This window comes from Oncorhynchus nerka, linkage group LG1, assembly GCF_034236695.1.
Source record: "Oncorhynchus nerka isolate Pitt River linkage group LG1, Oner_Uvic_2.0, whole genome shotgun sequence".
Taxonomy (NCBI): Eukaryota; Metazoa; Chordata; class Actinopteri; order Salmoniformes; family Salmonidae; genus Oncorhynchus; species Oncorhynchus nerka.
In genome coordinates, this window is record NC_088396.1 from 28249560 (window position 1) to 28393738 (window position 144179).

Below are 144179 nucleotides of genomic sequence, written 5' to 3' on the forward strand. Positions count from 1 at the left end.
TACTGAACAACATCCCATCACACTGCTACACACTGTTACTCTAGCATACTGAACAACATCCCATCTCACTGCTACACACTGTTACTCTAGCATACTGAACAACATCCCATCACACTGCTACACACTGTTACTCTAGCATACTGAACAACATCCCATCACACTGCTACACACTGTTACTCTAGCATACTGAACAACATCCCATCTCACTGCTACACACTGTTACTCTAGCATACTGAACAACATCCCATCACACTGCTACACACTTTTACTCTAGCATACTGAACAACATCCCATCTCACTGCTACACACTGTTACTCTAGCATACTGAACAACATCCCTTCACACTGCTACACACTGTTACTCTAGCATACTGAACAACATCCCATCACACTGCTACACACTGTTACTCTAGCATACTGAACAACATCCCATCACACTGCTACACACTGTTACTCTAGCATACTGAACAACATCCCATCACACTACTACACACTGTTACTCTAGCATACTGAACAACATCCCATCACACTGCTATACACTGTTACTCTAGCATACTGAACAACATCCCTTCACACTGCTACACACTGTTACTCTAGCATACTGAACAACATCCCATCACACTGCTACACACTGTTACTCTAGCATACTGAACAACATCCCATCACACTGCTATACACTGTTACTCTAGCATACTGAACAACATCCCATCACACTACTACACACTGTTACTCTAGCATACTGAACAACATCCCATCACACTGCTACACACTGTTACTCTAGCATACTGAACAACATCCCATCACACTGCTACACACTGTTACTCTAGCATACTGAACAACATCCCATCACACTGCTACACACTGTTACTCTAGCATACTGAACAACATCCCATCACACTGCTACACACTGTTACTCTAGCATACTGAACAACATCCCATCTCACTGCTACACACTGTTACTCTAGCATACTGAACAACATCCCATCACACTGCTACACACTGTTACTCTAGCATACTGAACAACATCCCATCACACTGCTACACACTGTTACTCTAGCATACTGAACAACATCCCATCACACTGCTCAATTAAGCTTGATTCTTAATCATGTTCAGTTACTCAAATCAACATCAAGTGGATACATTTGCATGGGTCTCTGTCTTCACTCCCATGCAATAGGTTAAAATAAAGCAATAGGTTAAAATAAAGCAATAGGTTAAAATAAAGCAATAGGTTAAATTAAAGCAATAGGTTAAAATAAAGCAATAGGTTAAAATAAAGCATACGGTAGTTTGAGTGTTCTTTAGATGGTGGATGGATTACTTTATTTGTAGGCAAATACTGGATGGAGAGACCGATTACGCTGTTGCTGATGTAATCATTAACCATATAGTTAGAGGTCTCATCATGAATATAACCCATTTTAGCATGGCCATTGCCATTGAGGGCTTTCACCATTTTAAAGCAGTCAACTGGGTGGGGATTCCTATGAGTCAGGTAATGAAGAAAATGAAAATGTACTACTTGAATGCTACTAAAATGGAGATAGCATGCACAGTGACATTGAGGCTGTCACAGACACTATGATGGCACAGATACAAAAATGAGTCATCTATCTAGCTCTATGTCATAAACTAACCACATGGGTGAAAGCAGGGAGGGAGGAGAACCATTATTAAAATTATGTCATTTTGTTGTGATCCGACTTTGCTGTGGGCTTTGAACGGGGCACCTGGCTCACGCCCGGGAGGCAGTCCGGATCCAAATCAAATGCACTCAACTTTCAGCCAAGCAAAACACGCCTACATGGGCACTCGGTCAAAATGAATCAAACCCCCTCATCAAATACTTCCTGTTCTCTTCCAATAAATACTAACATCTGACCAATCAGAATACAGCAAAGTAGTTGCTAGGTAGATAATTAATTACAGTTACAATTCCAGACAACTGTTTCACTATATGGTAGAACTACACAACATTGATTTAGAAAATAAGAATATCTCTCATAAAATGAATCTACAATAACGAATATCCATTTCACAATTTGTTTCTGATCTGGTTATAAAAAAGATTGTAATCTAAATAGTTTTGAATAAAGAATTTGCATAATACCTGTCTGAAAGTCCCATAGAGTTATATTGGTATTCATCAGACACCTTGATCAGGCCCAATGGTACATTGTCAAATGATGAAGACGAATAATTTGCTTTTAATAATCATAAAACCATCGATGAAACTCTCTTGCTGATGGGTAGATTTGGTGTGATATTTAGAATCATGAATTGCACTAATTAACACAATGTCATCAGACTGGACAACGCCATCAGACTGGAGCCGTCCGAAATAAACGTAACGACATGGTGACATGATGATTGTAAACTATCAGGAATGTGGCACCAAGACAGAACCAGGCACCCAGACAGAGAGAGAGACTGATCAACGGACCTTACACTACATTAACCCAATGAAAGAAATGGTCAGATTTATGTTTCCGTCAGGGGCCTTGGAATGGGTCTTTAAACCCATAATGATGTCTTGTTTTGGTTTCATTGGAGAATACACAGCCCAAGAGAACATTGTGACCTCTTCTGGTAATGTTATCTACTGGTTTATGTGATTAAAAAAGCTCTGAGCCAACTGACTGACATAAAATCTCCAGGAATGTTCCACTTGACCATCCAGAGGATACCAAGTGAGGACAAGGGGACTGTTTAGGTTACACGGTTCATTACATTAACTGAAAATGATATGATAGAAGGCAGTCGTTGCAGAGCGACACTGTCTCTTACATATGAAAATGCAGCATGTTTTGTTAAAATGTTCCATGAGAACACTTACATTGGGCTACCTAGACAACAACCATGTATGATATAGCTACTGGCGCACCTCTAGCCCAAGATATACTCTTAAAGAACCTAACGTTACCGTTCCTCCTTAAGGTCCAAGGACCTTATATGTTATAGTCAGAGGTAGACTGGCTCTGGCAGCCAAAACAGCCAAATACTCCATCTAAACGTGAATCGATTTTCAATCGCAATATGGTTCCAGGAAAAATAAAGCCTTTTCATATCACATCAAAATAATTTTACAAATGCAAAATACACACTTATTGCAGAGTGTTTTAACCGGCCTTATCATAGTTGCAACCAACAGCATTTTTCAGTGACAACATATTTCTTGCTGCCTTCTTCCGTTATTCTAGATTCTAGATGGCTAATTAGCACAGGTGGACCCTCTGTCTTTCATTTGTCTCCCGTAAACAGGTGCTGTAACTTGGAAATATGGCCGTGTGGAAACACCAACCCTAACCCAATAGCCCTATTTCAACTTAACGTTTTGTTTTTGAAAATTATTTTGACGCTGATGTGAAAGATAAGGTGCTTTCAAAACTGTACCTTAGGCGATGCGTGTTAATGTTCAGACCGAGCATCGGGGCTCTTATCAAAACTCCCCCGTACAGAGGACACCTTCATCCAATGACTCTCATGTGCAATGTAATGGAACTGAGAGTCATGATCAAGGGCCAGGCCTCTAGTTAGTACACAAATGTCTCTCAGCTTTGTAAATATGGGGGCGGCAGGTAGCCTAGTGGTTAGAGCGTTGGGCTGGTATAATTTTTTTTTTTAAATACTCATATTTGTGGCCAAATCATATATTGGATAAAAAAACACCTCAAAACCCCACCTGTATCTCAAACAGACCGTTTAAAAAATGCTTGCTGTTTCCTCATAGAACATGGTGTCATGTTGGCTCATTGACGGAGCTGGCCAATCAGCTGTCTACTCGCAATAATATTTTTTATGATCGGTATACGCCCACACCATTCTTTTGTTGAGGTATGTCCACACCATTCCAACACAGAAAAGCTGCTTTTTAACATACTCAATTATTATTTTTATTTTTTTACTCATACTGTAATTACTTATAGGTCATATTTCATAGAAACCTGGGAACACTGGACAGTTACTTTAATACCAGTAGACTGCATTTTTGCTCTGTTAGCCAAATTGAAAATATCCATGCATTTGTGAATTGTTGCATTAATCAAGTGTGCAATATGGTTTAGATGAGGAGCTCCTGTATAGTTTGAATTGTTATCCTTATTTTGTTTGTCTATATACTATATTTGCAGTATGCTAATAACTGCACGCGCACATGAAGCATGCATATGGCTTTGGCCACATCACATCCAAGGCTAAAGTAAGGATAGTGTAAACAGACAAATTGCAAATCTGATGTTAAAGAGAGATAGATCTTACTACACATATTTTACTAATGTAAATCCTCGCTAAAAGGTAATATCACTTTGATTAACCACCTTTCCATTAGGATGCCAGTCAATAAACATGGTGCTGTTGATGAGAGGATAGTGTCTATCTCCAAGACATCCCCATTGTCCTGAGGCACCCCTTGGTGTGGAGAATAAAGGTGTTAAAACAAGACCCTGATTTATTAAGTACTAATTGTTGGTGTGAATGTCTCTCATGCAGATTGGGGTGGGTTACTGACAGTCTCCGCTGAGTGCAAACATTAATCGGCTGGCAGATTCATTGGGCTGAAACCCTGCTGAGGACGGAATATATTTGAAAAGTTGCAAAGTTGTTGCCACCACTCGAAAATCGACCCTCATGTCTTCAAGGGGTATTGTTAGTTTTTTTTCACCTCCAACAGGCCTGTGATTGATGATGGTTGACTGCAGAGAGAGAGAGCGAGAGAGAGAGAGAAAGTCTAAAATAAACCTGGCGTGGGGACGGTCAGGGCTGCTCAGGGGTCGTGCTGGCTGCTGGAGATGTGTGTTCACAGGCCAGCACACGGGATGCATGACAGGGATAGCAGACCATTGCGGGAGGGACCAAAAAGAGAGGCTCGTCTGGCAGATCTATTTGTGGAGTAGAAATTCAGCTACTGACACAGACTGTCATCCCATGATGGATCAGTGGGATAGAGAGAAGCATGGAAGCAGGGCAGAGGAGAGGGTGTGACAGGGGACAAGGGGAGAAGTGGAGCAAGGGAGGGGGGATAGGGCAGCTTAATGCAACACTGGGGTTTTGGGGGGAAACATTTTGCCTGACATGAGACCTGTTGCAACAGTGAATCATGTCTGGAAAATCACTGACCTCAGATCTGTTTGTCAGAGTTGAGAAGTTAATTAAAGTCCACAATGCCCCAATGCATACCTACAACTCTAAATGTCCTAACTTAGGCCACAATGTTCCTGTCAACAATGAGTAACACCTTGTCTATACATGGTTTTACAAATAATGTTTCTAATCATAATGTTTCTAATCATGAGATCCAGATAATAAGCTTAGTTTCCATGCACACTTGGTTTCCAATGTGTCATGCCCATTTTACACTAAATATCCCATTTGCAGGTGCCCTTTGGCGTTATTTACCATAACAATATACCTGACCTCCAGCACTGCCATGGACTATAAACCAATGATTCCACCACAATACACAGTACCAGTAAAACGTTTGGACACACCTACTCATTCAAGGGTTTTTCTTTATTTGTACTATTTTCCAAATCAAATCAAATCAAATGTATTTATATAGCCCTTCGTACATCAGCTGATATCTCAAAGTGCTGTACAGAAACCCAGCCTAAAACCCCAAACAGCAAGCAATGCAGGTGTAGAAGCACGGTGGCTAGGAAAAACTCCCTAGAAAGGCCAAAACCTAGGAAGAAACCTAGAGAGGAACCAGGCTATGTGGGGTGGCCAGTCCTCTTCTGGCTGTGCCGGGTGGAGATTATAACAGAACATGGCCAAGATGTTCAAATGTTCATAAATGACCAGCATGGTCAAATAATAATAAGGCAGAACAGTTAAAACTGGAGCAGCAGCACAGTCAGGTGGAAGTTGAAACTGGAGAAGCAGCATGGCCAGGTGGACTGGGGACAGCAAGGAGTCATCATGTCAGGTAGTCCTGGGGCATGGTCCTAGGGCTCAGGTCCTCCGAGAGAGAGAAAGAAAGAGAGAAGGAGAGAATTAGAGAACACACACTTAGATTCACACAGGACACCGAATAGGACAGGAGAAGTACTCCAGATATAACAAACTGACCCCAGCCCCCCGACACATAAACTACTGCAGCATAAATACTGGAGGCTGAGACAGGAGCCTCTACATTGTAGAATAATAGTGAATAATCAAAACCATGAAATAACACATATGGAATAATGTAGTAACCAAACAAATGTTAAACAAAATACATTTTATATTTGAGATTCTTCAAAGTAGCCACCCTTTGCCTTGATGACAGCTTTGCACACTCTTGGCATTCTCTCAACCAGCTTCATGAGGTAGTCACCTGGAATGCATTTCAATTAACAGGTGTTCCTTGTTAAGTTCATTTGTGGAATCTCTTTCCTTCTTAATGTGTTTGAGCCAATCATTTGTGTTGTGACAAGGTAGGGGTGGATACAGATGATATCCCTAATTGGTAAAAGATCAAGTCCATATTATGGCAAGAACAGCTCAAATAAGCAAAGAGAAATGACAGTCCATCATTACTTTAAGACATGAAGGTCAGTCAATATGGAACATTTCAACAACTTTAAAAAGTTTATTAAAGTGCAGTCGCAAAAACCATCAAGCACTATGATGAAACTGGCTCTCATGAGGACCGCCACAGGAAGGGAAGACCCAGAGTTACCTCTGCTGCAGAGAATAAGTTCATTAGTTAACTGCACCTCAGATTACAGTCCAAATAAACGCTTCACAGAGTTCACACAGAGACACAATTCAACATCAACTGTTCAGAGGAGACTGTGTGAATCAGGCCTTCATGATCGAATTGCTGCAAAGAAACCACTACTAAAGGACACAAATAATAAGAAGAGACTTACTTGAGCCAAGAAACATGAGCAATGGACATTAGACTGGTGGAAATCTGTCCTTTGGTCTGATGCAGAGTAGGTGAACAGATGATCTCCGCATGTGTGGTTCCCACCATGCAGAAAAGAGGAGGAGGTGTGATGGTGTGAGGGTGCTTTGCTAGTGACACTGTCATGGATTTATTTAGAATTCAAGGCACACTTAGCCAGCATGGCTACCACAGCATTCTGCAGTGATAGGCCATTACATCTGGTTTGAGCTTAGTGGACCATCATTTGTTTTTCAACAGGACAATGACCAAAAACACCCCTCCAGGCTGTGTAAGGTGTATTTGACCAAGAAGGAGAGTGATGGGGTGCTGCATCAGATGATCTGGCCTCCACAATCATTTGACCTCAACCCAATTGAGATGGTTTGGGATGTGTTGGACCGCAGAGTGAAGAAAATACAGCCAAGTGCTCAGCATATGTGGGAACTCCTTCAAGACTGTTGGAAAAGCATTCCAAGTGAAGCAGGTTGAGTGAATGCCAAGAGTGTGCAAAGCTGTCATCATGGCAAAGGGTGGCTACTTTGAAGAATCTAAAATCTAAAATCTTTTTTGATTTGTTGATCACTTTTTTTGTGTTATTGCATAGTTTTGATGTCTTCACTATTATTCCACAATGTAGAAAATAGTAAAAATAAAGAAAAACCCTTGAATGAGTATGTGTGTCCAAACTTTTTGACTGGTACTATATATCTAACCACACATCACAAGTCCCCGTCTCCCCAAAGTAGTGGTCCATATGGGGGCAAAGCGTTGACCCCCAGTCCATATGAGTGGTGCTCCCTCTTACATCCACATGGCCAGGTTTGGAATAGCACCGGCTACCCCCGGGGCGAAAGTCTGCAGATCCCGTTACTGAACCCCCTAAGCCCACTGTGCCCTTTGTGATTTATATATCTGCTCTGAATTTACAGCTTGTGAAATACTCTCAGTTAACAGCAGAACTTAGGGTGTGTGTGGGGGGTTGGGGGCACACAGAAACAATGGATCTGTCCTGCAGGAGTAGGAACCAAGAAGAGAGAGAGAGAGAGAGAGAGAGAGAGAGAGAGAGAGAGAGAGAGAGAGAGAGAGACTAGGCTGTTGCACCTGGTCTGGAGAGGAGTGTATAAATTCCTCCAATAAGGAGAGGGGAAGTGTCGCATAGCTGGGTGTCATTCTTTTAAGATGTGAGGAAATTCCACTGGGCTTGATTTCTTTTTGAAATACAACAATACCTGATGTGCTGCGTACACTTTTATGGAGGCAGCAGAACCTGTGTCCATCTGTCCTGCTGGTTAAACCAATGATTGACATTGACTCTTGGGTTCTATTACACAAATAACAGGCCTTCACTTTTCCTTTTTCCCTTATGCCTATCAGTAAAACAAACTTTTGTACATTACTAAACCTGACTAAACATAGCAATCTTTTACACGGTGGAGAAAAAGGTTACCTTAAGCTGTGGAAGCTGATCACTGAAGAAAAGTACCTCCACACACTTCGACAAAATCACATTTCAGAAATGTAATGTGCCAAGTTTTCAGTCACAGTAGAAAACCACTACAACTCAAGCACTGGTTTAATTTGACTACCTAGATTGTTTTAATTACATTTTTAAGGGCCTCATGGGTGGTGCAGTGGTCTAAGGCACTGCATCGCAGTGCTAGCTGTGCCACCAGAGATTCTAGGTTTGAGCCCAGGATCTGCCGTGAGCGAGAGGCTCATGGGGCGATACACAATTGACCCTGGGTTAGGGAGGGCTTGGCTGGCATGGATATCCTTGTCTCATTGTGCACTAGTGACTCCTGTGGTGGGCTGTGCATGCTGGTGTATGATGTTTCCGTTGTGTCAAGAAGCAGTGTGGCTTGACTTGACTTGGTTGGGTTGTGTTTCTTAACCTTTGCCTACTGAGTCTGTACAGGAGTTTCAGCAATGAGAATGGGGAGAAATAATGCGAAACTATGAGAATGCTGGAAAAACAGGAATAATCTTTATAGCAGATTTTGAGATTCATTAAATCTAGAATCTGTATAAGAGCCTGAATTTTTTCAACTTTGGAGAATCTCTCATGGGTATAAGTAATGTACAAGAATCCTTTATGAGGGCCTCCCGGGTGGCGCAGAGGTTAAGGGTGCTGTACTGCAGCGCCAGCTGTGCCACCAGAGACTCTGGGTTTGCACCCAGGCTCTGCCATAACCGGCCGCGACGCACAATTGGCCTAGTGTCTCCTGGGTTAGGGAGGGGTTGGCCGGTAGGGATATCCTTGTCTCATCGCACACCAGCGACTCCTGTGGCGGGCCGGTCGCAGTGCGCACTAACCAGGTTGCCAGGTGCAAGGTGTTTCCTCCAACACATTGTTGCGGCTGGCTTCCGGGTTGGATGTGCGCTGTGTTAAGAAGCAGTACGGCTTGGTTGGGTTGTGTATCGGAGGACGCATGACTTTCAACCTTCATCTCTCCCGAGCCCGTACGGGAGTTGTAGCGATGAGACAAGATAGTAGCTACTAAAAACAATTGGATACCACAAAATTGGGGAGATAAAAAAGAAATAAAATAATCCTTTATGTCAAATAATAAACGATTACTTCTCTGAGAACTTTGAATGGTCAAGAGGCGCAAAACAAGGTTGCCCTCTGTCACCATACCTCTATGTATTATGTCCATTGAACTTAAAAATCAGAAATAAATCAAATCAAACTTTATTTTCCACATGCGCCGAATACAACAAGTGTAGCATTTACTGTGAAATGCTTACTTACAAGCCCTTAAGCAACAGTGCAGTTAAAGAACAAGAAAATATTTACCAAGTAGGCTAAAATAAAAAGTAATAATAAAAAGTAACACAATAAGAATAACAATAACGAGGCTATATACAGGGGGCACCGGTACTGAATCAGTGTGCGGGCGTACAGACTAGTTGAGGTCATCTGTACATGTAGGTGGGGACGAAGTGACTATGCACAGGTAACAAACAAATAGTGAGTAGCAGCAGTGCCCAAACGGGAGGGGGGGTTCGGTGAATCGTTCGGTGAATTAATTGTTCAGCAGTCTAATGGCTTGGGGGTAGAAGCTGTTGAGGAGCCTTTTGGTCCTAGACTTGCGGTAGCAGAGAAAACAGTCTATAACTTGGGTGACTGGAGTCTCTGACAATTTTATTGGTTTTCCTCTGACACCGCCTATTTTATAGGTCCTGGATGGCAGGAAGTTTGGCCCCAGTGATGTACTGGGCCATTCGCACTATCCTCTGTAGTGCCTTATGGTCAGATGCCGAGCAGTTGCCATACCAGGCGGTGATGCAACTGGTCAGGATGCTCTCGATGGTGCAGCTGTAGAACCTTTTGAGGATCTGAGGACCTATGCCAGATCTTTTCAGTCTCCTGAGGGGGGAATGTTTTTGTCATGCTCTCTACAGTTGAAGTCGGAAGTTTACATACACCTTAGCCAAATACATTTAAACTCAGTTTATCACAATTCCTGACATTTAATCCTAGTAAAAATTCCCTGTTTTGGGTCAGATAGAACACCGCTTTATTTTAAGAATGTGAAATGTCAGAATAATAGTAGAGAGAATTATTTATTTCAGCTTTTATTTCTTTCATCACATTCCCAGTGGGTCAGAAGTTTACATACACTCAATTAGTATTTGTTAGCATTGGGTCAAACATTTCGGGTTGCCTTCCACAAGCTTCCCACAATAAATTGGGTGAATTTTGTTCCATTCCTCCTGACAGAGCTGGTGTAACTGAGTCAGGTTTTATTTATTTTATTTCACCTTTATTTAACCAGGTAGTCTAGTTGAGAACAAGTTCTCATTTACATCTGCGACCTGGCCAAGATAAAGCAAAGCAGTGCGACACAAACAACAACACAGAGTTACACATGGAATAAACAAACATACAGTCAATAATACAATAGAAAAAAGTCTATAAACAGTGTGTGCAAATGAGGTAGGATAAGGGAGATAAGGCAATAAATAGGCCATAGTGGCGAAATAATTACAATATAGCAATTAAACACTGGAGTGATAGATGAATGAAGATGAATGTGCAAGTAGAGATACTGGGGTGAAAAGGAGAAAAATAAATAAAAATAAATAACAGTATGGGGATGAGGTAGTTGGATGGGCTATTTACAGATGGTCTATGTGCAGCCCGTTACCTCAACTTCCGGGTTGGAGCGAGCGGTCGCATCCCCACTTCGGTCCGCAGGTAGTATAACTTTTCATTACATTTCATTACATTTCATTATAGTACAACGGTTTGATTTGTCTAATCTTAGCAATTTCTTCTAAGCTAGCTACATAGCCGTCTTTGTATCAAAGATAATTGCGTAATTATCGTATTTCGTCGTCCTAACGTAGTCTACACTGCTATCTGCCCAGCAGCTAGCCAGCTAGCCAGCTAGCAAACGTCCACCGTCTACCGAATAGCAGCACTGTAAAAACTATTACACTCAACTGAACGACTTGATTAGTGTAGTGTTAGCTAGCTACATAGTTGTCTTTGCTGTCTTCGTATCCAAGATAATTGTGTAGTTTAGAGTGTGTAGTCTTAGAGTGATTATCTTAATTTACCGAGGTTAGCTAGCCAGCTATTTGTCGTCCTTAACGTAGGAGACACTGCTAGCTAGCCAACAGCTAGCCAACGTCTACCGAATAGAACTTCCTCACTCAACAACCCGGTCGCATTCCGCTTCGCTCCACAGGTAGTGTCACATTTTCATTTAATTTCATTACAGTACAACGGTTTGATTTGTTTGATCGTAGCTAGCTACATAGCTAGCTACATAGCCGTCACTGTATCAAAGATAATTGTGTAGTCTAGAGCGATTTTCTAGGTTAGCTAGCCAGCTATTGTCGTTCTTTTAACGCAATGTAATGTAATCAACACTGCTAGCTAGCCAGCTAGCCCCCGAATAGCAGCACGATAGAAACTATCACACTCAACGGAACGACTTGATTAGTGTAGTGTCAACAACGCAGCCGCTGCCAGCTAGCCTACAAAGTCAACAACGCAGCCACTGCCAGCTAGCCTACTTCAGCAGTACTGTATCATTTTAGTCAATAAGATTCTTGCTACGTAAGCTTAACTTTCTGAACATTCGAGACGTGTAGTCCACGTGTAGTCCACTTGTCATTCCAATCTCCTTTGCATTAGCGTAGCCTCTTCTGTAGCCTGTCAACTATGTGTCTGTCTATCCCTGTTCTCTCCTCTCTGCACAGACCATACAAACGCTCCACACCGCGTGGCCGCGGCCACCCTAATCTGGTGGTCCCAGCGCGCACGACCCACGTGGAGTTCCAGGTCTCCGGTAGCCTCTGGAACTGCCGATCTGCGGCCAACAAGGCAGAGTTCATCTCAGCCTATGCCTCCCTCCAGTCCCTCGACTTCTTGGCACTGACGGAAACATGGATCACCACAGATAACACTGCTACTCCTACTGCTCTCTCTTCGTCCGCCCACGTGTTCTCGCACACCCCGAGAGCTTCTGGTCAGCGGGGTGGTGGCACCGGGATCCTCATCTCTCCCAAGTGGTCATTCTCTCTTTCTCCCCTTACCCATCTGTCTATCGCCTCCTTTGAATTCCATGCTGTCACAGTTACCAGCCCTTTCAAGCTTAACTCAAGCCTGCTCGCCTCCCTACCACTGAGGAAGTACAGTTCCCGCGCAGCCCAGTCAAAACTGTTCGCTGCTCTGGCCCCCCAATGGTGGAACAAACTCCCTCACGACGCCAGGACAGCGGAGTCAATCACCACCTTCCGGAGACACCTGAAACCCCACCTCTTTCAGGAATACCTAGGATAGGATAAAGTAATCCTTCTCACCCCCCCCCCCCTTAAAAGATTTAGATGCACTATTGTAAAGTGGCTGTTCCACTGGATGTCTTAAGGTGAACGCACCAATTTGTAAGTCGCTCTGGATAAGAGCGTCTGCTAAATGACTTAAATGTAATGTTAAATGTTAACATCCTTATTATTTATCGCCCTCCAGGTTCCCTCGGAGAGTTCATCAATGAGCTTGATGCCTTGATAAGCTCCTTTCCTGAGGACGGCTCACCTCTCACAGTTCTAGGCGACTTTACCCTCCCCACGTCTACCTTTGACTCATTCCTCTCTGCCTCCTTCTTTCCACTCCTCTCCTCTTTTGACCTCACCCTCTCACCTTCCCCCCCTACTCACAAGGCAGGCAATACGCTCGACCTCATCTTTACTAGATGCTGTTCTTCCACTAACCTCATTGCAACTCCCATCCAAGTCTCCGACCACTACCTTGTATCCTTTTCCCTCTCGCTCTCATCCAACACTTCCCACACTGCCCCTACTCGGATGGTATCGCGCCGTCCCAACCTTCGCTCTCTCTCCCCCGCTACTCTCTCCTCTTCCATCCTATCATCTCTTCCCTCTGCTCAAACATTCTCCAACCTATCTCCTGATTTTGCCTCCTCAACCCTCCTCTCCTCCCTTTCTGCATCCTTTGACTCTCTATGTCCCCTATCCTCCAGGCCGGCTCGGTCCTCCCCTCCCGCTCCGTGGCTCGACGACTCATTGCGAGCTCACAGAACAGGGCTCCGGGCAGCCGAGCGGAAATGGAGGAAAACTCGCCTCCCTGCGGACCTGGCATCCTTTCACTCCCTCCTCTCTACATGTTCCTCTTCTGTCTCTGCTGCTAAAGCCACTTTCTACCACTCTAAATTCCAAGCATCTGCCTCTAACCCTAGGAAGCTCTTTGCCACCTTCTCCTCCCTCCTGAATCCTCCTCCCCCCTCCTCCTCTCTGCAGATGACTTCGTCAACCATTTTGAAAAGAAGGTCGACGACATCCGATCCTCGTTTGCTAAGTCAAACGACACCGCTGGTTCTGCTCACACTGCCCTACCCTGTGCTCTGTCCTCTTTCTCCCCTCTCTCTCCAGATGAAATCTCGCGTCTTGTGACGGCCGGCCGCCCAACAACCTGCCCGCTTGACCCTATCCCCTCCTCTCTTCTCCAGACCATTTCCGGAGACCTTCTCCCTTACCTCACCTCGCTCATCAACTCATCCCTGACCGCTGGCTACGTCCCTCCCGTCTTCAAGAGAGCGAGAGTTGCACCCCTTCTGAAAAAACCTACACTTGATCCCTCCGATGTCAACAACTACAGACCAGTATCCCTTCTTTCTTTTCTCTCCAAAACTCTTGAACGTGCCGTCCTTGGCCAGCTCTCCCGCTATCTCTCTCAGAATGACCTTCTTGATCCAAATCAGTCAGGTTTCAAGACTAGTCATTCAACTGAGACTGCTCTTCTCTGTATCACGGAGGCGCTCCGCACTGCTAAAGCTAACTCTCTCTCCTCTGCTCTCATCCTTCTAGACCTATCGGCTTCCTTCGATACTGTGAACCATCAGATCCTCCTCTCCACCCTCTCCGAGTTGGGCATCTCCGGCGCGGCCCACGCTTGGATTGCGTCCTACCTGACAGGTCGCTCCTACCAGGTGGCGTGGCGAGAATCTGTCTCCTCACCACGCGCTCTCACCACTGGCGTCCCCCAGGGCTCTGTTCTAGGCCCTCTCCTATTCTCGCTATACACCAAGTCACTTGGCTCTGTCATAACCTCACATGGTCTCTCCTATCATTGCTATGCAGACGACACACAATTAATCTTCTCCTTTCCCCCTTCTGATGACCAGGTGGCGAATCGCATCTCTGCATGTCTGGCAGACATAACAGTGTGGATGACGGATCACCCACCTCAAGCTGAACCTCGGCAAGACGGAGCTGCTCTTCCTCCCGGGGAAGGACTACCCGTTCCATGATCTCGCCATCACGGTTGACAACTCCATTGTGTCCTCCTCCCAGAGCGCTAAGAACCTTGGCGTGATCCTGGACAACACCCTGTCGTTCTCAACTAACATCAAGGCGGTGGCCCGTTCCTGTAGGTTCATGCTCTACAACATCCGCAGAGTACGACCCTGCCTCACACAGGAAGCGGCGCAGGTCCTAATCCAGGCACTTGTCATCTCCCGTCTGGATTACTGCAACTCGCTGTTGGCTGGGCTCCCTGCCTGTGCCATTAAACCCCTACAACTCATCCAGAACACCGCAGCCCGTCTGGTGTTCAACCTTCCCAAGTTCTCTCACGTCACCCCGCTCCTCCGCTCTCTCCACTGGCTTCCAGTTGAAGCTCGCATCCGCTACATAACCATGGTGCTTGCCTACGGAGCTGTGAGGGGAACGGCACCTCAGTACCTCCAGGCTCTGATCAGGCCCTACACCCAAACAAGGGCACTGCGTTCATCCACCTCTGGCCTGCTCACCTCCCTACCACTGAGGAAGTACAGTTCCCGCTCAGCCCAGTCAAAACTGTTCGCTGCTCTGGCCCCCCAATGGTGGAACAAACTCCCTCACGACGCCAGGACAGCGGAGTCAATCACCACCTTCCGGAGACACCTGAAACCCCACCTCTTTAAGGAATACCTAGGATAGGATAAAGTAATCCTTCTCACCCCCCTTTAAAAGATTTAGATGCACTATTGTAAAGTGGCTGTTCCACTGGATGTCATAAGGTGAACGCACCAATTTGTAAGTCGCTCTGGATAAGAGCGTCTGCTAAATGACTTAAATGTAAATGTAATGTAAATGTCTGTATAAAAGACACCTGGGAGTCAGAATTTTTTCTGATTGAGAGGGTGTCAAATACTTTCATTAAAATGCAAATCAATTTCTAACATTTTTTACATGCGTTTTTCAGGATTTTTGTGTTGTTATTCTGTCTCTCACTGTTCAAATAAACCTACCATTAAAATGATAGAATTATCATTTCTTTGTCAGTGGGCAAACATACAAAATCAGCAGGGGATCAGATCATTTTTTCCCTCACTGTACAGGTGCAGTGATCTGTGAGCTGCTCTGACAGCTGGTGCTTAAAGCTAGTGAGGGAGATACTGTATATGTCTCCAGCTTCTGTGATTTTTGCAGTTCGCTCCAGTCATTGGCAGCAGAGGACTGGAAGGAAAGGTGGCCAAAGGAGATTTTGGCTTTGGGGGTGACCATTGAAATATACCTGCTGGAGCGCATGCTACGGGTGGGTGCCTGCTATGGTGACCAGTGAGCTGAGATAAGGCGGGGCTTTAGCTAGCAAAGACTTATAGAAGACCTGGAGCCAGTGGGATTGGCAACGAATATGAAGCGAGGGCCAGCCAACGAGAGTATACAGGTCACAGTAGTGGGTAGTATATGGGGCTTTGGTGACAAAATGGATGGCACTGTGATAGACAACATCCAATTTGCTGAGTAGAGTGTTGGAGGCTATTTTGTAAATTACATCGCCGAAGTCAAGGATCGGTAAGCTAGTCAGTTTTACGAGGGTGTGTTTGGCAGCATGAGTGAAGGAGGATCTGTTGCGAAATAGGAAGCCGATTCTAGATGTCATTTTGGATTGGAGATGCTTAATGTGAGTCTGGAAGGAGAGTTTACAGTCTAACCAAACACCTAGGTATTTGCAGTTGTCCACATATTCTAAGTCAGAACCATCCAGAGTAGGGATGCTGGACGGGCGGGCAGGTGTGGGCAGCGATCGGTTGAAGAGCATGCATTTAATTTTACTTGCATTTATGAGCAGTTGGAGGCCACGAGAGGGGAGTTGTATGGCATTGAAGCTCGTCTGGAGGTTGGTTAACACAGTGTCCAAAGAAGGGCCAGACGTATGCATAATGGTGTCGTCTGCGTAGAGGTGGATCAGAGAATCACCAGCAGCAAGAGCGACGTCATTGATGTATAAAGAGAAAAGAGTTGGCCCGAGGATTGTACCCTGTGGCACCCCCATAGAGACTGCCAGAGGTCTGGACAACAGGCCCTCCGATTTGACACACTGAACTCTGTCTGAGAAGTAGTTGGTGAACGAGGTGAGGCAGTCATTTGAGAAACCATGTTGCTTCAATATATCCACATAATTTTCCATCCTCATGAAGCCATCTATTTTGTGAAGTACACCAGTCCCTCCTGCAGCAAAGCACCCCCACAACATGATGCTGCCACCCCCGTGCTTCACGGTTGGGATGGTGTTCTTCGGCTTGCAAGCCTCCCCCTTTTTCCTCCAAACATAATGATGGTCATTATGGCCAAACAGTTCTATTTTTGTTTCATCAGACCAGAGGACATTTCTCCAAAAAGTACAATCTTTGTCCCCATGTGAAGTTGCAAACCATAGTCTGGCTTTTTTTATGGCGATTTTGGAGCAGTTGCTTCTTCCTTTCTGAGAGGCCTTTCAGGTAATGTCGATATAGGACTTGTTTAACCGTGGATATAGATACTTTTGTACCCGTTTCCTCCAGCATCTTCACAGGGTCCTTTGCTGTTGTTCTGGGATTGATTTGCACTTTTTGCACCAAAGTACGTTCATCTCTAGGAGACAGAACGTATCTCTTTTCTGAGCGGTATGATGGCTGCGTGGTCCCATGGCGTTTATACTTGCGTACTATTGTTTGTACAGATGAACGTGGTACCTTCAGGCGTTTGGAAATTGCTCCCAAGGATGAATCAGACTAGAGGTCTACTATTTTTCCTGAGGTCTTGGCTGATTTCTTTGTATTTTCCCATGATGTCAAGCAAAGAGGCACTGAGTTTGAATGTAGGCCTTGAAGTACATCCACAGGTACACCTCCAATTGACTCAAACTATGTCAATTAGCCTGTCAGAATCTGCTAAAGCCATGACATCATTTTCTGGACTTTTCCAAGCTGTTAAAGGCACAGTCAACTTCTTGTATGTAAACTTCAGACCCACTGGAATTGTGATACAGTGAATTATAAGTGAAATAATATCTCTGTAAACAAATGTTGGGAAAATTACTTGTGTCATGCACAAAGGAGATGTCCTAACCGTCTTGCCAAAACTATAGTTTGTTAACAAGAAATGTGTTGAGTATTTGAAAAACAAGTTTTAATGACTCCAACCTAAGTGTATGTAAACTTCCGACTTGTAGGTCCTGGGGGGCAGGAAGCTTGGCTGTACACTCCGTTTGAATATCTGGTGACCCATGCCCAATCTTTTCAGTCTCCTGAGGGGAAAAAGGTGTTGTCGTGCCCTCTTCATGAATGTCTTGGTGTGTTTGGGCCATCACAGTTTGTTGGTGATTTGGACACCAATTAACTTGAAACTCTCGACCCTCTCCACTGAAGCCTTGTCAATGTTAATGGGGGCCTGTTCGACCCTCCTTTTCCTGTAGTCCACGATCAGCTCCTTTGTCTTGTTCACACTGAGGGAGAGGTTGTTGTCCTGGCACCACACTGCCAGGTCTCTGACCTCCTCACTATAGGCTGTCTCATCGTTGTCGGTGATCAGGCCTAACACTGTTGTGTCATCAGCAAACTTAATGATGGTGTTGGAGTCGTGCTTGGACACGCAGTCGTGGGTGAACAGGGACTACAGGAGGAGACTAAGCATGTATCCCTGAGGGATCAGCATGGCAGATGTGTTGTTGCCTTCCCTTACCACCTGGGGGCGGCCCGTCAGGAAGTCCAGGATCCAGTTGCAGAGGGAGGTGTTCAGTTCCAGGGTCCTTAGCTCAGTGATGAGCTTTGTGAGCACTATCAGGGTAGGGATAATAGAGTGGGGTGGGACTATATATATATAAACACTGGATTTAGTGTTTAAATCAAGCAACATATCACCGCTTCTATCTCACATTTCTGCACCCTGAGATAACAACTGAGTGTTCTGATGGGAGCAGATTATCTTTCTGGTGAAAGTTAGAAGTAAACAAACAACAACTCCGGTAAATGTCATGGCCCCCCAGCAAGGGTTCTCGGGGGGCAGGAGTGGAAATATCATAAATCAGACAGATTTTAGAATCTAATGACAAAACCTCATTCCTGTCTGAAAAGAGCCGAGCCATCCCCTCCTGACTGTCATCGAAGCCGGCCTATGAACATCGCAGCTGTCACCCAAGCTCGCCTGGACCGCCAAGGACATACCATCGCACATCTCGCATGCTCTTTCTGTGAGCCAATTCTGGAATGGAGTGGCTGGCGAATTCCACTTTGCATTTTGTCACATTCACCCCCCTCCCAGATCCCCTCCTCCATCCCCACCCCTCCTCCCCCTACCCCACCCACCGCCCCACCGCCCGCTCCCCCAACCCCATTCTCCTTCGTGTCTGACCATCTGTTCAAGGGGAATTCCTCATGTAAAATCACTTTATCCTTCTATCGCTCCTAAAACGGGTCGTGAAAAATTTATATGGAAATAGGGGTGAATGTGGGGTGAGGGGACGGCAGAAGGGTGGTGAGTGGTAGGAGGAGGTGGAGAGGGGTGCACCTTGCTAAATGTTGCTACTGTGAAAGGTGAGTAGAGGAGCCATTTTCCACTCAACTAAAGCGCCTAACTCATGAATACACATACACACACACAACACACCATACACACAAGTTTGCGCGCAGTTGTAACTAAATAGGCCTCAGCGTGTCTGGTCTGTAACCCATACTACTCAAGCTGGCAACTCAGTTGTTGTAGAAAAAAATAGATATAAAATGACACAGAGACGTCCAAGCATCCTGAGAGCATGTCTCAATGTTCCAAAACTGTAGTGTTTACTTAAACCTCTAAGTGCAAGATGAGCACTATACCAGTCTATAACACAAAATACACCGGAACTAATGCAGAGTATTCTCTATAGCGTTTATATATCCCCAGGTCGTTAAAATCAGCACTGCCGACTTCTCTGAAAGACAAAACTATTCCATTAAAAGTGGATGTAGAAAATGGTAAATAGTGACACTTGATCTAGAATTCCAAAGAGACTAAAGAGAAGTCATTATGTAATAGTTAATGTATACTAGTATAATAGTTACCAGGTAAATTGTGAATACATCATATTTAGGAAGAGGTCATCATCTCATGGAGTCTGTGAAGATGGAGAAACCACATGGAAAAAGTTGTAAGCAAGTTAGGTCCAAAAAACTGATTTTCACCAAGTCAAATTAATTGATTGTGTTAGAGGTTTCATGATGCTTGTATCTAAACAAAAATAGATAATTTAAAGATTGTTCTATACATCAGTTGGAGTCTCTATAAGCTTCAATATGAGGTCATAAACCTAGAATGAAAGTCTGTCCTTGTAGCTGTGTGGGCTAATATAATCAAACAGTTCAACCAATGGTTGAGTCAAACGCAAGTTGAGCAAATTGAAGTGTTTTGTTCCCAGGCATAATAGAAGTTATTATTGCTAGAATATGAGGTAACAAAATGGCTTGGCCTATGTTAAAAGCTTTTTTTTAAAAGGTACAAAGTGTTTGTTAGGTGTTAAGCCTGTGCTAAAATATGCTTAAAATTATTAAAGACAAAAAAAGCAATCGTGATTGTGTTGAATTCTGCTTGGGAGATAAAGATAGACATGGTTTTAAAAAGGTAGTGATACTATAGTGCCTTAAGAAAGTATTCATACCCCTTGACTTTTTTCACATGTTGTTGTGTTACAGTCTGAATTTCAAAATGGATTAAATTGAGATTTTTTTGTGTCACTGGCCTAAACACAAAACCCCATGTCAAAGTGGAATTCATTAAAAAGGAACAGCTGAAATGTCTTGAGTCAACAAGTATTCAACCTCTTTGTTATGGCAAGCCTAAATAAGTTTAGGAGTAAAAACAAGTCACGTAATAGGTTGCATGGACTTATTCCGTGTTCAATAACAGTGCTTAACATGATTTTGAATGACTCCCCCATCTCTGTACCCCATACATACAATGATCTGTAAAGTCCCTCAGTCGAGCAACGAATTTCAAACACAGATTCAACCACAAAGACCAGGGAGGTTTTCCAATGCCTCGCAAAGAAGAGCACATTATTGGTTGATGGGTAAAAATATCAAAAGCAGACATTGAATATCCCTTTATGCATGGTGAGGTTATTAATTACACTTTGGATGGTGTATCAATACACCCAGTCACTACAAAAATATAGCCATCCTTCTTAACTCAGTTGCCGTAGAGGAAGGAAACCGCTCAGGGATTTCACCATGGGGCCAATGGTGACTTTAAAACAGTTACAGGGTTTAATGGCTGTGACATATATACAGTATATATAGGAGAAAACTGAGGATGGATTAACAACATTGCAGTTGCTTCACAATACTAACCTAATTGACAGAGTGAAAAAAAGGAAGCCTGTACAGAAAAAAAATATTCCAAAACATCCATCCTGTTTGCAACAAGACACTAAAGTAATACTTCAAAGCTATTCACTGTTTGTCCTCAATACAAAAGTGTTATCCAATACAACAAATTAATGAGTATCACTCCTCCACTGGTGGAAAACGTGCTCAAAAGTCATACTTGAGTGAAAGTAAAAATACCTCAATAGAAAATGACTCAACTAAAAGTGAAAGTCACCCAGTAAAATATTACTTGTGTAAAAGTCTAAAGGTATTTGATTTTAAATATACTTAATTAACTGGAATTGCTAAAATGTCCTTAAGTATCAAAAGTAAAAGTATTAATCATTTCAAATTCCTTATACTATGCAAACCAGACAGCACAATTTATTTTTTATTTTTTATTTGCGGATAGCCAGGGGCACATTACAACACTCTGACATTAATTTACAAACAAAGCATTTGTGTTTAGTGAGTCCGCCAGATCAGAGGCAGTAGGAATGAACAGGGGTGTTCTCTTGATATGTGTGGAAATTGGACCATTTTCCTGTCAAAATGTAACAAGTACTTTTGGGTGTCAGGGAAAATGTATGGAGTAAAAAGTACAAAATTAGAAATGCAGTGAAGTAAAAGTAGAAGTTGTCAAAAACATAAATGGTAAAGTACAGATATCTCAAAAGTAGAACTACTACTTAAGTAGTACTTTAAAGTATGTTTTACTTAAGTACTTTGCACCACTGCACTCCTCATATTTTTAAAACCTCTTATGGCTGGGGGGCAGTATTGAGTAGCTTGGATGAATAGGGTGCCCAGAGTAAACTGCCTGCTCCTCAGGCCCAGAAGCTAAGATATGCATATTATTAGTAGATATGGATAGGAAACACCCTGTTTCTAAAACTGTTTGAATGATGTCTGTGAGTACAACAGAACTCATATGGCAGGCAAAAACATGAGACAAAATCCAACCAGGAAGTGGGAAATCTGCCTATCCAAGATACAGTATACATTTGGTCCGATTGCACTTCCTAAGGCTTCCACTAGATGTCAACCGTCTTTGAGCTAAGTCACGCGCACGGCTGTGAAAGCGAGCTGCGTTCCCTTTCATTTCTAAAGACAAAGGAATTGTCCGGTTGGAACATTATTGAAGATTTCTGATAAAAACATCCTAAAGATTGATTCTATACATCGTTTGACATGTTTCTACGAACTGTAATGGAACTTTTTGACTTTTTGTCTGGACCTAGTACTCGCGCCTTGTGAATTTGGATTTGTGAACTAAACGCACAAAAAAAAGGAGGTATTTGGACATAAATGATGGACTATATCCAAAATAACAAACATTTATTGTGGAACTGGGATTCCTGGGAGTGCATTCCGATCAAGATCATCAAAGGTAAGTGAATATTTATAATGCCATTTCTGACTTCTGTTGACTCCACAACATCGCGGGTAGCTGTATGGCTTGTTTTGGTGCCAGAGCGCTGTACTCAGATTATTGCATGGTGTGCTTTCGCGGTAAAGCTTTTTTGAAATCTGACACAGCGGTTGCATTAAGGAGAAGTATATCTTCAATTCCATGCATAACACTTGTATTTTGATCAACATTTATGATGAGTATTTCTGTAATTTGATGTGGCTCTCTGCACTTTCAAATCAAATCAATTTTATTTATATAGCCCTTCGTACATCAGCTGATATCTCAAAGTGCTGTACAGAAACCCAGCCTAAAACCCCAAACAGCAAGCAATGCAGGTGTAGAAGCACGGTGGCTAGGAAAAACTCCCTAGAAAGGCCAAAACCTAGGAAGAAACCTAGAGAGGAACCAGGCTATGTGGGGTGGCCAGTCCTCTTCTGGCTGTGCCGGGTGGAGATTATAACAGAACATGGCCAAGATGTTCAAATGTTCATAAATGACCAGCATGGTCGAATAATAATAAGGCAGAACAGTTGAAACTGGAGCAGCAGCATGGTCAGGTGGACTGGGGACACCTGACCGTATTTGTTTCACCGGATGTTTGTTTGAGACAATGCATTTCTGAACATAACGCGCCAATGTAATCTGAGATTTTTGGATATAAATATGAACTTTATCGAACAAAACATACATGTATTGTGTAACATGAAGTCCTATGAATGCCGTCTGATGAAGATCATCAAAGGTTAGTGATTAATTTTATCTATATTTCTGCTTTATGTGACTCCTCTCTTTGGCTGGAAAAATGGCTGTGTTTTTCTGTGACTAGGTGCTGACCTAACATAATCGCATGGTATGCTTTTGTCGAAAAGCCTTTTTGAAATCGGACACTGTGGTGGGATTAACAACAAGTTTATATTTAAAATGGTGTATAATACTTGTATGTTTGAGGAATTTTAATTATGAGATTTCTGTTGTTTGAATTTGGCGCCCTGCACTTTCACTGGCTGTTGTCATATCGATCCCGTTAACGGGATTTCAGCCGTAAGAAGTTTTAAGCATTGTAGTGGCTGCATCATGTTATGGGTATCCTTCTAATCTTTAAGGACTGGGGATTATTTCATAATAAAAAAAGAAACGGGTTGGAGCTAAGCACAAGCAAATTCCTAGAGGAAAGCCTGGTTCAGTCTGCTTTCCACCAGATACTGGGAGATTCATTCACCTTTCAGCAGGACAGTAACTTAAAACCAAATCCACACTGGAGTTGCTTATCAAGAAGAGAGTGAATGTTCCTGAGTGGCCAAGTTACAGTTTTGCCTTAAATCTACTTGAAAATCTATGGCAAGACCTGAATATGGTTGTCTAGCAATGATCAACAACCAATTTGACGGATCTTTAAGAATGTTTAATCACTGCTAAAGCTGCTTCTACAAAGTATTGACTCAGAGGTGTGAATACTTACACTACCGTTCAAAAGTTTGGCGTCAAACCTTTTTGTCCGTTAAAATAACATCAAATTGATCCGAAATACAGTGTAGACATTGTTAATGTTGTGAATGACTATTGTAGCTGGAAAAGAGCAGATTTTATAAAATTTGTATCTACAATATCTACCATATCTTCTTTAGACTAGTTGAGTATCTGGAGCATCAGCATTTGTGGGTTTGATTAGAGGCTCAAAATGTCCAGAAACAAATAACTTTCTTCTGAAACTCGTCAGTCTATTCTTGTTCTGAGAAATGAAGGCTATTCCATGCGAGAAACTGAAGATCTCGTACAACGCTGTGTACTACTTCCTTCACGGAACAGCGCAAACTGGCTCTAACCATAATAGAAAGAGGAGTGGGAGGCCCCGGTGCACAACTGATCAAGAGGACAAGTACCATTAGAGTGTCTAGTTTGAGAAACAGACGCCTCATAAGTCCTCAACTGGCAGCTTCATTAAATAGTACCCGCAAAACACCAGTCTCAACGTCAACAGTGAAGAGGCGACTCCGGGATGCTGGCCTTCTTGGCAGAGTTCCCCTGTCCAGTGTCTGTGTTCTTTTGCCCACCTTAATATTTTCTTTTTATTGGACAGTCTGGCTTTTTCTTTGCAACTCTGCCTCAAGGCCAGCATCCCGGAGACAAAATGTGGAATAAGTCAAGGGGTGTGAATGCTTTCTGAAGGCACTGTATTTCATTCAGAATATACATTTGTAGGCGGCTTAACGTACCCGGTCCTGTGGCTCAAATTTTTCCATACCCGGAATAAGTTGTGCCAAGAGACAAGTTTTTTTTGGAAAAGCTACGTTTTCAAAACTGTAATGAAATCGTATTATTTCCAGGGATGCACAACATCCTGAAATATGTGTAGTTATCTTTGTTAGAAAGAATACTATATTTCCCTTGATGGAGTGATGTTGATTGTAAAAAAAGAGCCCAGCTTGGTTAATTGACAACCAGTTGGTAAAACATCATAAACAAACGACTGAGAATAAAAATCCATCAGAACTATTATCTTTTATTTCTATGGTTCAGACTTCACAGTGAATCACTGTTTTACACCCACCTACAAGTGGTTGAAATTCCTCACTAATTGCGCCTGCAGGTCCAATATCTAGTTGAACAATAATGTTACAAAGAATTATGACTCTGAATAAATGTGTAGCTAACAAACTGGGGGCGTCCCCCTGTCGGGCTGTTTGGATGGAGTGATGGCCGCCACAGGTCATAAATAAGAGGAAGAATGTAGAAGGCCAACTTCCTGTATAATTAAAGAAACGTGCTGCGTGTGATGCTTTGAATGCCTGCTGTTGTGTGTGTGCACCATATGTATGTATGATACACACATACACACATGCACACACACTTTCTCTCTCTCGCCTCCACACATGCATGAATGTGTTTGTATGAATGAACATAAAGCAGTTTCCTGATCTCTTAATAGGGAAGGCTGAGGGCTGAAGGCAGAGCTCCAGCTCCAGTCTGGTTTTATAAATGGCACTTGACCGCATTTGGGGAGGAAAAGGGCTTTACCAGTCATGGCAGTGAGCTGCTTTAACACTGGCTGAATTTAGTGTGGGTGGCTGCTTTCCCCGTTATGGATAGGCCTTTATTATATTATGGCCTTCAAGAAATAATGAATGAGGAAAACTTAATAAAGACTTGACTGGAGCCAGTAGACTCAGCCAAGAGGAGAGAATAAGCTCTGACCACAGAATAATCATGCATGATAATGCATTTTGAGTGGACTGGTAATGGAAAATATCCGACCACTGTTTGTCATTTCAAACAGTCACATTGTAATTACATGAATAGTTTAGTCTATATGAACAGGCAGCGGCACCTGAAATATGCTTTACATAAATATTTACGTTGAATAAGGTAGGACTACTGCACATACCAAACGGCTTAGCTTCCAATCTGAAAATGTATGCCAATTAAAGTGTGAGAGGCCGTGTATGTGTATAGTACGGATGTTTGTCTGGCCCTTGGTCCCATGACCCCAAAACAGCTCCAAAAACACCATCTAAAGCACTGAACTGCCTCTCCAGCCCCGGGACCCGTCAGTCGACACCTCTTGCCCAAACACTAATTGTGTCAATCGTCGCTCTTTGTGATAGAGATACCAGCGCCAAGGGATTTCCAAAGGCAAGAGAAAAAGGGCCTGAGTAGCTGTGATTGTTCTCGTGCTCCCCAACTGGCTCCCATTGTCATTTTCAGGAGGGCGATCACAGTAATAGCCTTGTAATTGGCTTTAAGTGGATTAGGCCAGAGGCATGGCAGGCAGAGCTGCTCTGGCCTGGAGAGTGAGACAGCTTCACAGCCTGCTGCCTTGGCTGGACTGGACTGAGCTGGGATGATCTGTGCTGTGGTGAATGAGTATGAGGTCTGGGGGAACTAGCCCCTAGGAGAGGGATCATCAGCTAAATTCAGTCACGGGACGATTTCTTCTTGAGCGGATGGTCGGGGGGCCGCAACATAATTACAAATCATTTGTAGACTGCAAATTGACCACAAGAATCCCAAACAGATATAATATTTGACTAAAACATAATCATTTTAAACCTTACTTACATTTGTATACCATCATGTGTCTCTCTGTTATGGTTGGTAATACTTGGGAACAGATTTCCAAATTTAACTTGGTGCCGATTTCCTGGTATTTTTACAATCTTTTGTCCAACAAAAAATAAAAAATAATAATTTGCTCAGAAAACTTGGGAGGGGACAAATAAAACTAAATTTAACCCGCTGGCCGCCAGTTTGGGGACATTGCTCTAGGAGACAAGAGGTGCTACTGAGACCGTTTAGGCCTCAGTCGGCAGTCGGCACCTAGCTATTACTAAGGCATGGGTTGGGGTCAATTAAGATTTCAATTCAGTCAATTCAGGAAGTGAATTGAACATTTGTTTTCTTTAGGGATGTTTTAATTCCTTAATTACATTTGTATTAACTTCATAAATTAAGTGAATTGAAAACTACATTGACCTCAACACTGAACTGGGCTGAATGATGTCTTCAACATTGAGCCCTGTTTATTTCTCTATTAACATTAAATCAACCCAGAAGCCTAAGGCCTCTGACTGCATGCAATTTCCTCTCATCAAGTTAAATACAGCTTACTTCATTGATTAGAGAACCCTGTTTATCAACGGGCTCTTTCTAGCAGGGGCGTCATGCCCCCCAAAAATCTGAGGGGGCACAAAGTATGTGAGGATGGCTTGGAACAGCTTTTTGAAACAGCTTTTCCCTGCAATTTAGAGCCATAATCATTATACTTAATTCAATGTTTAAAAAAATGTGTATATTGAGAGGGCACGTGCCCCTGTGCCCCCTATGGGCATGACACCTCCGCTTTCCAGTGTCTCTCCATCCTTGCTGTTGTAAATTTAACTTGGCATTCCTTTGTGAAGCAGGTGTTGGGGATTACGAAGCAAACTGCTTGGTCTGAGGAGAGAGGGGGATGGGGCATTGGCAAGGATGTGTAAAAAACAAGACTGCAGGGTACAGTTGTTGTAGGACATCTGAATTTCAACTTTGTGTCTATCCTATGTTAAGCCTGTTTTTTCCTACAAAGTAAGGTCCTCTTATTTTCTTCTAGAGGCATTGCTTTGAAAGGAATGCATGAAACATACATCACACAGGAAGAGAGCAATGTGACAAGGACAAGAGTTCAAAGAGCAAACATTATCCTTCACCCATATTAATTGAATCCTTTCTCTAAAAATAGTCCATTCCTCTTTGCCCTGTGTAGCGCTGGTTGTGTGTTATGCTGGAGCCCCACCTGCCACACCTCTCCCACCTGACTCCCTGCTCCTCCATCCCTCTCAGCACCTGCCAGCTATACTGAGAAGAGAAGTGTTGCTTGTGAACAGCCTAAGCCTGTTGTAACCTCTTGTTTCCTTTAAAAGCCTGATGGCTGTGAAACAAAAGCCTCAGTAAGATATTGAGAATCCGAGAATCCAAGCCTCCCTATTCTCTTTCACACTATCACTGCCTTTGGCATATCACCACACACACACACAAAAGAAAACAAACACACAAATACACATCCTTTCACATGCTCGGCCTTGGACTGGTGTGTGTATCAGTATCAGTAACTAAGTACTGACACTCACACACATGCACAGACAACCTTTGTTTTCCAACTATCTGCATGTCAGGGACTTAAAATGGGCTTTGGTTGAGGGAAAGCAGTTGGTCAGGGTCACAGTCCTCAGAAAGACGTGGGTTTCAGGCACTTACAGACCGTGTGCAGCAATGCCAAATTCCATCAGGGGAAGGAGCGAGCTAACCCAGCTTCCTGTTTTCCGAAATCAACACACGCCGCAATGTGACCCGGGCCAAGCCCTCCGACAAGCATGATGAGCACGGGTGGCGAGACAGCCTTCAGCGGCCCTGTTACCGGGGATTATGTCTGTGTTGTTTAATAGCGCTATCGTTACCAGAATAGAACGCAGTTTATCCAAGTTATCAGTCAGACCTGTGCTTTGCTGAAGAGCTGTTAGGGAAAGGTCTCCGTGAAATTTCTGTGAAACCATCTTTGTCTCGTTTCTGTCCAATAGATCCAGGTGAGGGTCATGATGGAATGCAGCTGCCAGCCACAAACCTGCATTCAGACACGCACCCATGGCATATGCAGCCTCCATAGATAGATTGATGGTGGGGGAGCCGAGCGAGCGCCGCATGACAGTCCCAAAATCAGCCCCAGCCAGCCATGTTGGTCTTAACACAACAGACACGCTCTTAAGCCCACAGTCCTAGTAACATTTTATGTGACAAGCATTATAAAGGTGATTTACAGTATGCATGTGTGTTGGCAGAATATTTTCCAGAATATTTAGATGGGGGGATTAGCTGGGCATTTTCAAATGCTTGAATGATGGTTGTCCACCGCGTCCATCTATCGACTGTTAAACAAACTTCATCTGAAAATAACGAGCGCAGCGAATGGCGACTCAGAATGCCTATTCTGAAGGCCAGTCAAGGACAAGAGATGCATTCCGTGCCAGAGCTGGGAAATGTGCCAATTAAAAGCATTGTGTTGTTTTACGGGCCTTTTTATTTATGGCACGGAACTTTGATATACCCCTATAATGCTGGTTATACATCAAGAACCACTTGTATTATTTACCCCATGATCACCCCTGAGATTTCTCAATGTAGACTCAGTGTCCTAGATAACACTTTACATGAAGTTGCTATTTACACCTGTGCAGTAACACTGTCTACTACCATACTCACACATTGTCATCACAATCTTGAGGAGATCAGTGATGGCATTAAAGGATATCCCTAAGAAATCTCTCATTTTATTGCCACCAATCATCGTATTCAGATCATGTTTGAGCTGCGCAGGCTCCAGACAAAATGAGCTGCCGTTCCTAATTTTATTTTCTCCTGGTGGAGGCACAGGGACACCTGTTTCGCTGTATCTGGGCACCCTCCAACCCCGCCTTCCCAGCACACCGTACCTCCCACCCCACCAACGAATCCACATATGTGTGCTATTCCACCACCACCACCCAAACCACCCCAACACCAGGCCTTTTTCTCAACCAGGTCTCTTACTCAAGTGCAGGTTTTGCTCAGCTCTGAAGGCAATTTGAAACCCATAACTTTTAATAGCTCAACATCGCTTCGCTCTCCCCTCTGCGTTCATACCTTTTCTCAAACCCTGGCCATTCCTATTCCCACACAGCTCAGTCTGGCCCTTATTGGAGTTCAGTATCCGGGTCAGCCGTCCAGGTCAGTTCCGGGTCAGCCGTCCAGGCCGCTCCGGACCGGACCTCTTTCATTAAGCCAGGGAGGTGACCCGGTGGGACGTCTATGTACTCAGCAGGCCACCCGCCACATGAGACCTCCGGCCGCTTCCATCTAGGCCCTCAGGTTGATCAGAAACACCTGCCTCTGGGGTGATGGTATCTCAAACATCTCTGTTCCCTCCAGAAGAGAAAAATAATAATTTAAAGAATTTCCTGTTGACCTGTGCATCCACATTTCAGAGAAGGGTTTGTGTGTGTGTGTGTGTGTGTGTGTGTGTGTGTGTGTGTGTGTGTGTGTGTGTGTGTGTGTGTGTGTGTGTGTGTGTGTGTGTGTGTGTGTGTGTGTGTGTGTGTGTGTTACCTCATAGACATATGAGCTGCTCTATGCTGTTTTTCTCACACAGAGCAAAGGGAAACCATGAATCACCAACCAGTTGGATCCAGAACACGTTCTGTCCTCCTTCTCCTCTCCTCTTCTCCTCCCCCTCTCCTCCTCCTTCTCATCTCCTTTCCTCCCCCTCCTCCTCTCCTCCCTGAATATGGACTAAAAACTAGAAACAGAGAGGAATAATTTTCTCATACTTCCAGTAAAGTTCGTAAGTCAAATTTGATAGCTGGCTGTAACTTTACATTCCTTAATGAAATTAGATTTTTTTAAAGTATTTAAAGCATTTAATGTGTCGCAGTTGGCAATAAATCAACGTGTTGCTTTAGTTGGACACTCAGTGCTCAGATCTGCATCTTAAAGTGTTACTCTCAAAATAGTCAATATGTAAAATAAATAAGGTATACAAGGTATTTGAAGGCATTGGAATCTCAGTTGTGACATATAGGTGATTTAGTTTTGTAATACACTTGTCAGTTGTAGAGTAACACATTGAGATAGTGAATCTGCTGACAGTTAGTGACTCATGATGGGCCAGTAATACTTAACAATCCACGGCAAAGAGGAGAATAAACACAAGAGGGCAATAGTTTACCAGAAATCTTAGCATACTGTCTTATATACCCAACCAGCAGTCCGGATGATAAAAAAGAAAAACTATCCTAGTGTCCCCAATCAAAGCGACGTTTTTTTAATCCATTTTTTTGCAGTTTCAATAATGGTCTTCAGCCAGACTTGCCCAGTAGGGTTCCCTGGGGACAGATTGCACGTTTTGGGAGTATGTAAAACTTCTGAAATCTGCTCTGAGAGAAAGATCAATGACTGCAGAGAGCATTATGGGATACCTTCCAGTCAGTGTGCTGTCACTCAAAAAGGGCCTCAAAGCCCAGCAGGCACTGGAACCCTCTCAACTTTGCTAGAGTGTCTCGTAAAATATCCAGCCTGTCAGAAGTGGTTTTGGAATCTTAAATTGTTCCAGTTTCATATTTTACTATATGGCAGGCATACATCTATTAATCAATCAATCAGATTGTTTGCATATTCTACTGCTAATGAAAGAAGCCTAGATGAAAGGATGTGAGGGGGTTGTTATTCAAGCCATTCCTTTCCACTTCAGAACTGATCTGACTTTGGAAGACAATGTTTTGATACGGTAGTGCTGTGCTATAACAGACTGCGGTGTATAATATCCTATGCTTTGTAGATTTCTACTCTGTGTTCTTCTTACCATGTACGTGCCTTTCCTCTGTGAAGCTAAGGTAAGTTTGCGGTGAAGAGAAGTTGATTTTAAATGCTCCTGGAACCGAGTAGGGGGATATCAGACAAATAACATGAATAATTATTGCAAAAAATATTCAGATACATGGAGTTATGCCAAATTATGAAATCATTGCTGCTCTTCTCTCCAGTACATCTACTCATTACTGTGGTCACGGTTGGAAAACAGGTGTTTCCAATAGAGCCCTGTCTCCACGGTCCCAGACCCCCTTCATTTTCTGATGATGGTTCAGATATGATATTTCATGGGTAGAACCGTACTCATGATAGGAAGTGATTGGGCAGGAACGTTCTCCTCTGAGGACATCTATGTAATGGATGCTGATTGGCCTGCTAAATCACTGTGGTCTGTAAGGCTCTAATGAGGGACAGCACAGATCAAGAATAGAATCATCATAAATACTGTAGGGTTTCCTTCTCTCTCTCTCTCTCTCTCTCTCTCTCTCTCTCTCTCTCAAAAGTTCAAATGATTACGAGCTACTTTCCTCTGGCAGACAGAACCAGCAGGACTGGGCTGTGTTTTTTCAGTTTGATAGATGTGTTGTTGAGTCATTGATTAAAACCAACGAGAGCAGATGTCTGTTTACAGGGCCTTAAGCTTGTGAGAATAAGATCATTCTTGAATACTGTTTCTTAAATACATGATATACTGGTTAATAATGTTCTCTATCTTTACTGTTCCATACTTGAATAGTTATATAGTATTGCAGATTTCCTATGTTAAAGCCACAGTTAGTAAGATGTCCTGTTATTTCAACTAATGAAATAAACCTGCTTGATTTTGAATCATATATCATGCTGTATATTCAGTGCCTTCAGAAAGTACCCCTTGACTTTTTCCACATTTTGTTGTGTTACAGCCTGAATTTAAAATATAATAAATTGAGATTTTGCGTCACTGGCCTACACACAATACCCCATAATTTAAAAGTGGAATTACGTTTTAAGACATTTTTACAAATTAATTAAAAATGAACAGCTGAAATGTCTCGAGTCAATACGTATTCAAGCCCTTTGTTATGACAAGCCTAAATAAGTTCAGGAGTACAATTTTGGTCAACAAGTCACATAAGTTGCATGGACTCTGTGTGCAATAATATTGTTTAACATGATTTATGAATGACTACCTCATCTAAGATACTCCACACTTACAATTATCTGTAAAATCCCTCAGTCGGGCAGTGAATTTCAAACACAAATTCAACCCCAAAGGCCAGGGAGGTTTTCCAATGCCTCACAAAGAAGGGCACCTATTGGTAGATGGATACAAAAAAAGAGAGTAGATAATGAATATCCCTTTGAGCATGGTGAAGTTATTAATTACACTTTGGATGGTGTACTGTGTCAATACACCCAGTCACTACAAATATAAAGATATTATTCCTAACTCAGTTGCCCGTAGAGGAAGGAAACCACTCAGGGATTTCACCATGAGGCCAATGGTGACTTTAAAACAGTTACAGAGTTTAATGGCTGTGATAAGAGAAACTGAGGATGGAACAACAACATTGTAGTTACTCCACACTACTAACTTACATGACAGAGTGAAAAGAAGGAAGCCTGTATAGAATTTTAAAAAATCCAAAACATGCATCCTGTTTGCAATAAGGCACCAAAGTAAAACTGCAAAAATGTGGCAAATAAATTAACTTTGTCCTTTATGTTTGGGGCAAATCCAACACAACAAATCACTGAGTACCACTCTTCATATTTTTAGCATGGTGGTGGCTGCATCATGTTATGGGTATGCTTATCATTGGCAAGAGGAGACTAGGGAGATTTTGGGGATAAAAAGAAACGGAATAGAGCTAAACACAGGCAAAATCCTATAGGAAAACCTGGTTCAGTCTGCTTTCCAACAGACCCTGGAATTTCAAATTCACCTTCCAGCAAGAAAATAACCTAAAACACAAGGCCAAATATACACTGGAGTTGCTTACCAAGACTATGTTGAATGTTCCTGGGTGACCTAGTTACAGTTTTTACTTAAATCGGCTTGAAAATCTATGGCAAGAATAAAAAAAATTATGTTTAGCAATGGTCAACAACCAACTTGACAGAGCTTGAAGAATACAAAAAAAAAGAATAATGTGCAAATGTTGTACAGGTGTGCAAAGCTCTTAGAGACTTACACCAGTAGGACTCACAGCTGTAATTGCTGTCAAATGTGAATACTTATTTAAATGAGATACTGTATTTTTGTATTTAATTTTCAATCATTTGGAATACAAATGATAAAAACATGTTTTTGCTTTGTCATTATGGGGCATTATGTGTAGATGGGTGAGAAAAATATATATTTAATCCCTTTTTTGAATTCAGGCTGTAACACAACGGCATGTGGAGGCACTGTATACCATATATATAGATTTATGGTAGAATATCATAGTAATCAAGTTCTATTTGCATGGGAAAATGTCAGGGGATGCATTTACTCTTTTGCTTGTGTTTTTGTTAGTGGTCTACGTTTTTGAATATAGGCACATCTTACAGAGAGTGACAGCTGTAAATGAAACAAAAACATGTAAATGAATTAAAATGTTTATTGAACTTTTGTGTGCTTGGCACCTGTATTTACAGTTTTTTAAAAGGCCTTTCAAAATAATAATTTTGCTATTTCCATTTTTCCTCACATTTGTTGTCATGATAGATTGGCCCATATAATTGTATTATTGCTTGGCACTTAAATACAATTATCTACAACACACCAAAACATACTATAATTACTCTGTTTCCTATTCTATCTTTATAACCTTTCACACAACAACTGTAAAGCTTATGGTTTTTGCTTGCATTCGCCATCTTATATATGCTTTTAAAAAGGTAATCCACTCAAAAATAGTGAAGCCATTCCAGTCTGTGAGGAAAGGTGCTGATAAGATTGTGGTGATTTCACTGTATTTCACTATATGTTCAGTGTCCACTTGAACAGAGCTTCTCGTCCAGCGTGTCCACTGAGAGGTGCAGGGTCAACAACTGGACCCCACTGTCAGACACACATAGTTCCTCCCTCACCCTGACCTTTAGTTTTGTGACTTCATCCTTCCAGCATGTTCTGTATTATATTATATTCACCCTCTGTGCCTCATCCATCATCCTCCCATCATCTCCGCTGAGTGGCCAGAGGGGGAAACCTTCATATTGAAGTCCTTCATATTGATCTGGCACTGCCACAACCCTCTCAGTTCTCTCCCAATGTTGCCACAACGTTATGGCATAATGTTGCATAAATGTCTTGTTAAAACTAGAGCAGTGGAAGTGGAGGTGAAGTTTCTGGATCACACAGAGCCTCTGTCACATCCTGTCCAGGACTGGATAGAGTCCATAGCAACAAGGCTGAGTTACTGTAGACTGTCATTACTATTGCACCATAATGGGTTCACTCCTGAGAATCCCTCGACAGTAAGAGTATGTGGTCTCCTCTCTTTCACGTATCCCCCTGTATGTCCCCATGGTTGGGGTTAGTGTTCTAAACAGCCACATGTGCACTGAGAGCACAGTATATGGTTCCACTTCCCCTTTTTAACACTATTGTGGTAATTAAATAACAGTTCCACCTCCTTGTGTAAAGCATGTGAGGTGAATTATTATTATTTTTAAACACAATGAGATGAAAAGTCTGTTTTTTGAAAGGTTCACTTTGTACCTCAGTATTACAAACAACGCTAAATGTAAAATGACTCATCAATAGCATATCTTAGTAGAAGAGACAGAACTTGAAATAACAGGACAGTTTTTACACCATGTGCATTGACATCTGAGAGGAGGAGCCATACTGACGGCCATCACAGGAGCCAGCCCCCTGCTGGCCAGCAGAGGGATTGCCGATCATGTGCATGCTGTCCATGCCACCGTTGGACAGGTACTGGCGCTCGGCAAACACCCCGGCAGAGGAGGAGGAGCACAGGAGGCCGCCCTGGGTCTTCTCAGGGCTGGAAGCCAGGCGAGGGGAAGTGGGGAAGTTGTATCCATACAGGTTGTAGGGGTTGTGGAGTGAGAAGGCGTTGTAGGATCCCTGCTGCACGTGGTGGTGGCCCCCACTGAACATGTGGGCAGAAGAGGGGGAGGAGCCTGAGGAGGAGGAGGAGCCAGAGGTAGAGCTAGCTCCACCCTGCATCACATACTGCAGCTGGGATGCCGGAAACGAGGTCAGCTGACCTCCGTAGGCATCCATCTTGCCGCCACCGCTGCTTCCAGACAGAGGACCATGACCACCCCCTTGCATGCCTGCAGCGATCAGGGAGGACGTCCTCTGGGGCAGGAAGGATTCAGACTGCTGGGCAGAGGCCACAGCGCTTCCTGCTGCTTGGAGGCGTCCATAGGAGCTGTCGGCCAGACCCCCGTAGCCCTGCAGGGCCGCCATGTTGCTGCGGGCGCAGGCCGGATACTCAGACAGGCCCATGCTGCACAGCTGGCTCTCCCTGCAACCCACGTTGAAGGTGTTGGGGGCCAGGTGGAAGGTGGGCGGGGAGCAGGAGGGGGACAGGAGGTGGGCCGTGCCAGAAGGGGAGGGGGCTCCTGTGCTGGAGGTGGTGGGAGAGGTGCCCGTACTTCCTCCTGAAAAACACACAGGGACACACACACACTCAACGCAAAGACAGTGAGACAGAGCCAATGCTACAGAGTGAAACAACAACAGAAGCATTGGCCAACAATCACACTCAGAGTATCTCTCATTTCAGCCATTCGACCTTTCTCTGCCAGAATGTCTTATTCCAGTGACTGCTGCCGTTTGATCTTAACCGATCAAATATGAGAGCCCTGTTTAAGGCTGGTACATAAGCCACTTAATTCACATGTATTAAAGAATTTGATATTACACTTACTGGTCAATTTCAGCTGACTTTACCACTTTCATATGCTCAACATCTGATTTTAAGGACTAATTGCATGACATCATTACTTCTTTGAAATAGTAGTATTTATTGGATCCTAAACCCTAAAATAACAGTACTTGTTTCTGAGCATAAATGTGGCTTCAGTTTGATACAGTACATGTCTGGTCAACAGAGCTCCGAGCTTGCCCCTTTTCTCAAAGAACCATGCATTCATAATTTAGACATGTATTGACGTAAAAATATGTTTTTATCTTGGCACAGGTTTACATGCAATAAGTCAAGCTTTTGGAATTGACGGATAGCTGTGGGATATCACTCAAATATTTCTTTATTGATGAGAATTTGGTCCGCATTAATTTTAATGTTAGAGAAATTCAGTTTGAAACCAGCTAAAGAAAAGAAAACTTCATGACTCTCTCTTGGCCAGGGTTCTGATTCTGACTGCACCATATGCCTTCGATAATGTTCAGCTCAGTTCTGCAGGGTTCTGTTGGCCAGGAGAGGGGGATATCATAGTGATGTCATGTTTTCCTCTCTGGTCGGGCAGGGGTCAGAGCAGCTTCAGCGTTGCTGAGGGGAACTGTTGATTACCCCGCTGGAAGGGCTGTTGATTACCCCGCTGGAAGGGCTGTTGATTACCCCGCTGGAAGGGCTGTTGATTACCCCGCTGGAAGGGCTGTTGATTACCCCGCTGGAAGGGCTGTTGATTACCCCGCTGGAAGGGCTGTTGATTACCCCGCTGGAAGGGCTGTTGATTACCCCGCTGGAAGGGCTGTTGATTACCCCGCTGGAAGGGCTGTTGATTACCCCGCTGGAAGGGCTGTTGATTACCCCGCTGGAAGGGCATCTGGTGCCGCTGGGGGGGACAGGAGTGGAGGTGGGGGGACGACACACGCTCTAGCTCCGAGCACTTACGGAGCGCCCAAAGTTCATCAGCGGCGTGAGGACTCTAATTAATGTCTAATAGGTTTGGAGGAGTTTGTGATAACAAACAGATGTCGGCACAGACAAAATACTGAGTGGTGTAACGTCATCATAACCTCGGAGGAAGGAGCGAAATTGGCTTGCTTTAAAGCATCGGGGACTGTGATACGAGCCATGACCAAGACGCTGAGCTTTCACTGATTCCACTCGTGTAACAAAGCCGTCCAAAAGCAACAGGGTTAATTTAATAAAAAGTTCAGCAGATTCCAAGTTAGGTGCCAAAACAGGTGGTGATGACCAGACTGATGAAGAGAATTGATGTGTTGTGAGGTAAAGGAAAGATATGAAGTGACAGTGAAAGAGTGTATATTGTAGAAGATTGTAGAGATTAGGCCATAGTTTAGAGACAGTTGTACACACCTTGCTGTTTCTGCATGTTGGTGAAGTCCTCAAACGTGAGTGTCCTCACAGGCGGTCTCCAGAATGCATAGGTCTCCATGATCGCCTCTAGACCAGTCCTGTGTGAGAGAGAGAACGAGAGACTGAAACAGTGGAGAAAAAAAGAAAGGGTCAGTGTGAGGGACGGATACATAAAACATAACAAAGGCGGGGTAGGAGAAAGAGGAAGGAAGAGTTGTGATGGCAAAACAGATAGTCGAAGAGAGAGAGAGGGACATAGAGAAAGGAAGGAGTGTAAGTGAGAATGAGAGAAGAGGGAGGAAGAGAAGTAGAGTCAGACTGGGAGGAAACTGGAGCCATTAAAATGTGCAGGTTTTTACTGTGATCATAAATCTGAGTGACGTTTCATCTAGAATCTGTACACGGTTCTCCTTACTGCATGATTTACTCCCGTGTGCGCCGCTGGGCCCTGTCCCAGGGAAACGAGGGCCTGTCCCGACCATGTTATTTTAGGGCCAGTAACTCCAGGGCCATTCCAGCTCATTTGCGCGCTACGCTAATCACACTGGCCCTGGCCATCAGTGCGCTCATTCATAGAGCTCGGGACCAAAACCCAACAAATGAGCTCTGCCCTGTTTTACCTCATAAAGTCAAATGTCACCAGTCAAAAAATCTGATTGATGACAATCATAATTTAATGCCTGAGAGAGCTCTATATTAAGATATAAATTCATAGAGGGGAAACAACTCAGTAGTTAATTAACGAATTAGCTTGTGTCATATGTCCTCGTTTTAATTCATTTCAGTTCGCCATTATGTGGAATAACTGACAGCTTAACAGTGATGTAGTAAATTACTATAATGCATTGGTATGAGTAGTTAGGGGGATATGTGTGAGGATAAATACATTTTCTGTCTATAAATATCTTATTTCTACATAATCTTTTCATCTGTAGTTTTCTGCAATGAAATTCTAACGCTAGTTCATAAATCATGCACTGTATTGTTTGAAAAATGAAAAAATATGTCTCAAATAACTGTGCCGATAATGCGCTCCAGATGGGAGGGGAGCTTTCATGTGCTGAGGGTCTGGTTCAGTGTTTCCCCTGTTACATATGATAATCCGGACTGAGAGAGAGAGCGAGAAAGAGAGAGCTCTCCCCTACCCAGAACCTGTGTTTCTATCTCAGATCTAGTGGGGTTTTCTTGGCTGGGGAGAGAGTGACTAATTTTATATGAAGCAGCATATGGGATTAGGAGGTATCTCCAGGGGATTATTTCCATATTAAAGGCCACGTTGGACAAAAGGACAGATTTGCGGCACACAGCCTGGCGAATGCTGAGACAGGTTGCATTACACGGACCTCGGGTTAGTGGAGGAATGTATACCTGTTTCTACCTGAATCCCGAAATCCTTTAGCAAATGGGTTGCGATCAATCTTTAGTCTAGTTATCTGCGGGAAAGAAAAACATGACAATCAAAACCAATGTATCAATATAAAGAAAAACAAAATGTATCAATATAAAGATTTCAAAGAAATCAAAGGGGAAATGAAGGAATGTATGAATAAAGCAATTCATGAAAATCTTTTTTTAATGTAATAATAATAATAATTGGTCATTTTCCATTCATAAACTGAATTTAAAGAGGAACTCACACCGTTTTAGCACCATACATTTCCTTAAAATATGTTTATATACTGTACACCCTTGGGGAGAATATGGTGATTTTTTAAAACTTTTTGATACATTCATAGAATATTTGAGAATTTGTGAAAATGCTACAGTAATATGAGTGGGAAAGCTGCCGTGCATTTGGGCAATTAATAGAAAATAAAAACAAATAAAAACGTATCTGTCTTGTCCAGGCCCAGACTCTACACAGACCAGTGCACCATAACCAATCAGAGCTACAGTTGGCGTATATGCAAATAATTCATTGTCATACTGGGGTATGCCATTCACTTTTAACTGTATGTTTACAGGCAGCTACAACGACTTTAGAAAGAGCCAGATGAGCTAACATGAAATCTAGTGAGGGATAAATGTACAGACAAAAGGGGAAACCAGTATCTTTGGATAAACTGTCAAATGTTTCAGCATGTAGTTGGACTGAGAGGATGGGGAATAGTAGCCTGCTCGCTTGCCCTGTTGCAGCCTGCCTTCCAATACCTGCTTATGTCCCATAACCTATGTTTTTGACAACTGAATAGGACTTACTAGCTTGCTTGCGTGCCTGCCAATTTGATCGATGACAGATACATTTAATTGACAAATAAGAGTTTCCTGTGGTTAACAGTTGTTCAAGTTCAAAAGCGAGTCACATTTCTTGTTAGCTACCTAACCAAATGACACCTGCAACTTAGCTGTAGCCACCTAAGCTGCTAAAAACATTTTGGGGAAAAGTCTGCCATTTACCCACTCGTCAGAATGATGACATTACATCCTCCCAGCAGCTAGCTAGCTACATCAAAGCTCTGTGTTTTTAGCCTGCTAAATATTAGCCAGCTAAATATTAGCCACATTATATAGCCACGTTATGACTTATGATCATTGCCCATGATAGTTTGATTGTGTTGAGATATCCACCTAACTTTCACCCTTTTTGCATCAACCAAATGGCTTCAGGATCCAAACAATGCATGATCTGTGATTTACAACCTGATAGCAATCTTTATTAAGCTGCCAAGCATTGCATTGGTTAATTACAGTTGAAGTCGGAAGTTTACATACACATTAGCCAAATACATTTAAACCCTGTTTTCATAATTCCTGACCTTTAATCCTAGTAAAAATTCCCTGTCTTAGGTCAGTTAGGATCACCACTTTATTTTAAGAATGTGAAATGTCAGAATAATAGTATTGAGAATGATTTATTTCAGCATTTATATCTTTCATCACATTCCCAGTGGGTCAGAAGTTGACATACACTCCATTAGTATTTGGAAACATTGCCATTAAATTGTTGCACTTGGGTCAAATGTTTCGGGTAACCTTCCACAAGCTTCCCACAATAAGTTGGGTGAATTTTGGCCCATTCCTCCTGACAGAGCTGGTATAACTGAATCAGGTTTGTAGGCCTCCTTGCCCGCACACGCTTTAACAGTTCTGCCCACAAATGTTCTATAGGATTGAGGTCAGGGCTTTTTGATGGCCACTCCAATACCTTGACAGTGTTGTCCTTAAGCCATTTTGCCACAACTTTGGAAGTATGCTTGGGGTCATTGTCCATTTAGAAGACCCATTTGCGACCAAGTTTTAACTTCCTGACTGATGTCGGGAGATGTTGCTACAATATATCCACATCATTTCCATCCTCAGGATGCCATCTATTTTGTGAAGTGCACCAGTCCCTCCTGCAGCAAAGCACCCCCACAACATGATGCTGCCACTCCCGTGCTTCACGGTTGGGATGGAGTACTTCGGCTTGCAAGCCAAACCGTAGTCTGGCTTTTTTTATGGCAGTTGTGGAGCAGTGGCTTCTTCCTTGCTGAGCGGCCTTTCAGATTATGTCGATATAGGACTCGTTTTACTGTGGATATAGATACATTGTACCTGTTTCCTCCAGCATCTACACAAGGTCCTTTGCTGTTGTTCTGGGATTGATTTGCACTTTTCGCACCAAAGTACGTCAATCTCTAGGAGACAGAACGCGTCTCCTTCCTGAGCGGTATGATGGCTGCGTGGTCCCATGGTGTTTATACTTGTGTACTATTGTTTGTACAGATGAACGTGGTACCTTCAGATGTTTGGAAATTGCTCCCAAGGATGAACCAGGTCTATAAATATTTTTTTAGGTCTTGGCTGATTTCCTTTGATTTTCCTATGATGTCAATCAAAGAGGCACTGTGTTTGAAGGTAGACCTTGAAATACATCCACGGGTACACCTCCAATTGACTCAAATTATGTCATTTAGCCTATCAGAAGCTGCTAAAGCCATGACATAATTTTCTGGACTTTTCCAAGCTGTTAAAGGCACAGTCAACTTTGTGTATGTAAACTTCTGACCCACTGGAATTGTGATACAGTGAATTATAAGTGAAATAATCTGTCTGTAAATAATTGTTGGAAAAATTACTTGTGTCATGCACAAAGTACATGTCCTAACCGACTTGCCAAAACTATAGTTTGTTAACAAGAAATTTGTAGAGTGGTTGAAAAATGAGTTTTAATGACCTAAGTGTATGTAAACTTCCGACTTCAACTGTATATTAATCATGCATTGATTGCATCCATCTATTCTGCAAACAATACCTGACTATATGTAATGGAATTTTGAGTCAAATATACCCCCTTTTTTTTTTAAACCTCTTACAAAGTATGTTTTAAGGCATAAACTGTGAATTTGATATTTTGGACTGATATTATGATTGTTTGTTTATTTCATTCATATCTGCAAAGTAGTTAAAACGGTGTCAGTTCCGCATTAAGTTCACTTCCAGAATTGACTCCAATTAAACTTGAATTGACCCTATGCCTGGTGCAGATAAACCAATTGAGTGGCAACAGCATCGTAGCAACAAAGATAAAAGTGTCTGGCCTCAGACCTGTTGGTTCTGGTAGGCGGTGACTGTGGTGAAGACAGTCTCAGGGAAGCTAAAGGTCTTCACTCCCTCTCCACTGGGAACAGGCTTTGTGGGGGACAGGTCACTGCTGAAGTCCTTCCTGATCACATGGACACGAGGCTGGTACTTATGCATGGAGTGGAGGATGATCTGAAACCACAGAGAGATCGTAATGGTTACATTGTGAGTGCATGTGTGTGCATGTGCCTATGTGTGTCTAAGCAAGTCTGAGTTCATATCATGGCTGTATGATTAAGAGGAACACAAGTCCACATTTATGATAAGAGAGGTGGTAAGGTAAGTATTTAACACCAGAGAGCAGAGCCGAGGCTTCAGGCTATGGCGGCCCAGCCTTCCCTCCGGCTCTCTGTCTGCTCTTGATTACAGCCCGAGTGAGAAGCCTCCCTGGAGCCACAAACAACTAAGGGGGTCATTTCAAACAGATTGGTGAAACAGTAACGAATAACATTGACAGAAAATGTAATATTCCAGCCCCCCATCCTCTTCACCTTTCCCCCTGCTCAGCCCAGGGGACCCCAAGTCAGGGCCAGGGTTCTGGGTCAGGTCAAACCCTCCCCAGTCGCACATACACACACTGAACTGAGCTCACAACAACACAGAGCAGACAAGGAACTTATCTGACGGATCTATTATCAAAACAATACATCTAGTAGTGTCCTTAAAATAAGAGGCCTACTGTAGCAATAAAGTGATTTCAGTTACATATTTATAACTTATTTATATGAATAACAAGCAAAAGCCAATCAGCTTGGTTAATCACCTGTGCGTCAATCTAAGTAACATAATAAAAAAATACCCATCAAAATCCGTCAGTTTAAACTAGAGATATATTTTTGCATGTGCTGGTCTCAATTCACAGCATCCGCCCATGTCGGCCTTCTGCATCTGCAGTGGAAGGTGGCTGAGCTACAGCGGTGTTTGTCAGACCATGAGTTACCCCGAAAATTGGTCTTCTCACGAAAACATCTATACTATTGTGACCACTATATGGAAAGGGGAGACTCTCTCCGTTTTGGTCTACAACCCCCACAAGTGTCACGGGACTCGTCTGAAAGTAACCCATACAAATGAATGGAAGTATGGAGGTAGTTTTGCGACAACAAAAATAAGGGGTTAAACTAAAATATTTCCTGAGCTTTCTTATATCTCTTAGAGACATAGAACAGACACTTCAAAACCTTATGATACATTTTTTGTCTGTCTTTTTTGACATTTATTAACATGTTATTCAATGCGTTTCTATGGGCTATAGCAGTAAAGGCCATATTCAATATTTTATCCCCAAATAATGTATACCTAAAGAGGTCCTAAAGTTCTAAATCAAAAAGCTAAATGATCCATGGTATGACCATCTTAAAACAATTCCATATGTCAGCCTCTCCAACGGCTTAGACTTTTAGAGTTTTTTAAGAACCAATAGCCCTGCTTATGTGATTCAGAGGGGTTGGGTTAAATGTGGAAGACACATTTCAGTTGAATGCATTCAGTTGCACAATTGATTAGGTATCCCCCTTTCCCTTTCCCTTTATTATAGCAACCACTGTTAATGGAGAGGTTTGATACTATGGCAAGACGGAGGAAGAAGAGAAGAGTGATGGGACAGATACCCGCCTATTTGCGGTGAGGTTTCCCACACATGAAGTTCCAAAGTTAATTTCCTCTCGCCTCGATGCCTTCAGCGGAACAAAGGCCTTATAACGCGGCTGTGGGAGAGAAAGGGGCCTTGCCTGACTGCCCCCCAAAATATGTACCCAATGCTGCATCTAACACCCATCTGTTATTACGTTTGTCAGAAGAACGGAGCTGTGCTAGCATCAGCTGGCTGGTTGGAAAACAGGCCCATAGGAGGACCAGAATGTGCCAGCCCATCATTGCCTCACTAAGCTACATGAAGCCACTGGCATCCCTTTTTTGAGAAGATTCTAAAAACGTATGTATCTCTCCATCATGGCTAGGGAGGTTGGGTCCATCTTGAGTAATTACATTACCTGGCATCCCTACATCAGGACCTCTATGGAGAAATGGATTTGCACTGGCTCTTCTGACTGTTTCAACAACGTCAAGGCCCCGTAATAAAAGCAATCTGGCCTGTAACAGCACGGACTTCATGTCATGAGGAGATCCATCTTGTGCCATAACTACATCAATGCCGATCAACTATTTCAGCATCAGTCAATAAAGGCCGCAGTCTTCTTCTCTAAGAATAGTCTTATCTACACATGGGTGGGGGGAAGTAAATTCCCATATTACAATGTAAAACACTTTGAGAAATACTGAAACAGTACAATTACTTATATGTCTTTGTATTAGTGTACAGGTGTAAAGGTGTACAGGTGTAACAGTGTACAGGTGTAGGAGGGAGGCAAGAATATGCTATGTCAAGTTAAGCCGGCTCACCGGCTCACTCACATGGCCCTGATCGTCCAGCTCATTGTTGGTGAGTTTGAGTTTGTCGAAGCTGACCACCTGCCTCATCCAGGTGTCTCCAGAGGCCAGGGAGTCTGGGTGGATGTAGACCCGCGGGGGCACGGGGGAGTCCGCGTTCCCCGCCACCATCCATTTGGAGCTGTGGTACACATACCTGGAGGACAGACACACAGTGACAGACGTATCAGCACCAAACCTTATTTCACATTTGGTTCTCTGTTTTTTTCCCACAGGTTTTGCACATGTTATTGTGAAGCATTGAAGTCAGGGAGTTCATGTGTTGCAGATGCAGAGCTGCTCACAATAGAGACATCAAATATCCCCACACATACTACATATGCTTTTAACGACATATTCACAACTAAGCTCAGTCATAACATTTTATGTTGCATTGCGAGTTAGGGTACAATATGACTGCCCCGCCCAGCACAGAGCATTCCCCTCACTGACTGACTAAAGCAAGAGAGGGACTCCAATCCACTGTAGCCCCAAGCACAGCTGTTTGCCTTTAGTTCTGGCCATGCGCACAGTTGAAAGTGCTTAGCTGCAACGTCTCTTCCATAGTCATCACTCAGTGGTAAAACATGGACAAAACTCTAATTTGGCCTCTTTGTTATTGTCTAGCAGCGTTACACCACCCTCTCGGTCTCTCTCTCTCTCTCACACACAGAACCTTGAGCACCCTGAAGACACATGCACACTCTCTCACCTCTTTAGCACACGAACACACACACAACACACACCAGACCAAACAAACACACAGAATGCCAGGCGTTTGTGTAATTTCCTGTTTGGATTGCTGTTTAGGGTTAAGTTCTGTGTAACAGGGAAAGTGTTGAAGAAGAGAGAGACCTTAGCCCCAAACAGGACTGGAAATTTGATTAGCCCCCTTTCATCTTCCATAAATCTGCCATCTGGCTCCAGCACAATCAATAAAGATCTGACTTTATGTGACACCATTCGGACAGATGGGGGTAGCCTAGCCCGCTCACCCAACACCACACAATTTACACACTTTATACACTTTACACACACACACACACACACACACACACACACACACACACACACACACACACACACACACACACACACACACACACAGACCACAGACAACATATGTATGCATACAACTCATCAAACAGATATATACTTTTATGGACAAGAAATTCAGACAGACACACGTTAAAATACTCACACACACTTGCCAAACCCAGGCTGTACTGTATATTGGGTTACCTTAACTGACAGAGTAAGTATCACTATTACATTTCCCTACAGCAAGGTTCCCCAACTGGTGGTCTGCAGGCCGAATTTGGCCCACACGTGGTTTTATTTGGCCCCCCAAGTTTTCTGAGCAAAAATAAGTATTATTATTTTTATTTTGGGGGGGACATAAAAGAATGTAAAAACACCAGGTAATCACCTCCCAAGTGATTTTAATGTTTGGAATATTCCCAAATATTCCCTTGCATAATAGCGAGACACGAGCTTGTTTACAAATGTAAGCAAGGTTTGAAATTATAATATTTTAGTCAAATGTTATATCTGTTTGGGCTTGCAGTCAATTTGCAGTCTAAAATTATTTATAATTATGTTCTGGCCCCCCGACCATCCGCTCAAAACAAAACAACCCATGATTGAATCTAGTTGATCATTCCTGCCCTACAGGGTTGACTGGTGTGTGTTCAGAGTTTACATCATTAAGTAAAGTCCTTGTATGTGAACGTGTGTGTGTGTGTGTGTGTGTGTGTGTGTGTGTGTGTGTTTTCAAATATAGAGGACAAAGTCCATTTGAAGAGCTAGACAGTGCTGGTGTCTGCACTTTTCGTTTGTGATTCAAATTTAGAACATACCAACTGTCCACATAAAAGACAAGTAAAATATGGAGATTTAACGAGCCCAGTATAAACGAGACACTCCTGAAGAGAGGCAGAGAGCCTAAGTAAAGCAAGTAAATTTCAATAAAGACTATTTCCAGACCCCAACTCTATGAGAACTATGAGACATTCCAGTGACAGCTCGGAGCTCAGTTTGCAAAGCCCTGTGGTAAAGTCCCCAGCCAGGAAGAAAATCCTATTTAATTTTACAAGATCTTTTGGCTTCTCAAAATCCTCCATAATATGTTGGTTCTCTAGATCATCCCCTCGTAGACAAACACTTCAGTCAGTGAGAGAGCCAGGGTTCTACGATCCTTCAATGACACATTTACATAATTAAACAACTGGGGGAAATAATATGAATGCATTGTTAAAGTGGTTCCTCAGTGTTCCATTCAAGAAAGCAAAGTCCTGTTTCTCAAATAAAATGTAAACATAGTAAAAATATCTGTAACAATAATATAACATTAATGCATGCTATTGATATATAAACTGAAGAAGTACACTGTAAAATTAGAAAATAAATGTAACAAATGCATTGTAACCCATCTGTAGCGTTGCTATAACATTAATGCAACTATGACACTTTGCTACTTGTCTGTCGCTCTGCCACGTCACCAATGTATGACACATTGAACTGCGTCCTTCAGCTGAGGTAGTACATTAAAACAATATCTTACGGCATAAAAATTGTATTCCGCCATGGTCAAAGAACCAGGTTTAGGGTAGAAAGATGTTTTGCCATTTCCATAGTGAATAAAGCTATCAATATTATGGTCTCACTCTAACCATACACACATATGATAAATAATTTTAATTCTCCTCTCCTGTGGTCTCTTTCTCTCCAGACATTGTGCTCTATGCCAGAAATTCATTCAGATACTTTGGCCGGAGATATCCATCATAAAAACCTATACCCAAGATGGACAACTGTAAACGTCATTGTTTCAGGTTCCAGTCAGATTTATGTGCATATCAGCATACCATTTGAATTTTGCAATGATCTGTGTATGTTGTTTGGGGTTCATGGGGACGACTCTCCATCTTAAAATACACAACATCTATTTATCAGCTATGTTGTCCAAATTGGGAGTAGAGCCTATTTTGGTTTGACTGAATAAGAACATCAATCTCAGACATGGATAGTGTAATGTTCCAATAGCACATGTTGTGTATATATCTGTACATCACCGTGCACACGATAGTACACACCCATCTGAATGAGTAACGGGAAGTTAGGAAATGTTAGGAAGCGCTAATAAGTGTGAGCATACCTTAGGAAGATAGGAGCATACCTGTATCTCTTATTGTCCACAGGAACAATATCCATGGCTATGTAATACTGCTGATGGGGGTCCAGACCCACAATCTTTACTCTCATTGCAGGGAACATCCGCCTGAGAGAGAGCGAGAGAGAGATTAGCAATATATCTTAAGTTTAATATTATATTATGAGTATCAGCATTACAAATGGAACCCTGCACCATGTAGACATTAAGTATAATTCCACTCATGCCACTAGAAATATACTCTAGTGCGCCATTGGGCATGGTTTAAAGTTTGACCAATGTCTTGCCAGTCATATAGCTAATTTCCACCCCTCATCCACCCATAACAGCGCCTAGAAACATCATTTTATGATAATTCCTTAAAATGTCTGTATCAACATTCCACGTCTTCATTAAATAAATATTATTCAGATTAAATAAAGTAGGGCATTTCATCCTCAAAGAAGATTAAAACTGTTTTAATGCACGAGCTGGCAACAAACTCACTCTTCCTTGAAAATATGCACCCAATCATGAGATGTTTTTTTGGTAATTCGATGCAAACCAAACCAGGAAAAACAAAAAAAGTTATATTAAAAGTAGGACTACATACACAGAGACATTTTCAAGTTAATTCCTCGTTTTACACTTCAAAAGCTGCATTTTTCTTTTCATTTAAACGTCATAAATCTTTGCCCTCATAATGACAAATAAGTTCTGTTTTCTTACTTTCTTTCTCCTCTGAATTTATAGGGTTATTATTAGCAGAGGCATGAAATACATGCAGCTAGTCGTTTAAACTATACTGCCTTTAAACAGACACGGATTATATATATGGGGCTATTAACAACGTAAATCTGATTCATGAATATCAGGAAAACAACGTTGATCATATATTGTTTAGGTAAGTCAGATGTATAGGTGAACTGTAAAGTTGGTGTACATGTGTTATTAAAACAGAAGAACAAACGCGAAAATACAAACCTACTACTTTACAATACAACTTTAAAATCTTGTTATGTAATTTGATAGAGGCCTACCAAAAGAAAATTAAACACGCAAACAACTTGGCCTTTGCCATTTCTCCATAAAAACATGTCGACTAATTGGTCAGCTTCAAATAATAATCAGTGGATAGCCAATCTAGTCTAAGGAAATGGTAAGCATGCTTGTCAAATTAGAAGACTAGGAGAAATATGCCGCATCCCCGTGTTAGGCCATATATAGCCAATACTGCTCTGCCCTCACTCCCTTCTAATGCATGACACATATACAGAGGAATCATAATAGGCCTATGTTTGTTAAATGTGATTAATATCATACTATTTTCTGTTGTTAAACTTCATAATATGTTCTGTTATTAAAGGTAGGAGGCCTATATTAGCCTAAAAGTAATAATAATAATAATAATATATGCCATTTAGCAGACGCCTTTGTCCAAAACGACTTACAGTCATGCGTGCATACATTTTACATATGGGTGGCCCCGGGAATCGAACTCGCGGCCCTGGTGGTGCAAGCGAGATAATCTATCAACTAAGCAATACAGGACCATACACGGTTACAAATGTGGAAAAATCAAAAGGCTTGATGCTGATTGACATAAAATGGGAGCCTGAAACATACCTAATATTCCTAATTAATTACAACTATTTTGAAATGGGCAACTGGCTAAATCGAATTTCACAATCCAGAGTAAAATAAAGTGGCCTTTGAAACTAAAACCTGTTAGGTTAGATTGAAGATGAACACCTTCACCTATATTAAACCTAGTTTTGAAATAAACAAATTATGCATTATAAACTATAGGCCTACAGAAGACCATATGCTTTCACAGTGTTTTTCGTTTGTTTTATGGAGGAAAAAGTCATAACCTCGACCGCTTTATTGCTAGGCCTACTTCGTGAATCAGTCGACTACATAAATTCGTCGTCCGCCTATTGCTTGATCGTTAAATTCGAAATGGACGGGAAATACCTGGTGTTCCTGGCGAGGGGGAAAAGTCTTCATGAGAACAGTGTAGGTTAAGTTATATGCTCGGTTTGGGTTGTAATTGCTGCCTGTTTACGTTCCCCAGTACGTAACACTGCCCAAAAGAGCAAGAACCGAAAACATGTTTCAAAGAGATTAATTAGAAACAGTTCCTTTCTTCCCCGGCTATTCTCTGACATCAGCCATGGAATACCCTCATACGTCATTTATGGCCTGTGATTACAGAGCGGCCCTCTCGCGTCCGGAGCCCTTGCCCCCATGTGCAACACATTAGCACCCCTCAAAAACATGCGTGCTACAGGGGTAATGCATAGCGCACGGGGATCTTTTGCGCAAAAGTAGGCAACATGTGAAAAAAGGTGATATCAAACCTAAATGGGGTATTCGGCTGTCCCCATAGGAGAACCCTTTGAATAACCCTTTTTACATGTAGAACCCTTTGAATGAGCTTTTTACAGGTAGAACCCTTTGAATAACCCATTTTACAGGTAGAACCCTTTTGGTTCGAGGTAGAACTCTTTTGGGTTTCATGTAGAAACCTTTCCACAGAGGAACTAAAAATGGTTCCACCATGAGCCAAAAATAGTTATCCTATGGGGACGGTCGAATGAGCCCTTTGGAACCCTTTTTTCTACGAGTGCATACATGGTAGGTGCAAGAAGAAAATATATTAATCACGGAGTCCTTTAAATCATAAATATGCAGCCGTTGCTTTACCTCCCGGCTTTAGTGATGATCATCTCCGTGCCAATTTCATGGAAGCGCTTCCAGAGGTCCGCGCACTGCAGCTCCACCTGAATCTCCTCCATTGAGGCAGCGGGAGACAGCTCGCAGGCCGCCGGGGCTAGGTCCTCAGGGGAGCCGAAGGAGCACGACGTCCTCTCCGCCAGACCCTCGCCATCTGAACCCGGGCTCGCCTCCGAATCTGTGGAGATTTACAGGATTAGGAAAAAATGTAGCCCCGGTAAAACTGGGACATCAGGAAAATTAGTTAAGTATTGACCGTTGAGGCCAAATCATCTGTAGCATGAACTCCGAGAAAGCACCGAATCTAAACTCACTCAAATCATATGGGTTTGGTTGGATTTCAAATAATAAAAAATAAATCTGACTCTAAAACTATTCCATTTACGTTTGAAATGTCATAAATTGTCCACAATAGTAACGCTTGCAATCAAATGAAATGTGCATTTTACATGAAAAAAAGCCCACCAACAAAAATTCTAAAAGCTATATTTAGCCCAACTGATTGTCATGCCAACTACAAACTACTATCATTCATATCACTATGTCTACAAATGTCATATATTACGATGTCACATAGGCTATGAAAAGGGCCCACAACAAAGTTAGGAAAAGTTAGTAAGTTATATTTTCCCCAATGGAATCTCTGGCAACACAATAAGAACAACTACAATAGCAAAATAAATGTATAACCTGCATATAGAACTTGAATAGTCAAGGAATTTTTCCAGAATAACTGCTCCAGATCTTAGCTTCCAAATACACCTATAGGCTTACATTACTACTGGCTTCAGCATTTTATGTTCGACATTGACAACACTATGTAGTGAAAAAAAAACATTTTGCCATGTATCAGCTCATAAATATACATAGTTTTATTCTATACAGCACACAGTAATGTTATGAATTGTATATTTCAATTTCTTATTAATGTACTTGTCTCTGTTATTATGTGCCAATATGTAATATTATATGATTTATTGAGGGCCCTGACATGAGTAGGTTGCTTTGGCAGGACACACCATGCAAATAGGCGTTTATGCAGATTCAGGACTGCTGAGAGACTGGAGTGTGGCCCAGGACTAACCACCAAGTGACGACCCCAAAACAAGAGACAAGAGCATGGAGTGGAGACATGAAGACACTGCAGGCAGGACAGCTCTACCACAGAGACAGAGAGGAAGATGAGAGAGGTCCATAGAAGGGAAGCGAAAGAGTGAGAGGAGAAAAAATCATTTTCATCATCCTCTTGAGAGATCCTTTCAGTATGATGGCAGTGATGACTCTCTCTGTGTGAGCCAAGGAACATGGTAAGACAGTGCAACTGTTGATTGGCCCATACAGCCATCATGCATCCAGCAGCCATCAGCCACACAGTGGGCCAGGCCAGAGATCTGGGCCTGCTCAGAGCCATCATGGCTGCTGCTGCTGCTGTTGTCTCGGCGCTTTACTGTCATCAAGCTACACCACGTCCATCCACTAGCACTCAGAGTCACCATGCTGTCCCCTTACATGTCACCAGACTAGTCCCTGTCCTCCACCGCTATCCCCCTGTCCCCCTCCACACGGACAGCCTGCTCTCAGTCACACCCACTATAACCAGCAGGAACAGAGCAGAGCTACAAAAGTGTGAGAAGAACTACACACATCTGTCCCACATTACACAGGATATTGCTGGGTAGAAAGACGCATGTCTCGAGCGAAGGGGAAACAATGAGAGAGATGGAGTGAGCGACAAATAAATAAATATATTGAAGGAAGTAGCACCTCATGGCAGCTTACAGATAGAAAGGTGGAAGCAGAGTCAGAAATCTGGTACTAACCTTAAGTGCATGACTAATGCTGACTAACTAGCCAATCATAGACAGTAGCCAACCTCTGCTAAACTGTGGAGAGCAGCAACCACTTTATCAAAACCCAAATGAACTATCTTGTGGTTATGCACAGAGAAATCAACTTGCGGTGAGCCTCAATGGAGAACATGGATCTCCTCAACTGATATGCCTACCAAGTCTAAAAAAATAACAATAATGCCATCTTCTGTTTGTCAAAGCGTGGGTTCACACTAGAAATCGAGCTAGTTGAATGTGAATAATAATGGCTTGTAGGTGCAAAGATGATGGATTTCAGCTAATTATTCATACACAAACTTATTCACTATGTGATTATCTAATTTGGACAAAAACGTTACGAATAAAATCGCAAAGACCTTTCTATGGAAACAAGTTTATGAATAGAAAATGCATTTAATAGAGTTGTAACAGAGTGGGTAAGTAGCAATCTACCAACCTTGAAATTGCAGAGTAACCCAATCCACAAGAATCAGAACCACCTGTTTCCGCCTGTAATTAATTCAGGCCCATGTTAGGGAGAGGCAATAAAATAAGGATTAAACCCTTTTAATAGTACATCTGTTAGCTTGGAGTTAAGCTTTTCTCAGAGGCATCATTTTAAAAGTTGGGTTTCTAAGATACAAAATGATTTAGAGATGATCAGCAGCAATTTGCATTTTGTGAAAGAGGAATCATCACCCCAGAAGTACCAAGTGACAATTTATATATCATATATTAGGCTATATCATGTATTATTATATAGAATAGGTTAACAATATTGAAACCTCAGAGCTATATGAAGTACGGACAGAATAAGATTAAACATTCTGTCACTTAAAAATCAGTGTCACTCCATAGACTAAAAACATAAAACAGTCTACATGGTTATCCATAATATAATTACAGATTATTAAGTGAGACAGACTACTGTCCAAGCCTTATAGGCCAGTAATAGGTTTAAGAGTGAGATTAAAGATCATCTGTAGTGATATATTTCACAGTCTGGATATTTACATTTATTTGTAAATCCATACAAGAAAAGCAGTCTCTCTCTCCCTCTGTCTCTCTCTGACACACACACAAACTGCTGACAGTGCTGATGTTTACATTTAAGGCAGGCAATTTAATATTGGAGGGGTTAATTCTGCAGATAGGCCTACATGTGCTTGCCTGAAACAAAGGTAATGTGTCATACATGCTGGCTCTCTGGGAAACGGGATTGTTATTAATCCAATTTAAACTATTGAGTAGTGGTGGTTTTCTTACACTTTATATTTTTTTCCCATGACGTGTCTTTCAATGATAATGTTGTTTGACCATGTCGGTTTGAAAGCCTCACATGGAGGCAAAATCATTATGTAAAAAATCTAAACCGCACAAACTGACCACAAAGACTAGCTGTTATCAGTGATGGCTGGTCTATACGTGTCAACTGGAGGCTAGTCAAGATTGGATACTCAAACTACTTGCGACTCTGCCAGGAATATGGCTCCTAAATTACTTGGAGCTCGCGAGACAACGTTCCTTTTCAATCAACGACGACTCTAACTTAATGTAAAACCGTGGAGGATATATAACATTTCCTTAACTGACTGAATCGCAGTCAATGGTAGTACTGAAACCCTGCATCTCAGCTGTGAACAAATTTAGTTCGGTCCTCCGCATTTGTGAGGCATCCCCCAAACGCACAACACTTGCTGCTGCACTTCACGCGTCAGACAAGAGCCTCTGTGCATGAGGTTCAAGTCATGTTGCTGAAGGCAAACCACAAAGCTTTGCAGTTCTAAAATGAACTGTACAATTAGAAAATAAATGTGTAGGCCTAGATCATTAAGCCATGCACGTGACGCTAAATTAGGTTCTAATGAACCAAATAATATATATATTTTCTATGTATAGGCATATAGTCTATAATGCGGGTAGGTTATTAGTTTGAGATCCTTTTAGATACAAAAAAATGTAGGCCTATAGCCTATTTGATAAAAAGCAGGTGGGACTTCGCTTCTAGGCCTATTGTGAATCCAATTGTAATGGGGATTGTAATATTGAGAAGTTGGTTTACGTGTCTGTTGAAATTCAATGTAGGCTATACTGAGCTGAGAGGAGATATCAATTCATATTAGGATTATGATTCATATTTGCGGCCTGGGAGGGTTAGAATGGGATATAGAATATATCCATCATCATTCATTGATGTATTTAATAAAGTAAGGATATTCAAACTCAAAGCTTCGAGATTGAGTCATTCATGCTAGCTTTTGACATCAGTCTCTCTTCGATGAGTTCAATGTTCTTAAATTCAAACTACCCAAATCCCCCAAGACTTAGAAAAGACGAGAGTCAATTGATTTTGTGACATATTCAATAACTTATTAGTTCGTTTTAAATGTGTATAAAAATTAAGTCATAGACGTCTTTGTAAATAATTTGGAAAAATCTAGAATTAAAAATTATAGCATATGCCCATCTTGAATCTAATGTGACTTGCGTCAATAGGCATGCAATAACTTTGGCCTATTGAAAATCGGGATAGCCCAGGCTACTTATTATTACAACATTTGCAACAAAGAAAAGCGAAAACAAATGGTTTACCTCAATATAATTGCCATTTAGGAATATCAAGTGTTTTGACAGTAATAAAAAGCCTGCGTGATTCATAGGTTTTAAAGATTAGCCTGAGCCTTTTGATTTTGCGATTTTAGATTTACAAAATTAATATGATCAATTTTAATTAAATAAACATTTATATCAAATTTTACTTAAGACTATCCTTATAGGTGATTGCTTAAATTGTCAAGAATTGACTGAAAGCTGAGTTGATATTTTCCTTAGCCTTATGGCAGAGGTTGCGTGTCCATACCATTTCATATAGATAAATAGTTTAGCCTATATTATTGGAAAAGTAAAGTACTAAAACATAATAATAAAAATAGTTTAAACGTAGGTCTACGTTTTATTGGCCTATTGTTTCCCACATAGGAAAAAGGATGCAGTTAGCCTATAGGCCTATAGATATGCTTCACGAAATTAGAATAGAAAATACAGGGCACACAGGCTAACCAAGTGAAAAGAACAAGCACACACCAGGCCTACATTCAAACAAACTCTCTTCACACGAAAACACACGCATTGTCTCATATTATATTTGGACTCATACAAAAACAGGTATAAGTAACCCAGGTGTGGCTTGTGATGGCTAATTTCTATATATTGTGCCATGTGCCAAAAATGCATAATTTGCATTGAATCACAGAAACCAATGTAGGCCTTCATAATCTCAGCAAAACATTTCTCCCAATTCAAAACCATCTTAAGTGAATATGAATTACAACTGACCATGTCTCCACTTAAGTCACTGGCATGGCTAATTGTATTGTATCAAGAGAGGCACGCGTGAAAGAGAGACGGGGCAATTTTATGCAGCTATGCTTCTGTAAATGGAGAAGGGACAATGGCCCCACATGCAACCATCATTTTGTACCAATGTGTAGTAATTTGTGAAACAATGGTAATATAACTTTTAACGTAACCGCTTATGATATTTATGATCATAGGCTGTATCACATCCGGCCGTGATTGGGAGTCCCATGGTGCGGAGCACAATTGGCCCAGCGTCGTCCAGGTTTGGCCGGGGTAGGCCGTCATTGTAAATAAGAATATGTTCTTGACTGACTTGCCCAGTTAAATAAAGGATACATAAAATAAATTAAAAATTAAGGAATATAACTGCGCAAAAATTAAATTAACCGTGCTCTGCTGCAATAGGCTACTGCGTTTTTCTGGGTGCGTCATGGCTTAGTGACGCCTCGATCAGACCGGCAGTGACCTTGCATTCTGATACACCAGAAGAACATTCAGTTCCATTTATCCACATATGGATCAAATTGCATGCGTAGATGTGACAGAAGTACACTGAACAAAAATATGAACGCAACATGTAAAGTGTTGGTCCCATGTTTCATGAGCCGAAAGAAAATATCCCAGAAATGGTCCATATGCAGAAAAAGCTTATTTATCTCAGATTGTGCGCACAAATTTGTTTACATCCCTATTAGTAAGCATTTCCCCCATGCCAAGATAATCCATCCACCTGATAGGTTTGGCATATCAAAAAGCTAATTATAACAGCATGATCATTACACAGGTTTACCTTGTGCTGGGTACAATACAATGCCACTAACATGTGCAGTTTTGTCACACAACACAATGCCATAGATGTCTCAAGTTGAGGGAGCATGCAATTGGCATGCTGACTACAGGAATGTCCAATAGAGCTGTTGTCAGATAATTTAATGTGAATTTATCTACCATAAGCCACCTACAACATCGTTTTAGAGAATTTGGCAGTATGTCTAATTGTGCTCACAACCGTAGACCACGTTTGCTGATGTCAACGTTGTGAACAGAGTACCCCATGGTGGCGGTGGGGCTATGGTATGGGCAGGCATAAGCTCCGAACAATGAACACAATTGCATTTTATTGATGGCAATTTGAATGCACAAAAAAATACTGTGATGAGATCCTGAGGACCATTGTGAAGCTCATTTTTTATGTTTTATTATCTGTGACCAGTCTGTGAAATCCACAGATTAGGGCCTAATGAATTTATTTCAATTGACTGACTTCCTCATATGAACTGTAATTTAGTAAAATCTTTGAAATTCTTGCATGTTGCGTTAATATTTTTTGTTTAGTATAGCAGCAAAAGGTGAATGTTGAACTTTTGTTGCACACATATCCAGTAAAAGATTTGTATTTATGAATAAAGTTTGACTGCAGAATTGATTATGCCCCATTGATACATTGTCCCTGTCGATCTGACCGAAGTGTGACAGGCCTATTCATTTGTTAAAGTGATGGCATTTATACAAAATCAATCATTTGGGGTGGGTTAACTCCTTTGATAATTTATGCAAAGTTAAAACACCACTATTACGGTATAATAGTTACACTTTTTTAAACTACATACATATTAATTATGGACACTATTAGCCTACAGATGTTATTATTTCACATTAGTAGGCCTATCTGAGGAAAAGGTTATAACTAGTTATCTTTGAAATGGTGATGAAATAGTAGCCTTTTCTGTATTCCACTTTTCCGTGAGATAGACCAATCCGTAGTTTTGTTTTGGAAGCATAACAATATTCAACAAAAAAAACAAATATGAAGTGATGGTGGTTATGCACTGACCGGGGTCGATATCCAGACAATGCACAGGGTCGTCGCCGTCTCCTAATTGTCCGTTGTTGGCGAGGCTCTCCATAGACAACTCCAGATCCTTTTCCTCCCAGCCCCGGAGCTTTCTCTTCTTATTTGACCCGATCAGGGCTTCCACCGAAAAGGCGTGCGCTCTTGAGCTCAGAGCAGCAGCAGATCGCCTTCTGTCACTCATTTCTCTCAAGGCAAATCCACAAGAGGGAAAACAAAAACTCCGTCCACGCAGCGAGCACAAGGAAAATGCACACGTCAATGTTTAAAACGGTGCAAAAGTCGCCAATGACGAAAGTAATCCAAAAACTATGACTAGAAATTGTGTTTCAAACCTCTAAAGATATGATACGCCATCCCCACGGCGCATTTAATTGCTCGAAAGTTAGCATTAAATATATTCCTGGCTATCTACCGCTTTTTGTCTCTCCGTCCTGCTCTCCTGCCTCTTTCTCTTCCCCTTTCTGTCCTTCTCCCTCTCTCTGATTGATACTCACTTCTGGATAACTTTTTTTTTTGAAGCGTTAAGGGCAACCCTTTCGCTCACTGTCAAATCGCACACGTCCAATGAGAAGTTTGGAAAGAGAGAGAACCAAAATCTGTTAACCAATAGCAAATGAGAGAAACACCAACTCCTGAAGCAAGAATCCTAAACCCGAACCTTGTAACTGACCATCCAACACCGAATTAACATCGTCAGGGCTTTATGGGGGAAAAATAGAACTAAACGTATTTTATAAATATTTTGGTCAGCTACCTGCTCCCATGTCCCCCACCTGCCCCCCCATCCGAACCTCCTACCCCCCTCTACAAATATGTTACTAAGATTTACTTGAATTACCTGTATGAAATCATTGTGCAATGATAAACTGTCACTGAAAGCCTCCATGCACAGCTACTGCATGTGCGAAGACATGTAATAAAGGGCCAAGAACAAGTGATGTTTCCAACTAACCACATTTATAATGCGGTATTATACAAAGGTTGGCTATGTTTCCGAATTTGTATTAGGTTCCATACAATGTCGGAACACTGTCCACTTACTTTTTATCACCACGTATCATAGTCTACTCGAATGCATAAATAGGGCTTTATTGATTTCAATATTACCAGATTGAATTAAGTTACATTACAGCTTCATGAACAGCTGAAAAACAGAGCGAGCTCAAAGACCGTGACAGGTGGCCTGGTCGGAACCAATAGTAGCCTATTTGACTGAGGGAAAAATATAGATGACAATAATGATCTTTATTAGGTAATTGAAACCGGTTATATGTAGCCTCTAGTTGTGCACTGTGCACTAAATTGCAGAAGACACTGAAAACAATGTTTTGTTTATAGTTTTATTTGCCTCGGTTGTTTTAATCCTAACGCGTGCATGTTGCTGGTGCGGTCAGTGCGCAATCGCTGGTAGCCTAAATATTAGAACCAGTTCAGTAAAGCAACCTAAATAGCTTATCTAATGAATAACGTTTACACACTCACACGTTTAAAACGAAGGATAGACAATATTTTCTTATCATATCTTTCAAAGTGGAGAAGATGTAACAAAACGGAATATAAAATGGAATTATTGAGTTATACATGGTTTTTATGGTAGACCTAATCATCTTTTCTATTAATCATGACATTAATAAAGTCAGGATTTTTCAGAAGTGTGCCTCTTTAGAAAAAAGAGAGACTGGGCAAACACCGAAACATATATGTCCTGTGATATACATAGGCCATGATCTAAATAAAATGTTGAACTAAGAAGTGATATACAGTATCTTTCTCTAGATGTAGGTCTACGCTATACAGCATTTGTACAAACGTGAAGTATGAAATAAAACCAAAGCGCACAAAATTGACCATGAATTAACACTTTTAGATGACTGTTTTTTATTGGAAAAGTTGTAGTATTAGACCCCTTGACTTGAATCAAACGAGCGTTCCCTGAGCCAAGTCCGCACTACAGAAAATACAAAGTCGCTTGGTAAACCATTAATTTTCAAACAAGCATAACCTTTATTTTATTATTATAATGAATGTAGGACTATGTATTTTGCATTTTTCTGCATATAGTAGCCTATTGAGATGCCTCTGTAATGAAAAGTGCTGTAGAAATTAAATAAATTATTCTACAACGTAGTCTATGTCAAAATGTTAACAACAGTCTTCGAGTTGTGGAAATCATCCTAGCGTAAATGCAAACCTGGTGCATCAACGAAACAAACCGGACTAGTGTCAGGCTAAATAAACTGAATTTCAATCACCACCTGAGCTTGACACATTATTGATGCATGAATATAGCTATTAATTCAGAGTAAATAATAATTAATAAGCAGTCTAAATGATCATTAACGACAACAAGATGGAAATGTTAATTCATCCTGAAATTCATTAGAAAATAAAAGTAGTAAACGAAGATCATTGTAATTCAAGATGTGATTGCTGAATGCCTATCAATGTAGAACTTGAAGTTCATAATCCATTAACTTTGAAAATATTAAAATACAAAATGAACAAAAATACCATAAAAACAGTCAATCGTCGTGGTCCTTTCTCATCCAAATATGAATTTATCGCATAGGCTAGAGCCCTACAGAGCTACACGTGAAATTAAAATGATTTGTCAACCATAATTAAAAACGGGAACGAGGTTAAGTAAATAATAGCTAGCCTAATATCTGCGAGGAAAGGTTTGTAATAGGAGTATAACAAAGCGGTGGGTGTAGCAGCATCAACATGGTCATATAGGAAAACAATATTGAAATGATACCATCAAACAAACTTTAAGATAGGACTATTACCAACATTTGGCAATGTGCAAACGCTTATACCTAAAATGTGGTAAGCATGTTGCCATCATGCCTGGATTTTTAGTGTCTCCCGCCCTACGGTGGCCATGTAGGGTATTTCACACCTATAGCCCTAAAATTGCACAAGGCAAATGTGTGCATAATGTCCAATATTCCAGGACAAAGAGTGTAAATCCCTCAGAGCCTCAGGGAAGAATTGGGCCTATAATATCAAAATACTCGAGCACTGTCGCCCATTCTAAAACCATTTAGATCCCAATTTCTGTTACTGGAAAATGTAAAAATGTCTCACTAGAAAGTATGCAGGATTTCCATTTCAGATGATCATGAGGGTTTTTCATAATGGCCCTATTTGAGCTAATCAGCGGAATAAGATATGGGTTACTTTTCAGTTTTCACTGTAGCCGGATATCATTTAGTTGATTATGAAGTGGCTAAAGATATGTGCAAGAAGTCGTTTGACCCCGTGACCTCGGGGAAGTAAACCATGGGGGAAGTAAACCATGCAACAGAGGAAACATGTCCGGGCGCAGTAAACCATCCAAAATGACGACACATCGGCTGTTTATAAAACTTCCAAATGAACTGGCAGTTCAGGCTATAGGCAACCCGGTCTCCTCTACGTCAACTGACAGGTCAGGTATTTCCAAACACTGAACGCAAAATTCTGAATTAAGGGCCAAATCCTAGAAATCACGCAGATCTCTTCAGGGGATTCGGTGTTTACACAGTGAGCTGCTGCAGGGTATAACAAATGAAAACCCGATCGGGAGGAGTTCAATGCTATTATCTGGTTTCGACCTATGCCTTCAGATAACACAGCAGAATGGCATATACAAATAATATTTTGAGTTGACCATACATGGGAATTTTAAGGAGCGTGGAAATAATCCGTTGATTTTCTGAACGTGATTGTTTGCTCCGACAAATATTTCCGTTTGGAAAGAAAATGCAATTGCACGGATGTCAGTTACATATCTAGTTTTGATTTACTTTGATTGAGTCGTCAACTAACGTGAAATACAACTAACAATTTCACCATGTAATTGGATTTAGGTTAAAATGTAATAAAACAAAAAAAAGCCCTTACCTTTGACTTTTTGCAAATGCAGTTAGTTTCCCACGTTGATTCGATGTCATCGTTTTTGGGGGGTTGAAATGACGTGGAAACCACGTTGATTCAAACAGTTTTTGCCCAGTGGGTTATTTCAGGTTTATGTTATTTCAAACTTCTGAGTAAATCAATAAATATATTACCAATAGGACCACAGTACAAAAGTCAAACAAATTCAAACATGCATATAAAACCCTCAATGTTTTTTTTTTTGTTTCATTGACTAACGTCAAATGAAAATGTACATTTAAATAGGCTACATTTCCTAAACGTTGTATTCTACTTGCACATCATAATTTGCACATCTATCACTCTAGTGTTCCTGCTAAATTGTAATTATTTCGCCTCTATGGCCTATTTATTGCCTTACCTCCCTAATCTTACTACACTTGCACACACTGTACATGTACTTTTTCTATTGTGTTATTGACTGTACGTTTGTTTATCCCATGTGTAACACTGTGTTGTCGTTTATGTCGCACTGCTTTGCTTTATCTTGTCCAGGTCGCAGTTGTAAATGAGTACTTGTTCTCAACTAGCCTACCTGGTTAAATAAAGGTGAAATAAAAATGCATTTGCCTCCGTTACGTTTTCAATTTAAATGAAATGAATCTAACACTTCATAAAGTATCTGAGTCCGGCTACATGTGTTGCGAATGAAAGTGCCTTATAGTCCAGTCAGAGTACTTCAGCGGCTCTGGGGGTGCAGGCTTTTTCCAAGTTTTGGCCTATGCTCTGATGGAAGATAGCCTCCATTTAGATACATGTACAGCTTTTCAGGTGGGCAAATTGGGCATACACTCCATTTCAGTGTATTATACATATGCCTATAAACCGGACACATTTCGGCTACATATGAAGTCTGGACATAATATAAGACCGAGGGGAGAGAGATTCAGCCGAGGCAGGCAACAAAAACGAAACAGGCCTATATGTTTTAAAATAAATCAAGTCGACCTGCGTAAAAACGTTAGAATTTCGAATCGAGACCTTTATATGTGTACTCAACTCAGCTTGATTCCATTAGGCCTACATTTATATTCAAATTACCTTGACATATATGAAAGGTTTTATAGTCTACGGAGAGATCCTGCAAGTTAATATTCTATAAAAATAGCATATCATACTGTATGTAGGTAGAGTCAGCCATGTGATGGAGATCAGGTTTCCTCAATTAGCGGCCCACGTGCTGAATTTGGCCCGCAGGTGGTCTTATTTGGCTCCCCAAGTTCTGAGCATTTTTTTATTTATTATCATCATTATTATATATTTTTTCATTGTTGGACATAAAATACTAAACACCAGGAAATCAGCTCCAATTGATTTACATTTTGAAAATCGTTTCACAAGTATTCCCACACACATCAGAGACATATACAAATGTAAGCAAGGTTTGAAATGATTGATTTAGTAAAATATTACAGTGCCTTCAGAACGTATTCACACCCCTTTTCCACTGTTGTTACAGCCTGAATTTGAAATGGATTACTTTGAGATTTTGTTGTCACTAGCGTTGGAGGAAATACATTCCTAGCTTGTGAGGAACGTGTTTGCTGGCCTCATAAATGCTAGTCAGCTAGCAAATATTTAGAAGAAAAACAATGTTTCTTAGTCTCGAGTTATGCTAACCCATTTGCAATCCCTTTAGCAGGCTACAGAGGTAAGCTGGCTAATTAGCTACAGTAGTTAGCTACTGTCATCAGTTGTTGTGTTATCATATTTAGCCTATTCCACTGTTTGTAGAATGCATACTGACATTTGAATATAGAGCGGGAAAAGAGAATCCGGACACACTATGGACAAGGTAGACACATTTAAATGTAGGGGTAGACGCATGACGTGTACGGAATTCCATGATCAGAACTCTATGATCAGAATACTAAAACTGCATGAACTGTCAAGTCTAGACACAGCCTTTGTTATGGTAAGCCAAAAAAAGTTCAGGAGTAAGTAAAAATGTAGCAAGTCACATAAGTTGCAATAATTGTGTTTAACTCATCTCTGTACGCCACACATACAATTATCTGTAAGGTCCCTCAGTCGAGCAGTGAATTTCAAACACAGATTCAACCACAAAGACCAGAGGTTTTCCAGTGCCTCACAAAGAAAATCACATTTTTAGTAGATTGGTAAAAAAAAGCAGACATCGAATATCCCTTTGATCATGGTGAAGTTAAACTACACTTTGGCTGGTGTATCAGTACACCCAGTCACTAAAAATATACAGGTGTCCTTCCTAACTCAGTTGCCGGAGAGAAAGGAAATCACTCAGGGATTTCACTATAATTTCATAATTTATTTAACTAGGCAAGTCAGTTAAAAACAAATCCTTATTTACAATGACGGCCTACCCCGGCCAATGCTGGGCCAATTGTGCACCGCCCTATGGGACACTCAATCATGTCCGGATGTGATGCAGCCTGGATTCAAACCAGGAACTGCAGTAAACGCCTCTTGCACTGAGATGCAGTGCCTTAGACTGCTGCGCCACATGGGAGCCCGTTCATGCCACTGTTGACTTTAAAACAGTTAGAGTTTAATGGCTGTGATAGGGGAAAACTGAGGATGGATCAACAACATAGTTACTCCACAATACTCACCTAATTGACCGTGAAAAGAAGAAACCCTGTACAGAATAAAAATGTTCCAAAACATGAATCCTGTTTGCAATAAGGCACTGAAGTAAAACTGCAAAAAATGTGGCACAGCAATTCAGTTGTTTTCCTGAATACTAAGTGTTATGTTTAGGGCAAATTTCAATACATTGCTGAGTACCACTCATCATATTTTCAAGCATGGTGATGGCTGTATCATGTTATGGGTATGCTTGTCATCGGCAAGGACTAGGGAGTTTTTTTTAGGGTAAAAAGAAACGGAATAGAGCTAAGCACAGGCAAAATCCTACAGGAAAACCTGGTTCAGTCTGCAGTCTACACAGGGAGACAAATTCACATTTCAGCAGGACAATAACCTAAAACACAAGGCCAAATATAAACTGGAGTTGCTTACCAAGATGACATTGAATGTTCCTGAGTGGCCTAGTTACAGTTTGGAGTTAAATCTGCTTGAAAATCTATGGCAAGATCTGAAAATGTTTGTTTAGCAATGATCAACAACCACAGCTCTTACACTCAGCCAGAAAGACTCACAGCTGTAATCACTGCCTAAGGTGATTCCAACATTTATTGACTCAGGGTGTTGAATAGGACAACTTATATAAATCATGATATTCCCGTTTTATTTTTCATCTTTAAAAAAAAGAAATGTTACAATTTTCTTCCATTTTGACATTAACTTCTTGGTGACAGGGGGCAGTATTTTCACGTCCGGATTAAATGCATGTCCAATTCAACTGCCTGCTACTCATCCCCAGAAGATAAGATATGCATATTATTAGATTTTGATTGAAAACACTCTGAAGTTTCTAAACCTGTTTGAATCATGTCTGTGAGTATAACAGAACTTATTTAGCAGGCGAAACCCCGAGGACAAACCATTCAGATTTGTTTTTGAGGTCACTCTCTTTTCAATGGGTTTTCATTGGGAATCCAGATTTCTAAGGGACCTTCTTGCAGTTCCTATCGCTTCCACTGGATGTCAAGTCTTTAGAAATTGGTTGAGGTTTTTTCCTTTGTGTAGTGAAGAAGTAGCCCTGTTCAGAACGAGGGTCACTTGTAGTGTACTGTTAGAGGCGCGTGTCCAGAAAGCTAGCTACAGTTTGTTTTCCTCCTGTATTGAACACAGATCATCCCGTCTTCAATTTTATTGATTATTTATGTAAAATAATACCTAAAGTTGTATTACAAAAGTAGTTTGAAATGCTTTGGCAAAGTTTACAGGTAACTTTTGAGATATTTTGTAGTCACGATGCACAAGTTGGAACCGGTGTTTTTCTGGATCAAACGCGCCAAATAAATGGACATTTTGGACACATATCGACGGAATTAATCGAACAAAAGGACCATTTGTGATGTTTATGGGACATATTGGAGTGCCAACAAAAGAAGCTCGTCAAAGGTAAGGCATGAATTATATTTTTATTTCTGTGTTTTGTGTCACGCCTGCAGGGTTGAAATACGCTTTTCTCTCTTTGTTTACGGAGGTGCTATCCTCAGATAATAGCATTGTTTGCTTTCGCCGAAAAACCTTTTTGAAATCTAACAAGTCGGCTGGATTCACAACAAGTGTAGCTTTAATTTGCTATCTTGCATGTGTGATTTAATGAAAGTTTGATTTATTTGAATTTGGCGCTCTGCATTTCCCCTGGCTTTTGGCCAGGGTCCCACATATCCCAGAGAGGTTAAGAGGGTTTTGTGTAGATCGTTGACAAAAAAAGAAATGCAAATGAAAGTCCTGTGGCTACCATGCTGTATCAGCGTGAAGTGAATCTCTGCACAGATACTGCGTGAGAGCAAAGTGTTGCATCTCGCTCATTTCAATATCTGCGGTGCTGCTCGTGCCAACATCATTTCGCTGAGTCTAGAATTAAATTAAATTTGGTAGCTTATAGTCCTTAGTCATTGTAAGCTATTATTGGCTCATATGAATAGGCTGTATTTTCAGTCTGCTGCTTATGCCACTGCAAATACTAAAGTTGAAATAAACTGCAGTTGGATGTGATCTGACTAGTTAGTTCCCAGGTAAATATGGATCTGGAAAACTACATCAGAGTCCAGCTCCCACAGATGATCTGCTCCATCACCAGGATGGTGGGAGCAAAGAGGGTGAAAATATTATCCTAAGCAGTCAGGATCCCAGGTTAGTCTATCCAAGTATCACAGTGAGGCTGAGCTCTTCTTTATGTTCCATCTGCAGACAAGAGCCCAGAACTGAACAGGCAGAATGCCTACTATTGACAGGGCATTGGCCTACTCATTACTCACTACCCACAGACTGTGTCTGATGACGTGCGTGTGTGTCTGTTTATTGTATTAGAGCTTGAGAGTTCTCATTGGACTTTCCACAGAAAACCCATAGCATATCCTATGCATATATTTATTGTTTAAGTAAAACATATATTGACATTAATTTGAAGCAAGGCATAGAGATTAATAAATGGCGACAATATACATAACTCAAGCAAATGTAGTCAAGCACCAGTAGAATCTTCCATTCCCCATACACAGAGTGCAAGTCTCTACTTCTTTAAACAGTTTAACAAGTCCCCCCCTCCTTCAGTAAAAGTCTACTCTGTGGCTGACCTCCTTGAGGATGGGTGCAGCCAGTTCCCTGGCCCTGTTTGTACTTCCCCGTGTCTAGCCCCACCACCTCCTCCTCCACCGTGCAACCTGCTGCGTGCATCAGCACCAGGTTGGACACACCCAGGCGTGCCGCAGGGTCAAAGGTCACCACGAAGGTGAAGTCTGACGGTACAGCGGATTTTGAGGACGATGTCGTCGGGCGAGTCAAGGAGGTTGACGGTGGCCATCTTCTGGGGGTCTGACTTGGACATCTTGGAGGGGTCGCGGAGGGATTTGACCTTCCATGTGGAGCTTGATTGGGATGAAAAGAGAATAGGCCTTGTTAAGGCTGGGTTGTGTTTGGCAGCGATATGGCTATTATTGTTATTAAGGTGAATGTATGCATGGGATATCATTACATCAGTTAATCATATCCCGATAAGAAGAACCAGGTCCTGGCAGTATGCTGTCAGCAGAGAAGTCAGGGGTGCATGGGGGGTGGCACTGGAGGATGAATGGGGGAAGGTCTCTTTCCTGATGAGCTCTTTGTTTCAGGGTGATTTAAGAGGACATCTTTGATTGGGATTCAAAGTGGTGGGGGATGACTGGCAGTTCTGCCAGAAGCTGTTGCTCTGGTCTCTTTCCCACAAAACGTCCATCGGTAAACAGCCAAAGACAGCACAAAAAGACAGCATCAATCAGCCTGAGCCAACCACTGTCCCTAACCCGCCCCTGTAATACACACACACTTTTATCTATCCATCTCAACACGCGGGCGCACACACACATCTCTGAAGTCGTCTTGAGGACATACCCCCTCCCGCCTCCCCAAATCTATTATCACTTTATTTCTCAGATATATGAGGAAGGGAACGGTCCTTTAATCAAAGCTCCATTGCACGCATGGCTGGTTACATCTTGTGCTTTCATGATGGCGATAATGAAGGAGTATAAAACGGAGTGTACCAGAGTGGGGTTAAGTATCCATCAGTAGGACATGCTGGCCATGTGTCTTTGTGCATGTGCATCTGGATGTATGTATCCATACGGGTATATCTATGTGTAGTGTATGAGAGCGAGAAAATGAGAAAGAGAGTTGGATTTTGAGTATGTTTACGTATGAGTGAGTGTCTGAGTAAGAGAAAATGTACTACACTGCCTGCATCCATAGATGTAACCCCTGTGTGGTACACAGTAACTTACTGAGCAGAACACGTGGCTCAGGGAATAAGTCTCCATATGTGTTCTTGAAGATGCGGGCTAGGTCCTGAGCCAAGTCCAGATGTTGGACCTGATCTTATCCTACTGGGATGTGAGTGGACCCGTAACAACATACAACATAGAATTTTTTTTTTTTAAATATTCATTTAATTTATTTGCTGCTGCACACCCACACTTAATGGAGACTGAGCTCACTTGTAAAGGAGAATATCCGCAGCTTGCAGGACGCGGAAAGACTACAGCCCCACACTCCCCTTATTCTTCTGTTTACTTTTCATCTGGAGAGAGAGCAAGAGAAATAGGGGAGAGGGGTGTAGCAAGAAGAAAGAAAAAGAAACATTGCAAGGAGAGAAAAGTAGAAAATGAAAGACAAAAAGAAGAAAAAGAAAACAGGTTAGCTTCTCTTTAAGGCGGCCTGTTCTCTTTACGAGTGAAGAGCACTCGCTCATACAAACTCAACATGGCTGAATCACAGGACATTTTCCACCACATTTGACGTGAAGTCAGCTGTTGAGTAAACAAAAGGTGTTTTCAGTGTAGAACCAGAACACTGCTGGCTGTCCTTTCCTTCCCTCTGGCCTCCTAGTAAAACTGCATGTGGCCAAGGAAATCACTGTCATTATGAGAACATTTAAACAGATCTGGCAGGCGAGGTGCTGCTATGAGAAACAAACAGGACTAACAATAGTCAGGATGCTGAACATGAGAAAGGAAATAGAGGAAAATGGAAGGATACCATTGAACTTTCAACCATTTGTAACTTGACTAACAATTTAATTGATCATCAACTCAATTGTGCAGCCATTGATATTAATGCATAATTTACACAAAAAGTCAGGATTAGTCCCCACGTAAACTCATTCAGTGGTTGTATCACTGCATTTCAAATCCTACAGTATTCCCAAGCTGTTATGTACCTTTCACTGAGGCAGGTGTCTTAGTCGGGGGAATACTGGCGAGGCAGCCCAGGATCCAGGACAGTTCAGTGTTCAGAGACCTGTGGAAGGGAGGAAGACACCACAACCAGTCACTCAACATGGGCCAAGCCTAAATATTATTATTGGTTTTAAACTAAGCCCACGTGTCAAATTAAACATCAAGTATCTTCTCCACCACCTCAAATAAACATAAGTAAAAACCTTCCAGATCCTCACATGGTGGGACTCTTCAGCCCCACCATGTGGCAGAGATAGGGCACAGGGAAGATCCAGTATAGTTCCTAACAACCAGGTGCTATGTTGCCCAGATGCATAGCCAATAGCCATACTCCATTATACTACATCAGTGACAAGGCATTAGAGCCATTAAATAACTCCAAACCCCTGGACATTAGCAGGGCTGGATTTAACGACTCCCTCTCTGCATCACACTACAGCCATCCCATACTTCTTTCTCTCTCTCAACATGGGTCTCTCTAAAACCTTTGGGCCTTGCCAACATGGAAAAAAAGGCGCAAAATCTTTCTGCTTCAGAGACTTAGAGTTTATGGGTGCTGGCGAAGTGACTGCCTCCGCTTAAAACGGATTCTAAAGAGTGTGACGTAAACTCAAGACAGCACGGACATAAACAAACATTTTACACTGAATACTTGTAGCTAGAGAGGGGGGATTTGTTACAGACAGACTATGAACGTGAAATAGGACAGATGTTGATGTCAGCAGAGTGAGGAAGGAGACACTGATATAGATCTAGGTGAAATAAAATACATTTTAGAATGAACATCAACTCCATTCATATTGAATGTGATCTTTCTTCGTAGCATCTGAAACAAACACACTACTAGTAATGTTATGGATTATGTGATTATAGGACTCATTTTTTATTTATTAAAAAATATAAACCTCAGAGCTTTGTGGATCTGCTGCTGTTATTCCAGTAAGAAATGGAGCAACTCAGTGGCGGTCGGTGGCGTTTTAATACTAGGGAAGACTAGTTGTTATGTGCATGGCCTTATTTCTATTACAGCATATTGGCAGGACTGTCATTCATATTCCATTCACCAAGCTCAATGTAACATCGATGCGGTTTAGGCTACTACATGATACTCCAATTTGACCTATACCCATCATGCTACAACCTAGCCTATAAATGAAAGTTTATAACGTAGATGCACAGATCGAGAGACAAATTGGAGTAATCAAGGTGACAGACAGTGGTTGTGTCCGAATACCCATACTTGCGTCCTAAATAGTAGGACGTTGGCATATGCAAAAAAAAAAAAAAAAATGTTTTATAGTATGTGACATTTCGAAAATCGAGTATATTTTTGATGCCCAGATGTCATAATCATTTCTCCTTTGACAAAAGCTGATAATAAGCGGTCAATTAGATCTGGAGATGCACTACCGAAATGAACCAAAAGCGGGAAACAGCACAATCACACATGACACATTCTCAGTGTACAAAAATATAATGTTTTATAGTATGTAACTTTTTAACTTTTTAAAAATAGAGTATGCTGTAAATGCCAGGATGTTATTCTCATTTTGGCTTTGTAGCTGATTTGTAGCTGCCTGCTGTGCCTTTAACTAGCTATGTGCTTTAGTAGTTAGCTAGGACTAGAAGTTATAACTGTTCGATCAGTAACGTTTGCTAGCTACATGGTTACTTGCTGTTCACCGTCAACTTCATATTTAACTTTAGCCTAGTTAGCTAGCTGGTTAGTTTCATTGCACATATGGGTGGAATCATTACCCCAAACTGTTGCAAAATTTTCTGTTTTGCAACGAAAACTAGTGTTTCTATTGGACAGATTCAGGCAGGTTCCCTCTTTCGTTTGCTGAACCTTTCCAATAGAAACGCTAGTTTTTGTTGCAAAACGTTTTGCAAATGTTTGGAGTATACACCCTTGTTAAGGTAAAAGTAATGGTAAGCTGCACTCATTACTGTTTCACCTTGACACTCCAATTTTATAAAGTATGTGGCCATCTAGCTACATAAAGTTCAAACAACTTTACTTTACTCATGTTTTGTTTAATGTACTTAATCTCATGTCTTTTCAGGATCTAGATAAAGGAGTGTGAGCTGGAGGGGAAGCTGTCACCTGCATGGGAGAAAAATAAGTGGGAGAACCTTAGGCTTAAGCAAAAATAAATGTGGGCTCCTCTTTCTCCCCAAAGGGTCCAGATGGGGAGGTGGGAGAAGGAGGTGACCGCCCGTGAGGCACTCCTTATGGCCATTTTAGAGGCCATGACTAAGAAGTAGTTTTATGTATTTTGTATGCATTTTATTTATAGCTGTTAATGTATTCATTTTTTTACTGTTTTTGGTGAAGTGGATTTCTGTTCTCATTGAAAGTGTTTCTTGTTTGTAATGTTTTTTATTTATTTGATACCGGTACATTTACTGTTTGTGTGTTTTACTTTCAACATTAAAAAAATGCACTCGCACATCTGAGCTATCTTGTTGCAGGTACATGGTAACAATTAGATAAGTTCAAAGTGAAAAGAAACCCTGCACACAGCTGTTGCTTTGGTATAATAATAAATTGAATTTCTATAATGCTTTTCATAACAATCTCAAAGCGCATCAAAAGCAAAAAACAAACAAGCAATATCATGAGTAGCCTAGCTATAGTTAGGTCAACCAATAGAGGCCAAGTCTTTGAGTGCATACATCCTCCAAAGATGGAGAGGGACAGCTCATGGCTTGATCAGAGGAAGGTGGTCAGGGAGATGGGTGACGATCTTGTATAGGAATAGCTACTCTGGGAACCAGCTTGAGTCATGTAGCCACTAGCATCCTTCACAATGTATGGCACCTACCCAGCTCTGGGCACCAGAAACCTCAGCACACAGTTCAGAGTAGTAGCCAGTTGTCCTCAGTACGAGCCCTTTGCCTCACCACTGCATTCCTCTACTGCCATTGATACATGTGTAGGCCTACGGTACACTCCAAATACGTCATTCCAAATGCTAGCTACTTAGCCCACAACAATAACATGAAAGGTCACTGGGTTGGGCTACAGACCATCCTTTCCCGTTCATATGTGAAGCCGACACTGATGGACCTTGGAAAAAAACCTGCTCCGACTGGGAAAATTAGTTTTGAACGGTCATCCCAATAGTCAGAAACTCAGGCACTTCTTTGACCTGAAGATCACAGACATCCTGATTTTACACAGTCTGAGCTAATTTTGTTGACGAATTCCTAGTTGTCTTGAATGCACCAAAAGTAAGACGTTTCGGGCGTGGCATACTGCATTCTTTTTCTAAACAGTACGTGCTAAATAGTATGTAGTACAATTAGTAGACAGTATGCAGTTTAAGTAAGTAGTAGGCAAAACAGATTTCAGACACGGCCAGTGACACATTCAATAGGGCCTTGCACACAAAGTAAGTAGCATACTGATTTCAGAAAATATTTTAAAAGCCAGTTCCACTACCATATTTACATGTGCAGGGATACTGGAGTGATGGAGGTATATATTGATCGGGGTAAGGGGACTAGGCAACAGGATATTAGATAAACAGAGTAGTAGCAGCTTGTATGTGAATGGGTGTGCATGTGTATAGAGTGTAGAGTCAGATGGAAGAATGGCGCCGGAGGGGATGGCTGCTGTTTTACGGGCTCCCAACCAGTTGTGCCATTTTGTGTGTTTTTTTTCTGCACTTATTTTGTGCATAATATTGGTGCTACCATCTCTATTGACCTAAAATAGCTTCTGGATATCAGAACAGTGATTACTCACCTCGAACTGGCCAAAACAAAATGATATAATGAATCTGACGCAAAGGATATGATATTGCTCCCAGGCAAGGCCCAAATCCCTGTAATTCACATGAAGAAAATGAGGAAATACAGGGGGTGTAGATCAGGGTGTCTTGTGAGAATTAGTCTGCGAGTGGTTAACCTGCCTCTACCATACGTTCTATTAGGTAACGTGCAATCACTGGAGAATAAAACTGGAGGAGCTCTATTCGAGACTATACTACTAACTGGACATTAAAAACTAATATCTTATGTTTCACAGAGTCGTGGCTGAATGACGAAACAGATAATATACAGTTGGCTGGGTTTTCGGTGCATCGGCAGGACAGAACATCTACGTCTGGTAAGACTAGGGTTGGGGGTGTGTGTCCATTTGTCAATAACAGCTTATGCGCGATGTGTAATATTAATTATATGGAGAAGCAGCAGAGGGGGAGAGCTAGCTATATATATATATATATTATATATATTTTTTTACCTTTCACTTAGCTAATGCAGCTAATTTAGCCTACTCAACAACCTGACTGAAACAGAGAGGAATGCTATTTCTGTTAGCTAGCTGGCTAAGGCCATCCAACACTGCATCTCTTCCAAGTCAAGGTAAGCTTTTGGTTTTATAAATGTATTGTCACCGGTGTAATTGCAAACTGCTTACTGTACACTGTTATGCCTGATTGTGCACGTGGGTTTACTAAAGCGTTAGTTTGACTTCAGTTTATTTTAGTAAATATTTCTATAAATATCTTTTTTTTCTTCTTAAAACTGCATTGTTGGTTAAGGGCTTGTAAGTCTACACCTGTTGTATTCGGCGCATGTGACATACAATTTCATTTGATTTTGAGTTTGTTGAGTATGACATTATCTAATATGGTTACAACGATGGAGACTCTGTAGAGGTTAGCATTTATGGTTGAATGTTTGGCTTGGAGAGGTTTTTTGTGCCTTGTCACAGATTGTTTGTGGACTTCACTGCACAACACAACAGCTAAGGTAAAGAGAGAGGAGAGCGCGCAGATGCGATAAAAAATTATACAATGAGCAAAGTGATGATGCTGTACGTGGCTGCTATGAAAGTGAACTGTGTGTGACTGGTGATCAGGAGTGTATTCATTCTACCGATTCTGGATGGACCTACCTGAATTTGTCCAAAATAAACACATTTTAGACTAATGATTACTCCCCAGATCAGCTAGATGCAGGCAAGAGGTGCCGCACGGCAAGATGTACCGGTCATCAAGTCTGACACCAACTTAAACAGCTTCTATCCTCAAGCAATATGACTGTTAAATAACTACCAAAACAGCTACACAGACTATCTGTGTTAACCTTGCATCTTTATTGACCTTTTATTTCAATCTTTGCACTGTTGTTATGCACACTCAGATGGTCTTACACACTCACACACACTGTCACTCCAACACACATACAAACACTCACTCCATCATTTGCTCACTCACACATATATTTATACTCATTCAAATCAAATTGTAATTGTCACATGCGCCAAATACAACAGGTGTAGAACTCACTGTGAAATGCTTACTAACAAGTCCTTAACCAACAATGCAGTTCAAGAAATAGAGTTAAGAAAATATTTACAAAAATAACAAAGTTACAATATTAAGGCTATGTACAGGGGGTACCGGTACTGAGCCAATGTGTGGGGGTACAGGTTAAACAAGGTCATTTGTACATGTAGGTAGGGGTAAAGTGACTATGCATAGATAATAAACAGCGAGTAGCAGTAGTGTAAAAACGGGGGGTTGGGGGAAATCTTCTGGCTGGCCTTTTGCTTAATTGTTCAGCAGTCTTATGGCTTTGGGGTAGAAGCTGTTAATTATTATGGTATAGGGGACGCTTGCGTCCCACTTGGCCAAAAGCCAGGGAAAATGCAGCGCTGCAAATTCAAATAAAATTATATAAAAATCAAACTTTCATTAAATCACATGTAAGATACTAAATTAAAGCTACACTCGTTGTGAATCCAGCCAACATGTCAGATTTTAAAAAGGCTTTACAGCGAAAGCATAATAAGCTATTATCTGATGATAGCACAACAGTAAACAAAGAGAGTAGCATATTTCAACCCTGCAGGCGCTACACAGAACGCAAAAATAAAATATAAAACATGCCTTACCTTTGACGAGCTTCTTTTGTTGGCACTCCAATATGTCCCATAAACATCACAATTGGTCCTTTTGTTCGATTAATTCCGTCCATATATATCCAAAATGTCCATTTATTTGGGGCGTTTGATCCAGAAAAAAACAGCTTCCAAATTGTTCAACGTCACTACAAAATATCTCAAAAGTTGCCTGTAAACTTTGCCAAAACGTTTCAAACTACTTTTGTAATACAACTTTAGGTATTTTTAAATGTTAATAATCGATCAAATTGAAGACGGGTCTGTTTTCAATAGAGGACGAGAGGAAACTAACACTACTTTTCAAGTCTTGCGCACTCTCAACAGCGTTACCCTTTTCCAAGATGGCCGTACTTCTTCATTGCACAAAGGAATAACCTCAACCAAATTCTAAAGACTGGTGACATCCAGTGGAAGCGGTATGAACTGAAAACAAGTGCCCAAGAAATATCGTTTCCCAATGAGAACTCACTGAACAGACAGAGACCTCAAAAAAAAGATTCTGAACGGTTAGTCCTCGGGGTTTTGCTTGCTAAGTTCTGTTATACTCACAGACATGATTCAAACAGTTTTAGAAACTTCAGTGTTTTCTATCCAAATCTACTAATAATATGCATATCTTATATTCTTGGCATGAGTAGCAGGAAGTTGAAATTGGGCACGTTATTTATCCAAAAGTGAAAATGCTGCCCCCTATACTTTAAGAAGTTTTAAGGAGCCTTTTGGACCTAAACTTGGCGCTCCGGTACCACTTGCCGTGCGGTAGTTGAAAGAACAGTCTATGACTTGGGTAACTGGAGTCTCTGACAATTTTTTAGGCCTTCCTCTGACACCTCCTTGTATATAGGTCCTGGATGGCAGGAAACTTAGCCCCAGTGTTGTACTGGGCTGTACCCACTACTCTGTAGCGCCTTACGGTCGGATGCCGAGCAGTTGCCATACCAGACGGTGATGCAACTGGTCAGGATGCTCTCGATGGTGCAGCTGTAGAATATTTTGAGGATCTGGGGACCCATGCCAAATCTTTTCAGTCTCTTGAGGGGAAAAGGCGTGGTTGTGCCCTCTTCACGACTTTATTGGTGTGTTTGGACCATGATAGTTTGGTGATGTGGACACCAAGGAACTCTTTACCCCCTTCACCCGTCACGTGAATGGGGGTGTGTTCGTTTGTCTTGCTTACTTTGAGGAAGAAGGTTGTTGTCCTGGCACTACACTGCCAGGTCTCTGACTTCCTCCCTATAGGCTGTCTCATCGTTGTCAGTGATCAGGTCTACCACCGTTGTGTCGTCAAACTTAATGATGGTCACGCAGTCGTGGGTGAACAGGTAGTACAGGAGGGAACTAAGCACACACACCTGAGGGGCCACTGTGTTGAGGATCAGCATGGCAGTTGTGTTGCCTACCCTTACCACCTGGGGGCGGCCCGTCAGGAAGTCCAGGATCCAGTTGCAGAGGGAGGTGTTTAGTCCCAGGGTCCTTAGCTTAGTGATGAGCTTTGTGGGCGCTATGGTGTTGAACGCTGAGCAGTAGTCAATGAACAGCATTCTCACATAGGTGTTCCTTTTGTCCAGGTGGGAAAGGACAGTGTGGAGTGCGATTGAGATTGCGTTATCTGTGAATCTGTTAGGGCGCTATGTGGATTGGAGTTGGTCTAGGGTTTCCGGGATGATGGTGTTGTGAGCCGTCACCAGTCTTTCAAAGCACTTCATGGCTACCGATGTGAGTGCTATGGGGCGGTAGTCATTTAGGCAGCTTACCAAATCAAATTAAATAAAAACATTTTGGTCACATACACTTGGTTAGCAGATGTTTATGCGAGTGTAGCGAAATGCTTGTGCTTCTAGTTCCAAAAGTGCAGTAGTGTCCAGTGATTGGGTCTCAATACAGTATATACATGTGATATAATTAATGTAAGATATGTAACATTATTAAAGTGGCATTAAAGGTGGCGTTGTTTAAAGTGACTAGTGAGCCATTTATTAAGAAATGAATTTGTTCAAAACTCTTCAACTATTGTCTTTCTCTCTCTGAGTCAACTACTCACCAAATGTTATGCACTGCAGTGCTAGCTAGCTGCAGCTTATGTGTTCAGTACTATATTCATGCTCTGATCCTTTGATTGGATGAACATGTCAGTTCATGCTGCAAGAGATCTGATGGATCGGAGGGTGTCCTCTGGAAGTCGTCATAATTACTGTGTAAGTCTATGGAAGTGGGTGAGAACCATGAGCCTCCTAGGTTTTGTATTGAAGTCAATGCACCCAGAGGACGGAAAATAGCTGTCCTGTAGGGTAGCACTCTGCACTCCCTACAGGGTGCTGTTGAGGCTACTGTAGACCTTCATTGCAAAACATTGTGTTTTAATTCATTATTTGGTGACGTGAATATATTTAGTATAGTTTTATCTAAAAAGGATAACAGACCTTTCACTGTTTTTTTTATATTTTATGAAGTTCACTGAGTAGGATGGTTTACCCCTTCCATTGGTGTAACTTTACTATGGTCTTTCTCTCGGACACACATATGCCCATGCACACACACTCGCACAATCTTTTCAAGCTGAAGGCCCATCACTTAAGACACTTGATTTCAACTGGTCACCATTTTTTCAATGAAGTCAAGTGTTTTCTTTGGGCGGTAATGGTATTTGTACATGTGGAACAGACTCTGGTTTGTTTGTTCAATAGGAGATCCCCTTCGCTGCCAAGATATGTGGCATGAAGCGAAATGGGAATAAAAATAGGCCTTGGTGCGTGTGTGAGAGAAATATCACAGATGGACCACACTAACAAAACAAATACGTCACTTGCTGAGATAGTCTGACACACACACATACAAACACACATTTGAATTGTCCAGTGAGAAGAAAATGTCTATTCGGATTACACTTCCTTTCCTAACTCAGGAGTTTACCCCAAAAAATGCTTATCCCCTTCATCCCTTCATGTGGCTTCCTCTGAAGTAAATGGTGGTATGTGTTTTCATAATCCCTGTGAATTTGCAGAGCACACAGTGAAGATAAGGATTGGAGTGATAAAATAAGCGTTTTAAATTGCCTGCATTAGGTAACCATTCAGAGCTTGCCATGATAAAATAAACATTCCAATATGGACACCACTTCAGCTGACTTTCTTGATGACATGCTGGGAAATAGATCCAAAGCAGCCTGCTCAGACCACCAAGTCACAAACACACTCTCAGCTTTTCCAACTGTTTGCAACACCACATTAGAAAATAGGCTCAAACTCTTTTAATAGAGCAGTGATTGTGTGTGTGTGTGTATGCATGAGTGTGTACCTGCCTGCATGTGTGTCGGACTAACCTGTGACTGCTGGAAGAGGATAGATGTCTCTGGGTCAATGCCACAGGCCAGCAGGCTGGCAACCATGACCAGTATGTTGACCCGCAGAAGGGACTGGGTGATGGAGTGCAGGTCCACTATGCTGTAGAGCACTAAGGGGTACTGGCTCTGCAGGGTCACCCAGCTCTCCAGAGCCCCAAGGTAATTCCCTAGGTGGGGCACAGACGTGGGCTAGATCCCAGAGAACACATACCTCCTAGAGGCTCCTGTTAAGAAGCGGTGGAGAGAGAAGGGTTTGAAAAGAGATGGAACTTGAGAGGGAGAAGAAAACTTCCTGATGGGCCGCCCACAGGTGGTAAGGGTAGGCAACGTGTTGTTGAGGAGCATGTGAACAATACATTGATTGCCCTCCAAAGGCCATTTTTGTTTTTTTACATTAATGATCCTCAACACCGGGGCCCCTCAGGGGTGTGTACTTAGTCCCCTCCTGTACTCCCTGTTCACCCACGACTGCATGGCCAAGCACGACTCCAACACCATCATTAAGTTTGCTGACGACACAGCAGTGGTAGGCCTGATCACCAACAACGATGAGACTGCCTATAGGGAGGAGGTCAGAGAACTGGCAGAGTGGTACCAGGACAACAACCTTTCCCTCAATGTGAGCAAGACAAAAGGAGCTGATCGTGGACCACAGGAAAAGGCAGGCCGAACAGGCCCCCATTAACATCAACGGGGCTGTAGTGGAGCGGGTCGAGAGTTTCAAGTTCCTTGGTGTCCACATCATCAAAGTACTATCATGGTCCAAACTAGAGGTCGACCGATTATGATTTTTCAACGCCGATACCGATTATTGGAGGGCCAAAAGAGCCGGTACCGATTAATCGGCCGATTAAAAAAAAATATATATAGATATATATATTAAAAACATGTTTAATGTATTTGTAATAATGACAATTACAACAATACTGAATGCACACTTATTTTAACTTAATATAATACATCAATAAAATCAATTTAGCCTCAAGTAAATAATGAAACATGTTCAATTTGGTTTAAATAATGCAAAAACAAAGTGTTGGAGAAGAAAGTAAAAGTGCAATATGTTCCATGTAAAATATGTGCCATGTAAGAAAGCTAACGTTTCAGTTCCTTGCTCAGAACATGAGAACATATGAAAGCTGGTGGTTCCTTTTCTCATGAGTCTTCAATATTCCCAGGTAAGAAGTTTTAGGTTGTAGTTATTATAGGAATTATAGGACTATTTCCCTCTATACCATTTGCATTTAATTAACCGTTGACTATTGGATGTTCTTGTAGTCACTTTAGTATTGCCAGTGTAACAGTATAGCTTCCGTCCATCTCCTCGCTCCTCCCTGGGCTCGAACCAGCAACACAACGACAACAGCCACCACATCGAAGCAGCGTTACCCATGCAGAGCAAGGGAAACAACCACCCCAAGGCTCAGAGCGAGTAGCGCTCGCTAACTAGCTAGCCATTTCACTTTGGTTACACCAGCCTCATCTCGGGAGTTGATAGGCTTGAAGTCAAACAGCTTGATGCACAACGAAGAGCTGCTGACAAAACGCATGAGAATGTTTGAATGAATGTTTACGCGCCTGCTTCTGCCTACCACCGCTCAGTCAGATACTTGTATGCGTAGTCAGATTATATGCAACGCAGGACACGCTAGATAATATTTAGTAATATCATCAACCATGTCTGCTTAACTAGTGATTATGATTGATTGTTTTTTATAAGATAAGTTTAATGCTAGCTAGCAACTTACCTTGGCTTACTGCATTTGCGTAACAGGCAGTCTCCTTGTGGAGTGCAACGAGAGAGAGGCAGGTCGTTATTGCGTTGGACTAGTTAACTGTAAGGTTGCAAGATTGTATCCCCCGAGCTGACAAGGTGCAAATCTGTCGTTCTGCCCCTGAACAAGGAGGTTAACCCACTGTTTCTAGGCCGTCATTGAAATAAGAATGTGTTCTTAACTGACTTGCCTAGTTAAATAAAGATTAAATAAAGGTGAAAAAAAAAAAAAAAAAAAAAGGCAAATTGACGCCCAAAAATACGGATTTCCGATTGTTATGAAAACTTGAAATCGGCCCTAATTAATCGGCCATTCCGATTAATCGGTCGACCTCTAGTCCAAACACACCAAGACAGTGGTGAAGAGGGCAAGACGAAACCTTTCCCCCTCAGGAGACTGAAAAGATTTGGCATGGGTCCCCAGATCCTCAAAAGTTATACAGCTGCACCATCGAGAGCATCCTGACCAGTTGGTATGGCAACTGCTCAGCATCTGACCGTAAGGCGCTGCAGAGGGTAGTGTGTACGGCCCAGTACATCACTGGGGCCAAGCTTCCTGCAATCCAGGACCTATATAATAGGCGGTGTCAGAGGAAACCCATAAAATTGTCAGAGACTCCAGTCACCCAAGTCATAGACTGTTTTCTCTGCTACCGCACAGCAAGCGTTACCGGAGTGCCAAGTCTAGGTCCAAAAGGCTCCTTAACAGCTTCTACCCCAAAGCCATAAGACTGCTGAACAATTAAGCAAATGGCCACCGGACAATTACATTGACCCCCCCTTCCATTTGTTGTATACACTGCTGCTACTCGCTGTTTGTTATCTATACATAGTCACTTCACTCCTACCTACATGTACAAATTACCTCAGCTAACCTGTAGCCCCACACACTGGTATCGGTACGGTACCCCCTATATATTGCCTCGTTATTGTTATGTTATTGTGTTACTTTTTATTTTTATTTATTTTTTACTTTAGAAAATTTGGTAAATATTTTCTTAACTCTTCTTGAACAGCACTGTTGGTTAAGGGCTTGTAAGTAAGCATTTCACGGTAAGGTCTACACTTGTTTAATTCGGTGCATGTGACAAAGTTTGACATGATTTGAACAAGAGTAATAAAAGTAACAGATTTCAAGACAACATCAAGAGAAAGAAAATAAGAAATTAAGGAGAGAAAGAAAAAGTGAAGTCACCTGCAGAGGTGTTTGTACTGTATGCTGCCAACTGGCAGATTGGGAGGCAGTGGTCATGGTTGTATTGCTGTTATGGAGATGCTTAATAAAATCCATACCTAGCACCTCTGTAACAGTCCATGGGAGAACGTAACCCCCAGATGTCCAATAAAAATATAGAACACTCTCCAGCCAGCCAATGAGGCCAGAGCAACAACTACAAATGGCCAATGAAAGCAGGGCAGTGGGAAAAATAAATCAATAAGAGTTGAAAAAAAAATGTAGGTTTAGGTACAGAGCAGAAATCAAGTGTGTGGGGTGTGTGTGAGTGAGAGTCTATACTCAAGAGCATCATAAACCACAGCTATCAGAAACAATTACATGAAGACTTTATTTTAAAGCCCTGGTGGGAGTTGATGAATAGGCTCTTTTTAAAATTGGGATCCTTAACGTTAAGAAAAATCCCTAACCGTTTAAAAAAAAAAAAAAAAAAAAATCACAGTGCAGTTATCACAAAATGTTATTCTCTGTGTTATAGCCTACTTAGACGGTAGGCTATAAAGGCCAGGGGAAAGTTGTGTAATTTAAATTAAACCAAGAGAAAAAGGCAAACTTTAGTCTACTTTGCGAGGCATACAAAACAAGATGTTGCGATACAGATTACCAAGACATTCTTTCTGTCTGCCCCCTCTTCTCTCCCTCACACTTGCCCACCTGCCCTTGCTCATCGCTAATGATGCGAGCGTGTTCAGACTTCAATCTGTTGCGTGTAGAATATCCTAGCCTATTCATTGCTGACAGACCCTGCTTTACAGAAATTGCGAGACATTGCAAGCCAATAAATTGCAATATACAACATTCCATTGTAAGATACAGCTTTTGATTGCCGATAGATGGGCCTAGTGCACGGTTTTGACTCCGTCTGCCTGGTGGCCGAACCTGCCCTTACTGTGCCCCTCCGCTCTCTCTCTGTCCCTTGCTAGTTCACTATGAAAGATGCGAGTGCTTGTGTTCTCGGAAGTACGGCAACTAAATCAGTCTCCTCTGTTTCAAAAATACTGACTCTTAGGAGGCGATTATTAGCGGAATGTACATATGTACATACTACCTCAATTGGCCCGACCAACCAGTGCTCCCGCACATTGGCTAACTGGGGTATCTGTATTGTGTCCCACCACCCACCACCCGCCAACCCCTCTTTACGCTACTGCTACTCTCTGTTCATCATATATGCATAACCATATCTACATGTACATACTACCCCAATCAGCCTGACTAACCGGTGTCTGTATGTAGCCTCATTACTGAATATATTCTCGCTAATGTCTTTCACTGTCTTTTTACTGTAGTTTTTCTTTCTTTACTTACCTATTGTTCACCTAATACCTTTTGTGCACTATTGGTTAGAGTCTGTAAGTAAGCATTTCACTGTAAGGTCCTGTTGTATTCGGCGCACGTGACAAATAAACTTTGATTTGATTTGAATTTAATCCTGACACCAGAGAGGAAGGGGTGAAGCGAGAGGTTTCACTCTCACCAAAATAAGCCCAATGCATTTCTTTGGACTTGTTTCGGACCTAACCTTGTCACGTGCCTTCTCTCCTTTAGGACGACTCCCATTGATAGGGCGGAGACATGAGCATCTCGTCATCATATACAGATCTCTGTTGACACTCAGAAATGGCAGTGGACATGCAAGGAGTTGAGGAATCAATTATTTTGGAGTCAACTCTCAATCACCAAATCATCGTCAGTAACTTTGGAAACATGCAAGCAACAGCACCAACATTTTTATTTTTATTTATTTCACCTTTATTTAACCAGGTAGGCTAGTTGAGAACAAGTTCTCATTTACAACTGCGACCTGGCCAAGATAAAGCATAGCAGTGTGAACAGACAACACAGAGTTACACATGGAGTAAACAATTAACAAGTCAATAACACAGTAGAAAAAAAGGGAGTCTATATACATTGTGTGCAAAAGGCATGAGGAGGTAGGCGAATAATTACAATTTTGCAGATTAACACTGGAGTGATAAATGATCAGATGGTCATGTACAGGTAGCGATATTGGTGTGCAAAAGAGCAGAAAAGTAAATAAATATAAACAGTATGGGGAAGAGGTAGGTAAAATTGGGTGGGCTATTTACCGATAGACTATGTACAGCTGCAGCGATCGGTTAGCTGCTCAGATAGCAGATGTTTGAAGTTGGTGAGGGAGATAAAAGTCTCCAACTTCAGCGATTTTTGCAATTCGTTCCAGTCACAGGCAGCAGAGAACTGGAATGAAAGGCGGCCAAATGAGGTGTTGGCTTTAGGGATGATCAGTGAGATGGAACGCGTGCTACGGGTGGGTGTTGCCATCGTGACCAGTGAACTGAGATAAGGCGGAGCTTTACCTAGCATGGACTTGTAGATGACCTGGAGCCAGTGGGTCTGGCGACGAATATGTAGCGAGGGCTAGCCGACTAGAGCATACAGGTCGCAGTGGTGGGTGGTATAAGGTGCTTTAGTGACAAAACGGATGGCACTGTGATAAACTGCATCTGGTTTGCTGAGTAGAGTGTTGGAAGCAATTTTGTAGATGACATCGCCGAAGTCGAGGATCGGTAGGATAGTCAGTTTTACTAGGGTAAGTTTGGCGGCGTGAGTGAAGGAGGCTTTGTTGCGGAATAGAAAGCCGACTCTAGATTTGATTTTAGATTGGAGATGTTTGATATGAGTCTGGAAGGAGAGTTTACAGTCTAGCCAGACACCTAGGTACTTATAGATGTCCACATATTCTAGGTCAGAACCATCCAGGGTGGTGATGCTAGTCGGGCGTGCGGATGCAGGCAGAGAACGGTTGAAAAGCATGCATTTGGTTTTACTAGCGTTTAAGAGCAGTTGGAGGCCACGGAAGGAGTGTTGTATGGCATTGAAGCTCGTTTGGAGGTTAGATAGCACAGTGTCCAAGGACGGGCCGGAAGTATACAGAATGGTGTCGTCTGCGTAGAGGTGGATCAGGGAATCGCTCGCAGCAAGAGCAACATCATTGATATATACAGAGAAAAGAGTCGGCCCGAGAATTGAACCCTGTGGCACCCCCATAGAGACTGCCAGAGGACCGGACAGCATGCCCTCCGATTTGACACACTGAACTCTGTCTGCAAAGTAGTTGGTGAACCAGGCAAGACAGTCATCAGAAAAACCGAGGCTACTGAGTCTGCCGATAAGAATATGGTGATTGACGAAAGCCTTGGCAAGGTCGATGAAGACGGCTGCACAGTATTGTCTTTTATCGATGGCGGTTATGATATCGTTTAGTACCTTGAGCGTGGCTGAGGTGCACCCGTGACCGGCTCGGAAACCAGATTGCACAGAGGAGAAGGTACGGTGGGATTCGAGATGGTCAGTGACCCGTTTGTTGACTTGGCTTTCGAAGACCTTAGATAGGCAGGGCAGGATGGATATAGGTCTGTAACAGATTGGGTCCAGGGTGTCTCCCCCTTTGAAGAGGGGGATGACTACGGCAGCTTTCCAATCCTTGGGGATCTCAGACGATATGAAAGAGAGGTTGAACAGGCTGGTAATAGGGGTTGCGACAATGACGGCGGATAGTTTCAGAAATAGAGGGTCCAGATTGTCAAGACCAGCTGATTTGTACGGGTCCAGGTTTTGCAGCTCTTTCAGAACATCTGCTATCTGGATTTTGGTAAAGGAGAACCTGGAGAGGCTTGGGCTGCGGGGGGGGGGGGGGGGTCTCTAAAAAGTAGAGAACTTTACAGACCATGAGTGGTCTTGTTGCACTACATGTAATGAGGACATGAATAAGGGATCCTTATGGTATAGCTGACCCTGCTCATTCCTGATTAATTTAGGATTTTATAAAAATCTGACATATTTTAGGAATCACAGTTTTGAGATAAATATTATTTAATGTCACAGAGGCCTATTGCAAGAAACTACATAATATAATTGTTCATATAATATCCATTATTGTCATTTTTTGGAGAGTTTGAAATGTAGATCCTTTGATCCGGACAAGGGCATGTCCAGGCATAGAGCCTATTAAATGAATCATATTTAAAACATTTAGAAAATTACCAAAACAAATATTGTCTCCAAATATTTTCCTTTAAATTACCAAAAACATAACTTGTAAACTCAAATAATGCAACAAAATAGAAGTTTCCTTGCCGGACAAGGATTGTCCCGACTCATTGTCCCGCTAATTTCCTGCTATTCTGCACATTTTGCCATGAGGCTGAGAGAAAATGTTTTAAAGCTAATTCCCTGTTATTCAAAATATATTTTCATGGCTTTTGACGTGTTCATATGCTATCTGGGGGGCCCAACCCCAATTTAAAAAAAATAATACCATTGTGATTATTATATTTTTTTCTTGGGTTCGGGGCTCCCAAAACTCGTGGGCCCCCCACCTTGAAGGGGTTGCAGGAGTGTGTGCTACGCCAGTGGTGCCACGTACAAGACAACTCAGAAACTCAGAGGTAACATGTACGTACTTTTTTTTGCATAGAGCTTTCTATTGGTTGATTTTGATACTTTCCAAGTGGGAAACTCCTACCCCTTCTACATGTTTCCAAGTCGGACATATGCAAGTTTCCGAGTTGTCTTGAAGGTGGGACGATCTCTTGCATGTCTTCACTCACAAACCTGATGCTCTTAAAGAAACCGTGTACAATTTCCAATGTAATGCATCTCAGTAGGTACTGCTTTTACACAATGTAGAAACTTAATATTTCGACAAATGACTTTGTAATACAGGTTTCTGTATCAATATTTTAGCTTTTTATAATAAACAAATGTCTTTACACTATTAAAAATTAGGGTTTAGGTTTCTAGAGCACAACATGTGCTTCAAAAATAGCTATAATTCATATAGGCTAGGCCCAATATAGGCTATATCTCAATCAATTCAAATAAACATATTTTCGGGTGCTCCTACATTTTAGGTTGTGTTTGTAACTTTTAAGTTGGATGCAGCAGTGCTACCAATGAAAAGTGTTCATTTAGAGCCCTGCTTGCAACCAAGAAAATCATGTTGAAATCCCTGCTGTGTAACTTGGGCTGCCATCTTTGAAATTCTTTATCTTTACAAATCTTTAGAAACTTAATCTCAAAGTTTGTGCAAGAAATTGTACAGTATTTTATTTTTTAGGTTATCATAACTAATTAGAAAACACTCAGAGGATACTCTCGCTCTTGTAAATTTGGCAAACAGCAATAGTGCTCTGAATCACAATCAGTTTATCTGAGGAACCTACAGCCTTCTATGGCCTCTGGGATCAGATAACCACTGTTCTGAGAACAGTCCTGTCTGTCTCGGTTTTTTGGGCTTAAAGGATCAGATAACTACCCTCTGGTATCAGATTTCAGGTCAGTAAAAGGTGATGGCAGGAAGGAACTGGGTGCTTATGTCATTATTACTGAGGGGGTAATTGTAGCAGAGAGCCATTGATGCTGAGGGCCCCTTAAGAGGTGTCAGGAGTGATTTGGGTGCGGACGGCCTGAATCTGGCTCATGTGTGTTCTCACCTCGTGTTGACACGCCAAAAGCATGTTCCCCCCTTGCCCCGGGGGAGGCTTTTAGCCATGCAGACATGGTAATGGTGTCATTTGAGACAATAACAGACAAACTGAGTCAGTGCTAACTCTTAACTAGCCGCTGGGTAATCAGGCTATCACACGTCACAGCGCCTGCCTGACACATCTGCTCTGTGTTGCATTTGGTCAGAGAAAATAAACATATTTTTAACTTGTGCCACTACAGTTATGAGGATAGAGACAGAGCATTTGGAAAATCTGATAAATGTTGGCAGCACGACAGCCATTAACTGAAAAGAAAAGATAAAGACGATGCAGAAACTCTTCCATTCATGACCAAACCCCCTCAACCTGTCCAACTGTTTCTCACTCCCCCACTCGCTCTTCCTGCACTCTCTCCTTACTCATTTGTGTCTCTCCATTTTCCCTTACTCCATCTCTCCCACCAAATGTGGGCCTGTTGATGACACGTAGCAGCAGCGGTAACTTTGGGTGTTCTCTCCTCATATTTTACTCTGACAGGTGCGTCGCGGTCCTACCACAGTGTAGCCTAGGTGACGAAAGGTTTCTTCATCCACATCTAGCATATGGTGAATACATTACACACTGTGTGCGAGTGTGACATTAACGCCAACAGCTAGAAGGGTTACGTACACTTTCAGGACATGTTTTCACACTTGCAGACACTTTCCGGGAATGTGTGTTCATATATATACACACATGTTATACAGTGGGGCAAAAAAAGTATTTAGTCAGCCACCAATTGTGCAAGTTCTCCCACTTAAAAAGATGAGAGAGGCCTGTAATTTTCATCATAGGCACACTTCAACTATAACAGACAAAATGAAAAAAGAAATCCAGAAAATCACATTGTGATTTTGAAAATCATTGAAAATCACATTGAAAATCACATTGTGGATTTTTTATGAATTTATTTGCAAATTATGTTTGCAAACTCCACTATGGCCAAGACCAAAGAGCTGTCAAAGAACACCAGAAACAAAATTGTAGACCTGCACCAGGCTGGGAAGACTGAATCTGCAATAGGTAAGCAGCTTGGTTTGAAGAAATCAACTGTGGGAGCAATTATTAGGAAATGGAAGACATACAAGACCACTGATAATCTCCCTCGATCTGGGGCTCCACGCAAGAACTCACCCCGTGGGGTCAAAATGATCTCAAGAACGGTGAGCAAAAATACCAGAACCACACAGGGGGACCTAGTGAATGACCTGCAGAGAGCTGGGACCAAAGTAACAAACGCCTACCATCAGTAACACACTACGCCGTCTGAAGTTTGCTAGAGAGCATTTGGATGATCCAGAAGAAGATTGGGAGAATGTCATATGGTCAGATGCAACCAAAATATAACTTTTTGGTAAAAACTCAACTTGTCGTGTTTGGAGGACAAAGAATGCTGAGTTGCATCCAAAGAACACCATACCTACTGTGAAGCATGGGGGTGGAAACATCATGCTTTGGGGCTGTTTTTCTGCAAGGGGACCAGGACGACTGATCCGTGTAAAGGAAAGAATGAATGGGGCCATGTATCGTGAGATTTTGAGTGAAAACCTCCTTCCATCAGCAAGGGCATTGAAGATGAAACGTGGCTGGGTCTTTCAGCATGACAATGATCCCAAACACACCGCCCGGGCAACGAAGGAGTGGCTTCATAAGAAGCATTTCAAGGTCCTGGAGTGGCCTAGCCAGTCTCCAGATCTCAACACCATAGACAATCTTTGGAGGGAGTTGAAAGTCCGTGTTGCCCAGCAACAGCCCCAAAACATCACTGCTCTAGAGAAGATCTGCATGGAGGAATGGGCCAAAATACCAGCAACAGTGTGTGAAAACTTTGAAGACTTACAGAAAACGTTTGACCTCTGTCATTTCCAACAAAGGGTATATAACAAAGTATTGAGATAAACTTTTGTTATTGACCAAATACTTATTTTCCACCATAATTTGCAAATAAATTCCTTAAAAATCCTACAATGTGATTTTCTGGAGAAAAAAAAATCATTTTGTCTGTCATAGTTGAAGTGTACCTATGATGAAAATTACAGGCCTCTCTCATCTTTTTAAGTGGGAGAACTTGCACAATTGGTGGCTGACTAAATACTTTTTTGCCCCTCTGTATGTGTCCTTACGTGTAGGAGGGTATTGCAGGAGTGTGTGTGTGTGTGTGTGTGTCTGATCAACCTGATTGAAGCAGGAATGACAGTACTCATCACAGGTGGAAAAAGCCAATCACATCTGACATCAAAACAGCACTAATGACATCACACAGGAATGTAACGCAAGGCTTCTATTAAGCATATATTTAAAAATAATGGTCAATTAGCAGACGCTCTTCTACAGAGCGGCTTAAAAACAAACAATCGTTGATTGGACATTTTGAAACTGATTCAGTTAGTTGGGAAAACAACAGTGTATTTTTATTATGAGAAGACCTCAGGCCAAAATTCCATGAAGGAGCACAAGTCTCTTCTCTCACTCTCCCAGATCTTTGAAACACATGTGGATCATAGCATATGGATGAAGAGAAATGCCAGAAATCTTAAGCTTCAGTGCAAAGTAAAGTGCTGTGACATCTTTCCACTAGAATGTGTAAAGATGTCAAATATATTCCTATACAATGGGAGGATCTGCAAGAACAGAGAGTGAAAATATTTCTCACTAACCAGGTTTCCATCCAACTTTTTATGCGAGTAAAGTACATGTCGGATAAAAATAAATGTAATGACATGCCTGATGGAAACCGAAAATGTGTTGGTAAACTTACCAAATGTTGACAAAACAAATTACGCTAGACAAGGTGGGATCTTTTTGTGTCTGTAAAATGAATTATGTGAGAAATGTCGGTGGTAACGCTTTCATGTACAAATATTGATATAACCATCATATCGACATAATGACATGTGCTATCCTCCAACCAGGACTCGTCTGGAAAGCAGTTTATTAGGCTACAGATGAAATAAGTTATGAGGAATTCACAGGGTGGTAAAAGTGCACGGTGATGATGCTCCTTCTTTTCCAATAAATATCTTGGGTCTTATTTTGGTGACATGATCATCGACGGTTGCAGTTTGACAAAGTAAAATAATCTTGCTCTTTTGTCCATAATAATCTCATCATGTAGACAATACTAGCATTGTATCCGCAAACTATTGGCTAGAGCACATGTGCCAATACCAGAATGGACACACTCGCTATATAACGCAATTTATTTTTTGAGTTAAAAATGTGATAGAAACCCATTTAACTTGTATTTTTTATTGTGTACATGGGAATTTAACCGCAAAAGGTATTTTTTATGTGCACTACATCATCATGCACAGCCTTTTTGTCAATTTGATGGAAACACTTCACTGGTGGGAAAATGTACATATTGTTTTTATGCAGATTTTAGAATAATCGCATTAAATTCTGGTCGTCAGTTGGTTGGAAACCTAGCTACTGAATGATGAATCTTGTGCTCTTAAGTTACCACAAAAATATAAGTCTGCTTTCTTAACAGTTTTCCAAGCATGTTGTGTAGGCCTACATTGCAAGATCTAGACTTCCAATGTCATTTGAGTTGACTGGCTGCTGTCCAGCCAGCCAACACCATAAATCACCTGAGACATTGGATTGGGCAAGAGGCCGTTTCTCTTCTCAGGGATTTTCTCCTCATACATCATATCAGAGTGGCTCACTGACATCCCCCTCACAGGGCTTCCAGAAGACCAGCCGCTGCAGTGGCCACCACTCCAGTATGCCAATTTCAACACTTCTCAGAGTCGCCACCGGGGGCACCGGCCACCCTTGCAGGGTACCATCAGCCTCTCGTGAGCCCAGGGAAGGTACCCAGATCAGACCCAGCATGGGGAGCACTGAGCTGGGCCTAAGCAGAGTTGATTAGGCCCTCTCTGTTTCTTGTGTCTGTCCGCCTGGGTCTCTCTCTCTATCTCACACTCTCTCTCTCTCTCTTTCTCTCCAACTGAGACATACACACACACAGGTTCCAGTGTTCCCCCTCAAACCCGCACACCCCATTAAAATACAGACACCATGCTGAACCAACCCCTAAAACAGGCCTTGGTCTAGCCGCTTCTGCTCTATCACTACTGCCTTCCTCATCTCCCCCTCCATCCCTCTTTCTCTCTATCGCGCATCGGGACCTGTTAAGGCAGGCGATCAACAGAACCCCACTTCAGTGAGCTATTGAGCAGGAAATGGTGTTTAATGTACATCCTCCCTTTTAGAGGGTGATAGAGCAGTGTGTGTGTGTGTGTGTGTGTGTGTAGCCTGTTTCAGATCACACCCCAGCTTGAAACAAAGTGTGAATGACCACAGAGAAAACACAGGGGCAAAATGAAAGAGAGCAATGGAGAAACTAGAGGGGAAGAAAGAGTGAGTAGGTCAGGGTGAGCGAGAGAGAGAGTTTATTTTTCTCTGAAAAGTTGGTGTGACTGGTATGGATGCAGGAGCGGGGGGCCCAAACGGAGCGTTTGATTAAATCTGTGGTTGACGTGTGAGACAGGTGAGATTGATGAGGTTCCTCTGTGCGTCACACTGTGCGGAGAGCGGGGATGGGGAGGGGGGGGTAGGAACAGAACGTGGCAGTGTGGCGAGCCAGGGAACAGGGCCCGCTCACGCCGTGGGGTCCCCTGTCTGATTAATGGGACTGGAGGCCCTTCAAAAACAGTACTCCCTGCAGACAGACCGAGAGCACTCCAAAAATAACCAGGAGGCAGCCCAGCCCGGGCCTAGCTAACCCAATACAGAGCTATACTGCTAAAGCGCAGGCCCAGGACTACCCCAATATATATCTACAGCTACGACTAAAGCCCGGGCCCAGGACTACCCCAAAATACAGTTGAAGTCGTTAGTTTACACACACTTAGGTTGAGTCATTAAAACTTGTTTTCAACCACTCCACAAATTTTTGTTAACAAACTATAGTTTTGGCAAGTTGGTTAGGACATCTACTTTGTGCATGACACAAGTAATTTTTCCAACAATTGTTTACAGACAGATTATTTCACTGTATCACAATTCCAGTGGGTCAGAAGTTTACATACACTAAGTTGACTGTGCCTTTAAACAGCTTGGAAAATTCCAGAAAAGTATGTCATGGCTTTAGAAGCTTCTGATAGACTAATTGACATAATTTCTCAATTGGAGGTGTACCTGTGGATGTAAGGCCTAGCTTCAAACTCAGTGCCTCTTTGCTTGACATCATGGAAAAATCAAAAGGAATCAGCCAAGACCTCAGAACAATAATTGTAAACCTCCACAAGTCTGGTTCATCCTTGGAAACAATTTACAAACGGCTGAAGGTACCACGTTCATCTGTACAAACAATAGTACGCAAGTATAAAGACTATGGGGACCACACAGCCTCAGGAAGGAGACTCGTTCTGTCTCCTAGAGATGAACGTACTTTGGTGCGAAAAGTGCAAATCAATCCCAGAACAACAGCAAAGGACCTTGTGAAGATGGAACAAAAGTATCTATATCCATAGTAAAACGAGTCCAATATCGACATAACCTGAAAGGCTGCTCAGCAAGGAAGAAGCCACTGCTCCAAAACCACCATAAAAAAGCCAGACTACGGTTTGCAACTGCACATGGGGACAAAGATCGTACTTTTTGGAGAAATGTCCTCTGGCCAGATGAAACAAAAATAGAACTGTTTGGCCATATTGACCATCATTATGTTTGGAGGAAAAAGGTGGTGGCTTGCCAGCCGAAGAACTCCATCCCAACCGTGAAGCACGGGGGTGGCAGCATCACGTTTTGGGGGTGCTTTGCTGCAGGAGGGACTGGTGCACTTCACAAAATAGATGGCATCATGGGGATTGGAAAATTATGTGGATATATTGAAGCAACATCTCAAGACATCAGTCAGGAAGTTAAAGCTTGGTCGCAAATGGGTCTTCCAAATGGACAATGACCCCAAGCATACTTCCAAAGTTGTGGCAAAATGGCTTAAGGACAACAAAGTCAAGGTATTGAAGTTGCCATCACAACGCCCTGACTTCAATCCCATAGAAAATGTGTGGGCAGAACTGAAAAAGCGTGTGCAAGCAAGGAGGCCTACTAACCTGACTCAGTTATACCAGCTCTGCCAGGAGGAATGGGCCAATATTCACCCAACTTATTGTGGGAAGCTACCCGAAACATTTGACCCAAGTTCAGAAATGTATAGGCAATGCTACCAAATACTAATTGAGTGTATGTAAACTTCTGACCCACTGTGAATGTGATGAAAGAAATAAAAGCTGAAATAAATCACTCTTCTATTATTCTGACATTTCACATTCTTAAAATAAAGTGGTGATCCTAACTGACCTAAGACAGAGAATTTTTACTAGGATTAAATGTCACATATTGTGAAACTGAGTTTAAATGTATTTGTCTATGGTGTATGTAAACTTCCGACTTCAACTGTATATATACAGCTACTGCTAAAGCCTAGGCCCAGGACTACCCCAATATATATCTAGAGCTACTGCTAACGCCCAGGCCCAGGACTGCCCCAATATACAGACAGCTACTGCTAATGCCCAGGCCCAGCACTGCCCCAATATATATCTACAGCTATGGCTAAAGCATGGGCCCAGGACTACCCCAATATATATCTACAGCTACTGCTAAAGCCCGGGCCCAGGACTGCCCCAATATACAGATAGCTACTGCTAAAGCATGGGCCCAGGACTACCCCAATATATATCTACAGCTACGGCTAAAGCCTAGGCCCAAGACTACCGCGATACAAAGCTATAGCTAAAGTCTGAGCTCAGGCTTAATACTGCCAGAACTAGAGCCCTGGTCTAACAAACCCAATATCGCTATGGCCCAGGCCTAGCTAACGCACTACAGGTACGACCCAGGCATAGCTAACCCGCCACAACTATGGCCCAGGCCTAGCTAACCTTATACAGCTACAGTCCAGGCCTAGCTAACCCGATACAGCCCAGGCCTAGCTAACCTGATACAGCACAGGCCTAGCTAACCTTATACAACTACAGCCCAGGCCTAGCTAACCTGATACAGCCCAGGCCTAGCTAACCCGATACAGCCCAGGCCTAGCTAACCTGATACAGCACAGGCCTAGCTAACCTTATACAGCTACAGTCCAGGCCTAGCTAACCCGATACAGCTACAGCCCAGGTCTAGCTAACCTGATACAGCCCAGGTCTAGCTAACCTGATACAGCACAGGCCTAGCTAACCTTATACAGCTACAGTCCAGGCCTAGCTAACCTGATACAGCTACAGCCCAGGTCTAGCTAACCTGATACAGCCCAGGTCTAGCTAACCTGATACAGCCCAGGCCTAACTAACCTGATACAACTACAGCCCAGGCCTAGTTTACCTGGTACATATACAGCCCAGGCCTAGCTAACCTGATACAGCCCAGGCCTAGCTAACCTGATACAGCACAGGCCTAGCTAACCTTATACAACTACAGCCCAGGCCTAGATAACCTTATACAGCTACAGTCCAGGCCTAGCTAACCCGATACAGCTACAGCCCAGGTCTAGCTAACCTGATACAGCCCAGGTCTAGCTAACCTGATACAGCTACAGTCCAGGCCTAGCTAACCTGATACAGCTACAGCCCAGGTCTAGCTAACCTGATACAGCCCAGGTCTAGCTAACCTGATACAGTCCAGGCCTAGCTAACCTGATACAGCACAGGCCTAGCTAACCTTATACAACTACAGCCCAGGCCTAGTTTACCTGGTACATATACAGCCAAGGCCTAGCTAACCTGATACAGCACAGGCCTAGCTAACCTTATACAACTACAGCCCAGGCCTAGCTAACCTGATACAGAGACAGCCCAGGCCTAGCTAACCTAATACAGCTACAGCACAGGCCTAGCTAACCTTACACAGCTACAGCTTTGTTGGGCACAACGTGTACAAACCAAGACATTGGACAAATGAGGTCCTTTCCAATAGCATTTGGTAACATTAATAGGCCTTTGCATTAAATAAGGAGGGTTTAGAATTTCTCTATAAAAAGATTTCCTGGAGCGAGCCGGTCGCATCCGCGCTTCGGTCTCCTTCGGTCTGCAGGTTGTATAACTTTTTCATTACATTTCATTATAGTACAACGGTCTGATTTGTCTAATCTTAGCAATTTCTTCTTAGCTAGCTACATAGCCGTCGTTGTATCAAAGATAATTGCGTAATTATCGTATTTCGTCGTCCTCCTATCTGCCCAACACGTTCACCGTCTACCGTAGCACTGTAGTAACTATCACACTCAACTGAACGACTTGATTAGTGTAGTGTTAGCTAGCTACATAGTTGTCTTTGCTGTCTTCGTATCCAAGATAATTGTGTAGTTTAGAGCGTGGAGTCTTAGAGTGATAATTGCGTTATTATCGTATTTCGTCGTCCTCCTATCTGCCTAGCAGCTAGCCAGCTAGCATACGTTCACCGGCTACCGTAGCACTGTAGTAACTATCACACTCAACTGAACGACTTGATTAGTGTAGTATTAGCTAGCTACATAGTTGTCTTTGCTGTCTTCGTATCCAAGATAATTGTGTAGTTTAGAGTGTGTAGTCTTAGAGTGATTATCTTAATTTACCGAGGTTAGCTAGCCAGCTATTTTGTCGTCCTTAACGTAGGAGACACTCCTAGCTAGCCAACAGCCAGCCAACGTCTACTGAATAGAACTTTCGCATTCCGGTCGCATTCCGCTTCGCTCCACAGGTAGTATCACATTTTCATTTCATTTCATTACAGTCCCAACGGTGTGATTTGTTTGATCGTAGCTAGCTACATAGCCGTCTTTGTTTCAAAGATAATTGTGTAGTCTAGAGCGATTTTCTAGGTTAGCTAGCCAGCTATTGTCGTTCTCCTAACGCAACGTAACGTAACCAACACTGCTAGCTAGCCAGCTAGCCCCCGAATAGCAGCATTGTAGAAACTTCACACTCAACGGAACAACTTGATTAGGGTAGTGTCAACAACGCAGCTAGCCTACCTCAGCAGTACTGTATCATTTTAATAATTTTAGTCAATTAGATTCTTGCTACGTAAGCTTAACTTTCTGAACATTCGAGACGTGTAGTCCACTTGTCATTCCAATCTCCTCTGCATTAGCGTAGCCTCTTCTCTAGCCTGTCAACTATGTGCCTGTCTATCCCTGTTCTCTCCTCTCTGCACAGACCATACAAACGCTCCACACCGCATGGCCGCGGCCACCCTAATCTGGTGGTCCCAGCGCACACGACCCACGTGGAGTTCCAGGTCTCCGGTAGCCTCTGGAACTGCCGATCTGCGGCCAACAAGGCAGAGTTCATCTCAGCCTATGCCTCCCTCCAGTCCCTCGACTTCTTGGCACTGACGGAAACATGGATCACCACAGACAACACCGCTACTCCTACTGCTCTCTCTTCGTCCGCCCACGTGCTCTCGCACACCCCGAGAGCTTCTGGTCAGCGGGGTGGTGGCACCGGGATCCTCATCTCTCCCAAGTGGTCATTCTCTCTTTCTCCCCTTACCCATCTGTCTATCGCCTCCTTTGAATTCCATGCTGTCACAGTTACCAGCCCTTTCAAGCTTAACATCCTTATCATTTATCGCCCTCCAGGTTCCCTCGGAGAGTTCATCAATGAGCTTGATGCCTTGATAAGCTCCTTTCCTGAGGACGGCTCACCTCTCACAGTTCTGGGCGACTTTAACCTCCCCACGTCTACCTTTGACTCATTCCTCTCTGCCTCCTTCTTTCCACTCCTCTCCTCTTTTGACCTCACCCTCTCACCTTCCCCCTACTCACAAGGCAGGCAATACGCTCGACCTCATCTTTACTAGATGCTGTTCTTCCACTAACCTCATTGCAACTCCCCTCCAAGTCTCCGACCACTACCTTGTATCCTTTTCCCTCTCGCTCTCATCCAACACTTCCCACACTGCCCCTACTCGGATGGTATCGCGCCGTCCCAACCTTCGCTCTCTCTCCCCCGCTACTCTCTCCTCTTCCATCCTATCATCTCTTCCCTCTGCTCAAACCTTCTCCAACCTATCTCGTGATTCTGCCTCCTCAACCCTCCTCTCCTCCCTTTCTGCATCCTTTGACTCTCTATGTCCCCTATCCTCCAGGCCGGCTCGGTCCTCCCCTCCCGCTCCGTGGCTCGACGACTCATTGCGAGCTCACAGAACAGGGCTCCGGGCAGCCGAGCGGAAATGGAGGAAAACTCGCCTCCCTGCGGACCTGGCATCCTTTCACTCCCTCCTCTCTACATTTTCCTCCTCTGTCTCTGCTGCTAAAGCCACTTTCTACCACTCTAAATTCCAAGCATCTGCCTCTAACCCTAGGAAGCTCTTTGCCACCTTCTCCTCCCTCTTGAATCCTCCTCCCCCTCCCCCCCTCCTCCCTCTCTGCAGATGACTTCGTCAACCATTTTGAAAAGAAGGTCGACGACATCCGATCCTCGTTTGCTAAGTCAAACGACACCGCTGGTTCTGCTCACACTGCCCTACCCTGTGCTCTGACCTCTTTCTCCCCTCTCTCTCCAGATGACATCTCGCGTCTTGTGACGGCCGGCCGCCCAACAACCTGCCCGCTTGACCCTATCCCCTCCTCTCTTCTCCAGACCATCTCCGGTGACCTTCTCCCTTACCTCACCTCGCTCATCAACTCATCCCTGACCGCTGGCTACGTCCCTCCCGTCTTCAAGAGAGCGAGAGTTGCACCCCTTCTGAAAAAACCTACACTCGATCCCTCCGATGTCAACAACTACAGACCAGTATCCCTTCTTTCTTTTCTCTCCAAAACTCTTGAACGCGCCGTCCTTGGCCAGCTCTCCCGCTATCTCTCTCAGAATGACCTTCTTGATCCAAATCAGTCAGGTTTCAAGACTAGTCATTCAACTGAGACTGCTCTTCTCTGTATCACGGAGGCACTCCGCACTGCTAAAGCTAACTCTCTCTCCTCTGCTCTCATCCTTCTAGACCTATCGGCTGCCTTCGATACTGTGAACCATCAGATCCTCCTCTCCACCCTCTCCGAGTTGGGCATCTCCGGCGCGGCCCATGCTTGGATTGCGTCCTACCTGACAGGTCGCTCCTACCAGGTGGCGTGGCGAGAATCTGTCTCCTCACCACGCGCTCTCACCACTGGTGTCCCCCAGGGCTCTGTTCTAGGCCCTCTCCTATTCTCTCTATACACCAAGTCACTTGGCTCTGTCATAACCTCACATGGTCTCTCCTATCATTGCTATGCAGACGACACACAATTAATCTTCTCCTTTCCCCCATCTGATGACCAGGTGGCGAATCGCATCTCTGCATGTCTGGCAGACATATCAGTGTGGATGACGGATCACCACCTCAAGCTGAACCTCGGCAAGACGGAGCTGCTCTTCCTCCCGGGGAAGGACTGCCCGTTCCATGATCTCGCCATCACGGTTGACAACTCCATCGTGTCCTCCTCCCAGAGCGCTAAGAACCTTGGCGTGATCCTGGACAACACCCTGTCGTTCTCAACTAACATCAAGGCGGTGGCCCGTTCCTGTAGGTTCATGCTCTACAACATCCGCAGAGTATGACCCTGCCTCACACAGGAAGCGGCGCAGGTCCTAATCCAGGCACTTGTCATCTCCCGTCTGGATTACTGCAACTCGCTGTTGGCTGGGCTCCCTGCCTGTGCCATTAAACCCCTACAACTCATCCAGAATGCCGCAGCCCGTCTGGTGTTCAACCTTCCCAAGTTCTCTCACGTCACCCCGCTCCTCCGCTCTCTCCACTGGCTTCCAGTTGAAGCTCGCATCCGCTACAAGACCATGGTGCTTGCCTACGGAGCTGTGAGGGGAACGGCACCTCAGTACCTCCAGGCTCTGATCAGGCCTTACACCCAAACAAGGGCACTGCGTTCATCCACCTCTGGCCTGCTCGCCTCCCTACCACTGAGGAAGTACAGTTCCCGCTCAGCCCAGTCAAAACTGTTCGCTGCTCTGGCCCCCCAATGGTGGAACAAACTCCCTCACGACGCCAGGACAGCGGAGTCAATCACCACCTTCCGGAGACACCTGAAACCCCACCTCTTTAAGGAATACCTAGGATAGGATAAAGTAATCCTTCTCACCCCCCTTAAAAGACCTAGATGCACTATTGTAAAGTGGCTGTTCCACTGGATGTCATAAGGTGAAAGCACCAATTTGTAAGTCGCTCTGGATAAGAGCGTCTGCTAAATGACTTAAATGTAAATGTCAATGACTTAATGGAGTTGTTTAATTTGACTCCACAGACTGGAAAACGAAAGTGGAACTAATAATACAATAAGCACATAAGTCACAACACAGCAAAAATAACCTTCACACACTTCATCAATTATTCAATCTATAATTATGGTAACACTCAGGCCAGGGCCAACCACTGTCAGCTGTCTCTCTCCATCCCTCTCTCTTTCTCTGAAGAGTCCAGTAATTTCCTCCTGCACAGGCAGCATCTGTTGACTTGAGCTTGACCCAAAAGTGCGATACCAGATACTTGGTAAATGTTAATTAAAAGTGTCAGACCTTCTGTCCAACCTCTGGATCTCCACAGTGTAAGACAAGGGATTGGGAAACGTGTAAGGCTCCCTTGGTATTAAGATGGACATATTACAGAGACAGACTTATTCTGTAATTCAGTTTAGGTATGTCAAAAAAAATGAAATTTGGACAAATGGCTAATGTGCAAAGCATTCATGGGCCTAGCAGGACTGTGACATACCTAATTATCCTGTATGGAGGGGACTGCTGAGAATTAGTGGGCTTTTCTGACAGGTTAAAATAAATAGGGCAATTAATGAATATACAACCTAAAGTCCATGATGTTTCCCTGTTCTCTCCCTCCCATATGGGGCTGGTGAGCTGTTCTAATGGTTTTTGCTGACACCACAGTGAGTGAACATGGAAACTGAGCGGAGCACAGAGATGAATTAGAAGTCACTTCCTCCTTCCTGGAGCATTGGGTTGAGATGACTGATATCAGCCACTGGGACCACAGTCAAGTTAAGGAGTGGACAGAGAGGAATGGATGGAGCACCATGTTACGCAGAGCTGTGAAGAATCATGTCTACCCAAAGCTGCTGCAAGTCTGCACTCAGGTTAGTCTCTCTGCCCCTATCAACTGATTTAATATCAGTTCTGCCTACATCACATCCTGAGCCAAAATAGATTCACCATTATGGCTCTCTCAGACCAGTTATATATTCAAGTCCATCAACTGCCCACAATCTCATGCTGCAATATACTTAATGAAAACGTGCTTAAACGTGTGGTAAAAATCGACAAATACAAAAACTATGTCACTGCGTTTTAACATCAACCTTAGGCATGCTTTTCCACATACTTTTCCAGGTTGACTGAAAATAGCTCTACAATATTCCATACTATAAGCACAAAAAGAGACTCACTATAAGTTGTGTTTTTCAATTAAATGGTTATCAAGACAATATGGCTACAAAATGGGCTAAAGTCTGATTTATGAAGGTCAAGTTAAAAGTTCTGGTCTGCTCTAGATCCGTCATACAGGTTATAGTTCATCTCTCTATTGGTCTGCTGAGGATCAGTGACTATTTCCAGCTCGGGCATTGTGTATCTGTGTGAGTGGCTGCGCGCAAACATTTGGAGAACATATTAACAAATGAAAACCAACACTTAATTTCTGATATTTCTGGAAATTAAGCAGTGCTGTGATGTTTTCAGTTCCTCCACTTCCATCTAGCCTCGACGTACACTTCTCAACATCTCAAGAGATATCGCCTTAACAAAACACAGAAGCACCAGCGGTGAGCGCGCATTCCGTTCCTCGGCACTACCAGTCAGTCATTAAGGCGGGCAGTTCGTACATCACCGAGTGAGAAGTGGATCGTGTAGTAGGCTTATATATCGGTATAGGGGGTTTTAACTGGGTCGTAGTAATTAGCGTCCTTGCTGTGCCAAAAAGCTCTAACTACTGTTATCTGCAACGGGGTACTAGCTATTGGATTTAACACTCCATTAGCTTGTCCCGGGGGCTCGTTTCATGGCCGGAAACCCTGGGTTGAGGAGGTCAGTATTTACAGGTATTGCATTCACTCTACTGAGTCAAGGTTGGCCACTCTAGGTAATATTCTAGTGACCTGCATTTAATGACAAAATGTATTATCAAAAATGTCATATTTTCTGAGGACATGTCCTTATGCAACAGTCCACATCATTACTATATAAACAGATTGAGCATAGCAACACAAGTTAAGTGGGCCATGCTGTTCAAAACTCCATACTCCAGTTTGCAGGATTTTGTTCCAGTCTAGTACTAATACACATACACCTGAGGGTTTAATCTCCCTCGATCTGGGGCTCCACGCAAGATCTCACCCCGTGGGGTCAAAATGATCACAAGAACGGCGAGCAAAAATACCAGAACCACACGGGGGGGACCTAGTGAATGACCTGCAGAGAGCTGGGACCAAAATAACAAAGCCTACCACCAGTAACACACTACGCCGCCAGGGACTCAAATCCTGCAGTGCCAGATGTGTCCCCCTGCTTAAGCCAGTACATATCCAGGTCTGTCTGAAGTTTGCTAGAGAGCATTTGGATGATCCAGAAGAAGATTGGGAGAATGTCATATGGTCAGATGAAACCAAAATATAACTTTTTGGTAAAAACTCAACTCGTCGTGTTTGGAGGACAAAGAATGCTGAGTTGCATCCAAAGAACACCATACCTACTGTGAAGCATGGGGGTGGAAACATCATGCTTTGGGGCTGTTTTTCTGCAAAGGGACCAGGATGACTGATCCATGTAAAGGAAAGAATGAATGGGGCCATGTATCATGAGATTTTAAGTGAAAACCTCCTTTCATCAGCAAGGGCATTGAAGATGAAACGTGGCTGGGTCTTTCAGCATGACAATGATGTGTATCTTAGTTCATACATGCATAATCTATGAGCAGAATTATTCTCGTACCTCAAGTAGCCATGAAATCCTTAGTTTGAAAGCAACTTTGTCTGGAAGCTATGCTGCACCATTTCCCCTAAATTTTCCCCAACATGTGCCAGCCCCTTAGCAATTCGATTTCAATCAATGAACTTCATCCCCTCACCATATGAGTGAGGGGCTGACCATATGAAATCTTGCACCCACAACAGAGTGAGAGACGGGGCGGCAGGGTAGCCTAGTGGTTAGAGCATTGGACTAGTAACCGAAAGGTTGCAAGTTCAAACCCCCGAGCTGACAAGGTACAAATCTGTCGTTCTGCCCCTGAACAGGCAGTTAACCCACTGTTCCTAGGCCGTCATTGAAAATAAGAATTTGTTCTTAAACTGACTTGCCTAGTAAAATAAAGGTAAAATAAAAAAAATAAAGAGAGAGCAAAAGACGTGCTGCACAAATCTGCACATACAGTATGTGACGTAGTTGGCCATTTTTGGGGACCACTTTTGGCTCGTGAGTGCTACTTTCAGAACTACCGGCTAAAATGTATACAAAAGTATCAGAGAATCCCTTTACTTAACATGATCATATATTATGAAGGGTTTATTTATAAGTAGCCTAGTTTATAAATTACATTATAGATTCTAAGTGCTGGTTTCCCAGACACTGATTAGGCCTAGTCCTGGACTATAATCCACTTTTTTAAATAGTTAAGATTAGGTCCCATGAGGCTCAGTTGGTAGAGCATGGCACTTGCAACGCCAGGTTTGTGGGTTCAATTCTCACGGGTTTCCAGAATGAAAAAGTATGACAATGTATGCACTTACTACTTTAAATGGGGTTTATGTACAACCAAATATAAATGTGATGTTATAGAAGGTCCAGACACCTTTTTTGTGATTTCACTTATTGTGGAACTTCACACTTGTGAGAAACTTAGGCCAAACAGCAAATCACTTCCTCATCCTCATTGTGTAGTATGGGGGCCCTGAAAAAACATGAACAAATGGTCAAAAACCAACCAAATACGTCCTTTTAGAAATGGAAAATCTCTCAGTATAGTGATACAGGTCTTTAGATGTTGTACACATTAAAGTGTAATTCCGAATTTATAAATTCACAACAATGTATTCCCTTTTTGAATAAAGGGCTTGGCAGATGGGAATAGGGTGAAGTTGTGCCAAGATGCTAATCTTTAGTGAGTCAGTTTTGCATTTTCCCCAGGTTAAGGTTAAGATTGGGGGAGGGGAAACTTATCCTAGATATGTTCGGGGGTCTTGAAGATGTAGCCAAGGCAGCCAATAGTAGGTGCTAGATCTGCACTTTTGTCTAGGATTTGTGCCCAGCCGGTAATACACTCGTGTCCCCCATGGACTGGCTCGTACATTCAGGCTGCAAAGGCATAATTTTCCTCCTTAATGTGAGTATGGAAGGAGAGTTTACAGTCTAACCAGATACCTAGGTATTTGTAGTTGTCCACATATTCTAAGTCAGAACCTTCCAGAGTAGTCATCGGATGGGGCCACAGTGTCTCCTGAGCCCTCCTGTCTCAGCCTCCAGTATTTATACTGCAATAGTTTATGTGTCGGGGGGCTAGGATTAGTTTGTTATATCTGGAGTACTTCTCCTGTCCTATCCGGTGTCCTATGTGAATTTAAGTATGCTCTCTCTAATTCTCTCTTTCTTTCTCTCTCTCGGAGGACCTGAGCCCTAGGACCATGCCTCAGGACTACCTGACATGATGACTCCTTGCTGTCCACCTGGCTGTGCTGCTGCTCCAGTTTCAACTGTTGTGCGTGTGATTATTATTATTTGACCATGCTGGTCATTTATGAACATTTGAACATCTTGGCCATGTTCTGTTACAATCTCCACCCGGCACAGCCAGAAGAGGACTGGCCACCCCACATAGCCTGGTTCCTCTCTAGGTTTCTTCCTAGGTTGTGGCCTTTCTAGGGAGTTTTTCCTAGCCACCGTGCTTCTACACCTGCATTGCTTGCTGTTTGGGGTTTTAGGCTGGGTTTCTGTACAGCACTTTGAGATATCAGCTGATGTACGAAGGGCTATATAAATACATTTGATTTGATTTAGTGATGCTAGTTGGGTGAACGGGTGAGTGCAGTGATCGGTTGAAAAGCATGCATTTAGTTTTACTAGCATATAAGAACGGTTTGAGGCCACAGGAGTGTTGTATGGCATTGAAGCTCGTCTGGAGGTTTGTTAACACAGTGTCCAAAGAAGGGCCAGATGTATGCAGAATCGTGTTGTCTGCATAGAGGTGGATCAGAGAATCACCAGCAGCAAGAGCGACATCATTGATGTATACAAAGAAAAGAGTCGGCCTGAGAATTGAACCCTGTGGCACCCCCATAGAGACTGCCAGAGGTCTGGACAGCAGGCCCTCCGATTTGACACACTGAACTCTATCTGAGAAGTAGTTGCTGAACCAGGCGAGGCAGTCATTTGAGAAACCGAGGCTGTTGAGTCTGCCGATAAGAATGCGGGGATTGACAGAGTCGAAAGGCTTGGCCAGGTTGATGAAGATGGCTGCACAGTACTGTCTTTTATCGATGGCGGCTAAGATATCGTTTAGGACCTTGAGAGTGGCTGAGGTGCACCCGTGACCAGCTCAGAAACCAGGTTGCAAAGTGGAGAAGGTATGGTGGGATTCGAAATGGTCGGTGATCTGCTTGTTAACTTGGCTTTCGAAGACTTTAGAAAGGCAGGGTGGATAAAGGTTTATAACAGTTTGGGTTTAGAGTGGTTCCACCTTTGAGGAGGGGGATGACCGTGGCAGCTTTCCAATCTTTAGGGATCTCAGATGATACGAAAGAGAGGTTGAACAGGCTAGTAATAAGGGTTGCAACAATTGTGGCAGATAATTTTAGGAAGAGAGGGTCCAGATTGTCTAGCCCAGCTGATTTGTAGTGGTCCAGATTTAACAGGAATATGTAACAGGAATATTTAGACTTATGGATGCCACCTGTTAGATAAAATACGTAACGGTTCCGTATTTCACTGAAAGAATAAACGTTTTGTTTTTTCGAAATGATGGTTTCTGGATTTGACCATATTAATGACCTGAGGCTCATATTTCTGTGTGTTATTATGCTATAATTAAGTCTATGATTTGATAGAGCAGTCTGACTGAGCGGTGGTAGGCAGCAGCAGGCTCGTAAGCATTCATTCAAACAGCACTTTCTTGCGTTTGCCAGCAGCTCTTCGCTGTGCTTCAAGCATTGAGCTGTTTATGACTTCAAGACTATCAACTCCCGAGATTAGGCTGGTGTAACCCCTGTGAAATGGCTAGCTAGTTAGCGGGGTGTGCACCAATAGCGTTTCAATCGGTGGCGTAACTCGCTCTGAGAGCTTGAAGAAATTGTTCCCCTTGCTCGGCTTTTGTGGAGCGATTTAATTTTTTTTATTTAACTAGGCAAGTCAGTTAAGAACAAATTCTAATTTTCAATGACAGCCTAGGAACAGTGGGTTAACTGCCTGTTCAGGGGCAGAACGACAGATTTGTACCATGTCAGCTTGGGGGTTTGAACTTGCAACCTTCCGGTTACTAGTCGAATGCTCTAACCACTATGCTACCCTGCCGCCCCCATGGGTAAAAATCCTTCGAGGGTGGCTGTTGTCGATGTGTTCCTGGTTTGAGCCCAGGTAGGGGCGAGGAGAGGGACGGAAGCTATACTGTTACACTGGCAATACTATAGTGCCTATAAGAACATCCAATGGTCAAAAGTATATGAAATACAAATGGTATAGAGAGAAATAGTCCTATAATAACTACAACCTAAAACTTCTTACCTGGGAATATTGAAGACTCATGTTAAAAGGAACCACCAGCTTTCATATGTTCTCATGTTCTGAGCAAGGAACTTAAACGTTAGCTTTTTTACATGGCACATATTGCACTTTTACTTTCTTCTCCAACACTTTGTTTTTGCATTATTTAAACCAAATTGAACATGTTTCATTATTTATTTGAGGCTAAATTGATTTTATTTATGTATTATGTTAAGTTAAAATAAGTGTTTATTCAGTAATTGTCATTATTACCAATAAATTTTTATCGGACGATTAATTGGTATTGGCTTTTTTTGGTCCTCCATTAATTGGTATCGCCGTTGAAAAATCATAATCGGTCGACCTCTACTCTGTTGTTATCATCTATGCATAGCCACTATAATAACACTACCTACATGTACATATTATCTCAACTAACCAGTGCCCCGCACATTGACTCTGTACCAGTACCTCCCTGTATATAGTCTCGCTATTGTTATTTTACTGCTGCTTTTTAATTAATTGTTGCTTTTATTTCTTATTCTTATTTGTAATTTTTTTAAACTGTTGATTAGGAGCTCGTAAGTAAGCATTTCACTATAAGGTCTACCTACACCTGTTGTATTCGGCTTATGTTACTAATAACATTTTATTTGATTTATTTGGTAAAAGACCTAGTCCATATTATGGCAAGAACAGCTCAAAATAGGCAAAGAGAAACGACAGTCCATTACTTTAAGACATGAAGGTCAGTCAATATGGAACATTTCAAGAACTTTGAAAGATTCTTCAAGTGCAGTCGCAAAAACCATCAAGCGCTATGATGAAATTTGGCTCTCATGAGGACCACCACAGGAATGGAAGACCCAGAGTTGCAGAGGATAAGTTCATTCGTTACCAGCCTCAGAAATGTCAGCCCAAATAAATGTTTCAACATCAACTGCTCAGAGGGGACTATGTGAATCAGGCCTTCATGGCCGAATTGCTGCAAAGAAACCACTACTAAAGGACACCAATAATAAGAAGAGACTTGCTTGGGCCAACAATATTTTGATTTGTTTAACACTTCTTTGGTTACTACATGATTCCATATGTGTTATTTCATGGTTTTGATGTCTTCACTATTTTACAATGTAGAAAATAGTAAAAATAAAGAAAAACCCTTGAATGAGTAGGTGTTGTAGTGTATATCACTGAGTTAATAAAGCTGCTTACAAACATGGTCTCTTTTTTGTTTTGTTGAGTAAACTACATCACCGCCAAGTCAAAGATGCTGACCACACCGCTCAAGTTGCAAAATAAATGTACACATACATATTATTCAATCATTGCACCCACACTGCTCCTGCGCCTCAGCGAGCATCTGCATGGTCAGGCTAAAATATACATTTTTGTGATGCTCAACGTGCCGCAAGTCTGGCCTCTCCCATCTCCTCATTGGTTTTTAAGATCATATACCCACGTGCCATCTCCTCATTGGTGTTTAGGAGCATATACCCACGTGGGTGATTGAAAGATGAACTGACATCAACACTCCAGTCAGTTGTAGAAATACACTGTAAAGTTGGTTGCCAACCACCATATAAAGTCCAAAGAAGTAAAAAAGAAGCCTGAGGAAGGAAGAGAGATGACGAGGTTTACCGTTTTATCCGTGGATTAATTGTCAGAGTAGAGGACCTTGTGCATTTCAGGTAAAATAACAACCCAATGTTTATAGCCCAAGACAAATTAGCTAGCAACAACAAGCTAGTTAGATAAATTGCTATAAATGTTTAATGCTTTTCGACCTGTCCCCAAATTAATAGAATTGGTTCAGAGTTTGTTTTGATATTTCAACCTGTGTGTCCTGATCGTATCTGGTGTGGGGGTACAAAATCAACATGAGCGCGATGGCTTTGGTTTGGTCCGCATGTAAGAGTAGACTTTTAAAATTCGAGCCCCTTGTCGGCTGCCATAGAGTTACATTAGAAGTGCCCATCCAAGAACGGTCAATGCCATTGGCCACAGTATAATGACGCCAAATTATGTTAAATCTACAGACTGATCATGTCAACACCATACTTGAAAAATCTTAGCTAGCAGTCATGAATCAAGTCGACAATCTAATGACAAATCCTTTTTAATCCTTGTCATATGAAGAGAAAAAATTAAGAGAATTTAAAAATAAAACGTATCGGTGCTCATCGGCCATTGGACAAACGGTACAGAAAAAGTTGGAAATCACTAATTCAATAATGAGTGGTTTGGAAGTAATCAATGGCTAACTGTGAGTTCAAGACAACTGGGAACTTGAGAAAAATTAGCTACGACTGGAAAAATAGATTTTGAACTTTCGTCCAACTCTGAATTGTAAATCGGGAACTCAGACCTTTCTAGAGCTACGACCTGAAGATCACTGACCTCATCATGATTCAACTGTCACGACTTCCGTCGAAGTCGGCTCCTCTCCTTGTTCGGGCGGCGTTCGGCGATCGACGTCACCGGCTTTCTAGCCATCGCCGCTCCCTTTTTCATATATCTATTTGTTTTGTCATGTCCCATACACACCTGGTTTTCATTCCCTAATCATTCTACATGTATTTAGCCCTCTGTTTCCCATCATGTCTTTGTGTGTAATTGTTTGTTTGGTATTGTGGGTTTTTGTCGGGTGCTTTACTTATGTCATGTTCCGTGTTTTTAGCACGTTATTGTTTTTATGTGCTGTGTACTCTGCTCTCCTGCACCTGACTTCGCCTCCCGTACATACCTTTGACAGAATTACACCCCAAATCATGGAATCAGCAGGAGCAGCTACCCCGGTTAGAGGAGTCCAGGAACATTTGGCAATGTTAAGTCAACTTGATGCCATGATGGATCGCAATGTTCAAACCATGGACCGCTGGGAGAGACAGGGAGTCTCTGCCACTGTGCACCCAGCTCCCTCAGGAAGGGAGAGAGTAGCTGCCCTTGTTTCCTGTCTCACAGGAAGAGCGCTGGAGTGGGAAAACACCATGTGGAGAGAGGAGGACGCTGCATTGGACCACTTCGAGGAGTTCACCCGTTGCTTCTGGGCCGTCTTCAACCATCCACCCGAAGGTAGAGCGGCGGGGGAAAGGCTCTTCCATTTGAGACAGGGGACGAGGAGCGCCCAGGAAATCGCTCTGGAATTCCGGACCTTGGCCGCTGGAGCAGGCTGGAACAACAGGGCCCTCATCGACCACTATCGATTCTGCCTATGAGAGGACGTCCGACGTGAGCTGGCCTGCAGGGATGCCACCATCTCCTTTGACCAACTGGTGGATTTGTCCATCCGGTTGGATAACCTGCTGGTCACCCGAGGACGTCCAGAGGGGGCTCTGTCGGTGCCATCTTCCAGCACCCCTACTCCGGTGCCCATGGAGTTAGGGGGGAGCTGCTCAAAGGGAGACTGGGGGAGGAGCCATCACGTGCACCATCTGTGGCCGTAGAGGACACACTGCCGGTCGGTGCCGTGTTGGTTCCTCTGGGAGTCGAGGCAACAGGCAGGGCACTCTGGCGTCATCCCAGGTGAGTTCGCACCACACTCATCCAGAGTCCTCTGTTGATCAACTGTTTGTGGCTGTTTGTTTCCCTGAGTTTTCTCCACATTCCCAGCATAAGGCGCCCGTCGATTCAGGCGCAGCTGGGAATTTTATCGACAGAGCGTTAGCCATTAGTTTAGGGATCCCCATTTTTCCTGTAGTTAGACCCTTCCCGGTTCACGCTCTGGATAGTCAACCATTAGGGTCCGGGCTAATCAGGGAGGCCACCATCTCCTTGGCCATGGTTATGCAGGGGGATCATGAGGAGAAAATCATCCTCTTCCTCATTGACTCTCCTGTGTTACGGATTGCCTCTTATCCGCTTGTCGTCCCCTTATGCCGTAGTTTGTACATCTCAATTGTCAGCAGAGGCCACATTTCTTTAAGCAAGTCAGCCATATCAGCTATGTTTTTTTAAAGGCAGTAAATGAGGCTGAATTAACTGTTTTGCAGCCAGACAAGGCTTCGCTGACAGCCAGGTGTAGCAAAAAGATCATCAAGGACAACAACCACCCGAACCACTGCCTGTTCACCCCACTATCATCCAGAAGGCGAGGTCAGTACAGGTGCATCACAGCTGGGACCGAGAAGCTGTTTTTCAGTCTCTATCTCAAGGCCATCAGACTGTTAAACAGCCACCACTAACATAGAGGCTGCTGCCAACATACTGACATAATCTCTGGCCACTTTAATAAATGGATTTAAATTTTAAATAACGCCACTTTAATAATGTTTACATTTCCTACATTACTCATCTCATATGTTTTTTTTATTTTATTTTACCTTTATTTTACTAGGCAAGTCAGTTAAGAACAAATTCTTATTTTCTATGACGGCCTAGGAACAGTGGGTTAACTGCCTTTTCAGGGGCAGAACGACAGATTTGTACCTTGATTTGTACTTGCAACCTTTCGGTTACTAGTCCAACGCTCTAACCACTAGGCTACCCTGCCGCCCCATGTACCGTATATACTGTATTATATACCATCTACTGCATCTTGCCTATGCCGTTCGGCCATCGCTCATCCATATATTTATATGTACATATATATGTATATATGTATATGTATATATATATATATATATATGTGTACTTATTCATCCCTTTACACTTGTGTGTATAAGGTAGTTGTTGTGAATTTGTTAGATTACTTGTTAGATATTACTGCAATGTCGGAACTAGAAGCATAAGCATTTTGCTACACGCGCATTAACATCTGCTAACCATGCAGGAAAATTGTGAAGAGAAAACGTGGTCATTCCAATTGCCTATGTTCTAGTGGACTTACCAAACACACATGCATCTTCTGTAAATAATGTCTGAATGTTGGAGTGTGCCCCTGGCTATTTGTCAATTTTAAAAACAAGAAAATGGTGCTGTCTGCTTTGCTTAATATAAGGAATTTGAAATTATTTATACTTTTACTTTTAGTTTTGATACTATATTTTAGCAATTGGCTTTGATACTTAAGTATATTTAAAACCAAATACTTTTAGACTTACTCAATAAGTATTTTACTAGGTGACTTTCACTTTTACTTAAGTTTTGTTCTATTAAAGTATCTATACTTTTACTCAAGAATGACTATTGGGTACTTTTTCCACCACTTACATTCCATCTCTGTGGTACAGTTAATAACCATTGCTATGAACGCTAAGAAGTCAACCTTACTGAAACATTGGCCAATCCCTCTGTTTTGGCACAGATCTACTATTCACAGGGATCCTCTCAGAATCCCTAACCCTTGATCCACCATCTTCTACTTTCTTCACTGCCTCAGCCTCGATAACTTCTGCACTACTCTGACCCTTGCCACCTCAACCTGTCTCTCTCGCACCGGACACCTCCGATCCATAGCGACATAGATACCCCTACAGTTGAAACACACAACTTTTTCGCCGAAACGACACCTTCCTCTGTCCCATGTCCTGCAAACTTCCCACATCTTGGAATCTCCCTCCTACATACTGCTGTGACATGCCCATAAACATGACACCTATAACATCGTAGTGGAATTGGCACAAAAGCTCTAACAGTATAACTCATTTATCCTAACATTACTTTGTCAGGTAAAGTCTTTTTGTCACCTCCGTTTCACCACTTCCTCCACTGGGTCTGTGTCGCACCAAACAACATGCTTCACAGGAATCTTCCATTTCTATTGCTCCACCTCCACACCTAATGTTACCCTAGAAATGACTCCCTTCAATGGTACCCTGCACCTAAGCGCAAAGCAAGACAAAGATCTTTCCCCAATTTGCGTCGTTCCGAGTGCCTGCTCTCTCTGATCTAAAGAAACACAAACAAAAATCACAAGTTCACTTCAGGTTACCTTTACCGACTGAACAGAACCCACCCAATCTGGGTTTTCCACCCAATCTAAAACCACCCGTGGATCAGCCAAAAGGCCTGGATCCACCCTCTTTAAAAATCTCACTCCCACTGGACTAAAGTTATCTCTATTATAACCATCAATGCAAGGCTCAGGCTCCGAGCTCCTCACCACACCTTCCGCCTCATTTTACCTCCAGAACTGGAACTGGTGTCCGGCTCACTCTGTTTGAACTTGACACCAATATTGCTCAAAGCACCCTCTCCCTTGTTATTGCTAGCTTCAACAGATTCACACCCATCCTCTGCCTTCCTCAGTCTTTTCAACCTCATCTCTCTTTCCCTCCAATCCACCTCCCTTAACCAATTACCCGACTCCTTCTGAAAATATTCCACTTTTCCCATTCAAAATCCCTTTCTTGCCTCCTCGAGGGACATCCTACGCCCTGTGGTGTAATCATTCCCGGATCTCTGGTCTATACTCCATTTTCAAACCATGTGCTTGATCACAAAGGCATGAAGACTCAATCCCAGTATACTTAAAACAGAGAATCCGCAGTCATCGCTCAGAAAAGCTAACCTGCGCTCAATTTGTCTATCCCTTTTGAATTGGGGAGACAGCAAATGTTTGTAGGCAATAATATAATTATTTCTGAGCCATTAAGTTATTTCATGGTTAAAAAATAGAATTGAGCCCTTTAATGATACATCTTTTAATAAACACAGGCTATTTGTATGATTCCTATGACTGTGGTAAAAATAAATATATTTGATAATGAACAAAAACCGTGTATTGGTAAAAACCCTATATTTTAAATTCCTTTAAATGTTGTTTGTCTTTTGCATGTCTTTCTTGTGTATTGGGTAGGCACAGTATAGGCTATGCTTTAGTTTACACTATCCTCCTACCATATTTACACACATGAATAGCTGTGTGACAGACGTGTGGTTTCCTCTCTGTCTGAAACCTATGTCTAATTGGTTGGTGTTGTGTCTGGCCAGCTCCTAAACCTTCCCCAGCAGCTGCAGAACTCTGCTCCATACCTCCCTCATTACGAGGGCGATATGATTATACACTGAGGTGGATTGGATTTCACATGTTTGGAGGGCACGCTCGGTCCTCTGAGTCCTCAGAGTTCACTTCAGACCCCTTATTTTGTCCCCGTAACCAACATCTGCTCCTGGTTTCCCCCACCTTTGCATCTGGTTGTATTTGCACAAATATCATTCCATATTCATTATTAGTTCCTGAGGCACGGAGCTCCTAATGCACAAAGTCTCTGTGGGGATCCTCTCCCATCTGGGTTAGAGGTTGGTGTGGCTAGCAGCATATGTGTGTATAGTAATGGTCATCAAAATGGTTAAAAGGTTTTAAAAACAATTCTAATGTTAAAAGCAATTCTAACCAAAGTTCCCTCAAATTTTTTCTGGTACTGGGGAAAATTTCAGGTCTGCTGAGCACAAACTTAAATGTTGTGAAAGTTCTGTGCAACTTCCAGCGCGTGTTTACTGTGAACACTGAAGTGCTAGGCTTTAAATTACAGTTTTAACAGTGGCCATGTAGGCTACTGTGGCTATTTGATCATAATGTAGGTCTACCAGGATTGCCTACTATCAAAAACAATAGAGAAAATTGAAATAGCCGTTCTGTCATTCAGCCTGCAGTAGCAGACAATGTGTGGTGTTCAACGTAGGCCTACATTCCATGAGACTTTTGAAAAAAAACATACAGGGCTTGTCATTAACCTTTTTATCCACTTATCCTTCAGACAAGGCGGTGACTGAAAATGTGGTTGCGTTGTTTGTTGCAAGAAACCACTTTACAAAATAAAATGCATTGTTTTTCCCATACCATTATTATAGAGAATCATTCAAATTGTGCTACCCTCTGCCTATTGGCTTATTCAAGCCTGTCTCAAAATACAACACTTCCCCTTTAAGACATAAAAGCTCTTTACCTGACTTGCATTTCAAAGATGTCTAGATATATACATGTTTTGTACTCTTGTAGGAAACAATCACTCCCTTATTGCTGACTACAAATGATCTATAACTGGGCTAATAACTGACTAACTAGCGAAGGATATGAACAAAATGTGCACACATGGCTACATGCAGCCTTCGTTTTGATCTCAAAACAAGCACATTACAGTACTCATGACTGCTCTTGCTGTAAACACAGTCCATTTCAAAGTAAATGGCACATATCCATATATGGTAGTGGTCTGTTGGTCTATGCCACATCGGTCTATGTAAAGTTTTGTTTTGGTATGTTGCATTGAAAGTGGCTAATATTACATTGATTCTATCACAATTGCCACAGTAAAGGGAAACGTTGATAGTGTTAATAAATCCTCTTATGCATTAGGCCTACTTTTTCGAACATTTTGTTAAAAATCGCACAACATTTCAACATCCTGCTACTCATGCCAGGAATATAGTATATGCATATGATTAGTATGTGTGGATAGAAAACACAACCGCCCTTGTTGTCTCTGCCTGGCCGGTTCCCCTCTTTCCACTGGGATTCTCTGCCTCTAACCCTATTACAGGGTATGTTAGTATGTGTGGATAGAAAACACTCTGAAGTTTCTAAAACTGGTTAAATCACGGCTGTGACTATAACAGAACGTGTGTTTCGTGAAAAAGCCCAAGGAAAACTGATCACAAAAAAGGAAAAAATATATAAATGCCTGTATTGCCTGTATTGTCTATGGCAAGGCAAAATAGATAGCTCCCAGTTTACAAGTCCTACAGCTTCCACACGATGTCGCCATTCTTGGCAATTGCCTTGAGGTTGTTCTTTGGTCAAATGAAGAAGAGGCACCCCATGTCATCCGGTACACGACAGGATGTTTTGGAAGAGAGATTTTCGACCATCATTTGAAGACGTGGAGCTATTGAATACACATCGCCCCGTGATCAATTTGATAGATTATTAACGTTTACTAATACCTAAAGTTGGATTACAAAAGTAGTTTGAAGTGTTTTGTCAAAGTGTATAGGCAACTTTTTTAATTTAAAAAAATGACGTTGCGTTTTGAAACAGTGTTTTTTCCTGGATCACACAGTCTTCATAAATGGACATTTTGGGTATATATGGACCGATTTAATCGGAAAAAAAGACCCAATAGTGATGTTTATGGGACATATAGGAGTGCCAACAAAGAAGCTCGTCAAAGGTAATGAATGTTTTATATTTTATTTCTGCGTTTTGTGTAGCGCCGGCTACGCTAATTATTTTGTTTACGTCCCTTCAGGTATTTCGGGGTGTTGCATGCTATCAGATAATAGCTTCTCATGCTTTCGCCGAAAACCATTTTAAAAATCTGACTTGTTGGCTAGATTCACAACGAGTGTAGCTTTAATTGAGTACCTTGCATGTGTGTTTTAATGAAAGTTTGAGTTTTAACGAGTGCGATTAGCATTTGGCGTGGTGCATTTGCATTTCTTGTTGGCAAGGTGGGACGCTAGCGTGTCGGGTGGCACCAAGAGGGTAAACTCTAGAACAGTGGTCACCTTACCTTTTCTCAGTCAAAATCACTGAGAGTGATACTTGCCGAGATCTGCCACTCAGATTTTTTTTAAATGTAAGCCTGTGCAACATTAATAACCTCTAGTGACACCCCATCCCGGATCCGGGAGCGTAATCATCGACTGACACTAATTAGCATAACGCAACGGACATAAATATTACTAGAAAATATTCCTATTCATGAAAATCACAAGTGAAATATATTGAGACACAGCTTAGCCTTTTGTTAATCACCCTGTCATCTCAGATTTTCTAAATATGCTTTACAGCCAAAGCAAGACAAGCATTTGTGTAAGTTTATCGATAGCATAGCATTATGTCCAGCTAGCAGCAGGTAACTTGGTCACGAAAATCAGAAAAGCAATCAAATTAAATTGTTTACCTTTGATGAGCTTCGGATGTTTTCACTCACAAGACTCCCAGTTAGATAGCCAATGTTCCTTTTTTCCCAAAATATTATTTTTGTAGGCGAAATAGCTCCGTTTGTTCTTCACGTTTGGCTGAAACTTTAGAGTGTTTTCTATCCTAATGGTCAGATGGTCAGTCTCAGTGGAGGGAGAGAGCAGCAGAGTGAGGGTCCGCCTCTCAACATACTTCCACTCTCTCTTTCCTCCACTGACACTGACCAAAAAGGGACACCATCCTCCAGCTGATGGCGAAACTCAAGTTGCACCACATTACTTGTGAAGGTGGTAAATGACATTTTAATGGCATCGGACCGAGGCTCTGCATCTGTCCTCGTGCTCCTAGACCTTAGTGCTGCTTCTGATACCATCGATCACCACATTCTTTTGGAGAGATTGGAAACCCAAATTGGTCTACACGGACAAGTTCTGGCCTGGTTTAGATCTTATCTGTCGGAAAGATATCAGTTTGTCTCTGTGAATGGTTTGTCCTCTGACAAATCAACTGTACATTTCGGTGTTCCTCAAGGTTCCGTTTTAGGACCACTATTGTTTTCACTATATATTTTACCTCTTGGGGATGTCATTCGAAAACATAATGTTAACTTTCACTGCTATGCGGATGACACACAGCTGTACATTTCAATGAAACATGGTGAAGCCCCAAAATTGCCCTTGCTAGAAGCATGTGTTTCAGACATAAGGAAGTGGATGGCTGTAAACTTTCTACTTTTAAACTCGGACAAAACAGAGATGCTTGTTCTAGGTCCCAAGAAACAAAGAGATCTTCTGTTGAATTTGACAATTAATCTTAATGGTTATACAGTCGTCTCAAATAAAACTGTGAAGGACCTCGGCGTTACTCTGGACCCTGATCTCTCTTTTGAAGAACATATTAAGACCATTTCAAGGACAGCTTTTTTCCATCTACGTAACATTGCAAAAATCAGAAACTTTCTGTCCAAAAATGATGCAGAAAAAGTAATCCATGCTTTTGTAACTTCTAGGTTAGACTACTGCAATGCTCTACTTTCCGGCTACCCAGATAAAGCACTAAATAAACTTCAGTTGGTGCTAAATACGGCTGCTAGAATCCTGACTAGAACCAAAAAATGTGATGATATTACTCCAGTGCTAGCCTCTCTACACTGGCTTCCTGTCAAAGCAAGGGCTGATTTCAAGGTTTTACTGCTAACCTACAAAGCATTACATGGACTTGCTCCTACCTATCTCTCTGATTTGGTCCTGCCGTACATACCTACACGTACGCTACGGTCACAAGACGCAGGCCTCCTAATTGTCCCTAGAATTTCTAAGCAAACAGCTGGAGGCAGGGCTTTCTCCTATAGAGCTCCATTTTTATGGAACGGTCTGCCTACCCATGTCAGAGATGCAAACTCGGTCTCAACCTTTAAGTCTTTACTGAAGACTCATCTCTTCAGTGGGTCATATGATTGAGTGTAGTCTGGCCCAGGAGTGGGAAGGTGAACGGAAAGGCTCTGGAGCAACGAACCGCCCTTGTTGTCTCTGCCTGGCCGGTTCCCCTCTTTCCACTGGGATTCTCTGCCTCTAACCCTATTACAGGGGCTGAGTCACTGGCTTACTGGGGCACTCTCATGCCGTCCCTGGAAGGGGTGCGTCACCTGAGTGGGTTGATTCACTGATGTGGTCATCCTGTCTGGGTTGGCGTCCCCCTTGGGTTGTGCCATGGCGGAGATCTTTGTGGGCTATACTCAGCCTTGTCTCAGGATGGTAAGTTGGTGGTTGAAGATATCCCTCTAGTGGTGTGGGGGCTGTGCTTTGGCAAAGTGGGTGGGTTATATCCTTCCTGTTTGGCCCTGTCCGGGGGTGTCCTCGGATGGGGCCACAGTGTCTCCTGACCCCTCCTGTCTCAGCCTCCAGTATTTATGCTGCAGTAGTTTATGTGTCGGGGGGCTAGGGTCAGTTTGTTATATCTGGAGTACTTCTCCTGTCCTATTCGGTGTCCTGTGTGAATCTAAGTGTGCGTTCTCTAATTCTCTCCTTCTCTCTTTCTTTCTCTCTCTCGGAGGTCCTGAGCCCTAGGACCACGCCCCAGGACTACCTGACATGATGACTCCTTGCTGTCCCCAGTCCACCTGGCCGTGCTGCTGCTCCAGTTTCAACTGTTCTGTCTTATTATTATTCGACCATGCTGGTCATTTATGAACATTTTAACATCTTGACCATGTTCTGTTATAATCTCCACCCGGCACAGCCAGAAGAGGACTGGCCACCCCACATATGCTCTCTCTAATTCTCTCTTTCTTTCTCTCTCTCGGAGGACCTGAGCCCTAGGACCATGCCCCAGGACTACCTGACATGATGACTCCTTGCTGTCCTCAGTCCACCTGACCGTGCTGCTGCTCCAGTTTCAACTGTTCTGCCTTATTATTTTACGACCATGCTGGTCATTTATGAACATTTGAACATCTTGGCCATGTTCTGTTATAATCTCCACCCGGCACAGCCAGAAGAGGACTGGCCACCCCACATAGCTTGGTTCCTCTCTAGGTTTCTTCCTAGGTTTTGGCATTTCTAGGGAGTTTTTCCTAGCCACCGTGCTTCTACACCTGCATTGCTTGCTGTTTGGGGTTTTAGGCTGGGTTTCTGTACAGCACTTTGAGATATCAGCTGATGTACGAAGGGCTATATAAATAAATTTGATTTGATTTGATTGATTATTTCTGCCTCATGCACAAATTCATGTTGTTACTCCTATGAACAGAGAAAGTGAAATATTCATTAATAATAAAAAAGACAAGCCGCTAATAATAACAACAACGCAATCCTAGAGATACACTTTCCTACTCATTCATTACTGCTGCAGTGCTGCTTGTAGCACTGGAAATAGGAAGAACTCTCATTTTATGCCTTATAAAAGTGTTGAATACAAAGTGTTGACAGTGCTGAGTAAGAACTTAAACATGAACTCACTTATAAATCCACCATTTTGCTGTATTCATTGACATTCTCTCTCAAGTCATGGTTTTGAGATCTATGCTTTGCTGTAGCTTTCTTTTATGCCATTCCTGCAGACATGGTCATTTGAGCCATCGAATTGGACAGCGGTAGACCTATAATAGATTTTTTTATTTTTTTTATTTATCTTAGAATGCTCTCATATATACATTTTCTAATGGTATCAGGTATTTAAAAAATATATTTTGTAGTAAAATATAGCTACAGTTGAAGTCGGAAGTTTACATACACTTAGGTTGAGTCAGGTGTCTGATAGAATGCCGTGAGCTAAATCATGCTCGTGGCCGTGAGAGGTCGATGCGTTCCTTTTCAATTCTAAAGACAAAGGATTTTAGAAATGATAAAACATTATTTATGATAAAAACATCCTAAAGATTGATTCTATACATCTTTTGACATGTTTTTACGAACTGTAATTTTTGAACTTTTCGTCGGAACTAAGTGATTACGCATTGAGCATTTGGATTACTTGGCTAAATGCGCGAACAAAAAGGAGGTATTTGGACATAAATGATGGACTTTATCGAACAAAACAAACATTTATTGTGGAACTGGGATTCCTGGGAGTGCATTTCGATCAAGATCATCAAAGGTAAGTGAATATTTATAATGCTATTTCTGCCTTTTCTGACACCTCTCCTTTGGAAAATGGCTGCATGTTTTTCTGTGGCTAGGTGCTGACCTAACATAATCTCAAGGTGAGCTTTCGCCATAAAAGCCTTTTTGAAATGTGTCACAGGGGTTGCATTAAGGATAAGTTTATCTATAATCCCATGCTTAACACTTGTATCTTTTATCAATGTTTATTATGAATATTTCTGTAATTTGATGTGGCTCTCTGCACTTTCACCGGATGTTTGTTTGAGACAATGCATTTCTGAACATAACACACCAATTTCAAATGAGGTTTTTGGACATAAAGATTAACTTTATCGAACAAAACACACTTTTATTGTGCAACATGAAGTCCTGTGAGTGCCATCTAATGAAGATCATCAAAGGTTAGGGATTAATTTAATCGCTATTTCTGACTTTTGTGAGGGCTCTCTTTGGCTGGAAAATGGCTGTATGGTTTTCTGTTACTAGGTGCTAACCTAACATAATAGTTTGGTGTGCTTTCGCCGTAAAGCCTATTTGAAATCGGATACTGTGGCTGGATTTACAAGAAGCTTATCTTTAAAATGGTGTATAATAATTGTATGTTTTGAGGAATTTTAATTATGGGATTTCTGTTGTTTTGAATTTGGCGCCCTTCAATTTCACTGGCTGTTGGCGAGGTGGGACGCTACCACCTAAGACAGGGGATTTTTACTAGGATTAAATGTCAGGAATTGTGAAAAACTAAGTTTAATGTATTTGGCTAAGGTGTATGTACACTTCCGACTTCAACTGTATGTGTGCCTAATTTACACAATTTGTGTATATGAATAAATTAACATAAAGGGGTGGAACAGGGCTGCAACCACCAACAACTTGCTCTGTTTAGGCCTCCTGCACTCACCTGCACGGTCGAGACTGCCTCATTAATTACTGTTGTTGTCACGTTCTTTTGCATAATTTAACAAGTGTGTCAATAGCAGAATACCCTCAGATTAAAAACCAACAGGCTTGGCTCTAGATTACACCTATCTATTCTATACATACTTAATTGTTTGCAAATATCACTATAATCCAAGTGTTCATTTTTGGAAGTTGCTTTAATTTCAGAGCATCTAATTTGTAAACATTTCAACTGTATTAAATTATTACTTTCACAAGAAATTACCATCCATCAAAATCTTCTCATTTCAGCCATTACCAGGATGTTTGACATTAAAACAATTTTCACAGTTGTCATGTAAATGGGACAAAATGACAGGGACAGCAGGAGCATGAAAGAGTTGCAAGAGTAAAATGATAGCAATCAATCCAGCAAGATTTAAGTGGATTTTGCAACCCTCAAACACAGGAAATAGATGACTGAAAAATACAGATCCTCAGGTGGGCGGGGCATGCGTTTTGCTAGAGTATACAGTATGTGTTTGTGTGTGATGGGCCCGGTGTAGGTCAGCTGGTTTCTCCTGCTCAACCATTTCTCCCACTCTAGCCCGGTTTCCTGGCCCTCCACATGAGGTTGGTCTCTCCTGCTCTACTCTTCTCTCCTCCTCCCTCACTTAATAAGAATTTCATCCCCTTGTATCAAAGTGTGTCTGCAGGTTCTTCCACTTCATCTCTGTTGGTACAGGGAAGGAGGGTTTTGTTTTATCCCCTCTTTTTTGCTATTGCCCTCCTCTCTCTTCTTCTCACACATGGTTTGTTAAATTAGCACCCAAGTCAAATTTGAGTTTAAGTAAATGTATGGAGGTTGGGCCTTCCTTCATTGACTGTGTACTGTACATTGCCATCTACAGAATTTTTGCAGACTTTTCAATTTAATTCTGAAAGACAGTCCATCTGTGGAAAATGGAGGGAAAAACAACAAGGACCATTTTGTGCTAGAGCCAGCGGATCTCCTGAGGCCCCCCCTGCCTGTCCAGCAGCCTGCTGAAAAGTGGTGCGAAGCTGCCAGCTCGATGAGTGACAGCCTCACCCTTTCATCACTCTCCACAGATGACTAATTGTCTGTTCTTTCACCACACAGCCAGTTGGGGGATTTATCTTTGATCCTCCAAGACTCGACTCCTCACCCTCCTCCACGACCATCACCAACCTTGCAACGTTGTGCCCCTATCCCCTTCCAAAAGGCTATGTATTTGGGCCTACCCCCTTGTCCAGGCATATGTATTGGGCCAGAGACCTGTTGACCACCCCTCCTGAGCTGAGGAAAGAATGGGCAGGGTGGTGGCGACCGACGGCCCACCTGTGATAATAGAGCCAGGCAGGGGGCAGCGGCCCACCGTGGGCCTGGGCTGGGAGGCCTGGGGCTCTGCAGCGCTGTGTATTGGCCTCAGTGTGGATCAACGGATCCCCGACACGGCTGTATCCTGACACTGAAAGACAGGCCCTCCCCTCTGACACTGTGGCCGGGTGAGACCACGGGGTATCCGCCACCCAAGTGGATGGACAGATGAGTGGAGGGATGGATGGATGGATTGAGGAAAAGGAGGGGGCTGGGAAGGTCAGAAAAAAATATGAATATCACTGCTTTATTTAATGGAAGGTTCCTCTATGGGCCGGCCGCGTAAGGCCTGCAGGAACATTCCCCAAACTCCTTCTATTATTTTCTTAGAGTGAAAGTCTCTGGAAGGATAATAAACATTTTTTTGCACTAAAGTATTTTGTGTAAAGCAATGTTTTCTTCCCTGAGGAGGGTCTGGCTTTTATTAAAGCAGCAGCATGTCTGTCTGTCTGTTGTAGCCTGCAGGCAGGCAGCAGAGAGAGACAGGCAGAGCAGAGCAACCAGGCTAGAACCCCCAGGCCTGACAGAGAGGGGCTTAAAGTGAATTTTCTCTTGTCACAGGCAGCATCGGATGTGACTGACACCAGAACACCAACCACACGACCAGGGATCACCTGGGCCTGGACATCAACCAACCGCCATGAAGCAAGAGAGATCATCATAGTCTCTCTTTCTCTCTGGCTCTTTCTTTTTCTCTCTCACTTGTGTGTGAGAGTGAGAGTGAGAGTGAGAGAGAGAGAAAAAAAGAGGGAGGGGGGTAGGGGGTCCCTGAGGGGGGTCTATTTCAGCACCTTGTCTTGTTTTCTGTTGTAGTGCTGACAGAGCGGCGGGGGGGACACTCACTGCTACTCAGTCCAGAGGACTAGAACCCTGCTAGACAGCACCGTAACATCTCTTTTGTATAGGTATATATTCATTATACAATGAGTGAGCAGGTACTGTAATGTTAGCATGTCTACACCGAAAATTAAACATACAACCTGTTTTGCATTGTGTTCGAAAAATAGGTTACATTGGTGACATTTTGTGAATCCAAAGACCTTTCCTCATTGATATATCGTCCTTAGGTATATTTTGTTGTTGAAATATTGTGAAAATGGCATTCAACCAGTTTGTGTCCAGTAGGTTTTCTCTAATGGGATTTTAAGACTATGAGCCTATCTAATAGATGTGAATTTCCATGAAAGCTATTTCTACAAGAGAGGAATTGTCAAGTCGGATCAAGACAACACACAAGGGTGTGTGTTCGCTGCTCATCTCCACAATATCAAAGGTCTGGGGATGACTACATGTCAGTTAGCGTGTAATCAAAGCCAGCCTCCTGCATAAATCAATGCTCGGGTTTATCAGAAAACGACTGATGCTAGTAGAACGAGACTTCTCCTGATTTGACCACAATTGAGGACCAGGATTAGTCAGACTGACATTATTCATTTAGTGTCCATGCAGTAAAATAATGACTGTCTCTTTAGATGTGAAGTCTCCCTGAATCCACACTGAGACTGGGTTCCACAGAGCCAAACTCAATTTGGGTGACAGTGGGTTCAATAATGTGGGAGGAAAAAGAAAATAGTTTTTACAAGATTGTAGCTAAACAGCCTTGCATGGCACACACACAAACTCACACACAGTGAATGAACTCTGCATGGAGCGAGGTACTGTGGTTGAGCCCAGCTAGAGAATGGGGTTTACTTTGGCTCAGCCTACATGTCTCTGATGATTAAATCATTACCCTGTATTAACACATGGTGGAGGGCGGCAATGACGACAGCATCGCCCGCCTCTCTCACAACCTGATGACTGATGAAGCGTCAGAACACTGAAAACACTGTTCCCTCAAGTGTCAGTAATACAGTGTGAACTAGCAGGAGTGTGTATGTGTATGTTCAAGGGTTGCTAAAAACAAACACCCTCAACATTATAACATCTAATTTTGTATAGTTTAAAAGTCAGAGAGGGAAAGTTCAGACGTTTTGTCACTATACAGATGTTCAAAACACTCCGTCAGTTTACAGAAAAGATTCAGCTGCAATTATCTATATTAATTAGTGATGGTTAATTCATGATTAACAACTAATTAACAAGATTTTGATATCTACATTATTTTAACTGGTCCCTAGAACGTTACCTGCTCCAAGCTCACCTGGTGCAAAAGTCTAGCATCATCTGGTTCATGGTTCACTTTCATGAGTAAGCACAAATCAAGATGGAGACTGTTTTAAGGTAGTGACATTTGTGTGTATTTACATGTGTTTGTGCGCCTATGTGTAATATATGCTGTGGGGCCCATCGCTGTCAGCACGATGCTCTTCAGTCTAGGAAGGGTATCGTTTTACACTGAAGTCCTCATAGCCCTGGAACCTCCTCCCTCTCTCTGAGCCAAACCCTGTAATTTCAATTTGCATTTAATTTTGGTGTAATCTCTTTACATTCTCCATGTTGAAAACAGACCTGGTGTTAGTGTGTGGAGGGGAGTGGAGCGAGGGGGACCAGTGAAGACCGACCAGCTGTCAGATGGATGCCCAGCTGCAGTCAGGACTCAGGGATTTGGGGCCAGATGGTTGTTGGGTCAAGTCCTAGGAGACTGCTGCATGGAGCACATGTGATTAATGTCAAGTGACACCGTAATGATCAGATTCTTGTGGGAGTAAAGTGTGTTAAGTATTTTGACTTTGCCGAGAACCAAACACGCAGTCTCTTATCTGCCTTCGTGGTAATGTTTGTTACGGTGTGACATCCTGCTGGGCTAGTATGGGAGACAGTAAATACAGTAAGTTGCATTAAGGCCCAAAGACATGATTAACACTGGATATGAGGTCAATAATCTCTGTCAAATTTCAGGTCACTGTCTGAACACTTATTTGTCGCTCTCTGCAATTGCCTCTGCTTCTCTCTCTCAAGGTTTCTGATGTGCACAATCACTAATAAATCTCTCCTAGAAAATGAGTAGGCTTAGGCCCGACAAACATTGCCACCAACAGAAAGTTGGTGGCCTACAGTCCTCCAGCACTGGCATGTAATTAGCTGAGAAATTACAGCACACAACAGATGGCTCTGAGACACAGGATCTGCAGGCTGCTTAGTTTACGGTTCTCTCTCTAATATAATGAAGCGTAGAGGAGCCCAGGCATACCTGCCCCAGCTGGAGTTTCTACTCATATCCTAAATATGACTGCTCCCAGATGAACAGGTTTTTAAAACAACTGCAAACATTTCAGATAACACGATCATTAGTTAATTAACACGATCATCAACTCAAACGTTGTTGTTTATGTTTCTGTCGAAAAGTCACAAGTTCACAGGTTGTTGTTCTTTCAATTAAAATTCAGTCTGAAGCTTTGACTTTGTTAGTTTTCTGTTAAATTTTGCTCTATATATTTATTGATTACATTTCTTTTGAAAATAAACCATCTCAAATTAGTTAATAAATGGACACATTTGAGCAAATTTGTATTTGCACTAATATTTTTGCAAATATATTATTCATATTCAGAAATTACTTGTGCAAAATATAGAAACCAAACTGAAATAGTCTAATAAAAAAACATGATCACACTAAACACATATTTTCCTATTGCTATGTTCTTAACAAAGTATTTAATATGTTGACTGAATACTTGATTAAGAACTACATTATGGTCTCAGATAAGTGAATGAAAATGTATTCATCATTTATATAGTAATTATATAATTTAGATTTGTCTATCAATCATAACTGGCCACGGTCCCTCTCTTTAAAACCAGGAAAGTGTCAGCTAGCGGAAGAAACCAGCCCTTTTACATTTCAAAACGACTGACGGATAGGGGGATCGTGTTCTCACAGAAAGGGAAACAGAGAAATGGATCCTATACATCTGCCTGGTCTCAGCAGTGGTGCTTCCTAACAGCCTGCCTGCCTTTGTAACCCACATCCTCTAATGTGACTATATGTTACCCAATGACTCTCTTCACTTAGTATTTCAGACATCTCCCACATTCCTCCAGCCGTTTGTTCAGCTGGGTCCTACCTCAGGTTAAACAGCTTCTCACCTCACAAGGGATTCACACCCACAACCTTCTGGCCCAAGGATCAGAACAGACTGCCTTTGCTACCTGTCCACCCTGCCCGCAGCAGCCTGAGCAAAAACGTTAACAATAATTACATTTCCTGATTTTCCCAATTAATCGAGTCACTTCATGTCTTACGGCTGAATAATGTATTTGTCTTTAGAGTGTTGATTTATTTGATTCGTGGAGGTATGATATTTAAAAATGTTATAGTTTAAAGAGGAGAGGGAGGTTGGGACCTCTGCTGGTTCTGATTGGTCAGCTGTTCTCCTGACACTACTGGCTGGGGTTGTCCGAATGTTGTAGTCCTACACTAATGCTGTGTTCACGTGCTAGTTGGAACTAGGAAACACAGACATTTCCGACTTGCTAACTGGTTGAATGCTGTACTTGTATAACTACAACCAGTCAGCAAGTCAGACATTTCTGAGTTTCCTAGTTCCAATGGCAAGTGAACACAGCATCAATCCCAAATCCAACCACCTCCACCCCTAAACTTTAAAGGTTAAGTTCTATCAGCCTGTCAGAGGGCAAGGTAAAGATATTACCCATTTAATATTTCAATACACACAAACACACATATTTTTCAGATATATATTCTCTGGCAGCGTGAGTCAGACAGAGATAGTCAGGTCATAAAAGCAGAGACATATTGTAGGCCTACCAGACTTCTACAACCTAAGTCCTCTCTACTTGTCTTCTCCTCAGTAATGTCACATTTCCTCTGCAGGTTTCCTCTCTAGGAGGGATGCATGTGCCAGCAGGCTGAAGCCTTGACTCCATGCCAGAGGCAGACAGCAAGCCTTGGCAGAACACTACTGCAACTATAGCAATGTCAAACAATCATCCACTTCAGATAGTGAAAAATAACAGCTTTTATCAATTCCCAAATAGTGCAGAAGATGTACTGTATATACTGTAATGCACCATATATTCAAGTGGTATTCAAATTTTACAAAATCATTATTTTCACTAAAATATTAAATGTGATTGCTGAACAGAGTAAACACATCACAAGTAAAACCTTTACACAATATGTGGCGTTCCAAATACATGTAGGCCTATGTACTGGACAAGCAGCCGGTATCTTTCCTGTGTGAAGGCCTCCGCCTAGTGGCCAGACTGAGAAGTGCCTCAGAGAGCAGGGCCCGATCCACCGGGCTCTTCCCTGAGCAGAAGAGACAGAGAGAAACAATTAAGTGTCATGAAGAGAGTTTACCATCCATGGCAGCTCTGAGAGAGCGATAGGGTAATGAGTTCCAACGTTGACCACAGTTTACGGGTGAGAGAAGCAGAGGCATGCTACACTAATGGAAACGATACAGAATGATCAGGCTTTAATGTGTTCTCAACCCAGGGGGATTGAATATCATAGGGAGGGAAAGTGTGTGTGTAGTTGCGTGTGAGCTTGCATGTGTGAGGGAAGGAGGGGTGTACTGTATTCAAGAGAAGGTGCGTCTGTTTGACACTACATCTGCGCATCAGCAGTCCCATCCCTCCATGAAAACCATCTTCGATCCCGCTAATCAAGGGCCCTTGAAGAAGAGGAATCGGGTCAGCAGCCATCTAAATGGAGCCGGGTTGCCGTGGTAACCGAATACAGTACATGTAAATAATGCGATCTATTGGTGCCATCTGGAATAGATTGGACCATGGTGCCGTCGCTGCCTTCCTCTCTCTATATGAAGGGATCCATTACGGTATTTATTTGTGCAGCTAAACCCTGGTCGGCGAATGAGATTATGTAGTGGGGGATTGAGAGTATATCCTAAACAAACAGAGCTATTAAAGATGGATCTCAGTTATATCCCGAACAATAATGGATTTACAAGTCATGAGTTTGTCCTTTTCACAACCTCTTCATTTTCCAGAAATGTAAACCAGACCTAGAGAAAGAGAGGGAGAGTTCTTTGCTTTGTGCACAGCGAGGGGGAGGGACCTGGCCAAAGTATTTATCATAGCTTTAAAAATCTGATGTGATGGAGAAAAAGGGATAGAGAGAGAGAAAGAATACTTACAGCATATATGTATGCACCCATACAAGCAAGTTCTGAGTCAATCCAATTTTTTCTGAGAGTGAAGCTTTCAAACATTCTACATTCCTTATTTTTCCTCCTCCCTTCTATACCTCACTCCTGTTCTCAGAAAAACAGCATTCTCTCTCTCTTCTCATTCTTTAGCACTCTCTCTTCCTCTTATCATATGTGGTCAATAACTCTACCAGTCTATCTTCAGGTTGACTCTGTTTTTCTGTGTTCCTCTCGTACCAACCGATCAGTGTCATTGTTACTGATTAAAAACACAAGCAAACTCGTGTTACACCCAATCACCTCTCAGTCAGCCATAGCAAGAGCTTCCCCCAGTGGGAGCTGTAGTTGGGGACTGGCTCTGGCCTCTCCATCAACAGAACATGAGGAATCTTTATCTACTGTTAGTTGCTCACTGCATGCTTTTTCCATCCGAGCCATGTCCAGAGACCTGCTGTGCTGTACTGTACCTCTTCTGCGTAGCCTCCTCTGGGGCCTCTGCTGCTCTTTCTGACTCTTCAGACTGCTTGGGTTTTATTTTCAATCCTCTCCCCGAGCAGATCAGTAGGCCAAATGTTCTTTGCAGTCCTGCGTTAGTCTTGGGAGAGTAGTTCAGCTCTGTGTTTGTTGCTGATTGTAGTGGACCGCCAACCTCAGAGCCCCCATGTGTGTGTCAGCGCCAGGAAAGACCAATCAGGGCATTGATGGTTGAGCGAGGGGAAAACTGCCAGCTATCACACACACACTCGAGATGACAGGCCCAGATCGCAGACAGGAGATAAGAAAGTGAGACCAAAAACTGGACCGAGGCATCTACACCCCCATCCTATCTACACCTCCACCCCTCCACAGCTTCTGCTCTACCTCTCCAATCAACACCAGAGGAACATAGACAGAAATGGAGAGAGAGAGTCAGCACAGTGTCTTTGGAACCTGTCCACAACACAGCTCAGTGGATCAGCATGTCACCACCATCAGTGTAACATCTATACTAAGCCCTAAACGCGGGCCTGGAATTCTCCAAAAAGCAGGCTGGATTTGATGTTTCAATTATCAATCTCTACTAAACAAAAATATAAACGCAACATGTAAAGTATTGGTCTCATGAGCTGAAATAAAAGATCCCAGAAATATGCCATATGAACAAAAGCTTATTTCTCTCATATTTTGTGCATAAATTGTTTTACATCCCTTTTAGTAAGTATTTCTCCTTTGCCAAGATAATCCATCGACCTGACAGGTGTGGCACATCAAGAAGCTGATTAAACAGCATGATCATTACACAGGTGCACCTTGTGCTGGGCACAATAAAAAGCCACCACACAATACCACAGTTAGCCTAGCTGTTAGAGAGTCGGCCAGTAATGGAAAGGTTGCTGGTTCGAATCCCAGAGCCGACAAGGCTATGTTTATGTGCCCTTGAGCAAGGCACTTAACCCTAATTGCTCCTGTATGTTGCTCTGGAGCATCTTCAAATTTGTCAATTGCACGCAATTGGCATGCTGACTACAGGAATATCCACCAGAGCTGTTGCCAGAGAATTTGATGTCCATTTCTCTAACATTTGACTGATTTTCTTATGTGAACTGTAACTGAGTAAAATTGTTGAAATTGTTGCATGTTGCATTTACATTTATGTTCAGCATAAAATGCTGACAGAGACCAGTTAGGGAGTGTCTGTTGGGAATAGATACAGATTATCAGCACTGATGATATTTGTTGTCTCCCTCTCCTCCTTGGTTCTCATCTGGTCTTAATTTCTCTCTCTGCATCCTCCTCCTCAGTCTCTTAATGCTGCAGCGTCTTCCCAGCCAGCAAGCCAGCCAGGCCAGAACCGGGGAAAGCTGAGAGTAGGCTCTGCACTAATTAGGCCTCCTCCACAGAGCCAAGAGGAAGTGGAGCTGCCAGGTCCCCTTTCCCCCACAATCCCTCACCCTCACTGGGCACAGACCGCCTGGGGCAGGGCCTCTTCCCCATGGAGCTCTCGCAGTGTGTGAGGTGCCAGCTCCAATCTCCCCAATTACTCCTCACCACTGCTAGGTCACGCCCTTGGGAGAGGGGGGACAGTAGGGGAGGGTCGAGGTGTTACAGTAGGGGAGGATAGAGGGGGACAATGGGGAGAGAGAGGGGTTCTCACGGTGGTTCTCCTTCGTTCTCTGTCTAAATTATTTGGGATTGGTCTCCTGTCTTAGGTTACGTGTTGACTTGTTCATTTGACCTTCTTTTTTTTTTTTTTTACAAAAACAGAGAGATGCCTGGGAGTAGGAATACAGCTGCATCAAAACAGTTAAATTGCTATCCTTGTGGGGACCATAGAATTGATTCCCATCCAAAATCCTATTTTCCCTAACCCCTAAATCTAACCCTAACCCTAACCCTGACCTTAACCAAACCATAACCATAACGCTAACCCTAAACCTGAACCCCTAACCCTAAAACGATGCTTAACCCTAACCCTAACCTTAATTCTAACCCTAATTGTAACCCAAAACTCAAAACCTAACCCCTAAACCTAAGATATAATTTTTGCTTGTGGGGACTGGCAAAATGTCCCCACTTGTCTTGTTTTACTATCCTTGTGAGGACTTCTGGTACCCACAAGGATAGTTAAACAAAAACACACACACACACAGCACATTCCCAAATACAGTTCACACACTGACACACACATGCCTGACAGGCTCCTGAGGCAGATCGATGTCCACACGCAGCCGAGCACCACGATACTCAATGTGCTCTACAGATGTGTGTTAGCAGAGTTACCAATTCAGAACAGCATGAGCTGTTCACATTTATATCTAGAAATACTGAAAAAAACTCAAATGTGAAGCTGCCAGATTTTACTGGTGTATCGGCCAGGTTTCAGACTGAGATGGAGCCCAAGATAAGGAGAGGATCGGAGAGAGAGAGAGAGAGAGAGAGAGAGAGAGAGAGAGAGAGAGTCTGGTAGATATCCTCGCATACCCTCTCTGGTCCAGTCCACACCACCTCTCACTCTTTAGAGAACGTTCCCTTAAGTCTCATTAGGTCATTACCTAAGGTTTACATAGGAATGTTCCAGTGATGTGTTAGGTCTGTTTCCAAGAGACCGTTCCCTTAAAGCAAATTTCAATAGCATTAGTAAAGATGTTATCAATACATGTTGATTAATTAATTCCTGTGCTGTTTGTAACTACCCTGGTAGGTTGACTGACAAAATGAACCAGGTTGCAGGCACTGGTTACAGTTTGAAGTTTGAGTGGGCAGCTTGATGAAAGCCTGTCAATATTTTAACCACCCAGAAAATAAACGTCTCTCTTGATATCACATACATTATCCAGCCTTTCACACATATTATCCAGACACTGACTGTTAGCACTTGGTGGTCTATAGCAGCCTCCCACAAGAATGGGCTTTAGGTGAGGCAGATTAACTCGTAGCCATATTACTTCAACATTATTTAACATGAGATCCTCTCTAAGCTTTACAGGAATGTGGTTCTGAATATAGAGCGCAACACCACCCTCGTTGGCATTTCTGTATTTTCGGTAGATGTTATAACCATGTATTGCTACCACTGTATCATCAAAGGTATCATCTAAGTGAGTTTCAGAGATAGTCAGAATAAGAATGTAATCTGTTACAAGCAAGTTATTGACTTCATTAACCTTATTTCTTAGGCTACATGGGCTATTTTTAGCACTTTCCTGGGTTGCTTGATTGTTTTGAATGATTTACTGGGAAGCTTATCAGATGTAGACTAGCTCATGTTATTTATATTGGAGCTGATAGTGCGCGGTAAGCTGCATACAGTGGACTTCTGACGTCCAAACACACTAAGACAGTCGTGAACAGGGCACGACAAAGCCTATTCCCCCTCAGGAGACTGAAAAGATTTGGGATGGGTCCTCAGATCCTCAAAAGGTTCTACAGCTGCACCATCGAGAGCATCCTGACTGGTTGAATCACTGCCTGGTATGGCAACTGCTCGGCCTCCGACCGCAAGGCACTACAGAGGGTAATGCGTACGGCCCAGTACATCACTGGGGCCAAGCTTCCTGCAATCCAGGACCTCTATATCAGGCAGTGTCAGAGGAAGGCCCTAAAAATGGTCAAAGACTCCAGCCACCCTAGTCATAGACTGAGACAAAACAGAGGACAAAGGCGTAGGTACCTCAGATCCGATCTCGAATTGGAAGACCCTAAGGAAGAAGGCGCCCGAACCTCTGTATTCAGGGCTGCAAAGCCGTTTCTGGTCTATGTCTGGTCCGGGCTTAACATCTCCAAGGAGGCACCTGTTACCAGAGTACACTTTCTTCGACTTCCACCACAAATTACACATCTCCATGGCTGGTTTGTTGAGTTGAGAACAGGAACATCCCCCAAATCATCCAGCAGCATCCTACTACCTCCATTCTCCAGGGAAGGTGGAGACCCCTTCGGGAAGGGATCCCTGCTGAATACCAGCCAGTTGGCTGTGGAGAGCCGAAACGGCGGCGACACTTCCACCAGACCAGAGCGGCGTCCGGCTACTGGGGTAGAAGAAAAATACAAAGTAGGAGGTCGTGGATTTCCCAGTAGCTTGTGTAGGTTTGCTACTTGTTTGCTAAGAGCAGCCACTTCACCCCTGTAGTCCTCTGCAAGCAAATAGTTGCTACATTAAAAGTCCGGGCGATCCACATTGTCCCGGAATGAAGAAAAGTAAACACAGCTCCTGTAGTGTTGAAAATGTTCAATAGCGACCTGCATTTGGGACTGCCGAGCCAGCTAGGCTAGCTGGGTTTCCATGTCTCTCTCTTTACATGGAATCTAGCGTTCACAGCAACTGAGCCGCGGGATCCAAAATGTAAATAAAAAGGTATATAAAATCTTAGGTCTCGCGTTCAGCGTTAAACATACAGTACCAGACAAAAGTTTGACCACACCTACTTTTTCAAGGGTTTTTCTTTATTTTTACTATTTCTACATTGTAGAATAATAGTAAAGACATCAAAACTATGAAATAACACATATGGAATCATATAGTTGTAACGGCTTTCTTCCGCTGAAGGAGAGGAGGACCAAAATGCAGCGTGGTTAGAGTTCAACATGTTTAATCAAGACCATACACGAGAACACTACAAAATACAAAACAACAAATGTGAAAACCAAAGCAGTAATATCTGGTGCAATGACAGAAGACAACCACCCACAAAGTACCCACAGAATATGGCTGCCTAAATATAGTTCCCAATCAGAGACAACGATAGACAGCTGCCTTTAATTGAGAACCAATCTAGGCAACCATAGACCTACAAACTACCTAGAAAGGACACAGCCCCATAAACATACAAAAAACCCTAGACCAGACAAAACACATAAATCCACCATGTCACACCCTGACCTAACCAAAATAATAAAGAAAACAAAGATAACTAAGGCCAGGGCGTGACAGTAACCAAAAAAGGGTTAAACAAATCTAAATATATTTTAGATTTTAGATTCTTCAAAGTAACCACCCTTTACCTTGATGACAGCTTTGCACACTTCTGGCATTCTCTCAAACAGGTTAACCTGGAGATACTTTTCCAACAGTCTTGAAGGAATTCCCACATATGGTGCTTTTCCTTCACTCTGCGGTCCAACTCATCCCCAAACATCTCAATTGGGTGGAGGTCGGGTGATTGTGAAGGCCAGGTTACCTGATGCAGCACTCCGTCACTCTCCTTGGTCAGCCTGGAGGAGTGTTGGGTAATTGTCCTGTTGAAAAACAAATGATAGTCACACTAAGTGCAAACCAGATGGGATGGCTTATCGCTGAGGAATGCTGTGGTAGCCATGCTGCTTAGGTGTGCCTTGAATGCTAAATAAATCACAGACAGTGTCACCAGCAAAGCACCCCCACACCATCACACCTCCTCCTCCTCCATGCTTCACGGTGGGAACCACACATGTGGAGATCATCCATTTACCTACTCGTCTCACTAAGACAAAATCTCACATTTGGACTCATCAGACCAAAGGACAGATTTCCATCAGTCTAATGTCCATTGCTCATGTTTCTTGGCTCATGCAAATCTTTTCTTATTATTGGTGTCCTTCAGTAGTGGTTTCTTTGCAGCAATTTGACCATGAAGGCCTGATTCATGCGGTCTCCTCTCAACAGTTGATGTTGAGATGTGTCTGTTACTTGAACTCTGTGAAGCGTTTATTTGGGCTGCAATTTCTGAGGCTGGTAACTCTAATGAACTTATCTTCTGCAGCAGAGGTAACTCTGGGTCTTCCTTTTCTGTGGTGGTCCTCATGAGAGCCAGTTTCATCATAGGGCTTGATGTTTTTTGCGACTGCACTTGAAGACTGCACTTAAAATTTTCCGTACTGACTGAATTTCATGTCTTAAAGTAATGTTCGACTGTCGTTTCTCTTTGCTTATTTCAGCTGTTCTTTCCATAATATATATATAATATATATTTTACCCCTTTTTCTCCCCAATTCTGTGGTATCCAATTGGTAGTTACAGTCTTGTCTCATCGCAGCAAGTCCAGCACGTTCTCAGGAGAGGCAAAGGTCGAGAGCCGTGCGTCCTCCGGAACACAACCCAACCAAGCCGCACTGCTTCTTGACACAATGCCCACTTAACCCGGAAGCCAACCACACCAATGTGTCGGAGGAAACACCGTACACCTGGCGACCGTGTCAGCGTGCACTGCGCACGGCCCGCCACAGGAGTTGCTAATGCACGATGGGAAAGGACATCCCTGTTGGCCAAACCCTCCCTAAACCGGATGACGCTGGGCCAATTGTGCACCCCCCCCCCCATGGGTCTCCCGGTTTCGGGCCGGCTGCGACAGAGCCTGGACTCTAACCCAGAATCTCTAGTGGCACAGCTAATACTGCCTCCCGGGAGGCCGAGTGGCGCCCTCGGGAGGCCGAGTGGTCTAGCCCTATTTGGTAAAAGACCCTACTTGGTCCTTTACCAAATAGGGCTATCTTCTGTATACTACCCCTAACTTGTTACAACACAACTGATTGGCTCAAACGCATTAAGAAACTTGTTAAACTTGTTAATTGAAATGCATTCCAGGTGATTACCTCATGAAGCTGGTTGAGAGAATGCCAAAAGTTTGCAAAGCTGTCATCAAGGCAAAGGGTGGCTGCTTTGAATAATCTCAAATATAAAATATTTGTTGATTTGTTTAACACTTTTTTGGTTAGTACATGATTCCATGTGTTATTTCATAGTTTTAATGTCTTCACTATTATTCAACAATGTAGAAAATAGTACAAATAAAGAAAAACCCTTGAATGAGTAGGTGTGTCCAAACTTTTGACTGGTACTGTACATCACACTCAATTGGCATGGTGACTTCAGGAATGTCCACCAGAGCTATTGCCAGAGAATTTAATGTTAATTTATCTACCATAAGTCGCCTCCAATGTTGTTTTAGAGAATTTGGCAGTACGTCCAACCGGCCTCACAACTGCAGACCATGTGTAACCATGCCAGCCCAGGACCTCCACACCTCTCTTCTTCACCTGCGGGTACGTCTGAGACCAGTCACCCAGAACGCTGATGAAACTGTGGGTTCGCACAACCAAAGAATTTCTGCACAAACTGTCAGAAACCGTCTCAGGGAAGCTCATCTGCGTGCTTGTCTTCCTCACCAGGGTCTTCACCTGACTGCAGTTCTGCTTCATAACCAACTTAAGTGGGCAAATGCACAACTTCAAGGGCCACTGGCACGATGGAGAAGTGAATCCTACTTTCAACTGTACTGGGCAGATGACAGACGTTGTGTGGGCGAGCGGTTTGCTGATGTCAACGCTGTGAATAATGCCCCATCGTAGCAGTGGGGTTATGGTATGGGCATGCATAAGCTACGGACAACAAACACAATTGCACTTTATTGATGGCAATTTGAATGCACAGAGATACCATGACGAGATCCTAAGGCCCATTGTTATGCAATTCACCCCCACCATCATGTTTCAGCATGATAATGCACGGCCTCATTTCACAAGAAACAACATTCACCCCCCACCATCATGTTTCAGCATGATAATGCACGGCCTCATTTCACAAGAAACAACATTCACCCCCACCATCATGTTTCAGCATGATAATGCACGGCCTCATTTCACAAGAAACAACATTCACCCCCACCATCATGTTTCAGCATGATAATGCACGGCCTCATTTCACAAGAAACAACATTCACCCCCCACCATCATGTTTCAGCATGATAATGCACGGCGTCATTTCACAAGAAACAACATTCACCCCCACCATCATGTTTCAGCATGATAATGCACGGCCTCATTTCACAAGAAACAAAATTCACCCCCCACCATCATGTTTCAGCATGATAATGCACGGCCTCATTTCACAAGAAACAACATTCGCTCCCACCATCATGTTTCAGCATGATAATGCACAGCCTCATTTCACAAGAAACAACATTCGCCCCCCACCATCATGTTTCAGCATGATAATGCACGGCCTCATTTCACAAGAAACAACATTCACCACCCACCATCATGTTTCAGCATGATAATGCACGGCCTCATTTCACAAAAAACAACATTCACCCCCACCATCATGTTTCAGCATGATAATGCACGGCCTCATTTCACAAGAAACAACATTCACCCCCCACCATCATGTTTCAGCATGATAATGCACGGCCTCATTTCACAAGAAACAACATTCACAGGCCACAATCAGCAGCCTGATCAACTCTATGCAAAGGAGATGTGTCGCACTCCAAGAGGCAAAGGATAGTTACACCAGATACTGACTGGTTTTCTGATCCGTTTTCTGCCCCAACCTTCTTTTTTCTTAGGTATCAGTGACCAACAGATGCATATCTGTATAGTACCAGTCATATGGATTAGGGCCTAAGGAATTTATTTCCATTTTTGTTTATATTTTTGTTCAGTGTAAATTGTGAGGGGAAAAGTTGGAACAAATGATGGTGAAATTGCAGGACAATAAACGTTCCTACAAGTTTGACTTTAATAAGGTAAATCAAATGGGATTCCTGTTTTTACAAGGCATCAATCAAAACAAACACGTTGTAACAGAACTCCACAATGCATTGACAAACGTATCTGTTACACAGGCACAGATATACAGTATGTGTTGTTTCTCTTTTTTCTACTGTGAACAGTAGCGTGAAGAAACCCTAAAATGAACACATGAATGGCTGTAAATGTAATGTAGTGGATGAGTGACGGATGTCTCCAGTGTTCGACATTTGGGAGCAACTGGGAGCGAAACTCACAGTTTAACTGACAATGAGCCTTCATGATTCAATTACTTCTCTACTGTATTATCAGGCCTCTCATCTACAGTATGTCTTACTGCAGGGGAAACTTTAAACTGCTCCCTAAGCTGTCACCATTTTTAAGGTTAGTTCAGGTTGGTTTCAGGGTTCTTTTCATGTTCTTGTGCTGAGAAAGGGTGATCAGTGGAGTTCAGCACTATGGACAGCTCTCATGTGGGACAAGGGGAAACAAAAAAATCGCTCTGGCCAAAAGTAGTACAGCATACAGTGGTTCGTAGTGTGTGTGTGTGTGTGTGTGTGTGTGTGTGTGTGTGTGTGTGTGTGTTTTCTCAGGACTGTCTGTCTGGTCAGTTTGTGTCCTGTCTGTTAATGCCGTCTGTGGAGACTTCCCTGTCAATACGGGTAGTTTTACACGAGAGCCAGAAGACCACAGTCAGGGCCAGAATCTCTCTACCCCACCACTCCAGTCTCTATACTGGATATACAGTGCTTTTTCCACATTTTGTTAAGTTACAGCTTTATTCTACAATTGATTTAATTATTTTTTTCCGCTCTTCAATCTACACACAATACCCCATAATGACAATGCAAAAACAAGTTTTTAGAAATGTTTACTAATTTATTACAAATAAAAAACTGAAATGACACATTTCCATAAAAATTCAGACCCTTTACTTCGTACTTTGTTGAAGCACCTTTGGCAGTGCTTACAGCCTCAAGTCTTCTTGGGTATGATGCTACAAGCTTGGCACAACTCTATTTGGGGAGTTTCTCCCATTTTTCTGAGCACATCCTCTCAACCTCTGTCAGGTTGGATGGGGAATATCGCTGCACAGCTATTTTCAGGTCTCTCCAGAGATGTTCAATCGAGTTCAAGTCCGGGCTCTGGCTGGGCTACTCAAGGACATTCAGAGACTTGTCCCAAAGCCACTCCTGCGTTGTCTTGGTTGTGTGCTTAGGGTTGTTGCCCTATTGGAATGTGAACCTTTGCCCCAGTCTGAGGTCCTGAGGTTTTCATCAACAATCTCACTGTACATTGCTCCGTTCATCTTTGCCTCGATCCTAACTAGTCTCCCAGTCCCTGCCGCTGAAAAACATCCTCTCAGCATGATGTTGCCACCCCCATACTTCACCGTAGGGATGGTGCCAGGTTTCCTCCAGACGTGACACTTGGCATTCAGACCAAATAGTTCAATCTTGCTTTCATCAGACCAGAGAATCTTTAGGTGCCTTTTGGCAAACTCCAGGCTTCAGTCTGGAGCATTATTGGTGGTTTGCTTCAGAGATGGTTGTCCTTCTGGAAGGTTTTCCCATCTCCACAGAGGAACTATTGATCTCTGTCAGAGTGACCATCAGACTCTTGGTCACCTCCCTGACCAAGGCCCTTCTCCCCCGATTGCTCAGTTTGGCCGGGGGGCCAGGTCTAGGAAGAGTCTCGGTGGTTCCAAACATCTTCCATTTAAGAATGATGGAGGCCACCGTGTTCTTGGGGACCTTCAATGCTGCAGAAAAGTTTTGGTACCCTTCCCCAGATCTGTGCCTTGACACAATCCTGCCTTGGAGCTCTATTGACAATTCATCCGACCTTATGCCTTGGTCTTTACTCTGACATGCACTGTCAACTGTGGGACCTTAAATAGACAGGTGTGTGCTTTTCCAAATCATGTCCAATCAGTTGAATTCACCACAGGTGGACTCCAATCAAGTTGTAGAAAGATCTCAAGGATGATCAATGGAAACAGGATGCACCAGAGCTCAATTTCGAGTGTCATAGCAAAGGGTCTGAATACTTATGTAAATAAGGTATTTCTGTTTAAAAATCTGTGTGTAGATTGCTTAGTTTAATTTTGTTTTTAATCCATTTTAGAATAGGGGCTGTAACGTAACAAAATATGCAAAAAGTCAAGGGGTCTGAATACTTTCCGAAGGCACTGAATAGACCAGATCTCCCTCATTGTATTCAAAGAAGATCTATTTGTCTGCCTCTCCCTTTCAAAGTGAAAGTCTAAAGCCAACCATAAACCTCACATGACCTCTTACCTTAGTCCACTTTTTTACTAGGGTGAATATTTTTGCTTGCTTCTAGAGACAGACAAAATCAGAGCAGACATGAAAGACATGGAAAAGACAATGACGACTCATCACAACTTTGTCATTTGTTGTAAATATCCTTGGAATGAATCTGCCAGATCATCCAAAATCAATCAAATTTCAACATTATTTTATTTTATTTAGTATGCCTATGAAATAAGAGCACGATAACAGCACTCCAACTCTCGCTCGCTCGCTCTCTCTCTCTCTCTCTACAACTTTCCAATACTTTTCATGTCGTTCGGGCTAATTTAGGAGCTTCAAGGTCAATCAGTTGCTGCTGAAATCAGAATCTACTGTGACATCTCCTCTAATCAACTCTCTGTGCACCTCCCCACTCCTCTCACATATTATGCTATTTACTATACGCTATACTGGCCAATTAGAATCAAACCCAACTGCTGATTCAAATTACTAATTGGCCCTCGGCTTCCTCATCTGGGAGTATGCAAAGGACATCATCACAAGTCAAATCAAATCAAAATGTGTCACATGCGCCGAATACAACAGGTGTAGACCTTACAGTGAAATGCTTACTTACAAGCCCTTAACCAACCATGCAGTTTTAAGAAAATACCACAAAAAAAGCAAGAGCAAGAACAAAAACAAATAATTAAAGAGCAGCAGTAAATAACAATAGTAGGGCTATATACAGGGGGGACCGGTACAGAGTCAATGTGTGGGGGCACCGGTGTCAATGTAATTGAGGTAATATGTGCATGTAGGTAGAGTTATTAAAGTGACTATTCATAGATAATAACAAAGAGTAACAGCAGCGTTCCAGAGGGGGAAGGGGCAATGTAAATAGTCTGGGTAGCTATTTGATTAGCTGTTCAGGAGTCTTATGGCTTGGGGGTAGAAGTTATTTAGGAGCCTTTTGGACCTAGACTTGGCACTCCGGTACCGCTTGCCATGCGGTAGCAGAGAGAACAGTCTATGACTAAGGTGTTCGGAGTCTTTGACAATTTTTAGGGCCTTCCTCTGACACCGCCTGGTATAGACGTCCTGGGTGGCAGGAAGCTCGGCACCAGTGATGCACTGGGCCGTACGCAGTACCCTTGGAGGCCGAGCAGTTGCCGTACCAGACAGTGATGCAACCCGTCAGGATGCTCTAGAGTCTAGACGGTGCAGCTGTAAAACCTTTTGAGGATCTGAGGACCCATGACAAATCTTTTCAGTCTCTTGAGGGGGAATAGGTTTAGTCCTGCCCTCTTAAAAGACAATGTGCTCCTTAAAAAAGGACTAAAAACTCAATCAAGGTCAGATTGTTATATCCCAGATGTACTTGTACAGGTGACATGATGTGCTCCGTTTATCTGAATCGGTCTTTTTTGGTCTTGACCAGTGACGCAGTCTCGAGTCAAGGTCTGACTGCATCAACTTTAGTTTATTTGGCTCAGTATCTTGGCTAGTCTTGGATCTTTAGTGCTTAAGCTGGAGCTGCCAATATTTTCTAAACTCTGACTACATCTGAGAGAACACAGTCATCTGGGATATAACAATCTGACCTTGATTGAGGTTAGTCCTTTTCTAAGCACAGAGCACATTGTCGTTTCATTCTGTCACAGTCTAGTATTTGTATTTCTCTGGCTTTATACTGTATTAATAATATTTTACTGCAGTGGGCTAGAGCAGGGTCACACACAGTGTTTCTTGGTAGTATTAAACAAATCTACTTTGAAACAAAAGTATATGCCTCACACACATGGTTATGTTCTTACAAAGAAGAATAAACCTGCACCATGTCAGATATATAGTTGAAAAGTATTACATTGAGTTTGTATCCCAATATTACATCACAGAAGACTGAAATATAACAAAACTGTTTGACATAGAAACACCAGATTTTCAGCTTTTAAAAATATATAATTATGAAATTATGAAAAATATTAATAACATTCCACCCATGAGGCCATTAGAGGGCGATTTGGTCATTTTACAGCAGGAAAGGGGTGGAGGTACAAACACATCAATCTCCAGCGCAGTTCACGTGTTGCGATGTGATGTTGTGTGACAGTAATTCATTTCAGGGCTGAGCAAAAACACAAATTATGGAACTCCACCAGTCAATTTGTTACAGCTGCACACAGAGACAGAGAAACACCATTTTTCAGAGCCCAATCACACCCACATCTCCAAACGTATATTTAGCTCAAAGAGGCAAAGGGAAGTAAATATTTTTACTGGGTTTCTCCGTTTAACGATACACAGCAGATGTGGAGGGGAGGGGGATGCATGGGAACCCCAGCTTTCCTGATGACCTTGTTAGTGACAAACTAATAAGAATGAACCAACTAGACCCGTGACCTTTGCTGACGGGTCATAGAGGCCATGAGCCCACTCTCCGAGGGTGTCTCATTGGGGGGGGGGTTAGAGTTTTGTCCCCTCTAACTTTCAAAATAAATTAGTCAACAACTGTTTTGTTATGACGACAAATCTGTTGTGCTGCTTTGGATTCAGTGGTGGAGTCGATGTTTTTGTGTGTGTGTGAACCAAAATGTGCCCAAATCCCACACTCCAGCTTTCACCGAAAGCTGTCAATCACCTTTAATGCTAAAAAGATGATTGCTCACATGCTGCACGCTACTCACTCACACGCTACAGGCCTCGCTACAGCCTCGGAAACCCACCGATCTCTCCCCTCCGGAAAATAGATCCAGGGTGACAGAGACAAAAACATATTTGACAAATAAAAAGTGGCGCCGGATTAGCTTTACACAATTTTCTGTTTTATTCAACAAAGCAGAAAATCCCCCAAATCAGCTATATCAGATGGCAAATGGAAAACATGAGCGTTAAAGAGTGTTGGAGGATGGACCTGTGGAAGGATGAAGTGTTGTGGTTTACTGTACCCAGACAGAGAAGGGGTGTTTCATTTAACCACTGGGTTAGGAACAGGCTTCCCAACGCTGTCACACAGCCAGGAAGGAAGGCTCACCCTCAGCCTTCGCCGTAAAACAGGCAGCCAGCAGCAGCCTGCTTCAGGACCACTGGGGGTGCAAATGAGAGGGGGAGAGAGTTAGCAAGTCTATGCCACGTTGCTTTGTTGAGACACATCAGCACTCTTGGAATTAATATGAATTTGAGCTTGTTTTGAGTTTCACACTCTAAACATGGTATTGATGAGTACATGAACCCGGATGTGCATTAGCAGAGTGAGAATTACACCGTGACATTCAGGGGGGTCTCAAAACATTTTTATGGGCTTAAGTTACGGCTAGACGTTCCGTTAGCGGAAATTCAAATTCAATTCTTAGAAATATTTAACTTTCATAAAATCACAACTGCAATACACCAAAATAAAGCATACCTTCTTGTTAATCCAGCCACCATGTCAGATTTGAAAAAGGCTTTACAGCGGAAGAAAACCATGTGATTATCTGAGGACAGCACCCCATCATACAAACACATGACAATCATATTTCAACCTGCCAGGCGTGACACAAAACTCAGAAATAACGATATAAATCATGCCTTACCTTTGAAGATCTTCTTCTGTTGGCACTCCAAAATGTCCCATAAACATTACAAATGGTCCTTTTGTTCGATAAATTCCGTTGTTATATCCCCAAAATGTCAATTTATTTGGCGCATTTGATTCAATAGCGGATAAAAGGAATGTGGAGCGACGCCAAGTCATGCGCCCCTAACAAAACAGCACACTTGGCTCGACCCTCAGAAAGGAAAGGCCTACTTCTTCATTACTCAAAAGAAAAACATCAACCAATTTCTAAAGATTGTTGACATCTAGTGGAAGCCCTAGGAACTGCAACCAGATGGCTCAGAAATCTAGATTCTCATAGAAAACCAATTGAAAACACAGTCACAACAACAACAAAAAATCCTGGATGGTTTGTCCTCGGGGTTTCGCCTGCCAAATAAGTTCTGTTATACTCACATACATCATTTTTACAGTTTTAGAAACATTAGTGTGTTTTCTATCCAAGTCTACCAGTTATATGCATATCCTAGCTTCTGGGCCTGAGTAGCAGGCAGTTTACTTTGGGCATGCTTTTCATCCGGATGTGAAAATAGTGCCCCCAAGCCCAAAGAGGTTTAATAATGAAGACAGAATTTAAAGGTGAATTACCATTTAATTTGGTGTGAACACAACCAGGAAGGGAAATAAACTTTTTGGTACACCAGCCACTGTGGCAGGTAGATAAAAAAAAAAAGTAATCGCCATAATTACAACAAAAAAACAAAACAAAACAGATGAGTATGCTTTCTAATGTTTTTAAAACAAGTAAATGGGGTATATTGCTTCATTTCATTTAATTTTTGTGCCCTGCATCTTTTTACCAATGAACAGTATGGTAAAATAAATAATTTAGATACAATAGTAAAAACAGATCAACAGTTCTACAACTGAGCATCAAGAATCATCAAAGTGCCTTCCCAGCCACAAAATGCTGAGGGCATATTTATTATTACAGTTCAGGTCTCTAAGCTGACATGTTTTACAAAGAGTAGACTACACGATGTGCTCCTAAGTAGAAATGTCAAAGCACACAAATCTAGTAGAACAATTATTTGTATTTGACACAAGTATTTGAGTGTTTTGATAAGAAATTACTAAAAGTTAATTAATCATTTTTGGGGGGTGTGACCCATGCTTAATCAAGCACCATCATTGGGTGAGACAAAAATGTTCAGCTGCCCCTTTAAGGGACATGCCATTACCGTGGTAACTTGGCTGTCTGTGATGAAAACAAATCTCAGACTGCCATGTCAAATATTTTTATAACTAGCCCAAGATACACCAATGCCTGTCATTTCCAATTGGAGCAAATTAATTATGGTGGGCAGAACAATCAAGGAGGTGGGCAGAGCCAAGCACAAGCTAGTGAGATCGTATTGGCATGTTCTAGCATATTGCCATTAGGGAACGACTACTCTGTGAAGTATGCGTGTGCTATAACTCAATTCGCCCTTGCACTCCTAAACAACACCATTTAAAAAAAACTTTGGCAAAGGGTAAAGTCTAGAACTAGAATCTGTTTGTTACAGATTCTAGTTTTGAAAGCAGATAACTGTATGGAGTTCAAATGTTTAATTGATGAGTAAATTAACAGCACGTCGGCTAAAATCCATCTCGCTTCACTCTCCCACTGCCGGCCACTGGGCTTCCTCTCATTACCAAATTTGGTAGTGAGTTGAAATGCCAACTGGATGTTTCACATTTATACATCCAGTGAAATATCTGTCTCGTTGTTCTATCTGTGGCAATGTCTTCTTAGCAGCAGAAAGTTGCAGAAAACTCAAACTAACATTGAAAAATAACCTAGCGTGTGAATAAAACGATATAACTGGCAAAACAATATTCGACCAACTTCTACATAAGGGCTTTGGATGACCACCTTCCACGTGTGACCACCCTCCAAGGTGGCTGGTGAAATACACATTCTTACAGGAAATGACTAAATGTACCCACATGTAACGTAACACCCAGGTCAGCAGCCAATCCTTTATCACTGTGGAAACGTAGATGCGCTCAGGAGAACAGCTGCTGGCTCCGTCCCCAGAGCCTGGTCAATGTCCACATCTACATCCAAGACCACTCGAGAGGAAGGGATTATGGATGCACTCTGGACATCACCCTCTCCCAAATCGTAGAGATGGGACAGGGCATCGGCTTTGGTGTTCTTTGAACCTCGCGATATGGCCGGCGTGAAGTCAAATCTTGCAAAGAAAAGGGCCCACCTTACTTGCCGTGGATTTAGCATCCTCACTGTCCGTATGTACCCCAGGTTCCGATGGTCATTGAGAATGACAAAGGGGTCCTTGGCGCCACTCCAGCCAGTGTCTCTAATTCCAACCTAACCGCCAGGAGGTCTTGATCGCCGACGTCGTAATTCCTCTCTGTAGGGGAGAGTTGCTTGGAGTAATACACAGACGGATACAATTTTTGTTTGAGACAGAACTGCCCCCACGCCCACCTCTGAAGCATCCACCTC

General features: G+C 42.6%; 1 protein-coding gene and 1 pseudogene across 2 annotated transcripts; both read right to left on the reverse strand.

The window, feature by feature from the left end:
• Positions 1–33839: 33839 nt before the first annotated feature.
• On the reverse strand, positions 33840–57898 carry LOC115128622 (T-box transcription factor TBX15-like). 2 transcript variants are annotated; one of them, XM_029658617.2, is made up of 8 exons: positions 57400–57898; positions 50347–50554; positions 47665–47766; positions 44472–44643; positions 42024–42191; positions 38865–38929; positions 37497–37594; positions 33840–35871 (listed from the first exon to the last, which is right to left on the reverse strand). In XM_029658617.2, exons 1-8 carry the CDS (start codon positions 57599–57601, stop codon positions 35051–35053), a joined length of 1836 nt encoding a protein of 611 aa, XP_029514477.1. In that variant the 5' UTR covers positions 57602–57898; the 3' UTR covers positions 33840–35050. The 2 variants fall into 2 exon arrangements, with proteins under 2 accessions (XP_029514477.1, XP_029514466.1); XM_029658606.2 differs by having other exon boundaries at positions 44460–44643.
• Positions 57899–66365: 8467 nt separating this feature from the next.
• Positions 66366–90287, reverse strand: LOC115103877 (tryptophan--tRNA ligase, mitochondrial-like; annotated as a pseudogene).
• Positions 90288–144179: the final 53892 nt, after the last annotated feature.

Bases quoted from the DNA above. Each gene is read 5' to 3' on its own strand.
- LOC115128622 (XM_029658606.2), bottom strand. From the start codon at position 57,601: ATGAGTGACAGAAGGCGATCTGCTGCTGCTCTGAGCTCAAGAGCGCAC. The intron at 42,192-44,459 runs GTGAGCCGGCTT...CTGTGGTTTCAG, and splicing joins AGGGCCATGTGAGTGAGCCG to ATCATCCTCCACTCCATGCA. The intron at 37,595-38,864 runs GTATACATTCCT...TCTCTCACACAG, and splicing joins CGGGATTCAGGTAGAAACAG to GACTGGTCTAGAGGCGATCA.